The following is a 144,179-nucleotide window of genomic DNA, read 5'->3' as shown; positions in this document are numbered from 1 at the left end:
TACGATATGCTTTCTTGGACAAGCTAGGGTATCAGATGACTGGAGAACTGGACTGATTGTGCCTCTCTGGAAGGGTCAGGTGATACAAATGATCCAAACACCTATCAGGCATCACCCTCTTACGTAAGCTTCTCAAAGTGCTTGAGAGAGTTCTGAAGGCAAGGTTAAAGTCCAAGATAGAGGAAAAAATAACAGCAGTAGTATGGCTTTAGGAAGGGAAGGAGTAATATAGATGCAATATTTGCAATGAGACAGAAGTTTGAAAGAATGATAAATGGAGGGAATAAGTGCTATGTACCATTTATTGATCTTGAGAAAGCATATGACTTAGTTCCACAGGAGCTGGTGTACGGGGATTTGAGATCGGTGGGAGGAGGACTTTAAAAAGTGGAGATGATAGCTGTACCCTTCTGAAAACTAAGGTGGTAACAATACATGGAATTTTGAGTGCTGATTCCACTTATCTTCATCCTGATTATAAAGTTAATTAATAGAACCACCAAGCCTCTGGAGCCACAGAGAAACATCATGTAAGCTGACGATCTGGCCCTTTTGGCTGCTAGCAAAGAGGAATTGGTAAATATGGTATCAGAGTGGGCATCTGTGTTTGAAGACCATAGTTTTAAGGTAAATATAAAGAAAATTGAAGTTTTTCAAGTAGGGAAGGTGGAAGAGGAGTTATTGATTGAAGTTTCAGGAGAGAAGCTGAATTAGAAGAAAGAATGTGTACTTGGGAAGTACACTTAGTGCCATCAGACAGAAATCTGGAGAACTGAAAAGAAGAACCCAACATGCATGGTCAGCAGTGAAAAAGCTGGCAGGAGTACTGTGAGACCAGCAATTAAGTAACCAACTGAAAATAAAAGTGTATGCTACCTGCTGTATGGTTTGGAAATGGTGGGTCTTATGGAGATGGAAGAAAAGAAGATCCAGATAGTAGAAAACTATATACTGAGGAGAATGGCAGGCAGGCAAAGGGTACACAGTGTGTGCATGGAAGAAAATAGGAGGAAGATTTACTTGGGCCTCAGTGACAGATCGGCTGGAGAGCACACATTTGAGGTGACAGGATATGTGATAAGAATGAGAGAAAAACAACCAGCAAAGAAAGCATGGGAGAAGGAGGGAACAAGAAAGAACATGGAAGACCAACAATATGATGGAAAGAGACAGTCAAGAGAAGTTTGAAGAGAAAAGGACTGGAAGTCCAAGACCTACAAACCCATACCATGGACCAGAAGGAGATGCATAGAACTGTGGACACCGCCCACCCCATGTAAATGGGAAAAGGAGTCAATAAGTGAAATGGAATTAAGCAAAGACAAACATTCCAATGGTTAGGAAATGCCCCTATTAAAAATGTCATGCCTTTACCACCTCTGAACTAGAAAGCAAGCAGCTGAATCTCATAGACCGAGCCAATCCTGCAGTCCTTCATGGTTGGTCCCAATATGCAGCCATTACACGCGTAGTTCTATTGAGTCCAGTGGAACTTGGCACATGAGCAAGAGCTGCAAAATCAGGCCCCAAATGCTTACTTTAACTACTACTGTAAACGGTAATTGTCATAGGACAAAACTGCAAGGTTAGGTTAGTTTCTGGCAGAATTTCAGCAGTTAAGATAATTCTAAAGGCACAACGGGAAATATGTATGCCATGGTCAAGTATGAAACATTCAAAGGGCTTGTGAACATAGTTTGATTGTGGTATAGGAAGCTGAACATAATATATACATTCAGGGCAATGTTTTATTGAGAGCATCACTGGGTATTAAATATAGACCTTTTTATTGTTCTTGATTGGATTTATGGACTTAATTCTCAGAATACCATACTGATAATATATCCTTTTCGTGAAAGATTAGCTTGTACTTCTATCCCATTCCAGAGTTGTTAACTGTAAGATTTATTGCCATGTAGCAAACCCAAAAAAAGGACTTTTGTTGTGCATTCCTGAATGCTGTCCACTATACATAGCCTTTGTTCATCATATGTTTTCAAGAATATGCCAAATCCATGAGCCAGATTAGAATCTCACTTCCATTGACTTCAGTCAAATTACACTTGGTTTACACTAGTGAAAATGAGACAAAACTCTGACGCTTTGTTCTGGAAATAAATCAGGATACAGGAGGATGTTAACTGCATTTTAGAACTGTACTAGTCGGCATTTAAAGATGAAAACTTCTACTTAGAGCCAGGGTGCAAAGCTAATCGTAGCCTAGAGTTTCCAAAATACAGATTAGACTAACAGAAGTACCCCCAACTGTGCACTTGCCTCAGAGAGGATTTAGATCAGACTGATTGTTCTGTGAAGCTCCCAATCTGGTGAGAAGTCACACTAGTAATTTGCATCCTTATAAAAGAATTAACTGAGCTTTTGCTTTGAAGTTCAATTATCCATGTGCATGTTTAAAACAGAATGTCTTAAATGTATTGTTCTGTTTGCACAGCTGCTAAGGAATTTTGATGTTTGTATGTTTGCTATGGTACATTGGACACTCAGCCAGTAAGAATACAGTGTTACAATCCAGGTCACAGAAAGTGGCCTTTAGTTGGGGATTGGTCCTGCTTTGAGCAGGGGGTTGGGCTAGATGATCTCCTGAGGTCCCTGCCAACCCAGATATTCTATGATTCTAAGTCTTACTTGTGGGCAGGCATTGAGGCACAAGGTTTGAAAATCTGAAGAAAGTTTATGGCTCTCACCTTCATTTGTGGACTGTGAGGATAAATACAGTAACTCACTTAAATATTTATATATTATGGCAGTGCTGACTTCAGCTCCATACTTAAGATTGAGCTGAGATTTGAACTTAAAGCAGGGATGCACCTTTATTATTTATGAAGAATACATTGTATTCTCCCCAACTTTACAGTACTTGCTCTTTGAGCCCAGAATAGATTTTCTGATAATTTACAAGTAAATGGGTTAGCTTTAAAATTTAATTTTAAAATAGATCCTTGAAGAAATGCAGCACTCAGATATTTTTGTCCTGAAAGATCTTAAGAGAATAATACAGATTCTTCAAACTTTCCAAACAGTTCAAATTAATTGAAATCTCATGCACAGGCTGTGTTTCGGGAAATTAAGTTATAATTAAGCTAAAATAATTGATATGATTAACAGCTCATTTAGTCTTACTTGAATAAGTAAGTGGGGTTATGTCAGAGGTACCTCAACCAATCCTCACCCTCCCTCTACAGCTAATTTGCATGCAATAATTTTATTGGCTGTAATGACTCAGTAGTATGAAGGTTTCAGAGTAGCAGCCGTGTTAGTCTGTATCCACAAAAAGAAAAGGAGTACTTGTGGCACCTTAGAGACTAACAAATTTATTTGAGCATAAGCTTTCGTGAGCTACAGCTCACTTCATCAGATGGTATGAAGGAGACTGGACACGTCCAAAACTGAACCCAGAGAACTGTCCTGGGTCCAGTTATGTTCAATATCTTCATCAATGATTTAGATAATGTCATAAAGAGTACATTTATAAAGTTTACAGATGATACTAAACTGGGAGGGGTTACAAATGCTTTGGAGGATAGGATTAAAACTCAAAATGATCTGGACAAATGGTCTGAAGTAAATAGGATGAAATTAAATAAGGACAAATGCAAAGTACTCCACTTAGGAAGGAAAAATCAATTGCACACATATAAAATAGGAAATGACTGCCTAGGAAGAAGTACTGCAGAAAGGGATCTGGGGGTTATAGTGGATCACATGCTAAATATGAATCAAAAGTGTCACACTGCTGGAAAAAAAAAAAGCAAATATCATTTTGGAATGTATTAGCATGAGTGTTGTAAGCAAGATATTAGAAGTAATTCTTCTACTCTGCGCTGATAAAGACTCAGCTGGAGTATTATGCTCAGTTCTGGATGCCACATTTCAGGAAAGATGTGGACAAATTGGAGAAAGTCCAGAGGAGAGCAACAAAAATTATAAAAGGTCTAGAAAACATGACCTGTGAGGAAAGATTGAAAAAATTGGATTTAGTCTGGAGAAGAGAAGACTGAAAGGGGACATAACAGTTTTCAAGTACATAAAAGTTGTTACAAGGAGGAGGGAGGAAAATTGTTCTCTCTAACCTGTGAGGATAGAACAAGAAGCAACAGGCTTAAATTGCAGCAAGGGTAGTTTAGACTGGACAACAGGAAAAACTTCCTAACTGTCATGGTAGTTAAGCACTGGAATAAATTGCCTAGGGAGTTTGTGGAATCTCCATCATTGGAGGTTTTTAAGAGCAGGTTAGACAAATACCTGTCAGGCATGGTCCAGATAATACTTAGTCCTGCCTTGAGAGCAGGGGACTGGACTAGATGACCTCTCAAGGTCCCTTCCAGTCCTACACTATGATTCTATGTGCCAAGAGTTCCCTTGGTAGCTTGCTTGTTCCCAGCTGTCACTGCTCTTTTAAAGTTTGGTGGTCGCATACTAGTGTGGGCATTGAAAGACTCCTCACTGCATCAGTTCCACAGTGTGCCTATGTAACCCACACACCTCCTTGGTGTGGTGTTCTGTCCCATCTCGTGACACTGAGACCACTTAGAGAGAGAATTAAATGAGTCTGCTCTACAGCCTTAGCTAAGAGGCAGTTGGCTTTTAGCTCATGCTGTAGACGCTCATGCATTAAGCTCCAGAGGTCCCTGGTTCGATCCCGCCTGCTGATGACCGGCGTCTGTCGGCGTTACACCAGGACAGCTGAGGAAAGAGCACAGAAGTTCTGAAAGCACAGACACCTCAGTGTTCAGGGACTGGTCTCCTTCCCCCTCCGAGTCATCTTTCACTAAGCACCAGTCTTCCTAACATAACCACTTTTATCACACAACCCTCATGCACATCTCTGCTTTCCCCATAAGCCTCTGCATTGCTCACTCCGCATTGCTTTCCTCCAACTACCATAAAGCAGTACATCATAGAGCAAGTGGAGTGAGTGGGGGAGTGGTCATCTCTGAGGAAGGCATGGGATGAGTTGTGAGTGAGGGTGCCAGGTGGGCGGAATGGGGCTAAGGTGAGGAGCAGAAGAAAGGATGGATGTACATGGGCCTGGGGAGAAAATGTGTTTGAGGTAGGGAGCTATGTTAGAGACACCAGCACTATGCTATGTGGCACTGGTGCAATGAGGCAAGCCAAGAACCCTAGTCCCAGTGTTTCTGTGCTTTGAGGGCTCCCCCTGTTGTGATGTCTTAAAGCACAGTACAGCTCAGGCAGCATGCTATCAGGCGCCTGATACCTTGGCACAGAGGAACTGGGCTCCTCAGCCACACACATACTCAGACCAACCATGTGTGATGGTGATGTCCATGTGAGCAGTTACATTTCTCTCATATACCCTCATATTAACTGTAACTGATTAGCAGGGATCCTAGAAATCCATTTCTGACAGAAAAACACAGAATTTGCATTTTTTCCAGAGAATCTTTAGTTTTTGCATTTTGTGAAAAAATTAAAACATCTATTAACTAAATTTTACTGACAGTACCAGTATCATGTATTCAATGCGTGCAACCTCCCCCCTTGTGGTCGATTTTTGAATGCACTTTAAAGTTACCTATCTAAACTCATGCCAATAAACTGCTTCCAGCATATAGAGATTACTCAACGGCATATGGGGGTTCATGTTTTTATTCATCTCAAATTTCACTTTGGCCTCCAGATCTGAATAATTAAAGTTATGAAAAGATGTTGAAAACTTTAAAAATCACCCCTAGAGACCGAATCATTGAATTTGGCAAGGACAGATTTCACGTTGATGATGATATGCTGTTCTGTACGCAGCAAAGCTATGGGTTTTGTTCAAAAGCAGACAATTGTAGAACACATGGAAAGCGCTATATATAAACTGAATGAAAACAAGAGGCTGAAACAGCAGGGCCATCAACGACTGTAAAGAAACAATGCACTGTGACTGGATGATTCCAGCATTTTTGTATGTTTTTTAAAAAAAACCCCAATTTTATGAAAATATAGATTACACACATAGAAGTATTTGGTATATGTAAGAAATACAGATTTCAAGTCTATTAACTTTATTTTATTATAATGAGTGATGGCACTGGTAGGCTTTGAACTTGTTTAAAAATTGTAAACAAAATGCGTTCAGCTGACGCCTATATAAATTGTGGGCAGAGAAACTAAAGTTCAGTGTTTCATTTTAATCATGGGAAAAACATGGATTTTTATGATTTTTATCAGAGCATTTTGGGATTTTTTTTTTCATGGAAAACTAGGATCTCTGCTGATTATATACCCCACTGCACCATACATTAAAAGACCTGAGCAGAGCTTTACAAATTTTAATATAGCGTAAGTTTATACATTAAAAAATAGTGTAGATTGTTAGAAATGAAATATATTAAACAGGTAGCCATAGGTGTGCCATGGCTAATGTTATAGATTCAGGGCATTTGAATTAATACATTTTTTGTCATCCTTACATAATTTGCATAATGTTTCATGGAAAACTGTTTATTGCTTTCTGCCACTGGATCATATTTTGGTTGCTGGTCATTGTTACACACAACAGCAGGGATCACAGCAAAAGAGCTAGGCATGAAATATAATAGTTATCTATGTGTATGGGGAGATATTTTGATGTGACATTTATAGTTATTGCTATTGATTAATCAAAGTTTCAGCTCAGCATCTAAGTCTCAGCATTTCTAATTTGCTGCCTTACTCTTAATCATAGCAGCATCGTAACAGCAATGATTCTGCAGCCTGTGGCATTTGTTACATGAATGCACTGGGTAAAACATAAGAAAAACTGACAGATGAAACCTTAAGAAAACACAAATACTGCAGTTCTAATTATATTAATGTGAATAAAGAGTATTTGGAAACATGGCATCGTTCATGTAGCAAAGACAGTTGGGAAGTGGAAAGTAGGCAAGGAGGATTTTGGAGATACAGTGGGTAATTAAGGAGATGCGTTGTATGGTAACCAAGTGAGCATTTTACAGTTTCAGGCAGTGAGGAATCTCACCGAAGGGCAAACACTTTCCAATGCTCACCACTATACGTGTTGTAATTAACTAAATAGAAAATGTAACTTATAGGTACTCAGTAACTTGGCTGTAAAACATTATCCCCTGTTTTACTTTATAGCAAACAATTCTGGGATGATTTATTTAAGAAATTTAATGACCAGTATATCTAATTTATATTCAATTTACTCAAATGTCCGGGATACCCCAAACAATCTCAAACGACAAACTCTTGATGAAGAGATTACAGTTTAATTGTTTTTAATGGAGTAATTTTAATCCCAGTAAAACTGAGTTTTTGGTTAACCAGATTGAATACACGTTACTACTCTTTTTTTTGTTTTGTTCAGTTGATGATATATTAGAAAAGCATTATATCAACATGTGATCGTAACACCAAAATAGATTCTAGTTCCCTAAAATGGTTGGTGCAATTTAGGAATCTTTCCTCATAGAATACTTACTTACTTCAGTGGAAGTGAGTATTATACAAGTGGAGTCACACAATTGCAGACAAAATCAACATCTATCTGATTTCTAGTAATATCTAAAAACTTGCAACCTGAAATTATCTAGGTTTTGTTCATTGTGCCACAGTCTCAATCCATTCTTTTTTTTTTCTTCAAACTATTAAAGCAATTCCTATGAATACAATGTTAATTGCATAATGCATTGTTTTACTGTGGTACTGTTGCAATAAATAATATTGTTATGCAAATGAGAAAAATCCAGCTGATGCAGTATATCTGTTATATTCAATATTAGTGACTAATCAGGTTGCATCTGAAAATAAGTGCATTTTGATCAGCTTCAGTGAGATCTGTGAAAACTTATTTCCCTGCTGGAAGGCTAATAAAATGGCTTTTTCCTGACAATCTCTCCTTTAGAATATTGGTTTTAAAGGAAAAACGGTTACACTTTTGATATTTATGGCCTGAAAGAGAGATTTCCAGGTGTTTCTATATAGGTAAGAATACAATCATGCATCCGACGAAGTGGGTATTCACCCACGAAAGCTTATGCTTCAATACATCTCTTAGTCTATAAGGTGCCACAGAACTCTATGCCGCTTTTACAGATCCAGACTAACATGGCTACCCCTCTGATACAATACAATCATTGTATACTAAAGTAATGCTGGTTGCCTGGGGAAACAACCAGAAGAAATAGCAGAGATAAAGATAAATTAAAAATTTGTCCTCTGCAGAACAGGCATCTCAATAAACCTCCAACCTACCCCGAACTAGAATTGCCCCGAATAACAGAGAGAAAAAGATGGGCTTTGCAGTATATCCAGAGTCAACAGAACAAGCTGGATACCAGATTTCATAGTCATTCAGAATCAGGACCTCTACCATTTGCAATGGTGGCAGTAGAGCAGAGAGAGCTGGATGAATACTACATAAATGTTTGCAAGCATTAGCTAGAATTTTAAAATAAATGTCCTTTGACTTTGCTCAACCCCTTTTGTTGTTGGCTTTCCGTGACATTGACATTGTTCCAATCAGGTTTTTTTGGCATGACTATTTGCAGAAAGTGAATTTCAAAGTCACATGCACAAGTATTCATGGAAACTGAATTTGAAACATTCATGCACCTGAGTGTACTCTGAAGTGTTTGTGCACATATCCAGTCATAGAGCAGAAACAATACCATGTCACTGAGCTGCCCTGTTGCAGCTAACCAGCACAGCTCTAGTCGTGAATATGGAATACTTGCAGTTCACAATCAATTCCGAGAAGTAAAACATTCACACTGAAAAACGGAAATTGTCAGACTGGTCAGGCCAGTGGTCCATTTACTCCAGTATCCTCTCTCAAAGCAGTCAGTACCATATTCTTCACAAGAAGGTGGATAGTAGACAATGATGGAATAATCTTCCCATAAGGGAAATCTCTTCCTCATTCTGTCAGATAGTGGGTGGATTATGCCTTGAAGTATCTTTTAAAAGCCATATCTAGTATAATTGTGGATGTTTGCATACATGTATCTAATCCTTTTTTTAATCCTATTAATCTCTTAGCCCCAATGATACCTTATGGCAATGGGTGCCCTAGGTTAATTAGAAAAGTAATCTCTTTAAAATTTACCTTCCAGAACAGTTCCCTTGTTCTTGTATCACAAATATATAGGAGTGAATTATCTACTTTTTCAAATGCCATGTATTATTTTCTCTACCTGTATCAAGTCCTCCCTTTATTTGTCTCCTCTCTAAACTATACTGCTTCAATCGTTTCAGTTTTTTCTCATAAGGAAATTTCCCCAGGCCTCAATTTACAAAATAATTAATTAAATAATGAATACATTCAAGTAAATCCATAAATAAGGTTGAATTCACTGGACAAATTATTCATTTCAAATTGTACACTCAGCTTGATGATATAATGCATTTGTTATGTTAGTGAATATAAATTGCTGATACATAACTTTATTTAATCTTTTCACTATGAAATGTTTATTGGTATTATTACTAGGCAGCATTGCTGTAGGGATTTCTGTATTAGTACAGTGCCACTGTTTATTTTCCAGAGTCATTTTCCCTTTTCTTTATAAAGGTGTGTTTGACTTTCCAGAAGAAATATTCAGTTTCCCTTTACTCAAAGCAAAATGCAAACATCTTAATGAAAGTGATATTTTCATATCTTCTCATTTGATGAGCAAGGCACATTCATTGAAAAACAAGGCAATATCACATGAAACAGACGACAGCTTTGTTAAATGTCTCCTTTTACCACTGAGGCTGACAAAGAACACTGAAAGACAAAGTGAGTGAGGTAATATCTTTTACAAGACCAACTTCTGTTGAGGAAGAAGAACTTCTCTGAGGAAGAGCTCTGTGTAAACTCAAAAACTTGTCTCTCTCACCAACAGAAGTTGGTCCAATAAAAGCTATTGCCTCATCCACTTGTCTCTCTAATATCCTGGAACCAACATGGCTAAAACACACTGCATACAAAGAATCCTGTGGGACTTGCCCACAAGCTCAGGGTCAGAGGGGCAGGCACCCTGGGGAGGTTTGCCTTCCTCTGCAGCATGGGGCATGGGTCACTTGCGTGTTTTAACTAGTGTAAATGGTGAATTCTCTGTAACTTGAAGTCTTTAAACTGTGATTTGAGAACTTCAGTAACTCAGCCAGAGGTTATAGGTCTATTACTGGAATGGGTGAGGTTCTGTAGCCTGCAATGTGCAGGAGGTCAGACTAGATGATCATGATGGTCCCTTCTGACCTTAAAGTCTATGAGAACTACAAACATTACTCTATCAAAGTACTGTGCTTTCGCATTTCTGTATAGGCAAAGTTCCCTAGTCACTCTGCATAGTGCTGAGAGAGCCAGAGAACTAAAATGTCTGACACATGACTGCTCATCTCTCAGAAATCAGGAACTCAGAAGATGTGCTGTTCATGAGGAAAAATCTGATTAAATTGGATCACACAATCTGTCCAAAGGAAATGTTCCTATTGAAAAATACACAGTAGTGCCAAGCCCCCTGTTGTGTGCTAAGCATCAAAATACAATTCTGGTGATAAAAGCCATAGAAAGAAAAAGCACTTGCCCTGGCATGTGCCAGAAGGCAAAGGACCTAGTTCTGAATTCAAAGATAAAAAAGAAAAGAAAAACAGACTTTGCAGTTCCATCAAGAAACTGAAGCCTACTCTTCATGACAGAATTGAGCAATGTACTTTAGATCTTCCTAACAGAAAGTCTAATGAGTCCTGTGGAAGCCACAAAGCTGCCAAGAAAATATTTAATCGAAAAGCACCAATGACAAGACTCCACCAAGTTCAGAGAAATTGCCGGTTGGCTGTCATTCTCGGCACTAGCTACAACTCTTCCTTGAAGTTCTAGGAAAGCATCTAAAGGGTGAAAATTTGAGTCATAGCTCAGAATTACTTCCAAATATAGGACAGAAAATTAGCTATCAGTTGTCAAAAATGGCCATCCTGGAACATTTCTCAAAGGTATTACAGCAGCCTTTGTCCAAAGAAAATGCACCATAGCCACAACTATAAATAGTTTGGAATGACATATTGTATCTAGTTGTTTTCTAAATAAACATTAAAATAATTACGAAGAAATCTGTTGCAAAGAATTATGAATCTCATGTGAGACGATAAGTGAGGATAATTTCCCCCCTTTCCCCTGCCCACACATAAAGCCTTCCCTCCACCCTGGGGGAGGGGAGAGTGAATTGCGTTTTCTAACTCCTCTAAAATGATGAATTCTTCATTTGGCAGCAGTTTGGTACAAGAGGGAATCTGACACTGAATCAATAAAAACAAAAAGTTCCACATGGTCTAATTGGCTCACCACCCACCCTGCTGTTTCAAGGAGGTAGTGTGTGGAACAAAACTATATAGTTGAATTATCTATAAACTACTAGGTAGGCCCAGAGGTGATCTGAATACCTCTAAAGGGAAAAGCATCAGCAATAAAGAGCATGAGGAACATCATTCTTTGCTTATTTACTGCTTAGAAGTATTTGAAATCTGATTTTTATTTCTAAGTGATATCTTAGCTTATAAACACACAATGCACCATTAGAAATGCTGCAGATCATAGATTATCCTATTAAGAGAACTGAACTACAAGTACGCTTTGGAATACTGCCCCGAATTATTTATAGTGTTGGGACATTGCATTAAAATGCTGCCAGAACACACCTATTGCCTATACAATAAGAATACACTATTAGTATCAGTATTAAACTTCTATACAGCAGGTATGTCTGATGGAAGCAGGAGTTGCATGCTGCGGAAAAAATGCTATAAACTTTGATAAAAGTTAATTTGTTACATAAAAATTATCTAGAGCCTACATAGATTCAGGGCTAATTCCTGATTTTAATGAGAGCTGGGGTTCTTAATTGCATCCAAGAAGGATGTTCTGTACCTTCCAGAATCAGGGCCTTTATAGGTCACTTTAATTAAGATAGAAAAGCTGGTGTGGTTTAAAATAAGACAAAGTGTAAAACTCAGATGTACTGAACAGTGAGGCATAATTTATGGTAAGTATGTTAAATAAGTAGACATGAATTAAGACACATCAATAGAATTTACAAATGAATGGTTGTGGAATATAAAATAACGTAGTCTTAAAAATAATTTATGTCCTGATCCTGAACACACAGGGAATATTCATGTTCTTAAAATTAAGTATATGCCTCAGTCTTTGCAGGAGTGAAGCCTTCTTCTGGGATGGTGATGGTATAATATGTCAAAATAGCATTAAGAAAATTTACCCATGAGGACAATGCTTATAGGCACAAAGATACAATTGCTACAGCAGAACCATTTGTACAACTATAGTTAAGATATAATTTCTATTTAAAATCCAGTTTTTCATTGGTTTAAAACAGTCATGCAAACTTGCTCTGGTCTGAATTATGGTATCCAATATCTCAGAGCGAGGACATAATTTAACCAAATTTGTTTTAAATGTAATTGTTTTGAAATTATAGTAAAACAGATTATTAGTGACTGAACACTACTATCTGACAGCTGTTCCACACATGAAACATCATAAATCTGGTCTACATCCAGTTCCTGAAGGACAGGTAGCTCTTTTTGGGCTCTTTCAAAAGAGAGACCAAGGACTGACTGGGCTTGGAAATTGTCCTTTCACTTCTAGCAATGATCGTTCCTTTTCACTGCTGAAACAAATTGGTGAAAGCTTGAATACCTGTTCTGTGCATATATAAAGAACTTAAAACTGCAGGGCTGTTGGTTTTTTCACATTTACCACTGAACGGCCATCAGATGGCACTAACTTTAACTTCCTGCTGACCTATCTGCTCCATTCCCATTTCTAACCCTATCACTGAAAAACTTTTTTTTTTTGTGGAGAAAATTGTTCACAAAGCTCTATGACTAAAGTAATTAATAATAATACTTTTCATTTCTATAATAACTTCCATCTCATGAACTCAAAGTACATCACAGGCATTAACAAAATAAAAATCACAGCACCTCTGTATGAGCTGAGTATTAAACTCATTTTATAGACAGGGAAACAGACGGAGAAATTAAGTGACTTGCTCAATGTCTCGCATGAAGTCTGCAGCAGAGAGGGGAATAGAACCCAGGTCTCCTGGCTTTATAGTGGAATGTTGCATGGGCGACTGCTTTCATAAGAGAGAAATATATCTCTGTTGTTTATTGGTAGAAGAAAGTTTTTGGTTTGGGGAGCTCCTGACCCCAAAGTAAACAATTTAAGGGGGCATCCTAGAATCCTAGACAGCTATTATATATAAGGGGACATGAGAGTTTTAAGTTAATAATATAGGCTGGGCTTTTCAAAGGAGCCCAAGGGAGTTAGCTGCCCCACTCCTATAGAAATGCAATGGGATTTGGGCACTTAATTCCCTTAGTCTCTTTGACAAATCCGAACCATGGTATATAATTTTGTTTATTATATTGTCGTTTGTTTGCCTAGGGAAAATATCTCCGGCAGAACTGGGTTTCACAGCCTGGTATGAGACTGCAAGTAGTACTGCCACCAAGACAGTAAGGCTGGAGACGCCACCTTCCCAATACTGTTGGTCATGGTAGTGCTCCCAAGATTCTGGGTAAGGACTGGGATTATGTCAGCTCCTGGCAGAGGGTGCAAGGCGATCAGAAGACTTCTTGTGCCTTTCTTTTCCACTCTTGCGCACCCATCTTCAAATGAGGCATCGTTTAGCTCTTTATATGCCTCACACTTAGGAATGTTTCCAAGATAGTCTGTTTTGTGTGTGTTTAAAGGGCCATTCCTGCTCTCATTCGGAGTTTTGCTTTCTGTACATTATGGAGCTGCGCAGTGTGTTCACCAAGGGTTTGCTTTGAACCCCAACTATAGACTGGTAGAGCAACAAATACAGTGTCTCAAAATCCTCCTGCTATGCCTGAGCCACACACACAGGGGTGGATTACTGTAGGTCGGTACTTTGTAATTACGTTTCGCAGGTTAGAGGTAAATAATGGAGACTACAGGAAATTTCTCTTTTAGGGCTAACACCTGTAGAATGAACATTGCAGCAGCAGTTTATAATTCTGCCAGTCCCTAAATCACAAATCCCAATTTCAGTTTTTAAACCTCTGTCTTCATATCTAATGTGGATGTAGGGGCTTATCTTTAGGCATCTGCTTTTGAAAGTATTGGCCTAAATTTGCAGACAGAAAGTAAGGGTGCTACTTGTAAAGATTTTAGGTTGCATCTCCCTGGCTACATTTATACGCAAGCTAGCATGCTGATCATAGTACTAGAGCTGTGGTGGAACAGGCAGCGGTGAGTGGTGGCACAGGCTAGCTACCTTAAGTACAAACCCTGAGTGCATATTCAGCCCAGCTAGTCCATGCCATTGCTTGCTACTGCCCATGCTACCACAGCCACACTACTATTTTTAGCAAGCTAGTGCAAGGATGTCTACTCAAGTTGGGAATCCTATCCCCATCTCCAAGTGTAGACGTCACCTCTCACACTTTCATCTCAAAGCATCTTTGTGGACATGGGGAGCAATACTGTGTTGCCATTCCTTCCTGTCCATGGCTTGTTTCTCCATTAAGTGGAGCCTGGTCATGTCCCTGTGTACTATGTCCCTCCATGTAGTCACTGGTTGGCCTCTAGGTAGGACTAACCTTGGTTGTGTTTTCTTTGGCATCCTATCATCTGTTTGGCTTCTGCAGTGGCCCCACCATCGTAATCTTTTCGATCATAGCCAGTCCCACACCGTGATTTCACATCCTCCTCTCTTAACTTCTTAATTTGTCTTAAAACATTCCACTTTGTCCCTGACCTCTTTCAAATGGATGCATATACTAAGTAGGCAAAACGAGGATGCATATATAAGTAGCAACTTACCCTCACTTACAAACACAAGATTACAGTCAGAAATGGCCCTAGCCATTTTGCCAGCCAGGGAAGAAAGTATTTTGATTGCCCTCCCCCGCCCCCAGTGACCAAGATTAAAAAAAAGAAGCCCAGCAGCTCAATGTTGTGGTGTGGCCCCCCAGAAATTGGCATCCATGGTAACTGCCCTGCACACCCATCTCTAGAACAGACTCTGATTATAGTAATCAAAGACATTTTTATACTGACTGTATAAAATTATCAAAATTATACAAATTTAGAAGTATAAGAACTTAAAATAAGCACCCAGAGGAACTATTGTCATTACAAAATAATAAAGCACCACCCCGTAACAAAACAGCATTTAAAGTACATTTCTACTGTGAAGACTGACTCTTTAGAACTGTGGGCTCTATACTTTTTATCTCCCAATGATTTCCAGATCAAATGTGCTGTTTACATGTAAAAAGATACTTTTGTAACTGCAAGCCCATCAAAATCAACCTGGGTTCTGAGAATCAAACTGAGTACTTTGCTTCTTGCGCATCATCATGAGTAAGAACATTTAGATCAGGTCATGAGCAGATCAGGTCAGGTACCTGTGCAATCCCCATTAACTTCAGTAGATTTGCACAGGTGTAATTCATTGGACCCTGGTAAGCAATTATGCTGATGATGCACAAGAAGGAATAAAACGCAGGTGCACTGGCCCATAGTTGTGTTGGCTCTATTTACTGGACAGGAGAAAAGAATAGTAAAAGCTGAGCAGTTGCTGAAGACACATGGGGGGAGTTCTGTGAAGTAAGAGAGTGCCATTTTTACTTAGTCACTTTTTGTGTCTCCTTTTATATGGATTCTTCCTTCCTGTCTTTATTCCATTTGCGCTGGCGGTGTTCTGTGCCAAGGCAATGCTTTGAAAAAACTTCACAACACTTGTCCACGTTTCAAAAGAAGGCGTGCATCACTTGCATAACAACGAGGGCACTCAAGATGAATATTTCAAAGAGTTCTGCTGGCGGAAATTGGACTGAACAACTACTGTGTAGACTGAAGAGGAAGCCCTTTAAGGGTACATCTATAGTGCAAAAAACCAAAACAAAACAAAAAAAACCCCCAACATCTGTGGGCCTGGGTCTCAGAGCCCAAGGGGGAACATCTATACTGCTATTTTTAGCCCTGCAGTGAGAGCACGGGTCAGTTGAACTGGGCGCTGAGACTTCCTACCACATTTTGTGTTTTTTGTGGAGTCCTTAAGAGGTCTCTCTAGTATCTGTGTAATGCTACTTTTTCAGTTCACTGGTCTGCAGTTTCTTACTCTGACATGTAGACAATAACATTGAGATTTTTTGACTATCCTTCAATTAATCCTATTTCTCCCCTATTTAAATTGAAATCTGGGTCTGGAAAAATCTTAAATGTTACTGAGGATTTTCAGAGACTCCTGATAAGTACAATTAAGCCGACTGCAGGATTTGTAAGTATCATGTTATGTTATTACTGATATTTGTAAGAATTGGCGTGGTAAAATTTACTTGGGACTTCCTTATTGTGTTTTGTGAAGCTGTAGTTTATAGGCTAGTCCATCTGTCAGTCTGAACTCTATTATAAACTAGTTCTCCTCATTAATTTCTGAGGCATATTTATTGCCATAGAGAAGTGGGCTGATATTTTCAGACTTTTCTTCTCTGGCACTTTTCTAAGTGCCAGTTTGTTTTTCAGATTCTACTTTTTATAATAATAATAATAATATAATCATTGTGAACAGATGAGCCAGTTTAGCCACTGTATGTTTATAAATGTAATTAATTTCATCCCCAAGGATCCCAGAGCACTTCACCAACTGTCTGCCAAATTCTATGCAGAGCCGAAGCACTAATGTGCATCCCAAGTGGGCTGCATAGAACTTGAGGGGAGTTCTCAGGCCACCAATCTGTCCCTGACAACCAAATATGGTAGCTGCAGCACTGAGGAGCTGACAGCAGGAGATGGAGCATCTCAGAGGAGAGGCATCCTCCTTTGCTGAGTGACAGTGGGCAAGAAATTGACTGGACCAAGTTGCCTGAATACCTTAGTGACCTCTCAGAAAAGGAACCCTCCACTTTCTTTCTGCCTGACCACCAGTCTGTATTATATGGAACTGGCATACGTAAAAGTAAGGAGCTAGTGTACCGCCTACCCCTGTGTACCTGGCTCCAATTCAGACATCAGTTCATCCAGCACTCAAGTGTAGCTATCTCTGGGGAAGAACATGTTGGTTATTTCACAGGGTACAGCAATACTATTCCTCAGCAAGGCCAGGAAGAACAATAAGATGCCTTTAAGCATTTTAGAGACAAGGGGCCATTGCTTTTGATTTTTGTAGCAGAACTGTGAATATTTTCCTAGAGCATTCCCAAGAACAACTTTTGTTTTAAAAACTAACATTTGTTTACATCTCACAGCTCAACAGGCCTCACCCAGTTCCTTCTTTGCAAGCTTGTTTTTTGATTGGATAGATCCAACGGCTTTCAGCCAACATCCATATTAAACCACAGGTCTGTTAGACATGGGCCCAGAGTTCATTGATTAGAGGGGCCACTATTCAAGGAGAGGCTGTAGGAATTCATGAGAATGGGACTGTAGCAGTGAGGGGAATCAAGTGGGTGAGCAGACGGCCAGCCAGGATATGTTTAACAATTGCAAATATGCTGATCAGCCTATGGGAGGAGCTGTACCTGAGCAACACTTTGCATTGGGGAAGAGTGGCATGCCAGGTGGGAGCTGCAGAGTTGGTCAAGGAGAACTAATTTGGTGACATTATGTTGTTCCAACACAGTGAGCACTCCGGCTGCTGCATGGTTTCCAATTAACCACTTTAGTGATGTGACTGAACTAAAGGAGGTAAGATATTGAGCGTGGGGACATACACTAAAGATCTGTTGGCAGGTCTGCTCTGCTCTGCTCATCAGTGTCTTCAGGCAGTAAACAGTTGCCATTGCCTTCCATCTTTCCATCCCAGGTCTAGCCAAAGTATTTTGGAGGCACATTGTCTGCTTCCATTCCCCTGGCCTTTGAGCAACTGCAGAAGTGGAAAATGCTTCCCCGGCCCAGCAGCTTTACCCTCCTTTTAGCCCTTTCCTTACTGTGGTGCTGACACACTTCAGAGTGCCCCACATGCTACTAGGGAAGATCCCAAAGAAGAAACCACCACAACTATTACTGTGTTTTGTTGGTAGGCGGGGGGAATTAAACAAAGACCAGGTTGAGACTCTCTCATCCCTCCAACTAACCTTTTCCTTTGTAGAAAGTTTCTTTAGTAACTTCCACGGGCTGTATGGATGCAGCAGCAAGAAAAGGGCTGCTTCTCCAGGGTCCAAAGCAAGTCACTTACTATGGTTTCCCCTTTACACACCAGACAAACTTGTTTTTTGAATAGATCAACTCATTGTCAGCACTCAGACAGAGTCTTCTCGTATTTAAGAGTCCCAGAAGATTGAGGAACATGCATGCTCAATAAAGCCACAGAACTTCTCTTGAAGGTTAGCGTTAGCAAGCTGCAGTTACTGTCCTTCTAAATGCCCTTTACCTTGCACCTGAAAATACTTCCCCCTGTTTCTCTAAAAGTAACTTATCAATTATGATACTTTCTAGTATAAACCCTAAAATACTATGAATAAAACTGGGATCTAATTATCCTATTTGTTTTATCCAGAAGATCCTCAACACCTATAATTAGAAAACTTAAATTCCATCAAAGGAGAACAAAAAAATATTGAAGTCAGTAATATTTTGCTATTGCCAAGTTAGTAAATCAAGCTGCCTGGTTGTAATAATAGAATCATAGAACTGGAAGGGACCTCGAGCGGTTATCTAGTCCATTCCCCTGCACTAAGGCAGGACTAAGTATTATCTAGTAATCTGTATCTACTGTAGTGTGTTTGTTTACTAAGGGTTTCCTTCACTTGTTGTTCATCTCCCTGCACCCCCTACCCCCAAATTCTTTCTTTTAAATAAAACCAGGACTTCCTGATTTTAGTCCGTATCAAATGAAAATTCCATTTGATTGTGCTTTGCATTCATTAAGGGTTCAGTCCAGGAAAGAGCCGCTGAGAAAACAAATCCATGTTATGTAAATATATTCTGACAATTTATTCTTTTGTTCAGTTTACGTAAATTGGAAATTTTTCACTAGAGAAAAGCTGAGTCACAGAAAAATGAGAGAAATCCATTTGCCCTTCTGGAAACTAACATGGTGTCTTTAATAAAAAGATTCAAAAAGTTATAAAGAATTTGGTTGGAATAAATATGAATTTGTGTTGTTGTTAGTTGGTACAGTTTCTGGTTAATAGCTTTAATAAGCAACTGTTCTTAAAAGAAATTCATAGCAGTGGTTTAGTATTTTCCTAACTTTTATCTTGGTTTTTTCTTATTTCTTCCCCCCACTCAGACTAATTTCCTTCCAAAGCCATAAACAATATTGTTGATTAGCTTTTAAAAGATGCTTATACATCCAATCTTATTGCTTTCATATTTATAGACTGTGTGCTGCAGCTCAAGGAATGCTAGCATGAGCTCCTGAATTGTGGCCAAATATATTGCACAGGGGTGGGATACAAAAATTGGCTTAGCTAGATAAAGGTACATTATTATATTATTATGGTATCCAAAGGTCTCAAGTAGGATGAGAGCTTCACTGTGCTAGACATTGTACAAACATAGTTATAGACAGTCCCTGTCCCACAGATCTTACAATTTAAAAGATAAAAACAGAAGAAGAGTTGCAGACAGGGGATATAGCATGCAAGCAAATAAATATGGTTATGAATTGGTGCCGTTTTGTTACTTACTTTTTTTTCATTAGGATGGAAGGAGGGTGAGAGAATGGCATAGCAGGAGTGGGGGAATTACTAAGAAGAAGGAAATAGGAACAGACAAGGGAAAGAAGGAGAAGAAAGACTGTCACATCTTATCACCTGTCCATGATCAGCAGGCTGGATTTTACCCGTTTTAAGGAAGAATTTGAAGGAAAATAAAGGTGATGGCTATAGGGATTTTGCTGTGTAACAAAGTGCAAAAGTGTTGGAAAGTTGAGGTATTTTGAGTATTACCTAACTTTCCCTATCTGGAATACATAGAAATGTGCTGAGAAAGTTAGGTAGTTGTTTATGATATAGAATCATAGACTCATAGAATATTAGGGTTGGAAGAGACCTCAGGAGGTCATCTAGTCCAACCCCCTGCTCAAAGCAGGACCAACACCAACTAAATCATCCCAGCCAAGGCTTTGTCAAGCCAGGCCTTAAAAACCACAAAGGATGGAGATTCCACCACCTCCCTAGGTAACCCATTCCAGTGCTTCACCACCCTCCTAGTGAAATAGTGTTTCCTAATATCCAACCTAGACCTCCCCCACTGCAACTTGAGACCATTGCTTCTTGTTCTGTCATCTGCCATCTCTGAGAACAGCCTAGCTCATCCTCTTTGGAACCTCCCTTCAGGTAACTGAAGGCTGCTATCAAATCCCCCCTCACTCTTCTCTTCTGCAGACCAAATAACCCCAGTTCACTCAGCCTCTCCTTGTAAGTCATGTGCCACAGCCCCCTAATCATTTTAGTTGCCCTCTGCTGGACTCTCTCCAATTTGTCCACATCCCTTCTGTAGTCAGGGGACCAACACTAGACGCAATACTCCAGGTGTGGCCTCACCAGTGCCGAATAGAGGGGAATAATTACTTCCCTCGATCTGCTGGCAGTGCTCCTACTAATACAGCCCAAAATGCCATTGGCCTTCTTGGCAATGAGGGCACACTGCTGACTCATATCCAGCTTCTTGTCCACTGCAATCCCCAGGTCCTTTTCTGCAGAACTGCTTCTTAACCAGCCAGTCCCCAGCCTGTAGAGGTGCATGGGATTCTTCCTTCCTAAGTGCAGAACTCTGCACTTGTCCTTGTTGAACCTCATCAGATTTCTTTTGGCCCAATCCTCCAATTTGTCTAGGTCACTCTAGACCCTATCCCTACCCTCCAGTGTATCTACCTCTCCTCCCAGCTTAGTGTCATCTGCAAACTTGCTGAGGGTGCAATTAATCCCATCATCCGGATCATTGATAAAGATGTTGAACAAAACTGGCCCCAGGACTGACCCTTGGGGCACTCCCCTTGATACCAGCTGCCAACTAGACATCGAGCCTTTGATCACTACCCATTGAGCCCGACAATCTAGCCAGCTTTCTATCCACCTTATAGTCCATTCATCCAATCCCTACTTTTTTAACTTGCTGGCAAGAATACTGAGGGAGACCGTATCAAAAGCTTTGCTAAAGTCAAGATATATCACATCCACCGCTTCCCCCATATCCACAGAGCCAGTTATCTCATCATAGAAGGCAATCAGTTTGGTGAGGCATGACTTGCCCTGGTGAATCCATGTTGACTGTTCCTGATCACCTTCCTCTCCTCCAAGTGCTTCAAAATGGATTCCTTGAGGACCTGCTCCATGATTTTGCCAGGGACTGAAGTGAGGCTGACTGGTCTGTAGTTCCCTGGGTTCTCTTTTTTTCCTTTTTAAAATATGGGCACTATATTGGGCTTTTTCCAGTCCTCCGGGATCTCCCCCAATCGCCACGAATTTTCAAAGATAACAGCCAATGGCTCTGCAGTCACATCAGCCAACTCCCTCAGCACCCTCCAATGCATTAGATCTGGACCCATGGACTGGTGCATGTCCAGCTTTTCTAAATAGTCCTTAACCTGTTCTTTCACCACTGAGGGCTGCTCACTACCTCCTCCCCAGGCTGTGTTGCCCAGTGCAGCAGTCTGAAAGCTGCCCTTTTCTATGAAGACTGAGGCAAAAAAAGCATTGAGTACTTCAGCTTTTTCCACATCTGTCACTAGGTTGCCTCCCGCATTCAGTAAGTGTCCCACACTTTCCCTGACCTTCTTGTTGCTAACATACCTGTAGAAACCCTTCTTGTTACTCTTAACATCCCTTGCTAGCTGCAACTCCAATTGTGCCTTGGCCTTCCTGATTACACCCCTGCATGCTCTAGCAATATTTTTATACTCCTCCCTAGTCATCTGTCCAAATTTCCACTTCTTGTAATATATTCTAAGACAAATGACAAGTTGTTAAGGAAAATGGTAGAGGACAATACATGTAAGTAATGCTAACTGAAGTAGAATGTAAAGTGTAAACTGAGTGGAATGAAGCAATGGAGAAGAATGGCACCGAGAGGAAATGGAAATTTTTTAAAGCTAGATTAACGTGTGCTGCAAGGCTCTTTGTGCCATCTGGCAATAAGAGCAATAAAAGGCCAATATGGAAGAATGAGTAAGTTTGAAAAGTAATCAAGAATAAGGACTAGACATATGAAAGAAAAAAGCATCTATTACAGAGAGTGAATGGAAATTGCATCCATCTACTACTCCAAGATTTAGAAATGACAGGCACAAAAGCATGCTCTCACTGATAATGTGCTGTACTGTAAATGGACTAGGCCAGGATGTCTTGAAGTTTCTAGAAAGCATAATTTGTGTTTGCATGATGATTATACTTGCTAAGTGAAAGAACATTCCTATGCTGTAGCAGTAACCACTGATTGCACTGACATATTGTATCAGCTCTAGCTTCTTGTCACATTAAGGTCTATCAGAAGAGACAATACTATCATCGCAACATGAATATGCAAATCCTCTCCGAGGCTTAGGACCATAAACAATGGTCTGCAACACCCTGGAAGGGCATATTTAAAACGTCTGGCATAGTTTTATTTAACTAAAAGGGAAAGATGTGGGACAGTTGTCACATCATCCAGCACTGAATCATAGGCTATCTGATGGCAGCGTATACCTCAACTGTCTCATGACTTTCCAAATGGGCTACAGCTAATGCACCTGAGAAGCAGTACTAACAGCCACTCAAATGCAGGTGTGTGCTTGTATAAAACAGATTCTGTTTAGAGCTGGGGTATAGCTAAGGAATTGTATTTTTATTTGGCGGTCCATGTTTGAGGCTTAGCTAAAATCCCCAGGTTTGGTCAATGTGGCGGCGGCACATGGTGGCAAAAAGTGGATTTCTCAAAGCAGAGCGTGCAAATTGTGTTAAGTTTAATTCTACTCTGTTTCTGACAGTCTAGTAAATCTTTAATTACACTCTCAAGTGGGAATCCTGCTTATGCAATGGCTGTTTGATATGGTCTTCTTCTTTCTTGGCACTTCTCTATTCTGGGTCAGTGACTTTTATAGCCATTGTATGCATAGCTGTCATGCAAACAGGGCTCTCTAAGGTCTGCTGATATCTGGTCCAAATACCGAGTCTTTGGCATCCCCCTTAGTTGTTCCACCCATGATCATTGCAAAACCACCCTACAAATATAGCTCTTGGCTTTTTGATATGGTATGAGCTGCAAATATCACAAGTAGGTGAAGAGGTCTGTAACATAGAACAGACCTGAAACACTAAAGAAATCTCCCATGTAAACTTGGAATGAATCCATTGAAGTAAATGGAGTTACACCAGTGTAAAACCTGGGTGACATAAAAATCAAGCCATAAAATCCACTCTGAACTATGGTCTTGACCAGTTTCCTTTTTTGCCATACTCCATAAAGGTTAAAGCCCACAGCCTTGCACAACTTTGTCTTCCTCTTCTTTGTCTCTGTCTTTTACACAAACCCAGTCCATATTTGTGCCTGTAGCACAAATGTCATATCCAAAAATCTAGGATCTGCTTAGGGTACTTTGATATTTTAACCTTATCAGTTGTACAGAAAATTCTCCCCTATTGACTGGTGTATACGATATTCTCTAAAACTTCATTTATATTAGGCTTTCTGCTTTGATTATCCAATTGGAATTTATTATAAAAATTTGCTTAACTTTGTATTGCTTCTTTTGAGTGTCACCATCTTCTTTTGTTCTACCCCTCTAAAAAAAATGAAAAGAAATGTCTTCATAATTTTCTGCTTCCATATTTGCTTAGAGAATGAACATTTTGAAAATGTATTTTACTGTTGGCAAAGATATGAGCCCCATGTACATTTGCTGGTCCTTACATAATGTGACACAGCAATATGTAATATCTGATGAGAAAGGCATGCAGCTGTCAGAAGCAAAGGGTGGGGGAGGGGAACCATGAATACAAAGTACAGTTCAAAAGGTGTTGATATATTAAAGGGGAGAGAGGAAGATGAAAGTTCTGTTAGTGTTTCCTTTTTTATTGGTATGTATATTCCTCTAAAATGTTGTTTATACTGAAACTACAGACTTGGTAGGGTGAACATATTAGGTGAAATTCACCCCAGTTCAGATGGCCAGCGTAGAGCCTTATGGACCACTGAAACCTTGTCTTACGTAACCTCGTACAAACATAAGAACGGCCATACTGAGTCAGCCCAATGGTTCATCTAGCCCAGTATCCCGTCTTCCAACACTGGTCAGTGGCAGATGCATCAAAGGGAATGAAGACAACAGGGCAATTTATCAAGTGATCCATCTCCTGTTGTCTAGTCCCAGCATCTGGCAATCACTGGTTAAGAGAAAACCAGAGCATGAAGTTGCGTCCCTGACCATCTTGTCCAATAGCCATTGTTGGACCTATCCTCCATGAATGTAGCTAAGTCTTTTTTGAACCCAGTTATGCTTTTGGCCTTCACAACATCCCCAGGCAATGAGTTCCACAGGTTGACTATGCATTGTGTGAAGAAGTAGTTCTTTGTTTGTTTTAAACCTGCTGCCTATTAATTTCATTGGGTGACCCGTGGTTCTTGTGTTCTGTGAAGTGGTAAATAACACTTCCCATGCTTTGTTTCCTTGTAGTGGCTTGTCCAGAGAGGTTTGAGTCTCTAAGCTCATGGAGATGGCCCTTTTAGCTTAAGCTGTTGAGGCTCATGAAATTTTATCCTGAGGTCTTTGCAAACAATCTGGCCAGCTGCATTATTACAAGTACATAGCAGTTCACATCCCCACATAGAGCACCCCTTGTAATGAAGTCCATGGTTGGAATTGAACTTTGGCTCTAAAAGCATGAGCATCTGCTGCTTGGAGACCGTAGCAGTTTCTTCAGCTTCTATCCATGGCCTGGTCACTAGAAGGGGAGAAAGGACCACACTGGGTTAGAATGGGTACACTTTACATTAAAGTTTAAGTGTAACTTTTGGGACTTGTTCAGGTCCTGTGCACTCGGCTCAATTTCACGCATTGACCATAACAAATAAGTGAGTTCAGCTTGAGTTCCCCTGGTGATCATACTGCTTTCCTTTCTCATGGGTCACGCAGAGAGAGCATTGTAATAGGACTTCAGCTGTGCTTGACTATAGCAGCAGATATGGAGTCTGCATCCGGCCAAGGCCCAAACGTGAGATACAATGAGTGACATAGACCTAAAATGAGGGAAATACCAAAAAATTCCCATTGAGGAGACTTAAAATGCTGTTGGATTCCTCCTGCTAGTGTAAATAACTCTAACTGCATCTTCTTTATTTAAATAGTGTACAGTGAAAGAAAGAGGTCCCCAAATTTTGTGGGAATGTAGGTAACTCGGACTAAAATGAGTGACATCCCTCAAAATGAGCTTTACTTAAGAGAATGTTTTTCATCTCTTCATATGAAAAGCCCTTGGTCTTCATGAACAGACTGAAGTAATAATAATTAATAGTAAAATTATGCAGATTTTAGCTTTCAGCATTGCTTCAGAAGTTATATAATTAAAATGTTGGGTGTTTACCTGTTGTTACAATGTGCATAGCTGACAGCAATCTTATTAATGCCAGATTCCTGGATAGGAAAGTTACCTCCAATTTTGGAGTACATAAATAAATAATGCTAGCAGACTACAGTGTCCAATCCCAATGGCATATATATCTGACAAGCTGACAAGGAATTATAGATCAAACATATTGTTTGTCTTTTTTCCCCCCAAGTAAAATGTGAAATGCCTGAAATGTACTTATTGTAAGTAAAACAACCTGTCATCCCCAGGTTTGCTGTGGGAGTGTTGTCAGAAAGACAGTTACAGAACTTTCTAATATGAAGTACTTGTACTGATTCCCAAAACAAGACCTACAATCCTTGCCCTTTTCCCTAAAACAGTGCAAAATGAGAAAGCTCTTACGTGGTTCTCTCCACTGGCAGAGTACGAGTAGTCTAGGGTCTTAAAATTCTCTCTCTCCTGTGTGAGATCCCTGTGTGAATAAAACTGTATATCTATTTTAAAAGGACACACTCTTACCGCAAGAGGAGAAGAACAGCATATCTCCAAGCCTGTATACTTCTGTTTTTGCTAATTGCCCCCCCAAAAATTGGCTAGTCGCCAACACGATCTGTAAAGATCCATCACATCCTACTTACAGCAGTACAGCATACTGACAAATTGTGAAGTCTTGTTTTATACGTAGTGTTTCCCAGCAGGATTAGAGTCAAGCCTTCTGTCTCAAACAGGAGCAAAAGGCATTTGTGGTTTTGTTTTGCTAAAATGAGCATGTTTCTCTCATCGCACCAGACCTATTTTTAGAAGGTTTGAGTCTGAAATCTTTAAGTTGTCAGCTGGCACTGTGCAGATACAGTGCTAAGAAAGCAACTGTCACTGCTTCTTTAAGCAACAGTAGCGGCATAGGATGTAACAGCAGACAATTTCGGAGCAGAACAGCTTGCTAAGAGAAGCAATTCTCTTCTTCTGATGCAATTTCTAGACTAAAGAAATGTTTTCTGCCAAACTATTGGCTTTCTATGCTGTATTAGATAAAGTACAGCAAAGTCTCTCTGAAGTTAGTGCATTTAGTTCTCGCAGTTCCTATGGTCTTGTGAACGTTGTGAATTTCTCCTCCTCTCTCACTCTCACTCTCATTTTGATAATGTCTCTTCATGGCTTCAGTTTTCCTTTTATAATAAAATCACAGAAATGCCTGCTTTCATTTTCAGGATATATGTTTCCCTGCGTCACTTCTAAGGTGCCTGGCATATGGGTATCTCAGTGGAAACACAGTTATGTTAAAAGTAGCCAACAATACACTAGGTGTTGTTCTTCCTTCTCCCTCTCTGTCTCTCCATAATTGTTATTTGGGGAGGCTTTATCAAAGAACAAGGTTATATATTTAGAGCTGAACACTGTCAGCTTAGGGATCAATCTGAATCTCCTCTTACAAAGAGTCCCACCATCAGGATGATGCCTCTGAGAACTCTCTGACCCTGGACTCAAAAATTTTAATTTGGTGGTCCTCTACTATCTCAATGGATCATAGATGGCGAAGGCCGTTGGAGGCAACCAGCTCCCTGCCAGTGGTGTAGATTGAGACCAATTCTTTGAATTCAGACCAGTTGGAGTCATTAGAGTTTGTTAGAACTTGGGTGTGATTATTTTGTTGACTTGGTTGCTTAGGAGGCAGGCTGCTAGGTGCTGCCAGAAAGAAGTGACTCTGTGCAACAAACATTTTGCAGTTGTCCAACTCCATTCAGGAGGTGATGAAAGCATGGATCGATTAATAGTATCTCATTTGGGACTACCCGTGGGCAACCCTAAATCGTATCTGCACAAACCATGGCAGATGCGGATACTTGCTGCACACATGGAAAATTAAAGACCCTCCATTATGTGACTGTGGTCACCGAGAACAGACCATGGAACTAGGGCTGTTGATTAATCGCAGTTAACTCACGCGATTAACTTAAAAAAAAATTAATTGCGATTAAAAAACTTAATAGCGATTAATCACACTGTTAAACAATCGAATACCAATTGAAATTTATTAAATATTTTTGGATGTTTTTCTACATTTTCAAGTAATTGATTTCAGTTACAACACAGTATAAAAAGTGTACAGTGCTCACTTTATATTTTTATTACAAATATTTGCACTGTAAAAATGTTAAAAGAAATAGCATTTTTCAATTCACCTCATACACGTACTGTAGTGCAATCTCTTTATCGTTAAAGCGTAACTTACAAATGTAGATTTTTTGTCTCATAACTACACTCAAAAACAAAACAATGTAAAACTTTGGAGGCTATAAGTCCACACAGTCCTACTTCTTGTTCAGCCAAACACTAAGAGAAACAAGTTTATTTACATTTATGGGAGATAATGCTGCCTGCTTCTTATTTACAATGTCACCTGAAAGTGTAAACAAGTGTTCGCATGGCACTTTTGTAGCTGGTGTTGCAAGGTATTTACATGCCAGATATGGTAAACATTTGTATGCCTTCATGCTTTGGCTACCATTCCAGAGGACATGCTTCCATGCTCGTTAAAAAAACAATGCATTAATTAGATTTGTGACTGAACTCCTTGTGGCAGAATTGTATGTCTCCTGTTCTGTTTTACCCACATTCTGCCATATAGTTCATGTTATAGCAGTCTCGGATGATGACCCAGCACATTTGTTTTAACACTTTCACTGTAGATTTTACAAAATGCAAAAGAAGGTACCAATGTGAGATTTCTAAAAATAGCTACAGCACTTGACCCAAGGTTTAAGAATCTGAAGTGCCTTCCAAAATCTGAGACAGACAAGGTGTGGCACATGCTTTCAGAAGTCTTAAAAGATCAAAACTCTGATGCGGAAACTACAGAACCTGAACCACCAAAAAACCACTTCTGCTGGTGGCATCTGACTTGGATGATGAAAGTGAACATGTGTCAGTCCACACTGCTTTGGTAGTTATCGAGCAGAACCCATCCTCAACATGGACACCTGTCTATGGCATGGTGGTTGAAGATGAAGGGACATATAAATCTTTAGCGCATCTTGCATGTAAATATCTTGTGACACCGGTTACAACAGTGCCATGCGAATGCCTGTTCTCAATTTCAGGTGACATTGTAAACAGGATGTGGGCAGCATTATCTCCTGCAAATTATAACCAAACTTGTTTGTCTGAGCAATTGGCTGAAGTAGGACTGAGTGGACTTATAGGCTCTAAAGTTTTACATTGTTTTATTGTACATCATTCTACATTTGTAAGTTCAACTTTCATGATGAAGAGCTAGCACTACAGTACTTGTATGAGGTGAATTGAAAAATACCATTTCTTTTGTTTTTTACAGTGCAAATATTTGTAATAAAAAATAAATATAAAGTTAGCACTGTACACTTTGTATTCTGTGTTGTAACTGAAATCAATATATTTGAAAATGTAGAAAACATCCAAAAATTTTAAGTAAATGGTATTCTATTATTGTTTAACAGTGCGATTAATCGTGATTCATTTTTTTGATCGCTTGACAGACCTACATGGAACATATAACAACTCAATGCCCGATTCACAAATAAAAAGGAGGCATCACAGAAATACAGTCTGCTATTCCAGAAGCAATTATCTGGCTTAACCATTCAAATGTAAAATTATAGTTGTTGCACTACAGTTACATCAGCCATATGAAAAAGAAAATGATTTGGGAGTAGAGGGCTTTGCTTCTGGCCAACCAAAGATGGAAAGCAGCATTCCTTATTACTGATGTAGTGTGTGTCTATGAGTAATGGGACATGATGCCACACTGAGGCTTTGCTCTGCTTTCACTATCCACGGTCCAACACCTTCAGTCAATGGAGGTGATAGATTATTGGCAATGTCTTTAAAATATTTGTTCTCTTCCTAAAAGCATCACTTCTGCTTTTTCTGGAGCATGTTTCAGCTGGCTGCTGTTCTGCATCTACTTAGCTATTCCAGGCTGTGGAACATTTTAGTGATAGTAAAGGTTTCACGGGACGAGTAAGACTTACACTTGAGCATCAGCCACATAGTGATGGTAATGGAATGTCAAGCTGCTCACCGTTTGTCCCAGGAGGTCGGTGATAGACTATTGAAGTGGAGGATTGACAGTAATAACCTCAGGAGACGCCACATGTGTGGGGCCTGGGTAAGGATGTTCAGGTGCCATCATGAACCTCTGGTGACCTGTATGGCAGAAAGAGTGGCTCTCTGTGGTGTCATCAGCGCCACATAGCCAACAGTGTCAAAGGCTGCTGAGTGATCTAGCAGTATGGCCCTGGAGGTTGTCTCTGTGCCATGTCTTGGTCTGAAAACTGAATGGCAGAGATCCAAGTAATGGAATGTGATATCTAAACTCCAGTAACAACCATCATATCACCACTGTCTCAGGGACCTGGCTGAGAAAAAAGAAGTTGGAAACTGGGCACTAGTTGACAACTTTGTTAGCACCTAGTGTGGTCTCCTTCAAATCTGTCTGGACTATTGCATTCTTTGAAGGCATTGATGATTTCAGCTACTGTTGGGGGCCAAGTACTCGGGATTAGTTGACCTCAGCTAAGACACTGATTTCAAAAGTGGTATGCTGGAGTGCTTCTAGGGCAGGGGTCCCGACCCCCAGTTTAAGAACCTTTCAGGGGGTTGCGAGGTTATTACGTGGGGGGTCGTGAGCTGTCAGCCTCCACCCCAAGCCCCCCTTCGATTCCATCATTTATAATGGTGTTAAATATATTAAAAAAGCATCTTTAATTTATAAGGGGGGGGGAGGGTTTGCACTCAGAGGCTTGCTATGAGAAAGGGGTACACAAGTTTGAGAACCACTGATCTAGGGCTTCCAGGCAGGTGCTTGGCCCAAGCTCTGATAAGGCAATAGTGAGGTATGCATTGAATCCTGTGTACTGGAACCTGGATATTACTATATATGAGAGCTTGATGATGAGGGGATCATGAGGAGTTTGGTGTCAAAGGCAAAAGAAAAGGAGGCACTGGCCTGAAAAAAAAATTATGAGAATCATGATAAATTATTTTATTTCCTAAAAAATACAGTACACAGCAGTGTGTCTCTTTTCGTTATTGTTTTTCCACTGAAGAGAGCCAGGGAATGAAGCAGACTGCAGCTGTAATGGTGGGCCAACTTGGGCTCCTCCCACCAGGCTCGGGTGCTGGTATAAGTGTTTATCATATGCCTAAACAAATCCATCTGTATCTTTAAGTAGTAAGTCTGATTTTCCTTTCCTCCATCTTCACTGGTGCCTTCCACAGCATCTAGGTCAACACTTTCTCATTCCTCTTGATTATACTAATGGAGGTGGGCATTATCTGTCCATAAAATGTATTGCCCCTGCTTTCCGCTGACAGGCCACAGGAATACCAAAATCAAATACTTTCTAGATTGCAGAAAGCTCCCTGCGAGCAGAACATGACAATAGACTGCCAAATGCATTGTGGCCCTTGCAAGGATCCCAGAAAGCAGTAGAATTAGGAAGAAGTAACAAATAGCAAAGCAAATTGCAGCTGAAAAATAGTAACATTATTCCCTTTTAATATATATTGTTAAAAATGAACATTTTTACAAGCTGAATAGATGTGAGTCCAGATGCTGTCTCCGTATGTCTTATGCATTTCATGATTACAAACAAACTGCAGACTCCATATCAAGCCATCTAAAATGGTCTGGATATGAGCCCAGATGGTGTCCCCATATGCCTTATGAATTTCACTGTGTAGGGACACAGCAGAGCATATATAAGCTTGGCAGAATTTGATTTTTTTTAAATATAATTTTGAAAGATGTTTATTTTTAAGCATTTTTTACATTTTGATTTATTTAAGTTTCCATATTTGGGGAAAATTGTGGGGTGGGGATGTTACCAGACAATTATTTAATGATAGATGTTGAGATTCAAAAAGTTTAGGGTTATAACTACTAAGCACAAAATTATCACATATGAGAACATACAAATAATGTTCCTTAAATTAAACGCTAAGTTCTCCAGCGGTGTCTTTCTTCCTTTGCGTAGCTGTAAATTTTGATTATGGATTGAGATATTTTTCCATTGGTTTGTATGTGTTTGGTGAAATCAATGTTTGCTGACATTTTCTGATAAAAAATCTAATCTAAGTATAGTATCAGAGCTGGTTTCTGCATCGTAGGCATCTTCTTTAAAACATACAAGTTGGGTTGCTGCACTGAAGTTTTCTGCACCATGATCAAAACAGGCCCATCAAGAGTTCATGAAAATAGTTGCATTTGAAAATAATTGACATTTTACAGTCATCCAGTATATTTTAGTAGGAACAACACTGCCCTAGCTAATAGATTTTCCAGGAGGGTCATGACGGCTACTCAAAATGGAATAGTCAATCCTGCATGGTACCATGTACGTCTAAAAAAAAAGCCCTCAGGGTAAACAAACAGATAAATGACATGGTAGAAAGTGGTTAGTGGGCAAGTTTACTGACTGCTACCTAAAGTGCAATAAGACCAGCCCCTCTGCTGTACACAGTAGATGAAGACTAGTTAAATACTGTAGAGGTACATCATGGAATTCTAGTGCATCCTATAATAATGAAGACAGTCAGTCCACATCAAGTTTTAAATTACTCAGTCTACATGTAAATAAGATGAACAATCAACTGACTACTGGCCCAGATCACTTGTCTAAAAAAATACTGTACCTATAAATGAAAAAAAAGTTATTTAAAAATACAGTACACAGGAAAGTGTCGCTTTTTGTTTATCCACTGTCAGTTCACAACAAAAACATCTGATCAATTTAACCCAAATGCTTGACTGGCCTAGATCCCTGAGAGGGGGAGAGAGAGACCCAGTTACAAGCTGAATATACACAGTATGCTGAAAAAAATGTCAGCATAAAAGAGCCTCTTGGCAATAATATATAAAATCTTCAGGATCACCGCCATGCAAAAAAAAAAAAAAAAAAAAGTGAAGATTTCACTTAGAGCAATTTGTCGTGGGCTGGTTCCTAAACAGCTAGAGGAAGAAGGGTAAATGCATTTAGCAGGGTGGCACACACATTTGAAAAATACTACCACCATTTTTTAAACAATTGATATTTTAATGAACATTGTTGTCAATAGTTTAAGTAGCATTGTGGTGGTAAAGAGCTCTATTCTTGCTTTTTTCACATACATGCATCTTTATTCTGGATTTTCAGTTTAGCTGGATAAGTGTATGATCCGTTCTCTGTTCTACTCAAACAGTGTTCACACTGGTGATCCTGCTCTGTCCTCCAGGCAGTGTTTAGGTTATTAGAGATTAAATGGGCATTCTCTTTACTGACCAAATGAAGGGAAAGTATAGGGTTAAACATTTCATGTACACTTGACATCACAGGGTCTTGTTTTTTTATATCGGTTGGGCAGCCTCCACCACTGGTTAGTGCATGGAAAATGTGAGGCTTGGTATGCTCTGCTTGTCTCAACAGATCTACCAACACTGCTGTTCTTGATGTGTGACGAGCTGTAGCATTAGATCTGCAGTTGCCAAAGCTAAGTCTCCAGAGATAGGTCAGACATTCACTCTATCAAACGGTTGCAAACTCTTTTGGGCTCTCCACCTCTATAAAATTACTCTATATGGGCCAACTTCAGCATTAATGGAGAGCTGGGTTGCCTTTCCAATGGGTAGGTTTGATCGTGAACAATGAGTGAAAAAGAAGATATGAATGCATGAAGTTAAAGACAAGTCAGGTTCTCGCTTACACACTACAAAAATGGTTGGAAAATGCATTAATTTGAAATACGTCCCCTGTTATGCTCCCAAGGTCAGTAAGACCCCTTTGTGCTTGATTATATAAGTTCTGGTCATGTTAGCCAAAGAGACCGGATATTTACAGGTATTTAGGTGCTACACTCAGCACTGTAACACCTAACTAATTTAGGAGCCTAAATCTCATTTTCAAAAGGGATTTAGGCACATAGGAGCCAAAAGGTTATTGACCACCCTGAACTCAGCAGTGCCTAAATATCTTTAGCAATTTGGGCCAAGATATCTGTGATAGCTCTTACATTTACACAGCCACGTTTCCCACAAATTCCCTGAAACAAAAACATAGGGTATAGAAATATGTAAATTGCTTGTTAGGCTAGTTCCCTCCTCTAACCCCCATTCACCTTGACACACGCACTTCCAGCATGTCAGTTGGGTGCCCTGAGATGCATAACACATATTCAGAAGGAGAATATAGACTCCATGTAGTTTCAGTGATCTGCAATAGCTGTACTTCTGATGTTAGTTACAGAAAGAATTAAGATATCCTGGGACTAAGAATGGAGCCCTTAACTCAGAGTGAGAAATCATTACTAAAAAAGGATATATACCAATGGCCAGAATTTCTATATTTTATCATGTCCTTTATCCTAGCTATAATGTACATCATCCAAGACATTCGGGAACTACATATCAATCACTTGACTACACTTAAGTCAGGAAAATATCCAAATAAACTTTTAATTATGATACAATACTTATTACAGTAAAAATTGGCATTTTTTCTCTTCAAAAGCAGAAGCACCAGTCTTACATGTAACATATGGTATGAATGATCTCTTAAGTGAAATACAGCATAATATAATGAGCAAATAGCATTTTAGTACAGAACATAATTTTTAAAAAAATTTTCATACACTGAAATCTGCTCAAATGGAAACAATGTCATGCTGAATTAAAAACTCAGATTTTAAAAATCCAAATCAATCAGAAAATGATGTACTGCTGAATAGATATATGAATAATTAAAATGATAAATAGCCAAAAAAAGGCTAGAGAGGGCATTGTCATACAAACATGACTAGTGTTCAGATTCCCTCCCCGCCCCCCACCCCCATAAATAAATACATAAATAATGGTGCAATGCTTTTGTTGGAAAGTAAAGTGACCTTTTAATACTTAAGAAGTATTTTTCAAATGTTGATGTAGTTTTAATATTGTAAAAATCAAGTTATAAATCAGACAATTTTTACTCTTATTTTCAACACACTTCCGTTATTATGAGTGGACTGTGAAAAGAGATGATGTCCAGTGTAGTGAATATACATCAGCTTCATCATCATGTGATTTCTGCAAAGGCCGTGATGTGGTTCTAGAAATTAAAAAAAAACAAAAGCATACAGTTAGCTATGTATAATCATCATAACAAAGATTATTCCTATTTTTGGCTTTTGAAACATTCTTATGCTTGGAGAGTTTTGTAGTATAATGTAAATAAAAATGTTCCTAAGTGCAGTGCTGTCCATCCCTTGCCATAGCAAATTTTTTTAAATATTGCAAAAATTGCATACATAAGTACAGTGACCAAAGTAACTCAGTGATATAGTTCTACAACATTTTAGCTTGTAATGTATTTTTCATTTAATAATTTGAATACTTAAATTAGTAGTTTTATCGCTGTCTTATTTATAATTAAAAGCTAAATTTCTGGGAATGCAAACTGCTGCCTGAAGCTGATAGTGTTAATTACAATTTTAATGTTGTGTTTCTTTTTAAGTTTAATTGCTCCCTGTGAGCCAGATGGCATGGAATGAAGTAGTGAAATGCTAGAATTCACTTGTTGACAGAACATATTAAAAATTACTTCTTCAGAACCGCTGCAGCATCATTTGCAATGTTCTTCTGTTGCTTCCTTCAACAAGTGTATTCTTTAAGCGTGTGTGTGTGTGTGTGTATAAGTAACAGGTTTTACTTCACTTTTTACTTAAAACACAACACAGTAAAAAACTGTAGTGTCCAGCATAAATTATGTGGTCCATTGTCATGCTCCAGTCTGAAACTATTTATGCAGGTGGGTAACTTGACGCACATGAGTCTCATTCACACACCTGCTGAAGTGTTTGCATTTGGTCCCTAGTGGTGGGATTCTGCAAGGCACTGACAGCCTATTCTGTGTTACCAACTGTTCTCAACTCCTATTGTCTTCAACATACAATCGCTTTTCTAAGGAATTGTTTAAGCCACCACCATGAAACATGTTTTAAACAGACAAAATGAAACAGTCCTATTGATATAGGGCCCTATGCATCTCCTCCCATGTGAAAATGCATGGAGGAAAATTTAATCTGGAAGTACTGCAGATTTTGCTGTAGGATCACATCTTTTCTCTTGCCACCTTCTCATATCCCCCAGCAGTAGGACAGCAAGTAACGTGGAGACAGTGCAAGGCAAGAAAAATGGGTAAAGGATATGAAAGAAACTCTGTACATGCCTTATCCTACTGTCACTTAGTTTGACTCTCCTAGGTGCTCCTTCCATCATCTCTCTTTGCCAGTAACACTCCTAACTGTGTTCTCAATTGCTCTCAGGCTGTGGGCTGGTTTTGTGACTCATGTGATGGGGTTCAGAGCTCACATAAGGGTCATTCATATTGCACCATCCTTACTTTTTTAGAAGGAATTTAATCTGTGCAGGAGAGGAAAGGTGCTGTTTAAAGTGCAAATTTCTTAGCTCTTCCTTTAGACCAGTCTCCTATGGGGATGGGGCATTTTATGGAAGGGAATGTAGTAGTTACCCATCGGAGGTGGAGAGATGGAACATCCTACCATTACACCCTAGGTCCCTCTACCTCTAACCCCAGTCATTCTGGTGACTTTGTTCCTGGCCTCGCAGCAAAGGGACATAACTATGTTTTATTTAGTGAGGTAGGGGGAGGGGAAATAACCTATGTTTTCTATTATGGATTTTAAAAAAAATACTGGAATAAAAAAGAAAAGCTTTTGGATTTCTGTAAAGTCTCTGTTTTAATGTTACTCAAAAAGATAACAAAAATGCTTTAAACAAATGACAGTTGATTAAATGGCTAGCAAATTACTTTCTCTAATGATCATTTTGGATTATGAGAGAACTTGATGTGAAGAAGTTTTCAGAGTTTAACAGTGTTAATACTTGGCAGAGGTTTCTGAACTGTCGTCAACAAAAGAGAAATAAAATTAGATTTCTGAAATGGAAAACAACATTCAGATGAAGCTCAGGGAACTATTTACTTACTGGGCCAAATTCTGCTCTCAGTTATGCTTGTACCACCCCACTGAACCCAAAGCAGTTGTAGGGGATTATGACATTTGGCCCAATGTATTTATATTTGACACCTATTTAGACCTGAAAAATGATACTGTCAATTTAATCTGATTGTTATAACAATAGATAAACGATGTTTAGACAGCAAACGCCTCATTGAAAGAGATTAGAGAAAAAAAATACTTACTCTTTTTTCTTTAGGTAACATTTTCAGAAAATGGGACTTAGGTAATTTTGAACATTTTACCCTTTGTGTACTTGATGATACTTTACATTAATATTCAGTTTCTCCTGTTGTTTATGTGGATTTTTCACATAGCAACAGAGAAAAGGAAACATATGCTGGCAGGTACTCCTGGTGTAGAAGGTGTAGAACTGAAACTGCTTAGTTCATTGTTTTGAAATGGGCTAGATTTTCTAGAGATACAGTGCTCTTCCACAGAAGTATCCAATGGAGGGGTTAGTGGAACCCAGACTGGTGGTCAACACTGAGTTTCATGGACATCTTTTCCCTTGGGGGTCTGAAGGAAGCAGGAGTTATGGCCTTCCAAAACCATAGATCCTTGGGATCCCCATGAAAGGGAACACACAGTCCTGCAGATAACTGAGCCACCTGCACTACTCTGGTAGCACAGCTACTGTGCATAATCCCCCTTTCTGAGGGAGTGAGCGAGAGTGTGTGTGTGTGTGTGTGTGTGTGTGTGTGTGTGTGTGTGTGTGTGTGAGAGAGAGAGAGAGAGAGAGAGAATGCACAGAGTCCAAGTTTAATGCTGTTTCAGTTGACATTACTTTAGGAGTGGATACCTACTGCTTAAGGAAAAGAGAATGCCAATGACAGCAGCTTCATCCTCCTACCTCTAAAAACCAGCTGGTCACCAAACCCCTAGCTCACACACACAGGTGCCTCTGTGTAGGCTCAGGGCAAAGGGTATCCTACTGAAGAGGAATTCCTGCACAAGATCCTCAGCAAGATCTGCTAACTTAGGATCCCTTCCAGTTATGGAGAGGTTGATCGTGTGAACATCCTTAAAACTTGCCCAGTTATTTTCAATGGATTTTGCAAGATGCCATTTTAAATAGATCAAAAGTAATGACTTTCTTGTGCCAAGACTGATTAGTACTGATGCATGCAAGTGTGGCACTGTTCGTGCTTTCAGATATAGCCTTCTCAGACGTAGATTCTGAGGAAGGATGATATTTAGAGAAAAAATAGAATCCCTCTAGAATAAGTGACTCTTCAGTTGCTTTACCATGCCCTTTTACTTCAGTTTAGCTTTATTATGACAGAGAATTCAGTGTATGAAATTTGCAACAATACCAGCAGTTAAGGCGCACACAGATGCAACAGACAAACAAAAACACATGCATGAGAGCTCAAATCCTCAAACTCCATGGGAAATAGTTATACCACTCAGTGCTCAAAAGAATTAGGATACAGTTGGGTTCTGTTAAAGTTTAGCAGTTTTACACATTGGTACACTGTTTTGTGTTATTTTAAATTGACAGTGTGAAGTTTGTGGAAGCAGAAAGAGAAGATTTTAAACACTTCATGCTTTGTAATTATTTCTTCAAACCAATAAAAACTAGAAAAGTGAAATGATAAAAGTTAAACCTTGAGTGCAGGTTTCTGGGGAAAAATCCCACGTTTTGTAGCATGTTTTTATGTATTTAATTTTGATTTATAACCTGCTACAGACTGTAAAGTGCATGTTGTACATGAAAAATTCCACATCCTCTTACTTATGTTTTGTATTTTCCTTTACACAGATTTCACATTTTTAGAGTAGGACATACTCTTTTCTGTTCTATAAAAACAGTCTTTACTATAGCTGTGAATCCTTAAAAATAGCCATTTATGCAACAAAATTTCTTTTTTCGAGACACTTTAAAAAAAGTTCCCACACTGCCTAGAATGGGGGAGTTTAATTTAAAGTTAATAGAAAAATTAAAAAGAAGCAATTCAAAAAATTCTGTAGTCACAGAAAATTAGCTCTCCCATATTTAAGTCCCAACACACAAGAATATCTCCTGGTTCTACAGGAAAGAGATGCATTTTTAGAGAACACAGCAAGTAATCCTTCAGTGAAATGTCACTTCTTACAAAGTTCTCAACCTGCACAGAAGGCTAACATACGTTATATCTGCCTTTGCTTTAAAGCCACACTTCAACACACTAGTGCGCTTCTGCGCACATACGTTTATTGCCTTATGTGAAGATGTTCGAAACGGTTCATTCGTGTTATCCAGGAGAAGAACCTAACGAGGTGTGCTTTGAAGGAGTTTTGTTGTAAAGGATCTTCTTGTTTGTTATCAATATTTGGATTCTGTAATACCTACAATATGTATTTTTACAGAAATCACATTAAACATATTTTCAAATTTCTTTTGTTCAACTGCTATTTCATTGTACTACTTACTGAAACTCAGATGCTGTGATCATGTAATTTGCATTTGAAATAAAACTATTTCACATAAACATCTACTTCGAGGCAACTGTAGTGTAACAATGGGAAAGGGATGATGAGACCATATATTCAGATGCTTGATTTCAGTAAAATTTGGAGCTAAACTGCTTTCTATCCTTTTTTGAATGTGCTCTCTCCTGTGTTTACTATACATATTGTTGACATACTGAGCAATCAAGATATAGCCATATGGCCACAAAAGGTCAGCAAAATTTCTCATAAGAAATTTAAACCCATGCATACTGGTTAGATGGCATGCAAGTGAGAACAGATCAACCCACAGGTTCAAATATGCATGTATGGCTACCTCAATACTTACCTGGACCTCATCTCCACAGCAATTGAGCACCTCCCAATTAAATAATAATAAAAACACTTCATCTTAGCATTCTAAGGATAAATGTACTCAGCCCTAAGCTTAAAACAGCAGTTTTGCATTGCTGAGCCAGTACTGGCAATGATCCTTCGTGGGGAGACACAGCACCCACAGCTTCTGAGCATCACAAAGACCGGATATCTTCCTTTCAGCACTGCTTAATCACCTCCATGCATCCCAATTAAACAGACTTGATAGCTAATTAATAACCACGCCTTGCCATTAAGTGGCATTAGGCTCAATTCAACTTGCTAAGAAAAATTCCAGTTAAGTGTATAATGTTTCCAACAGGTGCACACACAAGGAAGCTTGCTCATTGTTAAGTCATATAAGGGAGCAATACAAGTTCCCCTGGGCTGCTGGCCATCTCTGCCAGCTGGCATGGAGCTGTGGGGAGTGGCAGAGATATGGCTCTCCTTTCTCTCATTCCCCTTTCTGTGCCCCTGGTGATGGCAATCGGGAGCATTCACTGTGGTCACGAGAGTGCATGGGCTGGAATTGTACTGGTCCTAGCACAAGTGGTTGCAGTGGAGAAAGATCTGTGCACTCACCTCCATTGGCCACCCAGGAATGTGCTGGGTGCCATCTAGCCTTATGTGAAGAGTACTGCATCACAGACATAGGTATTGGGCCTGGTAGCAGAACATCGGGGAGTTTCCAGGCATGGGAAGTGACAGTATATTTTCTTCATTTATGGGAAGAGATTAATATACAATTCTAGGATGGATGAGCAAACACCCCTTCCACTGGGGCAACAAATGAAGTCAGTTTTAAGCAAGAGAGTGGCTCCATTTTAGGGTTTTGTTTTGTTTTTTTTATTGAAGAGAAACAGAGTAATTGAAATGTTTCTCCCCAGCACTGCCTTGGTCCATGGCAACATGATCCTGTCAGAGTTCTAGACATGCACAGTAGTGATTTGCTGTCATTAAGTTATCCTGACTACTGCTACAGCAGCATGTAAACCGATAATAAGGAAAAGAGATACTCCAATATTCCAATACACGCAAAGTCAGGATTTAGATTTAGGATAGTCACATTTGGTATATGCTTATCAACAGGTGAGGGAAGGAAAAAGCGTCGTGCATGCCAGCTTTCAAGCTTGCCTTTGTCTCCAGAGAAGACCATATTATAAGAGGTTAGCTAGAAAACAAAAAAATGAGTCGATAATAAAAGCATCTAGCAAGAGATTGGAGTTTGAACTAATTTAGCCATAAATTAGATTAATTTTACACATCTCTGCTATTTATTATTAATTATGAATTACTATTTGACTGTTTCTCTGGATCCTATCCAGAACTGTAGGGTGCTCCAAAAATTTAAATCACACCACTGAAAATTTAAAAAATTTCAATACAAGACTTTAGTTCATCAATTATTTTCCAATGATAAATCTTCCAGTTAACTTATTTTATGAAAAAAGAAAGATGATTTTCCCACTCCTTAAATCATCCTTCAGTCTTCAGCCTCTCTACCTCGGGACCTCTAACGTGCCTAAGAATCTGAAAGACAAGGTGGGCTTTGCAGCAAACCCTGGGCTTGGGCTGAGCCAGGAGGGAAATGAATTACAGTGCTGAGGACTCTCATGGAAAACACCTGCTGCTATCCCCCAAACTGAGAATGCACCACAGATCTCAGCTGAGGGAATATGAGTTGGAGAGAGAGGCAGTCTCCAAACCACTCACAAATGGTGGACACATTCTCTCAGGCAGAATGAAGGTATTACGCTCGCAAACTCATCCAGTGGCTTCACCCAATCCACCATCACATAAATCTTGCCTGAATTAAGCCTCAGACAGATTATTGGATGAGATGGAAGAGGGACAGCGAGGAAGAAAACACTAGCTTCTATGAAATCTTCACCCCAGAACAGCCAGGAGAGAAAGGTTTGAGTGGCCTGACTGGATTTCTGATTAATAGGTCAACTCTGTGCAGAGTTAAAATGTGTGACCTCTGATGGCTCCTGCCCTGCCTCACTGGCTTTTAGCCTAGGATAACACAGCACAAAAATATGGGATGTTTTCTTTTACTAACACAATCTGTTTTAGGCCAGCTAACATCTTGTTTTGTTTTGACACCTTATAGAGAATTTACTGAATGGAATATTTTGAAGGTATATATTCATCAACTAAATGCAAATGAGACTGTGACCTCTTTATAACAAAAACTCAACACAACTGACCTAGACATATGTGGTTATAAAAGGCATATTAGATAATTCTGAAAAGATATCTGCCTTCTCTTCCAAGGAAATGAACCAGAAACTAGGGTCTCATTCAGCAATCCTTACTGGGGGGGGGGGGGGGGGAAATCTCATTTTCAAGTGATGGGCATGTGATGTGAATTGGTTTAAAAAATGCACTTTTTTCTTATGCTTAATACAAAGAAGTACATTAATACTAATTTGTTCTAAAGTGAACTCCAATGTTTGTAAATGTAAAACTTTGTTTAAGTGTCCTGCAGGATATGAATTTGTTTACCATCTTCAAATGAGAAGAGAAAATATTTTAACAAGTAATGACAGAAAAGCTCATTATAAAAATTAGATTTACTTTAAAATTTGCATTAGTAGTTCAAACTTTCCTTTAGGTAAATATGTCTGGAGTATTGTCGTTCCTTAGTTATGTTATCTGTTTCAATGCCTGCTCGCTAACAAAATTGTTCTGGCATAGCCATACCTAACATTTATATAACAGAACAGCATCTCTGCAGAAGCAAAATTTTTAGTACAGCAAGATAACATGAATTTTAAATACAATGCAACAGTTATTCATGCCAAGCATTCTGATTTACGCAAGGATCCTGTCACTACTACGTGCTAATCTAAAATCTTATTTGTTTTGGCAAGAGACCACAGCTTTTCTCCAGTTACTGTGCCGCTGGTGTATAATGCATTTTATCCTACATCATCATCACTCTCATTCAGGAGTTATACCTAATCCTGCAGTCCTTCCTGAAGCAAAGATATCATTGAACCTGGTCTGCAAAGTTAACATACCCAGAACTTTCACTTACTTGAATGGGAGTTCTGTACATGGGGTGAAAGTTGTCTGAGTATACAAGACCAGTGCTACACCCCCTTGCACCTTTTCAGCCCTACACAGGGATCCATTGGCTGCGCACTCCTACATGTCACAGAAAAGATCACTGCACTGACCCCACTTAGACTTGTGCTTTTATGTATATAAGTAGCCCCCGTACTGTATGCAGCTGGCTTGGAGCAACTGCATGGCAACCCTACATGTAACCTGGGGCTTGGGTCACAGATTTCATGACTCCAACTGCTCCATGTTCCACCCAATCTCAGCCTGAATACTCAGTGCCAGTGTCTATTAAAGGATCAATTAACATAGTTAAGGAAGTCACTGAAATCTTCACCCTCAAATCTCCTTACCTGAAAGTCCTTCGCTGTCAGCATCCTAACACCAGCACTCAGCCCTAAATCTGTGGGATGTTAATTCAACACCCAGTTGACCTGAACTGGTGAGATGGAACATGAGAAGTGGATTGGTTTCCGATGTAACCAAACCATAAAGGGCATGAATGGAAAATGCAAGTAGCACGTGCTCCCGCCTTTGCCCATTTACTCAGGGGTGTTTCACAGTCACATTGTACATGACCTGATGTGTCTGCAGCATCACTAGGCATGGCTGTGAGAAGGGCACATTGCCGTAATCATGTCTAGGGGCTGGCAGACTTCGCATCATTCCCAAAACACAATTGCGAGAAGGGTCTCACAGGGGAAGCCTCATGTGTCTCATAATATGTACTTTTCCCTGCTTCTAAAGCAAACAGGTTTCAGAGTAACAGCCGTGTTAGTCTGTATTCGTAAAAAGAAAAAAGAAAAGGAGTACTTGTGGCACCTTAGAGACTAACCAGTTTATTTGAGCATGAGCTTTCGTGAGCTACAGCTCACTTCATCGGATGCATCCGATGAAGTGAGCTGTAGCTCACGAAAGCTCATGCTCAAATAAACTGGTTAGTCTCTAAGGTGCCACAAGTACTCCTTTTCTTTTTTCTTTTTACTAAAACAAACACTCCTTAATGGTAGCATTTCCTGCTACCACTCTACTGAGGCAGTTTGGGATACAGGATACAAGCATCAATGTTCAGTCAATCCAGAAAAGTTAGCAAAATCACCATCACATTTTGGTATTTAAAATGAAACCGTCTGGATAGACGTTACCTTTTCTAAAGGACTTTCTACTCGTGGGATGCTGATCATTGGCATCTGGGCCAGATTATCCATATGAGAATTTTCATGTTCTGGTTGTCTTCCTCTAAAATTATTTACCACACATACAACCTAAAAAGGTCAGAAGGTAGTTAGAATAATGAACAAGCGTTTTACTTATTTGAGCCTGATCCTGAACTCCTTACTCAGGAAAAACTCCTACTGACTTCAGTAAGAGATGACTGTAGGAGAACAGAAATATCAATGAAATAAAATAAAGATACCCACTTTGTCCTCCTGTACCTAACCCTCTAAATACCAATTATTTTTAAACTATCCTGAGTTCAATGAACATTTTACCACAGTGGAAAAGTCGGGAGTGGACCCACTCTCACCAGAAGCAACGGTACAGTAATTCTCGTGAAGGTAACTTCGTAAATGTGACTAAATGAACGAGATTGACTGAAAGAATCATGTGAGCGTGTTAGTCAGATTCACGTTGACAAAAAGTCTTTAATATTTCAAGAGGATATTATTTTAAACAATATATTGTCCCATGCATTATCATAGTACAAGCGATCTTCCTAAAAGAAGATCTGTTGCTGATGTGGAAAAATAATAGTAATTTAAATCTCAAACTAAGTATATGTTTAAATCAAGTTTTATCAGATAAATGCACAGAAAGCACAGCAACAACACTGAACTCCTATAAAGATTAGCAAATATTGAAGTCCATGATAGTGTTTCTCACACAGTATAATTTAAATGCTTATCATTTGGCACTATCCTGACACCAACATGAGCATTCACAAACACTTCCTCTAGAAATGGGTATAAAAATCAGTTGTTTTATTTTATTAATTGCTTGTATAGTATGTTCTCAACTTGTTCACTCACTAGGCTTTCAAAATGGACGGGTGGACTTCCGCAGAGTGGAAATTGATTTTAGTGACAATGGACTAGTTTGAAAGACATTTTTCAAAATGTTAAACAATTTGTCCTGCAGTTATCGGAGTATAAATTAAATGTCTTGATCAAAATTTATTTATATTCTCTTTCCAATAGCTAATTAATAAAAATGCACTGCACTTTTTTCACGTTTATTGTAGAGTGTCATTTATTTCTTCAAATAAATACTTAATCAAATGGAGGGATTTCTACCATGAATGTCTGAATAGAAGGATGATATTCACACAAGTTCGTATGGCTTGTTTTCCCTTCCCCAGAAACAGCTAATGAATAGTCAAACATTTAAACACCACAATTTTTTATTGTTCCTTCTAAGACGTCATTGTAGGCTGGGGGTTTTACCACTGAACCTCCTCCAAAATCTAATTAAATCTAATGTCCCTACCAGTTTTATAAGGACTCATGCTGTATGGCAATAGCAATGAAATATGTAAAACAAGTACATGTTCCTTGTGGTGCTCCAGTGGTGCTAGCAGGATAGAGAGCTAGCTTAAACAGCAGGCAAGGAATTCTCTTAGAGTAGAGGATTTCCCCTGTGATAGCTCAAAGCCACCTGTTCCTGACTCTCTGGGGTAGGAAGTATATGTGGCCAAGTGTCTTACACTCCCTCCTTTGATCCTGAGCCAACAGGACCACCCCTGAAAGGGTTGGGGGTGAGGGGGACCACAATTTAGAGATGCCCTAAGGCTGCTCTCAAATGTGTCTCCAGGATCAGGAAGGTTGAAGGTGGGGTGATGGCTTTACACTCTTTGGGTTCGGAGCCCAGCGTAGCTTGGTCATACCCAAGGATTACATCCAAAGTGTTTCTTAGGGGAAAATATATATAAATTTTTGGGAGGATGAATTTAGTATGAGTGAAAGGTGTCAGAGAGACAGACCTATAGGGAATTTGAGTGTAGATCAGCATCTGTGCTCTTTCACAAACTTCAATTCTCTATTGAGATTGTCAATAAAAGTGTTCAAGAGTGGTGGTGGTTTTGTGATATGGACATTTGTCCACATGAACTGAGACCGGAGATCTGGGTACCATAATAAAGTTGCATCTAATTCCAAAAATCTCTCCAAAAGAGAAAGGGCACCTTTTTATATGCAATATAAAAACCAGATACCAATTGCAGCATCACTAATGGCTACACTTGCAACAACAGAAAACCATACATTAAATCACTCTTTGTCGGCTTCTATAGGATTTAAAGCTAAATTAAGTCTTTTATTCTGGTAAACCACATAATTTTCAATTAAATATAAATGAATACAAAGTAAATTTACCAGATTGTTGTTTTGTTTCATTTAGCCACGAAGAGCAGCATTATCAATCAGTTAATACAGCACTTTAATGTTGTATAATGAAAATCAAGATTGGATGTCATTCTAAAAGAAATGCCCTAGCTCAACAAGTCACGGGCTAGATATATGAACTATGGCATGAAATTTTATGCCCTCTGTTCTAAAATCTATGCATCTATGAAAACTGGCATTTTAGTTAGAAAACTGAGGCCCACCTCGAAGTCTGGCATTTTAGTTTCCTGTAAAAGAATCTAAGGCATCAATACTCCCATTAACAGCATAAAATTACACATGGAATTCTTTAACGTGTTGTAGACATTTGTCCATGTGAACTGAGGCCATGGATCTGGGTCTCAGAATATAGGGGCATCCAGTCCCACAAGAAAAATGGCATCTTTTTATATGCAATATACAAACCAGACACCTGAACTGCAACATCACTAAGGTAAGAAATCAGGGACCCAATGAAGTAGAGGAGAGTTTTGCCATTGACTTCAATGGGGCTAAGATTTTACCTTTTGTCTCTCTCTCACCCACATCCAAACACACACACACACACACACACACATATATATATATGTGCACTTACCAAAAACACTGCTATTGATATTCCAATTATAAATCCTGCTATCACATCTGACCAGTGATTTCGATACTCGGCTACTCTGTTGATACCAGTAAGAAATGCCAAACACATTAAGCCTAAGCACAGAACAGGTTTTGCAAGCCTTGTTCCTCTGGCTTTTATTGTGTTGGTAATATACATCTGAAAATTAGAAAAAATGAAGCATAAGACTATAACCTCTAAGGGAAATCTTTGTAGTTTGGTTGGAAAAGACAACTATGCATACTTTGATTTTTGTATAGAAAAAAAAAGTAGGGCTCATTATGCAGTACATACCAGTTTCATTCTCTTTGTACCCAGAGGTTAGATGGGTGCATTCTTTACATAGGATTCAGCATTACAGACATTAAAAATAAGAGTGGCACATGATATGGCTATTAAAAATCGTACATAGCTGTCAAATGTACATTTTCCTTATTGGTTTCCCTATGTAGTTTACATTCTCATTGCTTTACATTCTCTCTCTCTCTTTTTATTTTATTTTGATAACTCCTAAAATACAGTTAAATGGAAACGTACCAATCTCCAGTTATTTTAAAAACAAAAACTGGTCTTGCAGTGTTATAGCAAAATCTTCAGATTTCATATTGTGAAATAGGGTGGCAGCATTTTAACAATATGCAAGTCCCCTCCCATACCGTTCAGCATATTAGATATACAATACATAGCAAAACCTCAGGGATTATGATTCAAGGCCCAGTACAAGTGCAAAATCCTACCCACAAGACACCTGATGTTCAGAGTTTAGACTTGCCCAGCAAAGAAATCCCCTTCCAGCTACTGGCATGAACTAGCTCTAAACTCTGTGCATAGCAAAAGTGAGGAGGAAGAGAGGGTCTCCTGAGAGTCTGGCCTGGGTGTTAAGAAGACTGGGAATGAGGCTCTGGCTGCAGAGTTGTTAAAGTTAAAGCTGAGCAGGTGAGAGCTCAGGGATTTTGCAGGTCACTCACATCTCTAGAGCTCCAATGCTATATGAGGAGGACCTGGCTGTCCCACCCCAAGAGCCAGCCCTAGCTTTACTTTAGTGAAGCTTCAAAAGCATGCAGAAGAGAACCATTCTCTTGTGCATCTTAGGAGTCCGCGTAGCCAAGTCATGTGATTTTATTGCAAGTCTTGTGATACTTGGTGTTCGTGGGGTCATGCTAGGATTATGCTAGACTCTCAACCTCCATTAAAAATAATGGCAAGTATTTAGCTCTCATGATTGTGGAAACAATCTTGAAAACATGACTCTTTAAAGGCTGAAAACCCAGAAGGCAAATAAAAAAAAAGAACCCCAAATGTATCATTTTTAAATCTCATGATTTTATGCCAGTCTCATGCTTTTTCTTGGGCAGCTGACTCATGATATCTGAACGCTTGGTGTTGCCAGTACTGGAGACAATGCTTGTCCTGCAAAGCTCCTGACCTCTCTAGGCAATTGCCTGTCCCTCACACACCTGCATGTGAGCAGCTTTAAAGAGGGAGACTTGTCCTTTTGCCTGTTGCATAATCTGACGGTACATGGGGATTTACCAACAACATCGAGAATTATACCACCACCACGACTACATTCTGAAAAAAGAAAGTGTGGCAATTTCTGAAATCCTGGCTGGACAGTATACCTGCACTTCTCAGATGTACACTGAAGGCAATTAGTGACAATAAGTCTCATTGGGTGAATAGACCTAGAAGCTGAAGCTTTTGTATTTAACAGCAACTTTGCATGGCAAATTCTCCTAAACTATTTCCACCTCCGATCACCTAGTTATGTCATATAACATTATCAGTGTAAACCCCAGTGCAGTCACCATTGCAGTGATTTCTGAGGGTGCAGCATGTCTGCACTAGTGGTTTGTAATGATGCAGCTACATCTGTGTAGCTACACTGCTTACAATCCTGATATATACAAGGTTTCAGGCTCCAATAGACCCACAGAAGTAAATTCCAGAGCTGTAAGCTCTCCGCTGAGAAGGCCCTGTTTCCAGTCCTCCCCCAGCTGTTTAATGTAGGTTCTATGACTGATTGAAAGCTTTTCATCCATGCTATTCATTGGAAAATTGGGGTTTCAACAAAACAATTTTTTTCAATAAAAGTATTTGCTTTCTGAAGAAAATGTTGACTTTTTGTCTAAAATCTGAAAAACTCCAAACCACAAAACTTTTTCATTTTTGACAAAAAGGTTTTTTTTCCTGTGTAGAATTAAAAATAAAATAAACATTTCTAGAGATCTAAGCCATATAAAGCTTCATGGATGAAAGCCAAAACCTTGAATTACACAAGGAAACAGGTAGGCAGAACTGGAGAAATGATGCTTTATATTTCCTATGAATGACAAATGGCTAGCCCCATTCTGTACTACCTGATACTTCCAACTGATTTTCAGGTGTAGTCTATCACACAGCACTGCAATAGTCTAGTCAGAAGATAAGACAAGTATTTTATGGGTCTATCATTATGGGAGCAATGGTGAGCCATGACTTCTAAGCATAGGAGATAATAGTCAGACTGTGCCAAAGGCACAACCCCACTCCCATTATCTTGAATCCCAGCCCCAAACCAAGAGCTAGAATGTGCTCACTAAAGACAGAAATCACCAGACACAAAGGACATGCGAGTTTGCCACTATAGATCCATAGAACATGATAAATGCCAAGTACTTTGCTTAGAACAGGAGAGGGAGAAACATAATAGAGAAAAAAAATCAACAACCAAATTAGGAAACTTAAAATCATGGCAGTACACACACAACATACTTTACATGCTGCTTAAACTTGCTCATCACTGACCTGCAGCATAAACTGTATGATGTACAGCAAGAAATCATCATATATATAGTTATTGCAGGCATAGAACTGACCATGAGAATAAGCATTTTAGGCTGTATTCCCAACCCCCATTCCTCCTCCCTTTCTCCCTCGCTCATTTTAGGAAACTTGTTTTTCCCTTTACTTAATCTTGTTTTATCTTCACTTCTCATATTTCTGTGTGCTACGGTACTGAAGTCAAATATTGATGAGACAATAATGATTTAAACTTCCAGCAGTCTTTTGTCAGCTATTTTTTTCAGGTACTGAATATCCAAACCCACTTCAAGTACAATGTATTCTGGGTTACCCAGTGACCCTCTATTTTATTTCCCCCGACTAACTGGGCATTTTAGTACTTTACAGTCACTGCGAGCCACACCATGTAACACAGGACTCCATTCACCCTGGGATCAAGGAAAATATAGCAATATCTTAAGTGCACAGCAGGACCACAAGAATTCAAACATAGTTTAGATAGTTTTGACAAGAGAGCTGGCAGCAGGTTACCCTGGTTCAACTCTGCACCATGGGGTATTAAGTCAAAATTACTACTTCTAAGCAAATATCAACTAAATAAAAGACTTTTCCAAAGGCAAGTGACGGTGATGCAGATCAATTGTCGATGCTCTATTCTCATCGCTCCAGAAAACAATCTTAACTTTAACTCAGGTGTCAAGAACATTACAATCTAAGGGGCCAATTCTGTTGTGGGCCAAGGCCCCTTAAATCCTTTCTGGATTCAACACTTTGCAGGAGGTGTTCAGCAGCACTTTGCACTCCTGAACTCCTTAGTCAGGCAAAACACCCACTTGAACAAAATGAGAGTGTTGCCTGAGTCAGAAAGCGCTGCAGGATCAGGCCCTATAGGCATCCTTGTCCTCCTTGGATAACTAATAATAAGTTCCACCTTCCGGGTCCACTGATAATTACAGTCAAAATGGTAATGCCCCTGGCATTCTTCAAAATGGTAACCTGAGAATTTTGCCAATACGGTCACCATTTTTACCTTATCTTTATACCACAGGCACAACTGATTTTACAGAGGATGAATCGGGGGAAATAGGAACCTGTCTTTAGACACTCCCTTCTGCCACTGGGCATTTCAAATTTGCAATGTTCTCTGTAGACATTACAAACTAGGAATCACAGCCATCCGTTTCTAACATTGATTTCCTACAGTTTTGGAGGAATATAGTCTGATATTTAACTTAGTCAAAGATTAGCTTTGCAATATATTTATATATATATTTATCTATAATTCAATATGTTTTCTATTCCTTGTCCTGAAGCAAAGTAGCATTAAACAGAGTAAACAAATCATGTAAACGATAAACATGCTGAGTTATTTTGCTATAGTGAATAAAAATGATAATTTTCATAAATATTAAATTCATCTCAATAAAGGGAAAACAGCTCAGTGAATTAAACCCATGCTCTCATTAGTGAGGCTGAATGATGTTGGATGAATAAAGTTACTTACTGAAAAAGTTTTTCACTTTATTTCAAGGATAAAAATGTGGGGAAATTAAAAACAACAAAACCAAACTTTGTAAAGTAATCAGCTTAGCAAAAGGGCCAATAAACAAATTAGTTTATACTTGTAATATCAAGGATAAGTGTCCTGAGATGATCCACGAAAGAACTATCACAGACCGCACTCTTCTCTCTCTTTTTCTGTATCAGTTCCTTGTTAAATCCTGATCAGCAGTACTGCTATTGCTAATCTTACTTTTTCCTGAACATGGGTCTAGCTGTGTCAGGGTAAGAAGTTACTTTGCACACGGGGACATGGAGTCAGTAAGAAAGTGACTAGTCATGTGGTGATTTTGTAGACAAAGGTTTACTAGACATTCAGTAAAACACTCATGTTCCTTTCAGTCTTCAAGGTATTGGAATTCAGGTTGCCAAAGCTGCTTCATAAACTGAAAGAAATATCTAGAGCCAAGTGTTTCCAAAAATAAATATTTGCTAGTTCATTTTCTTTTGAGTACATTGAAACAAAATGCTGGCATCATAAGCTATATGGGAGATTGTACTTTTGATACCTATATTCCCAGAACCTGCCAATAGTGTACTATATTGGTAAACTCTCTCCAGAAAAAAAAAACTCCACTTACTTTCTACGAACCAGATTTTTAAAGGTATGTAGGCACGGAAAGATATGGACCTTAGGTATCTAGGAACTTCTGAAAATCCCACTAGGCTCCTTGTTTTTAATCAAGATTCTACCAAGAAAGCTATTTTGCCTTGCATGCTTATATTTTCCAATGGTTATGTCAAAACCTATCAAGTGTTTTGTGACAATCTAAATATAGCATATTTGTTATTTTTCCCTTGGTCTCATGGGACCATAATGGTTTTGAGACACACTGGCAAGTTATAGAATGAAGACCTGCCTCTAATAATGCCATAATGCCTTTCTGTAGTCTAATTGTGATTAATACGCATATTTCTTTTAAAAAGAACTTTGTATAATATTCTTTTTTCCCCAAACATAATATATTACACATTTGTTATTTTCAAAAATTAAGAATTGGTTATAACCATCGATACTGGTTGGTTATTAAAAATTGGTTGTAACCAGCAATTCATTGCTACTGCCACTAGAGGTCAGAATGATCATCATCATTATACCCAATAAAAAGAAAATTGTTAAATGCAATCCTCTGTTAGGGCTGTGTCTTTAAAGATCTAACCAGGAGAAGAATGACCATATATATTGTACATGTTAAGATTTTAACAGGAAAGTTTCCAGCCATCCCTGCCCAATATGTAACAAAATGCTGGTTTTATATATCCTGTACATACACGTTATGGGGTAAATGAAACAATCCAGAAACATACGAATGAAGAATAAAAAATAAACCATGTGTCAAACACAGGACAGATGACCTGCAGGGTTACAGTAAGAGCTCTCTCTATGCTTTTTCTTTCAATGACACTACATCCTATTCTCCTTTACCCTCCACACACACACACACAGGATCAAGATATCCCATGGTTTGGAGTCTCCTCACAGTTGAGATGGTCCTAGACTGTAAGTCAAGCCCTGTGAGGGTGCACAGCCTAAGGGAGAGAAGTACACATACTCTTACATTCCTGAGCGACTTCCCCAGATCCTACAGCCAGGTGTGCCGCGGGAAGGATGCGCTGTCTGCCGGCTTATTCCCTCCCACTACCTCCAGTGCTGAAGCAGATGGTGCCAAGCAACGGTGTGCAGGGAAGGATAGTCATTGGTATGGACCAGTGGGAAATTACTGCCCCCGTGAAGCAAGGGTGAAAAGGAAGGGAATCAATGTGCTGTAACTTACTCTGGGCAGAGTTCAAAAGCACAGTCTAGCCCATGACTGTTTAACATACTGTGTAGAAACAGGCAACTCCTGGACTGTACAGATAAAAGTGATCATATCTGCACCATCTGTGGGACATGCAACCACGATATAGGTTGAATTTGCAAGGAGTAGGATACTCAGATAAAAGAAAACAATAAAAAGGAATGCAAAAGTTTTGTAGGTAAGTAAATGGACTAATGACCACCATACTGCAGGTTCAGGGAACCCTATTCCTGTTCTGATATTCTTTTGGAAGCTGTCTCCAACTTCTTGGTCTACACAATAATCATTAGGCCAAATTCAGTCCTGGAGTAACTCAATGGCCATGTCCTTAGGGCAAATAGAAAATATGTCTGTTTTCCAATATTCTGAGTCTTGCTGCAAACAAAAGAGTTGCAAGACCTACAGAAAATTCCTCAGGTCTTCTGTTATGATACTCAAACCTGCACTTCTTCCATAGCATTGAAAATATAAGGTGTTATTAGAAATCTTATTTGTCCACTTTAGAGATGCTCAGAGTGAAAGTTCTGGGAACTTTTCTGAGGAAGGCATTAAGTAAAATAATGTAAAATTTCCTAGAACTTGTGCTAATCAATTATTCAGAACCACAGGATTTAGGGTTCAGGATTTTCTGACACACATAGCACTCAAATTACTAATTCTCAGTTTAGTCTCCAGTGTTTTAATTACTGAGTCATGAGATTTATAAAATGTGCTTTTCAGACTTCTCTAAGACGACAAGCAATACTGAAATACATTAGTGAAATAAACAAACATTAACATGGACTCTAACATCACAGTTCCAAAGAACCACCTCAGCTTCCTCCAGTCCACCCTTCAGGCAAAAACTTGTGCAGGTAGGTGTGCCTTCCAATTTGCCTTGAACACCCACAAAGTCAGGCTCTTGTGTCAAAGGGGAGAGCGAGTTCCAGAGTTGTGGGCCCTTCAGAGAAAATGCTCTGCTACAAGCCTTCAGGCAAGTAAATCTGAGGGCTGGTGTACCTCATCTGATCTCAACAGGTGGGGAATAATACAAGGAGAGAGGTGGCCTGTTATGTAGCCAGGACCACAGCCTTTATAGATCTAAACTAACATCTTGAAGTCCACGCAGAATCAACTGAAAGCTAATTCAGACAATGGAGCACAGGTGTCACGTGTTCAGTGTGAGACACACCAGTAATAAGTTGGCAGCCACACTGGACATTAGAAGAAGACTCCAAGTGGTCTTCAGATGTAGTCCCAACCCCAGATAAACTACCATTGAAGTCATTCAGCCTGAAGGTGATAGAGGCATCTAATATCTGAGGCAAGATCAGTATCAGAGAGGAAAGGTTTTAATCTTCATGCCCATTGTTGGAAACAAATCCCATTTGTGGATACTGCTGCAACTTGACTTCCAAGAGCAGCCAAAGATTCAAAAGGACCCTTGTGTTGTACACCTTACTAACAAAAGATGGACAGCCCTATCTCTCTCTCTCTCTCTCAGTCCTGTGAATACTAATGCCACCATCATATCTAGATGTTTCCCATAGCCTATCACCATTGCTCCATCTTATCTGGATTGGGCTTCAGACAGCTACCTATTATCCAGACCCCATTAATCAGACAGGGAAAGCTGAGAGACTGCACCATCTGGATCTGATAAGAGATGCACTGAGGTGACTGTTACCATCATATTGATGGCAATGGAACCCAAACTACCTCACTGTCTCCTCCCACAGCCTTATACATGCATTAAACAGGAAGGATGATGACACTCTCTCAGGACAGAACATCAAGTGCCCAACATTAGGATTTCAGAGAAAAGAATGGAGCCACTTTACACCAAATTCGATCCCTGCCTAGAGCACAGCCATGTCAACACTTCACAATCAATGATATCAAATGTAAGCAATGGATCAAAAAGTTTTTCCAGCATCAAGAAGTCAAATAAAATGTCCTGAGATGATTCCTTACCATATCCAGTCTAGATCCAGTTAGAAAGGGATCTAGGCGATCTTAACACTCTAGATATTACTGTAATCTTAAAAACCGAATTTGCCTAATGGCCTTCACCAATGCAATAAAAAAATACAGAACAAAACCGAACATGGACTGAATATTTTTCAGATGTGTAAATCCAAAACATTTTAATCTCCCAAATGGAACTAAAATCTCTCCCAAGTTACAACTTGCAAAGATCAGCCCCTACATTTTCAAAGCAGAGTGACAGTTGTTAGCCACATGACTCTTTAAAGTCTAGGAGAGATCCCAATACACTGTTTTGAAATTTTACCCAAAAGACTCATGACTTCTTATTCATGTGTTCGGTTATGCATATATTTATGTTTTTTTTCATAACTGATGCATTTTAATATGCCCCCAACTTAATGAGACCAGACAAAATTTCAGCTTATTCTACTAGGTTTTGCTATTTGTTTGCATGTCAAAATTCTGGTGATATTATTTTATTCTGTTTAACAGACTGGCAGTGGTTACCTGACACATCCCACAGTGTTAGCAGGGTTGATCCTGTTGGGAAAGGGTTCCGATGATTTACAGTAGAACCTCAGAGTTACGAACACCTCGGAAACAGAGGTTGTTCATAACTCTGAACAAAATGTTATGGTTGTTCTTTCAAACATACAACTGAATACTAACTTACTGCAGCTTTGGAACTTCACTATGCAGAAGAAAAATTCTGCTCTCTTTTTTTTAGTAGTTTATGTTTAATACAGTTCAGTGCTGTATTAGCTTTTGAGAGCAGGTGGGCGGGCGGGGCATGTCTCTGCTGCTGCCTGATTGTGTACTTCCGGTTCCAAATGAGCTGTGTGGTTGATCAGTCAGTTCATAACTCTGGTGTTCTTAACTCTGAGGTTCTACTGTACTGAGACAGGTGACTCATTACCACAACTGGATATTAGGGATGGAGAGTGACCCTCTGGAAAAAGAAGAATCTAGTCTCTGGGCTGAGCAATCTTTAAAGAGGAGCCCCACGAGTAGCCAAGCCTGGATAGAAGGTTTGGATTGGATTTTGTGTTGTTTCATTTTGAGTTTTGTTTTGGGTTTTGTTGTGGGGGAAAAACTCTAGGAAAAAGGGTAAGTTTTGAATCACTGCAATCATCTGTGTTTGGAGAAGGCAGGTAAGCCATCAGGCCACATTGCTATAGTCCAACATTTCAGTTGCTAAGACCATCTGGAGAAGTCCCTAGTAAAGGAAAGGTTCAAATATTAGAAATAAAATTGTTTGAGAAGGCTGCGCTTTCAGCAGGAGGGAATTCAGAGTTGCCATAGCAGCCGCCCACGTGCAAAAACAAAACAAAAAACAAAAAACACACCGCAAAGGAGTTAGCCAAAAAAAGAAGCTATTGTTAACAAGCCACTCTTCTCAGATACTAGGTGACAGGGGCCATAGATGTTTGTCGATAGACCAAGATAGAAGATAGCACAAGTAGGGTTCCTGAGTTTAGGTTTAAACACACACACACTGATTTGTAAAAATCACACCGAACCTGCTTTGTTTACTCCACCTGCTCTTAGGGTGAAATCACCGAAATAGTTCCTTGCCTGTTTATATCCTAAAGTGTATTTAGTGCATAGCTGGCTGGAATGCAAAGGGAGCGACAACTGGGATGCTGCAACAATTCCCAAACAATACTTCTGGTAACAAACAGAAAGCAGAGGGAAGAGTTCAGCTCAGTACTCCAGTAATGCTAACGGCTCATGTCAGCCTGGCCATTATGTACATAGCTGATGCACATAGCTGATTCTGTGCATCCTCTGACTACCCCTGCTAGCAAGGCTCTCATGGAGCCCCAGACACAAATTAACACTTCTTCCCTGATGAGTAACTCTATGGGAGGTCAGCTGACAAGAAGTGGGTACATATAAATATCAGGAACAGCCATCCCAAATCCCAGGACATTGCACTTCTTACCTTTACATGTACTAAACTGGACTTTCTAGCTTTAACAATGCGCACCACAAAGCTTTTATAAAATGAATGATGAAAGCAGGAAATATGAATTAAAAATTTAAGAGGACAAGTTTCTCCCTATGTTGTACCTTGTACTTATATTTGTGTCATGACTTAGGGGGTGAATTGCATCATGATCATTCAATGGATACATATGATCCACCACAAGATAATTCAGAATTCAATTCATGTCACTGTTTTATAGCACTGTAGTATAATTAACTATACTGATATATATACACAATGCAAAGACATATGTAGTCATGATACCCATGGGCTCCATTCATTTCTGAAACTAGAGAGAAAAGTGGAAAACATGAAATAAACCCCATTTATTTGGTTCTCTGACCTTGTCACCTGCACACTTGCACACCAACTGAATCAGAAATACTTCAAGCACTCCAACCTTGTTAATCAGTTTTCCCTCATAGCCACCAGTATCTTCTTAATAAACCCTGCAATAAAAACGTTTTCTTCTTTCTCATATCAAATAAGAGTAGGAATTGAAAGTGACACAGGTCTGAGGACCAGGACTGGTATTACTCAGGTCTGGACCACTGGGAGTTTGCAAACTGTCAGGGCTACAGCAAAATGATCTATACAATTAGAAAGTTGGAAACATTAGTGATATGTGAAATAAAGCATTTATACTTTGCTCTGATGATTCACTAGATATTGGACCTTAAAATCCTGTCAATTTTTTTTTAAGGAAACTTAGTCTAGAATTGTTTGGCTTTTAAAAAATATATTAGTACTATTTCTTTTTCTTTTGCTCTGCAGTGGCTGTAGCAGCTGGTTTTCTTTAGTTACTGTGACTCATGGTTACAGTTTTGCAGATGGATAAGACAAATATAGAAGTAAGTTTAAATGAGTGAAATGATGCCTCAGGTATGTCCCCAAAGCAAGAGAGATTGCTGAACATGAGTGTTGCTCTTTCCTATAGTTGAGATGGATGTTTTACTGTTTGCGTCCCTAATTATTTGCAGATAACACTCTCCTTGTTGTAACGTTGATCAATGCTCCTAGAGTACTCAAGGAACTTTTTGTAAATGCTACATTTAGTGCTGGAAACACTAATTTATTGGCCCTAACACAGTTTCTAGAAGCGCAAGAAGGTAGTCTAGGAACGATGTCTCATCGTGCGCTGGGGGTCAGTGGACATAAAGGGATGCCTGCCTGTAGGAATTCAGTTGACAAATATAAATTGTCAGCTCACTAAAGGTTTTCTAAATATAAATAAGCTCAAAAAATAAACATATCCAAACCAAAGACTACCCCATTTGAAGGCAATAGTTTATCTAATGATGAAATTATCTGTTCAGCCCTGTGAGGACCACAGACCTATACATTGCCTTGGTGCTCAGATGTTATGAGCTTAGATTAGACCAAGAGGCTCTAAATTGAGGCCCTGTAGGTGACTATATTCAGAAGAAAAATGTGGAGTTGGCTATGAATTGAAAATGTGCTCTGTGAGCTCACCCTATGCTTTTTAAACTGTAATGTTTGAATCAGCCCCATTGCTACTTTCTCCTCCACTACCTCCCACCACTTCTTCTACGGCCTCTGCAGCAGCTCTGGTGTGATCCAGGTCTACCCAGAGCAGCTCCTGTCCCTGCCCTGCAACAGAAGCTCAGCAGTTCCCCTGCTGGCCACCAGCTGTGTCACAGGAGAGGGAGGAAACAGTAGTTCTGGCTATTTCATTCCCTGCTTCCCCGGCCAAGAGAGCAGGGTAAGGGCTCACCTGGCTTCTCCTGAACCCCAGCAGGGGATTTACAGATGCCTTCCCTTTGGCACAAAAAGAGCAGAACAGGACAGGAAATCTGCTCCAAAGTATTGACTATGGCGGCTTTGTCTTTCTGAAAGATATCTGGTCCTCAGGCTGGACACCACTAGATTAGATGCACACACAAAACTCCATAGTAACTCCACTGAATTCAATGGCGTTACTCATGATTTACACTAACGTGAGTGCAGAATTTCACCCAGAGAGGTTCTCTCTTTGATCACTGTTCTATTCCATTACTTAAGGATGAACAGAACTGCCTTTTAAAAACAAACAAACCTGAAACATATTTTCCTTTTCATAAAACCAATTCCTCCTCAAAATTTTCCTTATAATCTCCCTACTTCTAGAGGGTATGAGAGTTGTATCCATGTAACCGACAGCAGAATTTGGCCTAAAGATTCAAATTTTCGAAGGAGCCTCTTTACTTTCACACAATATTTCACATCTAAGTTTTAGTGGATGGAAAATCTCAGATATGTGACCTATTATTGATAATGTTCTTAAATTCAAAAAGTAATAAAAATATCTCTGATTGCTAATATACAGTCTATGCTCAAAATACAATGAAATTACACGGTATGATGTACTTACAGTCAGATACGTAGCTGTATATACACTGAGAGCTGCTTCTTTGGATGGAAATGTTTTTCTGGCTCTCATAATAAGGTCTGGGTTTCCAGTGCAGGCATGTGCACCACTGATGAACTGTGTGAACTGTTGACATCCAAGTGCTGTATAGTTGGGTTTACAAAGTGCAAGAAAATGCGGTGCAAGATTCCCTGTTACTACTTGTCCAGCATTTACAAAGATATCTGTAGCAAACAGTCCAAATGCATAGATTCCTAAAGAGGAAAACAAAGTTAATTTCCTACTCCAGTACATTATATTGTAGCTCTATTATTTATTATTATATTAGTAATACATTAGAACGGCCATATTGGGTCAGACCAATGGTCCATCTAGACCAGTATCCTGTCAGATGTTTCAAAGGGAATGAACAGAACAGGGTAATTATCAAGTGATCCATCCCATCATCCAGACCCAGCATCTGGAAGTCATAGATTTAGGGACACTCAGAGCATGGGGTTGCATCCCTGACCATCACATGTGTTATGTGAAGGGGAAAATAACACTTCCTTATTCACTTTTGCCACACCATTCATAATTTTATAGACCTCTAGTATATTCCACCCCCTCCCCCCCCCCACAGTCACCTCTTTTCCAAGCTGAACGTTTCCAGTCTTTTTAATCTCTCCTCACATGGAAGCTGTTCCATACCTTTAATAGGCCCTACCATTCAAGACAGCTCAAAGCACCTCACACATACTAAGGGTCAGAGGGTGGCATTAAGCTCCAGGCTTGTGCTGGAGATGGTCCATACCCACACAGCCTCACAGGGGCACTGGAAGGCACCCGAAACTCCCAGCACCTTGGAGAAGTTCCAAGCACCTTGGTGCAGTATGCTCTTTCCTTTTGAAGGCTGCCTGCTTCACTAGCTCTTACGGTTGAGAAGAGGATCCTAGCTCTACCTCCTTCTAACCTTTTGGGCTAACTAGTGGTACTGCCACCTAGAGCATGGGAACTGCAACTTGCCTGGCCCATGGGCAGCAGTGCAAGGGACAGTGGGCAGGCTCTTTCAGCTTTCCATCCAACACACCAGCTCAAGAACCAGGAAAGTCTGACATACTAGGAACCACACATATTTTCCGACAAGCATCTCTTTTTTTCCCCTCAACTGTATAAACAGGCTGAAGTGATGAATTGTTTAATATAGCTGTACACAAGCCATCTTCAACTGTCTACCGCTGGGTACCTTTCTGTACATGGCATGTTTATCAAAACATCAGCATAGCATGGTAAAGATCTACATAGGAGAAATTTATGCCAAAGGATTTATCATGAAACACATATCAGTGAAGTATTAGCCTTTTGTGTGCATTGTTTTATTAGTGTGAAAATATATGTATCTGATTATTCAAAGGAAAGGCAGATTTGCTACTATTTGATGTGCAAGTCATGTTTCTTACCATTCCTGCTGGGACCATTAGCTAACCCTGGAGGGAAGGACAATCTAGTGATTAGAACACTAGCCTAAGACTTGGCAGAATCTGGCCCAGCCAGAGATTTCCTAGGCAAGTCATCTAAGCCTCTCTGTGTCCCAGTTCCCCATGCACAAATGGGGACAATATTACTTCCTTATCAGGCAGAGTGTTGTGACAAATGTATTAACAACTGTGAGCCACCTGAATACTACGGAGAAGAGGGCGGCAGAAGTACCTATGCTGCCTATGACCACTTTTCTTTTAGGTTTCAGATGTCTTCTTTTAGACATCTCAGAAAAGCTTAGAAGAACCAGAATTATTTTTGAGGTGGCTTCGTACCTCTTAACTTCAGAGACAGTAAGTGGCGATGGTTACTGTTCCATACCAATGATCATTCATTTTGGATGGCTAGAAATCATTAAAAGGTGGATTGTGCCTCTGTGGGTTTGCATGGAAGGACTCCCTCAGTCCCCCGGGGGCACGCTGCCCCCAGATAGGTGGGAAGGTGACGAGAATGCATGGCTTTGGCCCCACCCCCTCACTGGCCCTAAAGAACAGTAAAATTTACTCCTTCCTACTCTCCCTGATTGCTCTTTGCTTCTGTGCACTCGAGGGCTCATTGAATGAGCAGGAGTGCAGGCACAGATTATACATGTCCCTACATAAAGAACCAAGTGGGGGTAGCTTCCTTTGCACCATCCCTTCCCATCCCCATAGATCCATGCAAAGCCCCGGCACAGTCTGGTCCTTAATGATTTCTACAAGCCCAATATTATTGCTAGTACACACCCGCTAACCAGCTGGAATGACAGGCTCTGATGTAAGCTAGCGATGCCGCAGAAACTTTCAGGCTGTAAAGAATGGCACAGCTGTGCCCTCCCTTTACACACTAGGGCAATAAGGGAGGGATTATTCAACCCTGAGGCTTCACCTCCTGCTCAGGGCTGAGTCTTACAGACCCAGCTGAGCCCTGCTATGGCATCTCCATATTTACTCAAAGGTTCCAAAAAGTGACATTTGGAAACTATTTTATGGATATTTTAAGTGGTATTTTTTTCCCCAATGAAAGATTACACTGCACTGAACAGCAGCAGTGAGATCCTGGCCCTACTGAAGTCAATGGGAGTTTTGTTATTGACTTCAGTGAAGCCAGAGTTTCACCTTAAAGGTATAAAACTGTAATTCAGGATTTGACTCAGTGAAGTACCTAAGCATGTGCTTAGCTTTAAGTACATGATTAAGTCCCACTGACTTCAAGTTGAGCATGTGTACATGCTTTGCTGCCAGCCAAGCCCAAGGTCCTAGGAGCTGAGATACCTCTGTACTCCCTGTCTGCAGTGGGCCTGGTCAGGCAATCTACCCTGCTGCAAGTCCACTGACCATGTCTCTAACCCTCACTTGGCCTGCACCCAGTGCTTAATTTGTAATGAAAGAAGCCCGGGGCTCAAGCATTTAGGTTCCAGGGCTCAAGTAATTTTTTTACATTCATAACTGATGCAGCAAGGCCAGAGGTGCTGGGGCTATGAATTGTCAAGCCGAGAGGTGCCAGGGCTCAGCCCTGGCAAGCCCTGGCACAAATTAAGCACTGCCTGCACCCAATTCTTGCTATCTGTGCTGCTAATAATAATAACTGCTCACCCAAAACTCCCACTGGCTGCCCAAAAGAGCATTGCTAAGTCTACAGAGGAGTGCATACAAGGGGAAGAAACCCATTACATGTGTTGTTAGGATTATATGTGAAGCATTTGATGTTACATAAAATTTTTCCTCATTTGAAATCTTATGATGACTATTTGCGTTCATTAAACCATAAAAACATTAACTTAGCCCATACCAAGGAATCGGATGGTTCTGCGCACCAGTGGATTTATATAACAACAGTCTCCAGTTAATATGGTTTTTTCTTGGTTTTCAAAATCCCTTGTAGCTAGCTGTAGACAAAACACTGCAGTTTCTCCAATGATTATCTAAGGAGGGAAACAAAAGGGGAAGACATGGTACATCAGAGTTCAGCAAGCATAAATACGAATGATGTAGAGATGATTGTTTGTTTGGTTTGGGGGAGGGTTACGATAGGACAATACAAAAACAGAAACCCACATAAGTGAGTCAAGTCCTGCACAGTTAATCTACTTGTGAAGGAAATATGCCATATAGCTTGTTTTAATTTATTTGCATAAAAATAGAGGTTAACTTTTCATAACAGAGACTTGGCACTTATACCCAGAACCCAGTTTTCAGGAAAAAAAAATTGTTAGTCAAGAGCCATGAACTACATAATATCTGAAATATGCGTAAAAACATCAGGAGTGAAGGGCTGATGCCATGAGGTGCTGAACACTCAAATCCTATTGATTTCAATGGGCACTCAGCATCCCACAAGACTGGGCCCTAAATCATTTGATCACAGAGGAAACACTCACTCTAAAGCTTCTGTTCACATCAGGAATTGTTTGGCCACAGTAGTTATTTAAGTCTTACTGCCTATTTTGCTAAGCGAGTTTGTCAAGTTCAATATTAATTCAACAAAATGTAATTGCTGATATCTGAACACTCACTGGGTCCTGTTTCACACTTTACAGTCTGTACATGAAAGTGAATTTATATTTGATATGCTCTTAGATCACACACTTTTCAGCTCTGTCAGTAAGAACTGAAACATTCAGAAACACTAACAAATGCCAAGTTGAAATTTAAAATAACCTTCATAAAGTGTACATCATTTTACTGTATGGCTATACACTGCTCTTGATTTGCATGTGTATACACAACTGAAGTTTTGTATATAGAGAACTGAAGTTTTATACCATGTACAGTATTGTGGGGGTAAGGATGGTCTAGTGAATGAAGCATAGGGTTGAGATACTGTAGACCAGTCTGCCAGGGCTCAGTTCACTATGTGATCTTAGGCAAACCATTTGACCTGTTTGCCCTCAGTTAACCCAGCTACATTAAGGGGATATCAACACTTATGCCCATTTACACAGCACTTTGAGAACTTTGGATGAAAAGCAGTATACTGAGTGCCTTGCTATTAAATTCTGGAAACACAGCAACCCTTATTCAAAAACAATTCTGTATTATGGCCCAAATTTTTAAAAATCTTCACATAGGAAATAATCTTTTTTAAAACCATAAAATGTTTTTGAACAGCTTTATGAACTATATTATTCACAAAAGCATCACACCAGGGTATAAAGAAAACTGCAGGCAAATGCAATGACCAAGTTGAAGCCACAAACTAAATGCCACATTATCTGACTCAGTTATTATTTAGATTCCCTCAGAAAACTTTTGGCTAGAATAGATTGTGACATGGACCACTTACCCACACAGGGTAAGAAATGGCCTGTTTATAATACTGTAGTCTAAATAACAAACAAACAAACAAACTCAGGAAGGCTACATGATTGGAATGGAGTGCAAAATTTGGTCAAATACACTGAACTTTGATGCTCTCTGATTGTAGAATCATAAGCCAGTCCAACTGCATACCTTTTAGATTAAACACAGCAAATCCAGTACACAAGCTACCAAACTTCCTTCCTCTCCATTTCGATCTGATCCAAATTTTCTGCATCTGGGAAGTAAATTCCTTTCTATACTCCTTTTATCAAGTTCTGATTCAGAAACAGTGAAGCACACGTGTGAAGTTTAACTCAACCTTGAAATCTAAGTTCATCAAAACAATGGCAATGATAAGAACTCAGCTTAATTCCTACAGCTTTCACGAAAAAAGCTTTAAATAAGTGGATGTGATGACTGAAACCTCTTAAGATCTGTTATGTGCTTCACAGGTTTCACCCCACCCCCATGGAGAATAGAAAAATCTAGGATTTAATATTAGACAGTTTGAACATATTGTACCAGGTTCTTCCCTCCGTTGTACCTGTGCCAATCCAAAGAGCCTCAGTGGAATTACTCCAAATTTCCACATTGTAACTAAGAGCAGTATCTGGCCCTTAGTATGAATTCCTTACATGTGCATGCCATGAGACAGAATGCAGAACCTTCCGCTACTGCTTACAATGTCAAAGTTGCTTAGCATCTCTGAATCTGCTAATCCATGGGAGGCATAAATATGGGTTCCCCTTCTTGGTTTACAGGAAAGCTGGGGCTTCTCAATGGAACAAACAGGCTTTCCAAGTATCTCATGTTTCTATGTGGGACAGGCGCCCTTGTCCATCACTTGCCAGCTTGCCTCTATTGGTTGTATCTGAGCCCTGACAAGCAGCAGTGATGGTTCTCCTGTTGCACCTCCTATCTCTGTTGGTAGGCCAGACAAAGACAAGTACTACCCACGGCATATTATGCAATAGTATTCTGCCTCTGAGGTGAAATAAGTTATTCTGGTACTTGATGTGCCGTTTCGGGGGCCAGAATGTTTAAGCACTCTGCTGTAAGCAGAGCTGTTGTTGTGCAAGGCCCTGCTCTGTGCCCTCAGATATAAGGTACAATGAGTTGAATAAGTCATTGTGCACAACAGGCAAGCATGTGTGTTCCTCCCCAAGGCCTGACGCTGATGGATTTCTCCCAGAGTTTGGTGACAGAGCTCTGCTGGCAGCTCAGATAAGCTGTTCTTCCCTCCCTGCAGCCTTCTACATGGGCACGATTCTGCCCAGAATTCAGCCTCTAGTTGCTGCTAGAAGGTAATTCTCCTCTCAGATTCTCACAGCAGATCCTGGGCCAGATTCTGTTCCCCACTGCATATTAGTACTGCACACATCCCTCTCCCCTACCATCTCCATGTGGGTAGCATCTCTACATGGACGGGGGCAAAGGGCCCATGACCTCACCACCTTCCTGCCCCTTTGGTGTGATTTGAATGCCCAGTACAGACTAAGAAGGAGCAATCACTGCAATCCCCCTAGTACAGAGGCTGCTACAGTGCCTAGCTTTGCATGGAAAAGATGTGTAATGGGAGGGTACAACAGAAGATTATCCCAAGTATATTGAATTAAATGTGATTATCTGTGTACTTTTTTCCCCCAATAACTCCCCAAACAAATTTATTTTCCCTGATATTGTTCAAAGCCCAAAATGAAAAATTATGTTAAATAAATTAGTAATCCTGCTGTCCATGGGCCATGGTAGCACTGATACACTTATAGGGATACAAACATACCGAGAGTGATGAAAAAAATGACAGAAGATAGTAGCAGTATTCATTAGGTTGTTTTGTCTGAGACATGCTTGTTAGCTTGAACCACTAAAGGGAAGAGCACATTCAAGAATTCAGAGGTCAAGGATGGATTCTATAATTATTATAGTTATTGAAAAATGAATCCCAGATTTAGAAGAGACTGTTGAGATAGAATTCTAATGTATAAGGTATCAGAAAAACAAGATGTGAATTTTCCAAACATAAGAAATTGTACACTAAATAAAATATTCACCATATATACATCTTTAAAAACTTTTAAGTGAAAATGCGGTTTACCTGGCTGTCTTAGTAGGGTTAGCAGGAGAAGGATGGTGCAAGTGATTAAGGGAACTAGCCTAGAATTTAGGAGACCTATGTTTAAGTCTCTTCTCTGCCGCAGCCTTCCTGTATGATCTTGGGCAAGTCACCCAGACTCTGTGCCTCAGTTTCCTATCTGTAAAACTACTTCTTCAACCCTTAGCCGGACAGTCGGCCATAGTGATTGTTCACCCTTTGGTCCATTACTGAGCAACTGCAAAGGCTTGACGGCCTGAGAATCCAACATTAGAACAGACCTGATGAACCCATGTAATAGCGGGTCTGCCTCTGGGCTGCCTTCACCCCTCATCTGGTAGAATTTTATCCCAGATGTTACAAGCCACCCAGAGAACGGCATTTGCTGGAATGTCTTGTGGCATCCTTGCCACATGTCCAAAAACGTAAGGCGCCGCCTGTGGACAACAGCCCCAGTAGTCTGTAGACCAGAACGACCATAGTGCATTACAGATGAAGTCATTCTACTTTATGCCCAGTATATGACATTGACATTTTGTGTGGAAAGCCTCCAGCTTTGTCCAGCCTGTGTGGCGTACTGTTCATGTTTTGCAGCCGTACAACAGTATGGGAAGGATACAGCTCGAATAAATCCTGAACTTGGTTGTCATACTAAGATGATGTTGATTCCATATCGGTTGTAAATGGCTCATGGCAGATGCTGTGATGCCAATCCGCGGGGGAACCTCTATGTGAAAACTGGAGGAGTTGGTAAGTATAGAACCCAGATAGCAAATGCTGGAAATTGATTCAACGTTGTTTAAAGAGATTGGAATCACAGGTGGACCTAGTCCTAGATTTTGCAGTATTTTCTTTGATCATGAAACATGGAGACCGATCTTAGCTGATTCCTCCTCCATATGCTGGAGTGCCTCACAAAACCTGTCGGGGCTCTGTACTAAGAGAACAACGTCATCAGCGTAGTCAAGGTCTGTGAGCGAGAGATCACCAATCTCAATGCTTATGGACATGAAGGAATGCTGCATTATGAAATCTATTGCCTGACAAAAGAGTGCAGGGGCCAAGATGCAGCCCTGCCTGACACCAGGTACCGATTTAAAAGGTGCTGACATCTGGTTCCTCAGACGAACACGGGCAGTGGTTCCATTATGCAGCTCTCTAATCAAGTCCAGCACAGTGGTAGGGACACCTACACCCTTTAAGGTCTTCCATAACGCGACACGGTCTGCTGAATCAAATGCAGCCTTAAGATCAAGACACACTACCTGCAGGGGCTTCCTGAACTCGCGATGTATCTCCAACAACAAGCAAAAGGCCAAAATGGCATCTAATATGGACCTGTTCCTTGTCAAGCCTGACTGTTGGGGATGATGTTTCTGATGTAGCAAAGGCTCCAGGCATGCCAGCAGAACATGCACAAACACCTTCCCTGGAAGTGAGAGCAAGGTGATCGGTCTGTAGCTCTTACACTCACTCTGTGGTCCTTTGTCCTTATAGAGTGAGATTACAATACTGTCCTTCCAGGCGATTGGCAGGGTTCCAGTTCTCCACACCAGACAAAAGATGGCCAGAAGTGATTCTGCTATCTGTAAAACTGGGATAGTGAGAGGGTGACCAGATAGCAAGTGTAAAAAATAGGGACAGGGGGTGGGGGGTAATAGGTGTCTGTATAAGAAAAAGCCCCCAAAATCGGGACTGTCCCTATAAAATCACGACATCTGGTCACTCTAGATAGTGATAATTTCCTACCTCAGCGGAATGTTGTAATTAAAGGATTGTGAGGTACTCAGATACTAACATAATGAGAGTGATATAAAGCTGTAAGATAGATTGCAGAGGATATATACATTACATGTTATGTTGCAAACTTCATTATGAATACTAAGATCTCCACAAAGAGAGAGAGGCAGAGATATACATACTCAAGAAAAGAAGAATCAGCCAGAGAAAGGGCACCAGCTGCTAACCCACAGGAACTTTGGAACAACCCACAAAATTTCCTGTGGTGTGACCCATACTACGTCCAGTTCTTTAAATTGAGAGGAGGGAAGTCTAACAATATTACTTTCATTTAACATAACTTAATACCTTGTTTGTTTTCATGGCTGTTATGCACTGGTCCCACAGATTCAATAGCGTTCTACAATGTAAGTCCCTTTTCTGTTCACTTTTCAGGATGATTGTAGCATTTAGCACATATTTCCTAGACTGGCTCCCACTGCCAAAATTATTTCCATTTTTTCTGCAGTAGTCATCTTCTGATACTATCTCCTAAACAATCCAAATCTTCTCAAGTCAGGTTGCACTGGTGCTCATCTGCCTTTCAGTTTTAGCATCATGTGTACATTTAGATATCTATTTTCTGTATCACCTTACCATTCATATGGTATATTCCGAACAGAGGTCCTAAATTCTGAACCCTTTTCTAACTTGAAATATCACAATACACCTGGCTCACTCCAATTATTAGATCTAGACTAGCTGTGACCTCGCCGGTTCTTCAATGTATTGGATAAAGAAGTAACCTTCTGCTAACTCCATAAACACGAACGCTTCTTTAGCGTCCTCTACTGTTTACGACCTTGTAGATGAATTACTCTAGCACTGGGCTCCTGACATTCTAACAGACAGATTTTTCATGGACCACCTCCCCTCTCATTCACAGTTATTTGGTTCAATCTCCTCTCTCATTCACGATTGCACAACACCCCTGGTTATACTTAGCAGGATTAAAAAAAGATTGAACATGTATGCAGATAAGAATATCTAATTATAATATTAGGAGATTAGAAGGAAATGGTTCTAGGAACAGATTCTCCTGTCACTGCCTACTTTAGGATTTACTGAACCTCCCAATAAAGCATCAGACAGTACCCAGTGTATGTGACAGGACACTAGACTACACAGCCCAACGTTTTGATCCACCATGTCAATTCTTATGTTTATGTTCCAATTACAGCAATTGCTCACATGAAAAAATAATTCTGGGAAAATATTTATGTATGTGACACGTTCTTTAATGTGCTAAATGTTTTGTCCTTCTTGAAAATATGCTGTCTACTTCTGCTCCTCATTTCATTCTTCTCTCCTACCAGTTCTGTTTGTCTCAGCTGGAAACAATGGGTCTGATTCAAAACCCAGTGAAGTCACTAGGAGCCTTTTCATTGACTTCAACAGGAGTGTACCTAATGACAGACAGCACCACATGGTCCACTAAGAGCTGCTTGCCCACCTGAAAGAGTTCCCCAAATCAACCTGGTCCAGAGACCAGCACACAAGAACCTCATGCCTGAATTCACAAGTCCTGCTTTTCTTCCAGAAAGAATTAATTTGTGAGAGGAAAAAGCCCAGGATAAAAAGTTTAAGTGAAGAGGGATGAGAGGAATGTTTCTCTCTAGTATGTTTTTTGTGGGAGAAATAACTTCAGCAAAATGTGGGTCTTATTGAAACCAATGTGAGGGCCTGCAAGATAAGAGTTTTTCACAGAAAGGGCTGCAGGACTGAGGGGTTTGTCTTGTTGTTGCTGATCTGCCTTCAGATTTGTTTCCTTAAAATAAAACAAGATGGTGTTGCATTTCTGCCCAGCATTCACCTCCAAGGTGACATCAATATTCACTACTGAGTGACATCAACATCCTACAGAGCATGCAAAATCTAGCAGCATAAGTTGTGGTGCTTTGTGATTTTGTAGACTAGCTCTACAATCTCCTTTAAACTAAAACTGGCTTATGAGGTGACAGCCCTGGCAGGAAAACAGTAGCAATATCAAGTTCATTATGCAGAGCTTTCCCTCAAGGCCATTTTCTTTGTGGTTTCCTCATTCTCCTTCCTTCTTGCTTGTTTAAACTGACTGAGAAAGCGACCGCTAGTTTCCTCCTAAACACAATTTTCTATTGTAAATATGACCAAAAGGTTTGAGAAAAAAAATCCTTCTGAAGGAAATGTATCTGTTGTTAATTACACAGAGAATAATCCACCTGGCATTCAGCATGTAGAAATACAATCACATTGAGTAACCACTCAGCATGTGTTGTGAGAGGACAAAGCAGAATGCAACAATTTATCAGTAAATGAGCAGCAAGGAAAACTTGGAAAATATCCTTAATTTTCAGTGTGGTTCCCTATCCATAATTAGGAATGGGGTCAGTTCAATGCATTTAAAGTTACCACTGACAAAACAGTAGTATATAAAATTAGATTTGTAAATATTAGCAGCTTTTGCACAATTTTTATAATGTAGAAAAATGTAGGGTGCATGTCCGTCAGTAAATTAGCTATTTCTAACAGTATTAAATGCTCTTTATCTCACTTTATGATATATGGTATGGTTAGTCATTATGTAAAAACAGTGAAAGCTGTTCACTTCATACAAATTTTACTCCTGCTTATATGTGAAAAATGCATATTAATCAGACATTTTATAACCAGACGTCTTCAAGGGAATGCTATGAGAAAGCACTTTATAAAATATAAAGTAACCAGCTTTGTCACTCAGCCCTCAGCCTTTGAATTACAATAATTTGTTAGACTCTTGTATTTCAGCAGCATGAAACAGAATCTTTTGAAGGACATTGTGGCTAAAAGCTTTCTTATTCTGATCTTTTGTACTTATCTGTGAGTACCCTCCCGTTCCCTATGGAATGTTTATATGGCCCCAGAGGTGAGTTCTCTGCATAGTAGATTATGCTTCCAACACGGGAAATGCATCACCTGGGGCCAGAGTTCAGACACATAAAAGACCGTTTTTAGATATGGTTATGGGGATTTAGATTTAGGCTATTTCTAATGCCGTTATGAGAATCTCCTTTACATGACCATCACATAAGGGAAGAGTGTAAGTCTTGATCTGAAATATACACAACATGGGCTAGGTGTTGAGATGCTAAAGCCTGATTATGCAGAGGTGGAGAGGTGAACAATATGCCCCTGTGTGCAAGGAGCAGCCTTGGAGAGATTCTGCCTGTCTGAGGAATAATCTCTCTGCTACTCCTCTTCCAACAGTGTAGCTCTGCACTACCTCCCCTACTCAAGGCTCTGAATTAAAAGGCACAGTCTAGCCCTCTGTAGTGTTGTGTCACAAAAAAGGCAGCATCCAGTGGTCTGTTTTGCACGGAAACTCCTTGGATGAATAGGAAATGGATAAAACACTATGGAATCACTATGGAGATGCTCCTAATATTGCTATTTGGGGCTGCTCTCTTAAAATTGTCACTGGTACAGCTGCATGTTGCTGGGACAAGGAGCATATTCGGCAATGTCACACTACAAGCGGCAGAATAGATCATCACGCCACTGCTCACCTTCCTCACCAGTTCTATTTGTAGAGGGACTTGGGGTTGATTATCAGTTGTCATTACCACTTAATCAATGCCAATGGGACTCAGAGAAAGGCATGAATGCTGCAATTCATTGCTACACCAAGTTAACATTGGGGGATATTGGGAAACGGGGTGATTGAATGCAAAATTGGTGGGATGCAAAGATTTGTTTGTGCCCCATAAAGTGCATTGGTGATATTGTTCTAGACATGCTTAACTATGCAAACCTATCAGCCATGTAATATTAACAAGCTGCAGGCTAAAACAGTGTTCAGCAATTGGAAAACTGAAGGGCTAATCTCCTCCAGGCTCACAGATGTCTTATAAAGTTATCCATGTTCAATCAAGTATGAACACCTCATTCTAAATGCAAAATATCAGTAAAGACATTAGATTAGTAGCGTTGGCTTTTCAAAGGGTTTCTGATATTTGTAAAGTGATATCAGTCTGGTTAGGCCCCACAATGTATCTTTCTTATGAGAAGGTAAATACCATGCAGTATGGCTGGAGCATGCCTTTGGGTCTGATCCTCAGTCCACTGAAGTCAATGGCAAAGCTCCCATTAAGAGGGCTGATGCAAGATCTCCCCCTTTACATGTTGGGCCAGATCCTTGCCTCCAAGACAGCCCCTTTGTGCTGATTTGACTGTGCAGAGAAGTCATAAGCTTTTGTATCATATGGGGCAGTAGTTTGTCTCCTTATGTCTCTTGCACATGGTGTAAAAGACATATTCATCATTAAGCATAATTCCTACATTTAGGATATTTACCCCCCCCCCCGCCGTAGCAATTTCCAACAGCTATGTTCCTTTATATTTCCTTAACCCTTACTTGATCTACACATCTGTAATCCCTTATTTATGCTTAAATTTAAATGGCAAAATTCAAGCTATACTATCTTCCACAGTGCCTGAGCTGTCTTAACAGGTACTGGGCATACAAACAGTATGTCTTTGAAAATCCTGGTGACAAATTAACTGGGGAATTTGTAACTTACATGCTGCTGCCCTGTTCTGTGTGCTCTCAAGGTTTGGTGGGAGATAGAAATTCTGAATCTCCTGCCTCTCATCCTGTCCTCAATTCACACCAGCTTCTCCCCAGTCCAACCAAAACTGAACAGAAATCATGGGGTGACAACTTTCTCTCCCCTCCCCATGAGTCCTGTCTCTTGTCCAATGTTTTGATAATGGTGGTACTTCCTGCTTCAACAGTGCCATTGACTTGCAGCTTACCAGAAACTAATTTCAGTAACTCTGCAGGATTTTGGACATTGCCTATCCTCCACCTGTTCTAATGCTCCAATTTTCTCAAGAAGGGGAAAAACAAAGCACTTCTGGGATTCCTGAATATCACTGCCTAGTGTGTTTAAGAGGGTAGAGCTGGTGCCTCTAGTGATTTACCTGGGAACTAGTGAGTCTCTGGTGTGATCTTTCCTGGATGGAACTGCCGCCTGAACTTATATATTTTGCAGATTTTGGGCTAGATCATCTAGTCCTTACTCAAGCCATTGAGATTGAAGGATCAGACCCTGTATCATTATTAACACATTACGCTCTAATATTGGAATTAAACAAATGATGCTGCCCATCTGACTGATGTTTGTCACTAGTGTTGCTTTGGCTTTTCATGCCAGACAAGTGCATCTGCAAAGCTTATATTTATACTTCCTCTTGGCTCCTATTTGTCACTGTAAATTATTATTTGAGCCATGATTGCAAAGAAGCTTAAATAAAACTAAATTAAAAAAGTCACCATTTTGCAAAATGTCGTCTTTATCTTCTGAACAATGGAACTGCTTCCTTTGAAGCTACACATCTAGCACCACTCTAATTATAAGTGCCTCTGTATAAAACTCTCTCCTTTCACACATATCTTAAGGCTACTGTCTAATTACCAACCCAATATATCTATCTTTTTCCTGTGAAGTCAACAATAAACCTCCCAATGAGTTCAATGGGAAGAGGATTGGCCCCTAAATCCTTTTGCAATTAGGGTTGAGATAAGCACTTCAAATAAAATGTGGGGTTGAACCATGAATTCTAGAAATGAATGCTGTCCCAAAAACGAGCTGAAGTAATGCCAGCAAAGCATACTGATAAAGGGCTACGTATAAACATATGGGAAAGGACTCTAATAGTTCATATAAATCAAACAGAAGAGATCCGACAAAAATGTGAGGTTTGCCCATGATCATTTGTAATTATCTTAAAATATTTCCTCAAAAGTCTAAGCAAATTACTGCATAAGGACAAAATACAACTAGAAATGAATTAAAGACACACTAACATCCCTAATGGAGAAATACTTGATGGCATGGAATTATTAGTCTAATCTCAACTGTAATGTAATTTATCTTCTATACTTTGAGCATATGCTCAAAGATATTATATCTTGAGCACAAAAGCAGCAGTAAAATTATGAATACCCCAACACTGAAATACAAATTACATTATGTATGCAGAAGACAGAAGAAAGAACCCTGAAGAGGGAATGGGATTGCAATCTTTATTGGATGTTTGATACACATAGAAGGAGCCCAGGTGAAATCCTGGCCTCACAGAAGTCAAGAGCAGATCTCCCATTGACTTAAAGTGCACCAGGATTTTACCCCAGAAATCATCAATAGCCAAATCTGAGGCCCAGAAGAGATGCTATAAGTGTGTACGAATCAGCAGGTAGAGAACTAGAAAACAATAATCTAGCAGCCCCTTATCTAGGCAGCCCAAAAATAACAGGTTCAGTGGTAGTGATTAATAAATATAAATACAACAGTGTAAGACCATCCTCTTGCAGTCCTTTTTTCCCTCCACACTTGAAGAGCTATAATTTTACTGTGTCCAATTATTTCTCCTTGAGAATGTTGTTATAATAAATGATTATATGTAAGTGATGTTTATTAGAGATAAAAATTTAATGAAGGCTCAGAAATGGGAGCAAAGAGTTATTTATAACATGAGCATTAGAGATTTTAATGGCTACTTTAACTATGTAACGGTAGTTAGCTAATCCATACAATAAGTCTTTTCATAGTACAGTACATACCAGTAGCATAAACACATTTGGTATTTACTTTAATTTAGGAGTATATGATAAAATAGCATGGCTCAACATCATTTTTTTCCATAGGACAAAGAGACCTAAATGGTGTATCTACACTAGGCTTTTTTGCCAAAAAAAAAAATCCACACTATTGCTACCACTGCTTTAGCTGTACTGGGTGGTAGATTAGATAGGGCTCCAGATGGCTACTGGTATTGTAAGCAACATGTTATCTGACCCAGTTTAGGAGGTCTACATAATACAATGCTTAAAATGCTAGAGGTCCCAAGTACCTTCATTATGCCACTGGGTGGAGCAGAACCAGTAGCAGCAACAGTGGGGCAATTGTAGCAAACATTTCTAGCATAGAAAAGGCCTTGCAAAAAGAAAATCATGCACTTTACTGCCAAGACAGTGGAGTATAAAACAGCTTTTTCTAGGTATGTGAACTTACAGTAAAAATATTGTAAAGGCTATATACTAAGGTGAGCTGAGTAAGTCTTGTTACTTTTCTTCAGTGTTTGTGTATATCTCTATCTACTTCATAAAACAATGCAAGTGGTATTTACCTTTCAAAGAAAATACATTCTGTATTTAGCTGTAAAATAACAGTAATTAGATGTGGCTGGGTATATCAAATGTCTTGAGGAAAAACTCAACAGTTGTATAGAGACTAGTATTTTAATGAAGACCTGACTATATATGTATTAGAATACTAGGGCTTGAAAAGTTGTGAAATGGATGGGCTTCAGTGCAGACGTTATTGTGGCTTGTTATTCCTCTCTGTGAAGATAATAAACAGATATTTAGTTAAAATATGTAATTGTTATGTGTGTGTACACAGCATTTAGCCCAATCTCTCATACTTTGGACAGCCAGAGCTCTCATTGGAAAGAGGAGTTCCAGGTGTGCTGGGAATGCAGAGTTGTGCTGCTGGGTGTACATACACGTTCAGTGATATTATGATTTTTTTTCAGGTGTTTAGGTTTCAGGAGTAGTGTTACCATATGCCTGCCACTTTGAATGGTATCAACCACAGAAGATTTATTTCTTTGTTGGCATTCTAGCCTTGTCACTCCTTTTCCATCTGGGTGACTATATGGCTCTTTCATTGTCCTTGGCTTTCACTAATTCCAGAGGACAGATTCCATCAGGCCCCAAACCTGTTTCTCAAGCTTTTTGCTATATTTCCTGATGTGCATTCTGAATCTCCTCCTCCTCCTTAGTCGTCTTGTGCATCACATTCTAATATTACAAACTTATGACTTACATGCAAGAGATGAGACAACTGCCCTCGCCCCCTTGAAGAATTACAAACACATGTAGCTAGAATTATAAACAGTTTTAGCAAATTGTGACCTAACTATGCTGCTGCACAGGGAATTGAGGAACAGGGGGTGTGGAAGGGAAAGCCGCCACAGGCCCACTTCTTTCCCTTCTGCATATGTGAGTGAGATGTAGCAGGGCAGGAAAGTGGACAGAGCCTTGGCTCCCTGCTTCCTTCCCACACAATGCTCTAATCAACACAGCTGAGCCAATGCATCAGAGGAAGTAACCTGTGCCAATGCGGAGCCAATGCATCAGAGGAAGTAACCTGTGCCAAATGGTGCAGAGTACTTCCCCCATCCCAGGGAACCAGCAATCAAATTGTGACACTCAATCTGGTTCCTGGGTAGCTCCTAAAAGCTACAACAAGGATAGCTACTAGCTGCCCCTCATATGGAGCTCAAGGAAAAGCCACAATTTCTCTTTTTTTTCTAGGTTAGAGCTCACTCTGATGGACAAACAAAACCACATTAAACCTTTTAGGGCTGTTTGTGAAAAATTATTCCAGTTACAAAACTGTCCAGATTCCTCCCTGCTCCATCTCTTCTGACTTCAGTGAAGCTACACCCAGGATAAATGAGAAAAATGTTTCCATGATATAGCCATACAAGTATGCTGTTTTCTGTCAGGGAAAATGACACTTTACCTACATATTTATATTCAAAAATGTTGTTTGAAAATTAGTTAGAATATATACTCATTTTTCCTACTAAGGCTTATCCTTTGAATTTTGCAAGCCAGCAATTATTGGACCAACTTCTGTTGGTGAGAGACAAGTTTTTGAGTTTACACAGAGCTCTTCTTCAGGTCTTTGAGCTCTGTATAAGCTTGAAAGCTTGTCTCTCTCTCACCAACAGAAGTTGGTCCAGTAAAAGATATTGCCTCACCCACCTTGTCTCTCTAATAGCCTGGGACCAACACAGCTACAGCACTGCATACAATCAATGGCATTTTATTCCATTCCATTTAATTGTAATAGTTTCACTTTCACATAAATACATTGTTATTTTTCTCAGCTCCCAGAAGATGATTTGAGGAGTTGGTTTCACCAGAGAACACTGTCTTATTTAGAATGTTCAAGACTTCAATATCATCTAAACTAGGGATCATCAACCTTTGCCATGCGGCCCATCAGGGAAATCCGCTTGTGGGCCTGGACGGTTTGTTTACCCGCAGCGTCCTCAGGTTCGGCCGATTGCAGTTCCCACCGGCCATGGTTCGCTGTTCCAGGTCAATGGGGGCTGTGGGAAGTGGTGTGGGCCAAGGGATGTGCTGGCCACCACTTCCCACAGCCCCCATTGGCCTGGGACGACCAACCGCGGCCAGTGGGAGCTTTGATCGGCCAAACCTGAGGACGCTGAGGGTAAACAAACTGCCCCAGCCTGCCCGCGGATTTTCCCGATGGGCTGCATGCCAAAGATTGATGATCCCTGATCTAAACGATTGCACTAAAGATCAAAAAAATTTTAATTTTAATTATGCATACAAACAAAAGAAACAGCTCTCTAATTGCACATAATTAAGTAATAAGGACAGAGTAATAAGCAAATACTCAAGTGTGTTTTCCTGAACTAGGACCTTAGTTGCTATAGCTGTGTAATAGAAATCCTTATTACAAACCAAGACAACTATATATGAAAACAAAGTTCCACTTACTGATTCCAACATCACTCTTGAATAAAAAGAGAGAGACAGGCTACTAGTTGATTAAAGAAAATGTTCAGAAAATTATTCAGAGTTTGAGTGACAATGAAATCATGAGTCAGATTCCTTTAGTGACTGCATGCCACCCACATGCCTAGCACCACCAAAATGGTGTTTGAGAATGTTATGTAGAGAAGGAAAAATAATTAGCAAACCACATTAATGGGCTGATATCAATTCTTGAAAGGTTGTGTATTATGATTTCTATCAAAACTCCCAATTACCTTGTGAGAGAAGGTTTGCATTCATTCTCCCTAACCCCATAAACAAAAAGAAAAAAAAGTTTACCTGAGTAAGGACCACAGGATTAGGCTCAATATGATCACAGTACAGGTACTGGAGGTTTATGTTGCATATGACCCTGAAATCATATGAAACAGCATGTACATGTGGGATCAGGACCTTATTTTTAAATGTACTCATTCAATTTATCAGACAAGTAGACTAAATGAAATTGAAATAACCAAATCTCAGATATTTTACATAGTGATTTTCAATTGTAGATCTCAAAGTACTTTTCAAAGGAAAACAAGTATCCCCATGTTACAGATGTGGAAATTGAGCCACAGAAAGATGAAATTACTTTCTTAAAGATACACAGCAGGTTAGTGATAGCCAAGAATAGAACTCTGATCTCCTGACTCCTACTCTGATGCCTTACCCACTAGACCATGCCACATCTACATAACTGAATAGTAAAGGCTGGGTTACAAAAAATGTTCACAGATATTATTCATTTTAAAAATAGGACATCACACAGAACTGTTGGGTTTTGGAGAAGTGACCTATTGGCCTCAGCTAGGCTTTTATATGCATCCCCAAAATATATTATTCATTATTTGTATTAGTATTGTTTATGGTGGAAGCATATGTGAAAACTGATGGTGTTCACTGAGAATGTACCCTGTGAGGTTAGTGTGTAAATTCCAAAATATCAAACATATCACACCTTTTCAATGCAGAACAAGAATAGTAAAAAGCTACATATAATTCGATTTTGGCTATCATTTATTACACATCATACGGTCATATAAATCCTCAATCCTGAATTATGTACAATGAATAAAACAGTTACTTAGCAATGGTAAGTAGTTTTCACTTTCCATTTTAGATTATAAACAACGTGCCGTGTGATTTGGGAATTTATACACAGGATTAGTTGAACTAACAACATTCTCCCTGAACCATAAGTGCATCATTTAAGGACAAACAGGCATTCACCTATTGAAAACAGACTCCTGACCCATCCCATAGAATGAAACACATGGCCCAGAGTTGGCTGGCATTCCTAAGCACTGCATGTAGTGAACACAGTGGGCGTTATGAATTCCGTTTTGGGTATACATAAGTATCTTTTGTGGTGTTATGGTGGTTTGGATTCCCAGAAAATGTCAACAGGAGGAGAAAACACACACCACTGAATGACTCCCAATGAAGAAAGGTTAAGGTCCTGATTTGTAACCTGTAAATACAGGATGTAACTTCACTGGCCTCTTTGTTTTACCCAGGGGCAAATGAGAGCAGAATGAGATCTAAAACAGTGTATTTGCCCTGACATCTGTGACAACAATCCAAAAGATATAACCCTGTCTGGTCAATAAATTAGTACTGAATAACTTCAGATCTGGTGGGATGAACCTTAAGATATCTTGAGAGTGGTAAACTAAAAAAATAGACGTTTGAGATGCAACTACTCTTTCACACAGAAACTGATGCAGTATAGATTTCCGCTTTGCTTTACCATCAGGCACCAACAAGAAAAATGGAGACTTTCTAGAACTCCTTTTTCTCACAGGTAAAAACTGACAGCATGTTATATATACAATTTGTGGAAATTAGTTTCTTGTGAAGCATGAGGATGAAGGAAAAAATCTCACACAAAAAAACTGAGATGGCTGGTTCAAATGGAATCCTGAAAGCATTTTGGGGAAAACCTCTGTGTGAAAATGGAAACATGTTTTGCCCTTATAGAAGACTATAAAGGTGGAAGTACTGTAGAGACATAAGGGCTTGGAGCTGAATAACTAGTCTGGATGAGACAATTGTTAATAGAAAAAACAATTTCAGAAAATGAAATGTAGCAGTCATTCACTGATTTGTTTAAATATTAAATTCAGCATATGGAAGTTAAATTTATATCCCATGGTTGCATTTTGGATTTAAACAGGATATAAAGATGCAGGGGCCCTTCGGGAATGATTTGATTAGCTGGTGAGAAGAGAGCTTTATTGGCTAGCTTTTCATGTCAAGTGTTAATAGCTGTCAAAAGTACCATCAAAGGAGTCACCTGTAAATCAGCTTTAGCTAATCAAAGATGTTTCAGAACTACTAGATAGGTCACATATCAGGAAGGAATATTTTTCTCATTATACATGTGAAAAAAACATTTCCATTTGATGTGAAAGTGTAGATGCAGGGTTTATTTAGGAGCTGGGTATCCAACTATAATGTGAGGTTATATGACTATTTATTTGTGGAATAGCACGCAGAGGAGTTCAGATATTACAGTGATGGGTGCCAAGTATAAAATCCATCCCGAGAGAACATTCGGACTGATCCAAGCTTTCTTGGATGGTACCTTTAAATGACTTACTGTCTGGAGGACTCTCAGTAATTAATATCTTGCCACACAAAAGATGATCTTACCAGGACATCAGAAATTAGAGACTTATTGCCCTACTAGAAGGAGCTGTGGGTGTGTATGCCTTCCTGCCCCAATTATCCAATTTCCTTGATTTCTTGTCAGGAGGGATCAAATGAAAGGAGTCTTTCTAGTCTCCTTAGGACTGTACAGGAATCACTAAGTGTATGTCTACTCAGCAACTAGACACCTGTGCCAGCTGACTCGGGCTTGTGGGGATGTTTCATTGCTGTGTAGACTTCCGGGCTTGGGCTAACACCCAAGCTCTAGGACCCTGTGAGGTGGGAGGGTCCCAGAGCTTAAGCTCCAGTGAAAGCTCAGAAGACTACACTGCAATGAATGAGCCCTGCAGCCCAGCTCAGCGGGTACAGGCCAGCAGTGGGTGTCTAGTTGCTGCGTAGACATACCCTTAGACATCTACTTTGGAATCACCATAAAGCAGGTCTGAAGAATATTTCACCAGTGTTTATAAAAAGATCTATGGAGGAGGACATAGCTATAGTTATATAGGTCACATGGCCAAGTGTAATCCTGGAAAGGGTCCAAGGAAGCAGCTCTAACTGAAGCACATAGCACTTACATAGCAGAAAGACTCAAAGGAGGCAATAACATGGTGAATGGTGAATATGAATCCTAACAGAAGGTCCCTGGTGTCTGCATCAAGACAGAACATCAAATGTGACTTCTGTATTTTTCAAGGAATGAAAAAGATCAGCCTGTCTCAGTTCTGACTAACTTATTGAATATTAATGTGGCTATCAGGATAAGCCTTGGGAAAAGCTATGAGTTCAGTGTACATGTGCCATGAAACCCAATGCTGTGGACACACTTAAATGTTAAGGGCTTTAGCGCCACGCTCAAAGGCATTAAAGTATCTTAAAAGATCTGTCATCAAGCATTCCTTTTCTTTTGCTTTGATCTTTCCCATGGTGCCAAAGCACACAGAGAAACAAAACCAAATCCACTTGGTACCATGAATGAGCATGGAATGATTGACCATGCCAAAGTGGATGGAGGACTCAGTGTGAAGGTGCTCTGCTTTCTGATTGGGTTGAGAAGTGAGTAATTGATGGAGAAATTTTTTCCTGTGCATGGCACAGTGAATTCACTGAGGGACATCTCCAGGAAATATTTTGTGGCAGAACTTGAATCCTTTAAGAAGCACCAAGAAGAATAAAACCAAAAGAAAACAAAAATTCTGACACCTTCCCCCCCCCCCCCCGCCCAAATGTAACAATCCAGCAACTCTTCTTTTTAAAATGCACTACACTAAATTACACAGGACTAAACCTATAATGAAGTGACTAGTGAACTAAAAACTACACTTTAGCAAGAATATTTTGAACACTCTTAAGCGGGTGACACAAGAGCAGTCCCCGGAGCAATAGCACAAGGAATCAATCATAGGTATAAGAAGGAGAATGTATGAGACCTGCAGCAGTTCTGAAAGAGGCAGCAACAGGATGAAAACAATTTTGATAGGATGCATACGACTGTATCTCCCCCCCCCACACAAACACAGTAGTTGTGGCTCTGCACAGAAAATAGGAACTGAGGTGCACATATGCACAGGCCCACAACTTTCAACCAGTCTTAACTAAATGTAGTAGTCCCAGGTCTGACGAACTCAGACAGTGGCAACCTGTAGGGGCAAATGTGCTGAGGGAAGAGCAGAGATCTATGAAAGCTGTGGTGATACTTAGGAGAGCCCCTCTTTCTCCTTGTTCTCAATGTGGTCTCAGTTCAGGTCTTTGTAAACCATAAGTGTGTATTAACTTACCCACATGGGCAAGCGTACATATGTAATTTGACATAAAGAAAAGTGAAGTTTTACAGTGTTTTTCCAGATCATAAGAACATAAGAATGGCCATAGTGGGTCAGACCAATGGTCTGTATAAGCTGGATATTCTGTCTTCTGACTGTGGCCAGTGCCAGATGCTTCAGACAGAATGAACAGAACAGGCAATCATCAACTGATCCAACCCCCATCATCCACTCCAAGCTTCTGGCAGTCAGAGGCTAGTGACATCAAGAGCATGGAGTTGTATCCCCGACCATCTTGACTAACAGCCATTGATGGACCTATCCTCCATGGACTGATCTAGTTCTTTTTTAAACCCTATTATAGTTTGACTTCACAACATCCCCTGGCAAGGAATTCCACAGTTGACTGTGCATTTTGTGTACTTGTTTTTCTTTGTTTTAAATCTGCTGCCTATTAATGTCATTGGGTGACCCTCAGGTTCTTGTATTATTTGAAGGAGTAAATAACACTTTCTTATTTACTTTCTCCACACTATTCATGATTTTATAGACCGCTATCATATCCCCTCCTCTGTCATCTCTTTTCCAATCTGAACAGTGCTAGTCTTTTTAATCTCTCTTCATATGGAAGCTGTTCTAGACCCTCAATCACTTTTGTTGCCCTTCTCTGTACCGTTTCCAATTCTAATATATCTTTTTTTATATGGGATGACCAGAGCTGCATGCAGTACTCAGAAGTGTGGAATATCATGGATTTATATAGGACATTATGATATTTTCTGTCTTATTATCTTATATTGTCTTATAGCAGGGGTGACCAACCTAAGCCTGAAAAGGAGCCAGAATTTACCAATGTACATTGCCAAAGAGCCACAGTAATACGTCAGCAGCCTCCCATCAGTTTCCCCGCCCCACTCCCAGCACCTCCCACCTACCGGCAGCCCTGCCCATCAGCACCTCCCCCTCCCTCCCAATCAGCTGTTTTGTGGCATGCAGGAGGCTCTGGGAGGAAGGGGGAGGAGCGAGGACACAGCAGGCTGAGGGAAGGGGTAGGAAGGGATGGAGTGGGGGCAGGGCCTGTGGCAGAGCCAGGGTTGAGCAGTGAGCACCCCCGACACATTGGAAAGTTGGTGCCTGTAGCTCCAGCCCTGGAGTCGGTGCCTAGACAAGGAGCCGCATGTGGCTCCGGAGCCACAGGTTGGCCACCCCTGGTCTTACAGGTTCCGAACATTCTATTAGCTTTTTTGATTGCAGCTGTACATTAAGGGGATATTTTCAGAGAACTATCCACAATGACTCCAAGATCTCTTTCTTGAGTGGTAACAGCTAATTTAGAGTGCATCATTTTGTATGTATACTTGAAATTATGTTTTTCAATATGCATTACATATGATGCAGAAGTCCTTGCTCCAAAAGAGCAGTGAGAAGGGAGTTTCTGCATCTAGGTTAGCCCAAACAGTATCTGACTTTGACATCGGTTACTTCTTTAGGTTGCAACAATGCAAAAGTTCATGCAGGCTACCGAAAAAACCAACACAGTGTCTCTACATGAAACTTATTTTTTCAATGATATTAAGAGGATTGTGCTAAAATACAAATTACTAACTAATTGATTTACAGGGAAAATATGAATATGCTAGGAATCTGCCTAAACAAATAGAACTGTGAATGTTTTATGCTTATTACTTGGATATAAAAGCAAACAACATTAGCATGAGGTAATTCTTAGTGTTTACACAATGTATTAATGAAAATGTGTCATCTCCTCCTGGTTTATATAAAGCAGTCAGTATACATCATAGTTCCTATCACCCATTATTTTACACTGATTATTTGCTTAAATAATTTTGTCAAATTCAATCATATGAAATAGTATGTGGATCCACTAAAGTCATTCTTTTGTTCAGTTAATCATTTTGACTTTTACAAAGCACTACTAAGGTCTACTAGAAAGAAATGGAGCAGACCGGATCATTTTGTAGCTTTTGAAAACATGAGCAACTAGATGAGAATTCTACAAATCATTTCCACTGGAAGCTAAAAGATTAGACTGACGTATATTTCTCAAACTACATCTGTCATAACAAATCTAAAAAAGCAACCAGCCTGCTGAGCAAAATCTGGCACTTTGGGAAAAGGTTTAAATAGCACCGAACAGAAAACTTACAATTTCTATGCTTCTTTTTTCATATTTTTAAATAGAATGAATCAAGACCATATTTCTTTTCACCTTTACATTTGACTTCAAGTTATAAAGAAGGTTTTTATAATTTCTCAGGATACAAGTGTCATTCTGGACATTTTTTTCTTCAACCAGCAAAAATAAGGAGTCTCACCTAAAGCTGCTACTTCATCCTCAACTCACATTAAAAGTCAGGAGGAAAAGCCAAGCCTATGGATTCTACTGACAATCTATTGGATCTTCAGATCCATTGATCTTGACATCACATCACCGGAGCCATTTAAATTCTTCTACTGAGATCTCATAATTTCAACTTCTTCCCCATTTTGCACTGCACTGTATTCTTAGTGTGTTCTAAAAAGATATGGCGTAATATCTCCCAGTGTAAACAGTATGCCTGTGTGCAGCTACGTCTTCTTGTATATGTCATGATTTTATATCTAAAGGCATAACTAAAAGTGGGAAACATTTACAAATAATATTGCAATGTACATTGAATACCATGGAGCCTGATCTCAAAATGACACCTCACACACTTTGCTTTCTTATAGTATGTCCTAATAAAATGAAATTCATATCACCCGGCAAGAAGATCACATAAAACAGGTATAACATTGGAGTCTGAATTTTCCCTAACCCGCAAGCAGGCTGTTAGACTTTACCCCAGGCCTTCCACAGCTGCTGCTCCATTCAATGGGAAGCAATAGCAGCTGCAGCCCCCTCCCTCTACATAGGGATTTCTAGTCACTAGATGTGTATAAGCATGGATGATGAGTTGCTTATTATTGAATTGAATAGGTCTTTCATGGAACTTCTCATTAGCAGCAACATGTTCTGTATAATATTAAAATATTATGTAAATCACAGTATATACTATGATAGTTTGTGTTGCAACTCATCCAATTCAAAACAAACATACACGTTACATGCTCCTCCATGAACTGACTCTCTCCACTTATGCAGTCTCCAGGAATTAGGGAAGAGAAAAGTCACTGGGAAGCCCACTCATTCCCCCACTTAGCACAGTTGCCCCCAAGTTTGATACACAGAGGCCTTCACTCACACCTTTAAGAGAAGCTCCACCAGCGTAAAATATTATGGCCTAAGGCCCCTCCCTCAAAAAAGCAGCTGTCCTGCCCAACAAATCTGAGTCACAGTGGCGCCTTCCCAACACTCCTTAAAGGGCACTTCCCCCATTTCAGTCAGAAATGTTCTTCCATAAAAAGAAAGAACAACCTTCTCTGCAGAAATACCTTAAGCTTCCCTCTGTTGGCTCCCCCCGTGTTCTCCAGCTCATCTGGTACCAAAGTGGGTCAGAGAGCTTTTCCTGATGTCCTCCCATTCTTGGTCAGTTTAAGTGGAAAATAATGTGAATTTAAGGATGAAAAAAATGTGCTGATCAGAGCTGTTTGGAAAACGGGAGAGAAAATGTTGCAAGAATTTGTGATCCCCCCCTCCCCGTTTTCATCAAAATATTGTTTTTGTCAAAAGTTTCCAACCAGCTCTAGTATTTAGCATTAATAAGAGTATTGTTTGGATTTTGTCTCCTGTTTATAACTTTGCAGGTGGGGGGAGATTTTTTTTCCTACACACTTCAAAACATGATATTTATTAAACAGTTTTTCCATATCAAACATTTTAAAAGGTTAATATCTCTATTTGTGGAAATATAACTTCCTTTTCAGCCTACATTTTCAGCTATGCATGCAGAGATTTAGCCATGTGACGTGTTTTAGATCTTCCCTGCATTTCATTTTTAAAGACTGACTAGTTCTCTTGCACACCAGTATGTGGAAGAACTACAAAGGCTGAAAGGAGTGCTTAGTACAGTAGCAAAGACCCAAATTCATCTCTAGGAAAACTCAATCAGTGGAGTTCAACCATGATTTACTCTGGTCAATAGCTTATAAATAGTTCTGGATTTGGAAAGAACAAACAGCTTTACTTCTTCCACAGAAAAGAAACAAGCCAAATCAACAAAGTAAAATAAAAGAGCCCATCCATATTATGCGTGATGGGGCTGGAAGTGTGCACTAAAATACATCCCCTGAAAATCCAATGAGTTCAACAGGATTACCCAGGGTGAATCATAGTAGAATTTAGCCTGTGGCCTGCCCAACATATTTTCTTTATTAATTTCATTTAGTGTTTGTTACAGATGCCAGCTTGACATCCCCAAAGGCTGAAGTCTTCTGTTTATCCAAGGGAGAGGTACAGGATAGGCAACTTCCGTGCAAGCTTCCATGCCCTGACCTGCCAATGTTTGTCAAACCCTTTTCTAGAGGGGCCTCTGCTAGGTGAAGAGAGCAGTGGTGTAGTGGTAAACAAAGAAATGGGCAAACTAACCTAAATTAAACTCCATATTCCCCAAACGAGAAGTGGGTAAACGCAATTTATCTGTGTTTAACTTCCACAGCACTACCAATTCAATCAGTAGTTTATTGTGTTGAGGCTGTCATTGACAAGGGTGCCAACGAATACCAATTGAGATGGTGTTTGTGATGTAGATATATAACTATTAGAAAATGGATGGAAACCACCCATTTATTTTACCTAGAACACCAAGTGGCTGTCAGACATTAATAATTTTTGGTCACTACCATCTTGGCTATAGCAAATCCTACTATAACCCCAGGAGACATCAAATTGTTGCAAAACTTAAAGTTTAAAACAAAACACAACAAAACAGACATTTGGGCATTGAAAACAGCAAAAGAATAGTCCAGACATACAAAACGTTTTTTTCTACAACCTAAAAAAAATGACAGAATTGGTTGTTTTAGTAACACTTGTTAAAATCAAAATGAATCCTGGACTAAAAACCTCCACAACACATACTACCAGAGGGTGCAATTTCAACCCTAGAAAACAAGGACCAAATCCATCATAATTACACCCATCCAACCCCAATGACTTCAATATGAGGGCAGAATTTGGCCCTAAGGTTTTGTGTTGGAGGATCTGACACAATCAGAAACATCATGGTGATACAGGGGCATGATGAAATTAGATTTGAGAGATTACTGACAGAACCTGGTTGATGAGAAAGCAATTGTGTTTTAAAGATAACTTGCTGAAGGGGAATATATGTGTAAAATAAATAATTTCAATCTGGAGAGCTCTTTTTCTTGCCTATCAAGCTCCTTCTGGTCTTTAGTGTTGTGGAAACAACAGCAGCGCGTGCCTGTGTGCCCCGCCATCCCAAATGGTTAAATACTCCCCTGGCTGATCCTCTGACTCTTTCCTCCACAGAATGATCAGGGATTATTATATGAAGCCAATGTCCCTGTCATCTCACATTACAACTTGTACATTCATCAACTTAAAGGCAGATGTTTTATTATGGTTCCATTTGCATGCTTCTAAACAAAGAAAACCACTGAAATTAACCTTACATAAACCTTATTTACAGAAGCTCACACCAAAGTAACAAGTGCACAGGTTTATTTCCCACCTACCCAGTGCACTAAAGGGAGCACTGTCTAGTCCAGTTTGCATATCAACTTACTTTCAGAAAATGAATGCACAGAAATATAGCTTTTGATGACTAGTAGCTGAAATATTGGCTTGTGGACGTTAGCAGCATAGGCTCCCCGAATATAGCCCACTGATCGGTGACTAACCCACATGCTTTGAAAACAATAAATAAGCACATACACTTTTTTTTTCTTGAAAGAAATCGATTTGTGGTTTCAAACGGAAAGGGGCAGGTTAAGACATCCATGATAAAAATGAACTTCGGAGGAGTCCCCTGCAGACATTAGGAAATGGCCCCGGGCGTTGGGGGTGGGGGGAGGTTGGGGGGCTTTGTTGCCCCTGGTTTCCATTGCCACTGATGGGGTAACTTGCAGCCCAAACACATGGGTATCTGGGAAAGCAGCAGGCCCCTTCCTAGAAGAGACTGAAGGGGAAAGACCCCCCCCCATTGGTCCCCCCAAGAAATCGGCTCTCTCCTGCTCTCAGCCACGGCAAATGGTGGCTGCTGATTCATACTAACCAAGGAAATACCCCGTTATTCTGATCCTCCGCCAAGCCCTCGCCCTGCACCAAAGCCCGCAGCTGCCTCTCAGCAGGGTCCCCGGGCTCGGAGGGTGCCTTGCCAACCCGCTCACTCACTCGCGGGCGCTGGCTGGGCAGCGCAGCCTGACTGGAGAAGGGGAGGGGAGGAGAGAAGCGGCTCTTGCTTACCACCAGCACCGGGACCCCTGCGGCCAGCGCGTAGAGGAGCGCCGGGGGCACGGCGCTGCTGTCCTCCGGGCCCGGGTAGGGCTTGCGATAGGAGCCCTCGTAGCAGAAGAAGCCCTGCACGTTGACCGTGAAGGTGTCCGTGTACTCGAAGTAATAAGCCAGCATCACGGTCCCTGCCATGATCACCATCTGGAAGTAAAGCATGCTGGTGAGCGCAGAGGGCACTGGCAGGCACTCCGGCTCCGGCGGCCGCGGCAGCCCCCCTCCCCGCCTGCGCGCTCCGCTCGCTCCCCGGCGGCATCCACCGGGGGAGGAGGCGGCTAGTCCCAGCCAGCAGCAGCGGCGGCGGCGCCCGGGCGCAGGCTGGAGCACATGGGCAGCGCAGGAGGCTGGTTAGTCGCGGGCAGCGGCTCGGCCCATGGGCTAACGCCGGGCAGCTGCACCAGCACGGCCCGGGCACAAGCCCGTGCCCATGGGCTGCTCCTCTCAGGCGGCTGCGCCCGGGCACAGGCTCGTGCACTGGGGGAACAGGCGGCGGCTAGACCCGGGCAGCCGCGCCAGCTCCGTCCGGGCACGTGCAGGGGGAGGCGGGTCCCCTCCCGGGAGCAGCCCGTGGCCGCCGGAGCGGGGAGCCCGGCTGAGAAGCGGATCCGAGGGTTCCCCTCCAGTGGCGCTGGGGCCGCAGCGTTCGAGCCAAGCCCGCCCCCGGGCAGGTGCCTGACGCCTCTGCCCAGCGCCAGCCTCCCGCGGGCGGGAGGGAATCCCACAGTCACTCCGAGTCCGCCAGCTCAGTCCGCACGAGCCCGGCTCCGGGCAGGCAATGCAGCCGCCGCTCCTGGGCTGCCAAATCCGCCACCCTTAGGATTTTGTGTCTTTGTCCAAACAGCTGGAGCAATAATTGCCCGTGCTGAGCAGCCTTGCGCACAGCCCCCGCCGCCGCCTCCTCCGCGCTAGCTGCTTGCTAGACTTGGCGGTGCAGAGCTCTCCTCCACAGCAGCCCGTGAGAAACGCACGCTGTCAGACTCCTCTTGCTCATCATCTGCTTTAACCTCGCTTTCCAAAACGCTGCACGGGGATTCCAGGGAGTTTAGCCCTCCCCGCCCCCCAAACCCTGCCCAAAACTCTGCCCTATTGCAGTTTGTTTGCAAGACAAGCACATTGATGCTGCCTCTTTAGTGCCAACGCTAGGTGCAGCGCGCGATCAGCGGGCAGCTCCCTAGAGGACCCTTGAGAGAGTCTCACCTGGAGCACTCCAGTGAGCAATGAGAGGGAGGGACAGCAGCAGAATGGACTGAGAGCTCCCCAGAGCCTGTTTCACCGCCAGGCTTATCGAACTTTAATTTAGTTAACAAGGTTGGACTATAAGAGGCTTATCCCAAACCCACTGAAGTCGGCAGCCGTCTTTCCGTTGTCTTTAGTGAGGCTCTCTGATCAGACCCGAAGCACACACTTTCTGTGCTCTGCTTCTTATATGAAAACAACTTCATTCCTCAAACAAATATTTAGTCAGATGGGCATTAAGAATGTTTAAATTTCTAATAAATTCTCAGAAACCACAATATACTTCTCAATAGTACTATAACAATGCTATCTTACAGCAGTATAATGGTTAAATGCTTTTACTGTGTTATTGTTAATCTCTATGGTGCCTCCTCGTTCTTTTTGTGTTATTTTTAAATGCTTTATATGTATATATCCTTTATATAAGCTGCTACAGCACATGAATTGGATCTTACCTGAAAGAGGACAATGTATATTTAACTTTGGTAAAATAAAACAAATAAATACTTCATCCTTTGGGGAAATCACACTTACAATATAAATGGGAAAAGGAGTCTTATCTTTAAAAAGCTTGCATTTTTAAATGAGTAAATAAAAAATGGTAAATTCTTTTACAGATATACTAATATATTCTTCAAAAAGTTATGCTCTGAGATCAGAACTCAGAAACAAATACAGATAAGTAACTTTAAGGTTGTGCCCCAAAAGGACAAAAGCCAGAGACTGTAGTCAAAAAGCTCAAACGGTCTTTTACAAGGCCACACTGCTAACCTTAACTTCATTTAAAACTTTACTTGGCTTTGTTACTGCAATCAGTAAGTCTGATCTCAGTTGTGAACCAGATTTGCTTTCTCTGTTCATGCAGTATATGAGTGTTTTCCTACTGGCTGTACTTGAGACTTGAAAAATTGGTTTACTTCCCGGGTTCAGGAGCATTAACTTGGTATTATCATGGTCTTGTAAGATGATGTTCATCTACATGCACTCATTTCTAACTACTGCATGAAAGAATATGTTCTTTATAGCTGTGGAGCAAACCAAGTCTATTTTTAAAAAAAGAAAAGGAGTACTTGTGGCACCGTAGAGACTAACCAATTTGAGCATAAGCTTTCGTGAGCTACAGCTCACTTCATCGGATGCATATTTTTGTTCATTTTGAACTTATTCTCCAAAAGAGGCCTTAAAAGAATTCATTTGTATTTATCAGATTTCATTAGTTTGTTAAACTGTTAATATGCAGTGAGACATCTAGTGGTGAACTCTGCTCTGCCCAAAAATAGTTTTATTTTCCTTAGTGCAGCTGCCAGGAGTCACTGAAAGTGACCTACCTATCTGTGTCAAAATCGCTCAATGTTAAGTGCATTGTTAGTTAGCTAAAAATATGCATAACTATTGTTACAGGGCCTGATCCAATGCCCTTTGAACTCAGTGGAAAGACTCCCACTGATAGGCATCAGTTCAGGCCCATAGCTTCCTCTGTATTTCACTGGGAGTGCTACAGGAAAAGTGGCAACATTTGATGTTTAATATATGAGCATATGGTGTAGTGCTGTGTAACAAGGATTTTGGTCTTTTACTAATGTAAAATTGTTGCTTGTTGGGGGTACTAATTTTAAAGTAACTGAATATTTATTTCAGCGAATGTGTATTGGAGCAGGACAAAATCACTAAGAGAATGTTATCTTTTTAATTTCTAGTTAATGGAACGTATGTGAACATCCTACATTCTGGAATACCTGCTGTGTGGCAAATTCTCCTCCTGGATATGCAAACAGAACTGCCATTGCACACACACATTAATGGGCAGGAAATGGTCTTTCTTGTGCGGATAAAATGAGCCTGTTTGAAGCTTGTACAGAGGGTCATCAGTAGCAAAAAAGTGATGCATGTTGGGGAAAGAACAAGCAAGCTATAGCTGCTGGGTCTTCATTGTTAATATGAGTGATTAATGTATTATCTGCTGTTTTTAAGTTCAACATAGGGCCTTTAAAGAAATTATTAAAAGCTTACAATTAAGAGACTTTACTCTTGTTTTTCTTTTGCTCTATAATGCTGTCAAATCTTAGCTGGGCACTCTAAAGTATGTGGCTTCCAGAAACATTTAAATATATTGTACAGCAGACTGGACTAGATGTGATTCAGCATATTAATTCCTATACATTTTTCATTTGAGTTCCCAGTACATCACAAAACCTAGTCCCCACTAAATCTCAAAAAACACCATTACACAATTAGCACCCTGTTGATTATCTCAGTAGAAAAACCAAGGTCCGAATGGAAAATGAAGAATGAGCCACCCACTCCAACCAAGAAAACCGGGATTTTAATGGAAATATTATCAAATGGATAAGTAATTTACTAATAGGTTTACCGAGCTAGAGTCTGATCCCGTGCCCCTAAAGTCAAATTGGCGTTTACAATCATTGTCACTATGATAGCTCTTCCATGGGGGGTTATGATTCCAAAAAGTGGAGAAATTATATAGAAAAATCTATACATTTTGTTTTTCATTGAGAATAATTGTGCATGATCTGAGCAAATTTTATTAGTGGAATACCAGTGAAAAATTGTACATGTTTAAATGGAATATTCACAGCCACAATTGCTTGTGGTTCTTAGTATCAGAATCCTGATGCAGGATCTGACCCAATACAGAATAATATTTTGAAAAAAGTGTAACAAGACTTGTGCAGCTGCTGCCCTTGCTATAACTATTCTGAGAATCCTTAGAGGATTTGGTTCTGTAGGACTATCAATCCTGCATCTTTGACAAGCCAAAATCAATTTTAAAATGGATGCATATTTTAAATTACAAGAGGATAAGCAAGCCTCCAGAACCAAGGGATAATGTCCCTCACCCCTTTTTATTCATAATTTAAAAGCCACCCTTTAAAACATTTTTATGCAAAAAAGTATAAAAACATAAAATAACTTTTAAACAGATTTTGAAAGCAAAGTTTCAGACTTGAATGAATATTTATGGCTGTTATAAATAATGTTTTAAGAATTTTATAATATAAATGGTGACAAACAACCTGAACTATGGCAGTAAACACAATCAAAAACCCCACGGCAAGACTACAGAATTATAGATATTCATGCCTGTTGAGTGTGTTCTGTTAAATCAGAAGCATCTTAAAAATGAAAGAAATACATTTCTGATTAAAATCACTCAGATTACTTATTTTATGCTTGCTTCTTGCCAGTCAACAAGCTGGAAAAGTATAAGACTCCAGCAGCAGCAGCTACCACTGAGTTCTGGAGGAGTACTAGAGTCCACTATTAATATACAGGGACATTCTTGTGGTTTAATAAGTATTCAACTCCCATTGAAATCATCCTGGAGTTGAGGACCGATGTTTACCATCCTAGGAGCACAGGGTATCTCAGAATTGGCCCCCCACAATTCCATTGTTTCAAAACAAATCAACATGCCACTTAAAAAAAAGTAACTTGTAAAATGTATTTGCATACTGTGAAATAGTTGCTTGAACAGTCCAGAATATTTGGTATATTGTGAAACAAGGAGCAAAGTCCAAATATCTTTGACTGTTTGACTAACAAAATCCAGTGTTGTACTTAACAGACACAAATATATAGTAACTTATTTTTTAAAAATGTAATTGAAGAAAAAAAAAAGTGTTCTAGAATCCTAGCACAATAAGATCTTCCATTAATCTGTTTCTTCCTCTCATTAGGCCCTCTAGAAGTTGCTATAAACCAAAGTGCAGGGTCACCTTAGTCCACAAAGAAGAAGTTGTAGTGTTGACAATGAGATTATCTGCATGAGCAAGGATTACTCACATGAGTAAAAGTGGCAGGTTAAGGCCGAGTGATTTGATCTAGTATCTGAAATTTAACCAAAAGTTCTAGAAGAGTGTTTGCTATGGTTTATCTCTAGAACTATGAATGTTTCAATGTAGTAGGAAACTATGCGATATGGCAAAGTTTACAAAAATGCTTGGGGATTCCTTTTGGAATACAGCATCAGACTCTGCAAGAATCCAATAATGCCAAATGTTTGGGTTTTCATATTCATAAACACTCCCCATTTGTGCATACAAACAAACATCTTGTACAGAATTAGCTTTATTCTGTGAATACACTGTTGGCTGATCAAGTAAAACCACAGCTACACATTATATTATGGGATGTAATATTTATTGGCTAAGCAGTTAAATATGCAAATGTTTGATTTAATAAACAAATGCATGACCAAGGACACAATCCCCAATGATTAATGCAATCTGCTAAATATATTCTCTACTTACAGCATTCCTTTGATTTATACTAATAACATGCAGTGGCAGTTTGGCAGAGAAAGGCCAAGGGCCAACAGTTTCACCAGGTGCTGCAAATAGCATAAAAAAGTGAATTGGTCAAATTGCCCATCTAATCACAGATAAAAAGTGGGTGGCAAAACCTATGTCAAAGAGTATCTTATTCCGGAATAGTCTCATTAATTTCAGTGAAATATTTCCAGTGAAGGGCCTTATGGATTCTTGTTTGTTTCCATAAATAGAGCTGAAGCTTCACTCTCTTGTAATATTTTGAAATAGTGACCTTCAGACTGAGGACACTGTTCCATTCAAAGACTTAAATCCATTTACCTTCAGGTGCCTCACATAGTTTCTGACAATATTTCCCAATGCAAAACATATTATCCCTACAAAAAGGTGGGAAAGAAACAAAGCCAATAACTTACTGAAATGAAATCTGGTGAGTCAGAAAGGATGAACAAGCTACTGTAACTACATCCAACTCAGTATCCTTCACAGGACGTTAGGTAAGGTCCTTACTCACATATTTACTGCTATGTTATTAAATCTATTAGTCCAAATTCTTTCCCTCAGCTACACTGGTGTATATTTGAACTCACTGCATTGACATTGGTGCCACAAACATTCAGGGAAGGGTGTAGGAACCTGCTCAGGATGGGAAGGATAGTGTATCTTGCTGTAGGAGACCTTCTGTCTCCCATCCCATTCCTGTTAAAAACAAAGAAATATCAGGGCCCAATTCTACCCATGGTTATACTCACACAAGGTGATTTTCACCCTTGTACAGGAGGACTTATATAAAATCTACACACCACTGAAGCCTTGAGTTGCATAGGCCTTGTGGGACCCATGCAGAGGGGTAATATTCCTCACAATTCCCCTCAACTGCAATTAGAGCTATGTATGGGTGTTTGGAAGAATAATTTCCCCCCATTTTCTAAATATATTCTCCTGTTTAGCACTTTCTTTACCAAAGTGACAGAATCTGCCAACCCTATTGCTGTTCCAGTGCCACATTTCCATGCTACGCAAAGCCAGTCCTTCTGTAGGAATATTTCTTGTTAGTATGGCACAAGAAAAAAGGTAAAGCACACAATCTGTGGAGGTTCCTTTGCTCTGGCACGAGACGGAAAAAATAACTGATAAGAGCCCCTAATTTATCAGAGGGGATCAAGTCAGGAATTCCTGCAAATAGCAGGATGAATGTTTATTTTTAGACAAATCTTCCTGGGGCTTGGAACACAAAGTGATTCTGATGGGGATTACATTAGAAATTAAAGAGGAGTGGTACTGATAGTCCTCTGAAAATGAAGGCCGTATCCTGTATGAATTGTGATATCTGATTATTTTAGCTGTAGTGGAATATGAAGAAAATACTGATTGTGGGTTGTGTTGTTTTCTTTTAAACATGTGGGTGAATCTGATGTAAATGAAGCTGAGGAAGTAATAGCTTTGACAACAGCCAGGCATAGTGCAGGTAGACATTGTGCATGCTTCCTCCACACAGCTCTGTTAATGCACCAATACAAAACCTGCAGCCCCCTTGTAATTCCAGTCTTGTCTCTCTACTCAACACAAACAGTGTGACTTTCTTGGTATGTGACTTCCTAATTGTTTTTCACTTGTAACAAAAAGCCAGCTGCAATTTACACTCTTCAGAAGTAAAACGTACAGTTCTCTCTCCCATGTTCAATAACCGAGACACCTTTAAGAGTTAACCAACAGCGTATTTTGAATTCTTCAGTGGGGGAAGTTGGCAGATCCTATCTAGGTCTGATTTAAGGCTTCATCCAGTAAATACTTATGCAGATGAATAACTATACTCACATGAGTAGTTCCACTGACCTACAGCCCAAACCAACTCCCACGTCTGTCCAGGGCTTAACTTCTCATAGAATACTTCCAGGATCCCACCATGCCCCTCCACCCCTTCTCCACCTGTGGTGTCATGGCTCAGGGCTTCTGCCCCACGGAGGGGTACACCAGGGCTCTGGGCTTCAGTTGCAGGGCCCCACTGACTCCCTGAAGCTGGCTCATGGCTCCCCAAGGGCCACAGACACCCTCCTCCCCATCCCGTTGAGAACCACAACGGCATCAGGCTGAAGTAAAGGAATATTTACCAGAGTTCTGCTCCCGACAGCTCTGGCTGAATTTAAACCCTGCTTGTGTCCGTGAAAAAACTACTGCTGTTTTCACTGGGAATTGGATTGGGCTCTTATTTACAAAACACCTGTACTTGAGGAATCACATCCTTAATTAGGAAGATATAAGGAAGAATATGTTCTAGGAGTGGAGCATATGACAGAGGATCAACAGTTTGTGGTTCTGTTCCCAGCTGAATGTGTGGTCTTAGACAAGTTACTAAATTTCCCAACTCTCCATCAGTTCATCTGTGAAATGGGAATAACAGAATTTATGAATCACTTAGTGATGACGAGACAAATAATTAGTATTATTGGTATTGCAGTAGCTCTTAAAGGTCCCATTATGCTAGACACAGCATATGTGAAACAACAAAACTCACTCTTCCCCAAAAAGCTTACAGGGTTTTACAATCTAAGCATATGAAGAGATACTGCAGCAGGAAGTAAAACAAATGGGAAGGAGGACAGGGTAACAGAGAAGTGATTGGAGTTTGATATAATGAGTAGCAGTCACTGCACATCAAGTGTTTAGCCATGATGCACATGGCAAAAGTGATTAATTTTTGTAAAGCGATTTGCTATCCTCAGATGAAAGTGGAAATGAAAAGTATTGTTGTGTGCAAGTTCTCAGCAGGGTAGAACAATACATTTGGAAAAGCAGAACGGGCATTATATATTGGGGCTGTACATCTTCCAAAAAATTTACAGCCTGTAGTTGCATACCCACTGTTAAACTCTTACTATAAGAAAAAGAACAGGATTTTTAGTCAATGTATAAGTCAGCGTTTTATGTCTAGTAGTTTAAACTATTTCCCAGAAATCAGAATACTCATGTAACTTGAATATTTGAGTGTCATAATGGTAATGTTATCTGATGTAAAAACTATAAATTAAATTAGAAAATTATTGCCACTGCTATAAAGTTATTGTCATCGCTGGTAGATGGCATTCCATTACTATCACATAATACGTAACTGAGTTTAAGATTGTAAATTACTCTGCATTTGGCAAACTTTAGCTCACTTTTTGGCACTACTGGTTAGATAAAAATTGCATGTGCAACTTCAGTAATTAAGAACAAGCTTCCAAGTCTCATCAGCCTAGAATATATAGTCATTGAATAGCATTTCCTTAGGGAAAGAAATAATGGCCAGGGAATATTAGCATGGAATGCTGTGGGCTGAAACAATAGCTAATATAAGCAGAGTTCTGCCTTAATACTGCAGCATGTAACTGAAAAATTACTCTGACCTGCACTATATACACATTACATGATACATATCTAAATGCCTAGGTTTTATACACATTCCAAAATTAGTTGGGATATTTGCACAATGCATAAAGGTCTATGTTCAAATTCATGAAACTCCCTTTATATGTTATGTAAGTCATTTCACCAATTTGGATCTGGTAATGTTGCTATTGATCTAACTGTTCTTCTCCTAAAAAGAGTTGTATTTGCAGTTCATTCACAATAAATAAACGAGACTAATTAATACAATAATTATTTAAACATCTTATATAGCTATTATAAAGATGATCATAAATGCACTGTATCTGTCATCACATCAAGGTAACAAGCTTAGCCCTTTATCCACTTGAAAATCTATGCTGATCTTAACTGAGAAAGTTCTCAGCCCATCTAGGCACCTCTGTGTAGCGATTATGTTCTTACTCAGTGGTTAGTCATTCACAGAAACTCCTTGCCAGGGGATGTTGTAAAGTTCAAAATTATAACTAGGTTAAAAAAAGAACTCGATAAGTTCATACAAGATAGGTCCATCAATGGCTATTAGCTGGGATGGGCAGGGATGCAACATCATACTCTGAGTGTCCTTAGCCTCTTTTTGCCAGAAGCTAGGAATAGATGACAGGGGATGGATCAGTTGATGACTGCCTGTTCTGTTCATGCCCTCTGAAGCATCTGGCATTGGCCACTGGCAGAAGACAGGATACTAGGCTAGATGAACCATTGGTCTGTCCCAGTATGGCTGTTCTTATGTTTTTTTTCTTATGTTCTTAGCTGAATAGGGAATGGTTATTGTTCCTTCCTATATACCAATATATCATGGAGAAATTGCAATTTGACAATAAAAGGAACTATGGTTATTTATTTTTGATGGTCACAGCTAAAACTTCTTCACACTCCAGTGTGTCCATAAGAAGCTGGTAGAGCTTGCTTGTATGGTTTTCTATTCACTTTGGAAGGATCAGTAGCATCATGCAATTTTTGCCTACATAAACCCAACAAAGAAGATCATTTTTTAACCCACTATCATAGAATCATTTGTTTCAAAATAAAAGCTATGTGGGAGACTTGTACATTTAAAATACAACCCTCTCACAGGTAGAAGCATTTTAAAATGATATTTTTATTTATTAGTCTTTGTCTCATAAGAACTCTGTTCTTTTAGCTATTTATACATTAAAATAAGTGTGAGACCTGAATATCATACATAAAGACTGCAGAACCATGTCCTCCTTGTTAAGCCTTCATGAAATAACCTTTGGAAAATTCAATGGGCAGTTTGCTAAAAAGATATAAATGTCTAGGGAGGCCATATATTTTCATGGTCTTAGCCTTGTTCCATAAAGTCATTGTTGGTTTCCAGCATGCTGAGGACTGTCTTTATAGTAACTAGGAGAGGAACCAAATTGGATTTAACCAAATTATTTAGCTTGTTAGACATCCTAATGTCCAGTTATTTAATTTCATTAGGAACACATTTGTTGGGAGTGAAGGCACATTCAGGCCTGACAGAGCATGCTCTGATCTAATGGCTTAACAGCTTAGCATACGCAGAATTGTGCATATGTAAGAAAATGCAGAATAATCCTGTTTCCAAGAAAACAGAAGATAAACCAAATCAGAAGGCTAGAAAAGACTGGTTTGAATTTGCAGAAAACCTGTACTGACAGGAAAGGAGAGTTAATAAGGAAATTAAAGGCTAATACATATGTATAAGAAAAGATAAAAAAAAAATTATATATAGCCAGTGTAACAAAAACTTAGGGAAGCCATGAACTGATTGGGACGACACCACAAGACTCTCCTACAATAAGCTTCCCACTTGCGAGTAACTGATCACTGTTTATAGGTGTTTTGCCTTACTAATCTGATCTGCTGAGTGGTGAATTTCTATCCAGCAACATTTAAAATTCCAGTTAGCAAAGAGCGACAGCCAGAAGGAATGGACATGATCTCAGATTTGTCCCAACTGACCTTGCATATAGATATACAGTGATGCCAAACTCAGTAATAAGCTTAAGAAAATCAGTTATAGTGCATTAGCTGTGGGTCTGTAATAGATGCATATATCTGTACATAAGGTCTCATTGTGTTCATGCATCCTATACTTAATTTTGCTCTTTTGACTTTGTAGCTAGCAGCTCCAGAGACAACAGTGATGATAATGGGGACACTGGGGAATTCTTGCCGGATACCCTTCTCTTAAAGGTAGAGAGGCTTAGAATGAGAAATGTTCATCATTGTTTCTATACAGCAATTTAAATCCACTGTCAGTAGTTTTTACTTAATGCCAAATTTATATAATGTCTTGAATAGGTGCTTTCAGCTAAACCGGTCACTCTGTTTCTGTGCGTCCAGGAGAAATATTCACAACCTGGGTGTTTTAAAGAAATACAAAGTAAGCAGATTTATAAGCCACAAGTACTGTTAGAAGGACAAAACCTTCCATCATTACTTTACTAGAAATATCAAGAAGTTACATCAGGAGTGCATGGCTCACAGAGAGAAGGAAGTTAGAGTTTTTTCATATCAGTGTGGTAAGGGGCTCAGTTTCCCCCTCCCTGGGAGAACTATCAAGTGAGGTAACTACTACTCAGGTACACCTCATCATGAAGTTTCCTCACTAAGCTCCTCTCAATGCATAATGGTTGAAGAGTCACAGTGGGACGAGGGGCTAGGGAGGGTCAAAACCTGGAAAACTAGAATCCAGGGGTGTTAAGGAGGTATTGGCCCCTGGAATTCTGCTTCCCCTGGCAGCATAGCTCCTGAGGGAGTCATGCTGTCATTGGTGCCTCCTTTTGTTTTGCCCAATTCCCTTGGAAAAAGGCACTGGGAGGGGAGAGACTCAATGCTGGTTCCATTGGTATGAACTACTTCAATTGTTTTCCTCTTGAAAATCCACCAGTAGTTCAGGAGAAACACTGAATGGCAGTTAGCTCACTGCTGACTATATTTGAGAGAGGATTACCCCTTTCGCGAGTCTCACATGCATCAGTTATTCACAGCTTGTTCTCTACTGTTCAGCAAATCTTTAAATTTTTTAAACGATTATTGCTTACTCGGGTTAAACTAGCTTACAAAAGCCAAGCTGGAAAATTGCTTCGGACAATTGCTCTACAAATAAAGAGCATTCATTGAATGATTTTGCTTTGTTGGTCTTTTCCATTTTCGAAAAAGTGACAGTCTTCCAGTGCTTTTCTTGTCAGGAGAGGACATTAAAAAAAAAGTGATTAGCACAATTACCATTTTTCATCATCATCAGTTCTTTTCCTCTTATAGTTGCATTGCTCTCAGTGAATGATTAGTGCCGAAATCTTCTTCTTTGATATTTATCTCCATATTAGATGTGCTTGGAAGCTTAATTTTTCAGTTCATTGCCAAAAATAATTTGTTGCTACTTCTAAAATTGAAATCTCAAACACCGTTAGATATGGCTTTGTTTTCTAATAATGTATTGTTCCTATCTAGCAATTACTAACAGAAGACTGATTGCCTTAAATAACTTTTTAAATACAACTCTACCAAAATAAATTGAAATTAGTAGTGAATCGTTCTCCTTTTTAACAAACAAGTTTATCCAGCAATAAGTTTAAATAATGCAATCCACAAAGCAATCTAAGTGATTACTACAGCATCAGAATATGGCAGTGTTGTACAAAAGGCTTGGGTTAAAATAAAACAGGTTATGGCTATTGCTTTCATCTCAAGAGGAGGAATGATTGCAATGTGGGAAAAATATTCAATTCCTAAGAATGTATTTGTCTCTGAGTGCTACTTATTAAATGTTCCACATATCAGATCCAAATAAGATTTTCAAGGCCCAGCAATAAAACTCCTTTGGTGCACAGATTTGCAATTAAATCAGTCATGTGATCCACCTGAGCTGTTCATCATTTCTTCATGTGTCACAAGATCGTCCTCTGCATCTTTCTTCTGCCTTCTGGGCTGTGAACCCATCAGAACTCATAAGCCAAATATGGTTGGGTCAAGTTAGCATTTGGTTGAAAGATGCTTACAAAAAACTCATATGCTACAGGAAGCGCTGTTGGAGATTCAAAAGGCAGTATGCTTCCCCTAAGTCAGAATTGAACCAATGATCCAGCAAGGTGATAAGGGGCACTGGAGGTGTCACCGTTCATTTGAAATAAAGGCTCTACCCAGCTAAAGTAAGTGCGCGCGCGCGCGTGTGTGTATGTAAGAGAGAGAAAAAATAAGTAGGATTTTCCCTAAATTCTTGTATTTCCTTGTATTTTCAATTGGATAAAATAATCATTTTTTTTATCCAGTCCTGTTGTTAAGCTGTTTAAAGGCAACCAATGCATGGCAGTGATAGGTATTTATAACAGAGCTTCATACTAATAGGCTTTTCTGTTCACTTCCTTGTTTATTTACCAATGTCACTGATAAATTAGCTGCTGCTCACTTGCTTTGTTGGGACGCATTACTGTATCTTACATGAAATTCCCCACTGGTCAGATTTATGAAACAATTAATAGGCACTGGTAGCAGTTATGTAGGTACTGGTAGCAGGGGAAAAAGGGAAAAGAAACTGGTAGGATGTGACAATTTTTTGAGCAGTAAATTTTAAACATCTTTCCTAGACAGAAAATAAATACTGAAAAGCCCAAAGGGTAAAGTAAAGAATAAGACTGACTTCATACTGTTGAGTCAGCTGTAAATTATTCAAGTCATTTCGGTGCTCATCTATGAGAAAACTTAAGATTCAATGGGAAACGATTGCATAACATGCTCTGCAGAGTGCAGAACCAAAAGCACAGATATAGATCCTGTCAGGATGTCTTGAGGAACAAACTCAAACCATTACTCTATGGCTACCCAAAAAATATCCACAAAATCAAAACTGAAAAAAAGAGTAATCTCATCAGCATGATGAAATAGCGTGTGGGGCTCTGTTCTGAGAAACCTATGTCCCAAGTGCACAGAAGTAAGATTTTCATGAAATTTAGATAGAATGTAGATCTACCATCTGACTTACAAATAATAATTTTTAAAAAAAAAATCAGTATTTTGACACATATATTACAGTTTTTCCAAGCAGTGACTGTCAAAGTTAAGGCCAAATTCAAGCCTATATTATATGAATTAGAGAAAAATAAGTTTAGCAGCTTTTAAAGATATATGAGTGTGGGGGTGAAAAAATAGTTTTACTATAGATTCCAGTCAGATATTTTGCACGGATATTTCTCAAAAACAGATGAAAGCTAGAAGCTTCATATTTGGCTTGTTCAGCGGTATCAGTTCAGTATTTTTAATGGCCTGAACATGTAAACCCCAAGCCCGTGACAGTGAGTATTAGGGCTTTAAATCAAGTAATTTTATGCAAGTGCTTTGGAATAGTTAGAATGTTTCCAGAAGGCACTTTGGACAGCTGTGCTACAAGCCCCTATTTAAGGACACCTCAATTAAGGAGGGATATTTAAGGATCGCTCAGATATGGACAGTTAATTTAAGGATATGTGTTGTAAGGATGTGTACTTCATTAAATGGCAACTGAGTTAAAGCAGACTCCATTGACAATGACAGATAAAGCAGGTTTCAGTTACAGGTGGCTCAATTAAAGATGCATTTGTTCTCTCCCAAAAGTCAAATAGGGTAAGAGCTCCATAAACTCTTCAGGCCTGATTCTGTAGAGCATTAAGCCATCAAAAATACTGCAGCTACAGGGCCATATAAGGAACTTTTGAGCTCTGTTTGTAAAGCTGGTGGAGCATGTATATTCTACAAGCCCAACAGTGCTGGTTCAAAGTATTTTGAACTTTATCAGCAAAGCCTGAAGAGCCTGTAAGCTCCAGAAGACATGCCGTTTGGGATTTTTTTCATTTTTCCCTAAGAAAAAAACCACCCAAAAGGCCACAGGAAAATTATACTGCATAACCTAACATCAGTATAACCTTAACACTGAGAAATCAAGCACCTTAAAGTCAGAGACCCGATTCTTCTCTGACATACACTGGTTTGTTAGCTATGTACACCCACACTAACTTCCTGATTTGCACCGGTTTGACTGGAGGATAATCAGACACAGGATAGTTCTGAAGTTACATTTTGTCACAACTTCAGCAGAGCCTTAATGCACATATTTAGAATTTCCTTTTCATGTTTTTCTTGTGAAATGTAAACTTTAATATATTATTGCCTAGATTATTAAGACATCAATGTCCCTATGATGTATAAAATGATTGAGTCAGCAGTACAGAAGAAACCTTAACTTCTGGAATTGCAGGACTGAGTGAGTTCTCAACTTTGCACTTGCATTAACATCTTTTGTTCTAGAAGCATAGAGTAAAACCCAACTTGTCTTCCACATCAGAAGGAGTTTACAAGCTAGCATTTAAAAAAAAAAACCACAGAAAACCTCATTGTTTACAAATAAAAAAATTCAACAAAGTTTGGACAAGACATGATTGGGGCTCTGACAACATGGAACCTCACAGTGTTTTAGTGTCCCTTTTCAGAGTACTTTAAGTCTACTTTTGATTCTTCCCTCCCTCCCAGTTTCTAAATAACCAGGTATATGAAAATACTAGCAAGACAGAGAGGAGTATTACACTAGCATAAAGTTTGGCCTGGGAGCCAACTTTCAGAAAGAGCGAGCTCTTATTCCAGTTTGTAGCACCCCCAGCAACTCTCTTTAGTATGCCCTAAATTTAAACCAGTATAAGCACCTGCCTTTCCTTTCCTCCTGATTCTAGCTACTATCTATGAAAATATCATGGGTTAGTGAAATGGTGACAAGAGTGCTATCTCCCTTCCTTCCGTGCAGCTTTACCTGGAGTAAACTTAAAAATAGAATCTAACTAGAGTAGTGATTATTTATCTCCAGAGCTCCCTGATCTAACTTCTGACCAATCCCACATCTTTTCTTCTCTGGCTTTAGGAAGTAGATCCTTATATAAGCTCAGCTTGATTTAAACAGCCTCAGCTGCATCTACTTGAAAACCAGCTGGGAGTGACTACCTGAGCTGCCTGTGTACTCTGGCTGGGAATTAACCCTGCAAACCCCAGCCGCTAACTGAGTCAGTAGGATTTTCTCCTTGGAAATTCCTGGGGTGGAGTGTGGCAGGGCATGAGGTTCCCCCCAGTCCCCAAGGGGCACTAAAAGACATGTAACCCATCACATAAAGTGATGTGTATTTGTCTCCAGATGTATTCTAGCAGATAAGAAATTACTGGTTCATCACCTTTCAGGGAAGGAAATTTTCTGATAGATTTACGCGCTGATTGGGTTAGTTGTAGAATAAACTGTTGAAATAAAACTGGATGAAGCTGCAGGCAAGTCATTTAGTTATTAGTGTGCTCTTGGGGACAAAACTTCCCCCTAATACACCGCCCAGCCAAATGAGCTTTGCACAGGGGTTAGGACTCCAGAGACTGGGGGAACAAGGGGCTATTTCATGGCCACAACAGAAGCCTCAGTGCTGCAGCAGCTCCCAGGGTGCCTGTGCCCTCCCGCTGCACATAGGGGGTTTGACTGGTTGATCTGCATCCACTAGCCCTTTCCTAAACCCCTCCACAATCTAAGTAAATATATGATTTATGCCCTATCATGTCTTCCGTGGCAGTGATTGAATAAATTTCCTTTCCTGGAAAAATGAAACAAGCGAAACAGGGATTTCAGAACAAATGTTGAAGGCAAACCTTTTCATCAGCCCATTCCGCTCTACACTAGGAGCTCAAAGATTACATATTTCTCCTATCTGTTGCTTAAAAGAAAGTTACAGCTGTTTAACACATGCACTGGCCTTTGATGATGAATAGTAATAATAACATAGTATTTATAAGTAGAGTATAGATATTCTATAATAGTGTTTTTTACCCATGCATCTCAAAGCCTTTAGCAAAAATAGGTCATTCGCATTAGCCACATTTTACATATGAGGTGACAGAGGCATGAAAAGGTTAGGTGATTTTCTCCCAAATTCCCACACAGAGATTCTAGAATAAGATCTAGGCCTCGTGACCCTTTGTCTACAGCCCTACCTGCTGGACTATGCTGATTCTATGTAGTAGATTCTATGTTGCAAACTGTACAGATAGCATCAGGACATTAACAGAGTTTTTGGATCTCCAAACACTTTGAGATTTGACAGTCTGGAAGCCTTGCAGCTTGATGTTGTCTCAGTGCCACATAACACAACCAAGGAAAGCCAATGGATCTGCAGTGTATGTATGTCACTGCAGAGCATAAACATTACCTGAAAGGAGTGAACATAAATTGCCAAGTTACAAACCTCATTGAAATTATGTGACAGAAATAATACAAGACAATGAAGGCATTTACCATCCAAACAGAAGTAACTTTTAAAATGTGCTGATAAAAGAGAAAAGTAATGTAGCTGGGAGAAGAAAAGAGGAGATTAGAAACTTGTACAGAGAAGGTTGTTTCAGTTACAACCTTCACATCAGAAAGACTTCTTTGTTTGGTGTGTTGTTATGGTCTCCCTCCAACAGATTGGTGTGTTGTTATGGTCTCTCTCCAACAGATTATGTTACCCTATATCTATCTATGGGCCTATCACTACAATATCAGAGCACCTTGCAATTATCAATGCATTTTTCCTCACAACACCACTGTGAGGTAGGGAGGTACTATTATCCCCATTTTGCAGATGGGAAACAGGCACTGAGAAACTAGGTGACTTGTCCAAGATCACATGGGCAGTCTGTAATGGAACAGGAACTGAATCCAAGCTGGCCAAATCCCAAGCAAGCACTCTAGCCACTGGACCTCTCTTGGCTGTAACAATGTATATATGGATATAACAATATGTATAACTATAGATAGATAGATAACTATAACTAATTAACTAACTGTATATATATTCGCAAAAAGAAAAGGAGTACTTGTGGCACCTTAGAGACTAACCAATTTATTTGAGCATAAGCTTTCGTGAGCTACAGCTCACTTCATCGAATGCATAAAGTGGAAAATACACTGAGGAGATTTATATACACACAGACCATGAAAAAATGGGTGTTTATCATACACATTGTAAAGAGAGTGATCACTTAAGATGAGCTATTACTAGCAGGAGAGTGGGGTGGAGGGAGAGAAAACCTTTTGAAGTGATAATCAAGGTGGGCCATTTCCAGCACATTTCCAGGAGATGTCAAATTACCCATTATGAATTTATTCTGTGATGGCCCTAATTCCCATCTCTGCCACTGACCCACTGCATGACTTTGAACAAGTCACTTAACCTCCCATCACCTCAGTTTCCCCATCTTTAAAATGGGGAGGATGATATTTACCATCCTTTGTAAAGTGCTCTGAGATCAATGGGTGAAAAGAACTAGAGGAGTATAGTACTGAGAATTAGTACATTAGCAAGCCAATTAGGGAAAGCTTCCACCCCAATGTCTGTGCTGGTCTTATTGAGAGGTACTTTAGTCTCCAGGATGTGATCCACTTAAAATGGAAAGTGCCAATATGCAGGACCCTGTTGTTTCCCTTTCATGTTCAAAATGAAACAAAAAATTGCAGCGATGGGACCTAAATGTTATTCATAACAGGGAAATGTGATTGCCAGCTAATAGATGACATTCAATAATGTGTACCAAAATGTCAGAGTACTTTGATAAGTATGTTCATGTGGTGAGAGCTCTTTCTTTGAAAAATATTTCTGGTAACTTTTCAGTGTATCTCAAGTGTTTTCTTACCTCAACTAATATGAAGCATGGTAAAACTGTGTAGCTTCTCCGAGTCTGATGCCTGCTGTTTGAAATCATGTTCCCCTGTGAAGGAAGTAAAGCACATTGTGTACATCCATAAAGAATTATAGAATCATACAATCATAGAAATGTGGAGCTGGACAGGGCCTCGAGACGTCATCAGGTCCAGCCCTCTGTGCTGTGGCACAACCAAGTAAACTAGACCATCCCTGACAACTGTTTGTCCAACTTGTTTTTAAAAGCTTCCAAAAGTGGGAACTCCATGACTTCCCCTGGAAGTCTATTCCAGAGCTTAGCTATCCTTAGAGTTAGAAAGATCTTCCTAATATCTAACCAAAATCTCCCTGAGTGCAGATTAATCCCATTACTTCTTGTCCTACCTTCAGTGGACATGGAGAACAACGGATCATGGTCCTCTTTATAATAGCTCTTAACATATTGGAAGACTGTTATCAGGTCCCTCGCCCACATCAGTCTTCTTTTCTCAAGACTACACAAGCCCAGGTTTTTTTTTAACCTTTCCTTAGAGGTCAGGTTTTCTAAACCTTTGATCATTTTTGTTGCTCTCCCCTGGACTTCTTCCGATTTGTCCACATCTTTTCTAAATTGTGGTGCCCAGAACTGGACACAGCACTCTAGCTGGGGCCTCACCAGTGCCGAGTATGGAGGGACAATTACCTCCTGTGTCTTATATACAATACTGTTAATATACCACAGAATCACATTAGTCTTTTTTTTTTGTAGCTGCATCACACTGATGACTCATATTCAATTTATGATCTACTATAACCTCCAGATCCTTTTCAGCAGTACGACCACCTAGACACTTATTCCCCATTTTGTAGTAGTGCATTTGATTTTTCCTTCCTATCAGAAGTACTTTGCACTGGTTTTGATTGAATTTCATCTTGCTCAACTTAGACCAAATCTCCTCCCATTTGTCAAGGTCATTTTAAATTTTAAACCTGTCCTCCAAAGAGCTTGTAACACTTCCCAGTTTGGTGTTACCTTCACATTTTATCAGCATACTCTCTACTCCATTATCCACTTCATTAATGAAAATATTGAATAGTACTGGACCCAGGATGCCCCCTGTGGAGCCCCAGTAGATACACCCTCCCAATGTGACAGCATACCACTGATTACTCTTTGAGGACATTCTTTCAACCAGTTGTGCACCCATCTTATAGTAATTTCATCTAGACCACATTTCCCTAGTTTGCTTAGGAGAATGGCATACTGCACTGTGTCAAAAGCCTCAGTAAAATCAAGGTATATCACGTCTGCTTCCCTCACATCCAATAGGTCAATAACCTTATCAAAGAAGGAAATTAAGTTGGTTTAGCATGATTTGTTCTTGACAAATCCATGCTGGCTATTTCTTATAACCCTATTAGCTTCCAGGTGCTTAGAAATTGATTGTTTAATAATTTGCTCCAGTATCTTTCCAGTATTGAAGTTACACTGACTGGTCTTGCATTCCCTGGGACCTCCTTGTTCCTCTTTTTAAGATAGGTACTATATTTGCCCTTCTCCAGTCTTATGGGACCTCTCCAGTCCTCAAGGTAATTCCTAACCTCTCTGAGATTGCTTCAGCTAGTTCCTTAAGTACACTACGATGAACCTCATGAAGACCTGCCAACTTGAATATCTCTAGCTTACTAAATAGTTTTTAACCTATACTTTCCTTATTTTGGCTTGCCTTCCTTGTCACTTCCTTCCTCTTTCTCTCACTCCAAGTGTATTTAAAGAGCCTCTTATTGCCTTTTATGTCCCTTGAAAGTTGTAACTCATTTTGCGCCTTAGCCTTTCTGATTTTGTCCTTACATACTTGTGGTATTCTTTTGTACTCCTCCTTATCAATCTGACCATACTTCCACTTTTTGTAGGATCCCCTTCTGATTTTCAGGTCATTAAAGAGCTCCTGATTGAGCTCTATTGGCTTCTTACTACTCTTCCTATTTTTCCTTTTCATCGGAATAGGCTGCAGTTGTGTCTTTAATGTTGTTTCCTTGAGGAACTGCAGGCTCTCCTGAACTTCTTTTTCCTTTAGATTTTCTTCCCGTGGGAACTTACCTTGCATCTCTGAGTTGGTTAGTGTTCTTTTTTTGAAATTCATTATCCTTATTCTTCTGCTCTCACACCTTCCTTTCCTGAGTCATGAAATCTATCATTTCATGATCACTGTCAACCAAATTGCCTTTCACCTTTGGATTCACTAATAATTCCTCCTAGTTTGTCAGAATCAAGTCAAAAATGGCTATCCCCCTGTTTACTTCTCCACTTTCTGGAACAAAAAGTTGTTCCAGATACATTCCAAGAACTTACTGGAAATTTTGACATTGTCAAGAACTGTTTGCTCACAGCAGACCAAATAAGAACTGGTTTACACACAAACTTGCACCAAAATAAGTGTTAATTACAACTGATTTAGTTTTTTCAGTGCCAGTCTGTTTGTAAACATTAATTCTGGAATAAAAGTGATTCAAGTTTACTTTGGTAAGGTTGGCTCGTTACTGGCCTGTGCTAAGTTGAATGTGTGATGGGTTAGACCCCGCCCCTGCCATCCAGGATGCCACTTGCTGTGCTGGGGTCTCACTCAGCTTTCTGGCCCTGCCAGCCTGGATTTCCCTTGTCCTGGGTTGCTGTGCCAGGCTCTCAAGCCCCTTTCCAGCACACACCCTGGCAAGACCACACCCAGCTGCAGACACAGACTGTAGTCAGATCTGTTTCAGAGTAGCAGCCATGTTAGTCTCTATTCGCAAAAAGAAAAGGAGTACTTGTGGCACCTTAGAGACTAACCAATTTATTTGAGCATAAGCTTTCGTGAGCTACAGCTCACCAAGGTGCCACAAGTACTCCTTTTCTTTTAGTCAGATCTGCGTGAGAGGATTCAGCCAGCACTCACGTGCACAACCACTGTGAAGAGGTAAACCTCAGATAATATTATCTTGGACGGTATAGAAAGATCTTCACAGCGCAAGCTCATAAAAATTCGCCCTCTCCCTCAATGTGAAGAGAGACATGCACAGCTTCTTCCCCCCCCCATATGGATTGCACAAACTGGGTTATGTTATAAACAAGAAATAGGTTTATTACCTACAAAAGATAGATTTTAAGTGATTATAAGGGATAGCAAACAGAACAAAGCAGCTTACTAAGCAAAGAAAACAAAACACGCAAACTAACCTTGATTCACTAAAGAAACAGGTTACAAAATGTAAATTTTCACCCTAAATGTTGAACTAGGCAGGATGCAGAGTTTCTGTAGCTCAGAGTTCCAGTTATTTCTCTTTACAGACTAGACTCCTCTGTCTCAGTCTGGACTCAGCCCTTGCCTTTCCCACCACTCAGTTCCTTTGTCTCTTCAGGTACTTTCAGCAGTCTTTCTTCTTGGGCAGGAAGGCAAACAGAGAAGAGTCATGTTTGCCTTACTCCCCAGCCTTAAATAAGATTTATATAAGGCAGGAATCTTTTTGTTTCCCAGTCTTGACCTCACTCTCCTTTTAGTGGAAAATTACTAGAAATCCATGATAGTGTTTAGTACCAGGTGACAGGACCACCTGACCTAGTAGTATCACAGCTATGTCCCATGACTTCTCTCAGGAAGGAGAGAGATTAGTATCTTTAAAGTCTTGTTGTTTCTTCCTAATGGCCCATCAAAGCTGATGGTCTGTTGTCTGGTGGGTGTCTCCCAGATACACACACAGTTGTAATTGCTATGTAGTCAATATTCCTAACTTTAGATACAGAAATGATACATGCATACAAATTGGATAATCACATTCAGTAAATCATAACCTTTCCAATGATACCTTACAAGACTCATCTTGCATAAAATATATCTCAGTTATGCCATATACATATCATAAGCATATTTCCATAAAGAGTACAGGATATAATGTCACAGAATGTAGCCATGTTTATTCCAAACTAAGAGTATCCACACACAGATTTACACCTAAAATCAATTTAGTTAAATCTTTGCAAGTCTGTGTTCTGAGCAACCCTAATAATCCATCTCTGTTCAGCAAATACAATGCAAAAAAATGTAAAGTCATATTAATGGGGACTATAGGGACATAAATCAAAATTGAAGAAGAAAAACTGGAGAAGATGGACAATTTTATGTATCTTGGAAGTACCATCAGCCAAGATGGTACTAGTTCCGAGGAAATATGAAGAAGAATTGGAAAGGCAAATGCTGCATTTGGAAGACTCAAAAACTTCTGGCAACTCAAAAACATCTCCCTCAAGACAAAACTGAATGTGTACAAAGCAATTGTTATCATCATCACAACATACAGCAGTGAGACATGGCAAGTTACCAAGAAAGATACTCAAAAGCTGGATGCATTTCATCACAAATGTCTAAGAATATTGGGAATAACATATAGAGATAGGAAGATGAATGAAGAAGTCAGAAAATTACTGGACAAGGTACCCCCTCATAAATAATCTACAAAGGAAGGCATCAGTGGCTGGGATGTGCTGAGAATGGAAAAAGAATGTTTACCAATACCGCCCTTGAATGGAAGCCAGAAAACACAGGAAGAAAGAGAGGAAGACTGTGAATAACATGGAAACTAACAGTTCTGAATGACATCAAGCACCTCAGCATGAAATGGGAAGATTTGGAGAGAAGGGCAGTTGACAGGCAAGGATGGCAAATGTGGGTAGCCCAATGTGCAGCAAAGCACGGAGTGGACTAAGGTCTAAGATTCAGCAAATTACTTAACCCTGTGTTTTGGTCCTATTGATAGCAATGGGACTTAAGCAGGAGCTTAAATTAAGTACATACTTAAGTGCTTTTCTGAATAGGGATGGACTTAAAGAGCCTGTAAGGTGCTGAGTGTCTCCCATTCACTTCCTTGGGAGTTGAGGTTGCTCAGCATCTTGAAGGGTCAAGCCCAAGTTTTGCTGCCTATGAACAGTGACCATCTTCCACCTTTTCTGAGCATTGCCTGGCATGGTGAACAGGAGCTGCCTGGAGTGGGGAAGGTCAGATGTAAAGCAGAAGTGCCAGAAAAAAATGCAATCCTTCTTTATTTAAGTGAACTCAAAGATCTGACCAAACAATGGTCAGGCTTTGTGCCAGGAAGTATAGGAATTAGAACTCCCTCAAATGCAGCATTGGCTTGCATTAAAAGGGGTTCAGGGAATCTGCCTTGAAAATATATCTTCATTCCCATTTCTCTCTTATTTTCCCCTTCCCCTGGCCCTTGCACTGGTCTCACAGACCTTTTCCTCTCCCCGTTTCCCCATTGTCTCCCCACCCCTATGTTTTCCAATATTCTTTTTTACTTTCTTTTGTCCCCTTCTCTGTTTCTCCCTGTGCCCCTTGCTCTTCCTCTTCTCTCTCTCATTGTCTCATTCCGCATTGCTGCCTTGTTCTATTCCTTTCTCTCCTCCCTGGCTTTCCTCTGCTGTTTCTCCCCCTTGCTTCTTTGTCTTGCTTCACCCCATTACCCTATAAATTGTCTTTTGTTCTGGCCATGTCCTCTCTTTTCTTTTCTCTGCTGCCCCATGTAGCTCTCCCGCCACACTTCATCTCTCCTATCTCATTCTTACATGCTTCCCAAATCTCTCTTTGTATCCTCTCCTTTATTTACAGCATTAATGAGGAAGGCAGTGTCAGCTGGTTCTTCTCCTTAATGATCTGCCTCCCAGTTCCCTCCATCCTGTGCTTTACTTCTGCATACTTCTTGCTGAGTTAGGGACTGGAGGATGCAGAAGACAGTGCACTGAAGAGATGAGTCAAACAAGCCACTGCCAAGCAACATCAGAAAAACAAATTCCAGTGTGTGGGTGACGCCTTTGTGGACTGGTTCCCAGAGACCCACAGTATCTATTGGACCCGGTGTGAGTGGGGTTAGGGAGAATCTGGTTATGTGCATATGAGTGCTAGCCCTGTTCAGTGCCATATTGCTTGGGCTGGGAGTGGGTAGCTTTCACATTGAGACCCTGTCATTCTGATCATTTTTAGGACAGCATTTAATTATATCAAATGCAGCAAAGACTGTTTGCATTCAGCTCATGTTTACACAAAGCAATGAAGAAGAAAATGCTTCTTAAAACAAGGGGCATGGCACGTGTTACCTGAAATCTGCCTCTGTTAAAGATTGAGCATATTTACCAACAAGCAGAAAATGACGGCTCCTTTATATATCAGTTTACTTTTATTCATCCAAGGTCAAATCCTGAAGTTTGTAGTTCTTCACTCCTTACTCAGTCAAAACACCCATTGACCCACTCCTCCCAACCTACATTGTTATATAATATAAGCTATTAACCTGGCCTATGGAAACATGTATATATGGCTGCAGCATGTTAGGGCTAGGGGTCAGCTCATTAAAAAGAGAGGCCAGCATGGCTATTATTTATTATTTACTGAGTGTGGAGAGTATGCTGAAGAGAAGAAAACAGAAGAAAGTAAAATCCCACTGCCAAGGCGCTTACAGGGCCAGCTCCTGGTTGTGGAGGTTCACTGAGGATGGGGATGGGAACACGCAGAGAGCCCTTTCCCACAGCATGCTGCAGAGGACACAGCCTCAGGATTGTTGCTTGTGCTCCCTAGATAAAAAGGATGATTGTCTAGCAATGTTCACAGCTCTCAGTGCCCCAAAGGGGGCATGATGGAGTCATTTGAGTGGTGTCCAAGTGTGACTACCTCTCGGAGCACACAGGATTGTGAGTCACCATATTATCATCTGCCTCCGGCATCAAGGGGTATTGTCTGGGATGGCTAGGTGCTAACTCCCTAACACAACCAGCCTGACAGCCACTCAGCCCTGCCTTTGACTTGCAGGTTGACAACAGATGTACTGCAGCACATTCAAAGAGACCCTTGTGGTATCCAGCCCCTGATTACTAGATACACATAGAAATACCAGATCCTCTGTTCTCAAAAGAACAGCGTGCTTCAGTTTACCAGTCTTACCTCCAGTATTACTCACAGCACTTGAGGTTGGTTATAAAATAAAAAGAAACTTATTTTAAAAAGAACAGAGATTCAAATAAAAATCCATATGAAAGGTAGAAACAAATGGTTACATATAAAACCAAATCATAACCCACTTTCTAGAGACTAAACTTAACTAACAAGTTATCCTCCTAGCTAAAGAAGCTGAAACTCACCCAAAGTTCTCTCCAGCATCTTTAACCAAGACTGGTTGAAATCCCTTTTTCATGAAGCAAATTCACTGTACATTTACTTCCTAGGTGAAGGATGCTTGGGTGTCTCTTTGCACATTTAAATATACCAGAGCAGACCTTTGTTTACTTCACGATAGGGTTCCCCTCTCCCCTGCTGTTTACATCTTCTTGCTAGTTTCCTTCTCAAATCTCTACCAGCTCTTTCTTAGCATTTGACTTGGAATGCAGATAGACTTCTATTGTAGGACATGCAACACACAATGATTCCACCCGGAGAAATGTGCCTCCCACCCACTGTCTGGAGAAGCTTGTCTCAAGACATACTAGTTTGAATGTTTTTAACTACAGACCCAGAGAACATAATATTTAGTACATATACATAACTCCTCACATATTCACCGCACATATATCTCGCAATGATTATGATGACAATTGTCAAAGTCAGATTCAGGACTCACATAATTTGTTAGACCACTCTGTTTATTAGCAAAGCGTTTTGGTAATGCACCCAGATGTGAGCCCTGAATCTGACTTTGATAATTTGGAGGTCCCACCAAGATGGCAACCATCTTCACTGGGGCTGTGTGACTCCTGACTGTTCTTAGGACGGCCGTGGCAAGCTGGCACCTGGGCATTTGGCCCGAGCGGTCCTCCGCCAGAACGGAAGGGTGCATGACCACAGTGAAGTCTACACCATCGAACCTGTTGGTTCCCACTCTGTTCTGGTGGGGATCCCGGGATCTGACATCAGGAATCTGGTCAGGTAATTATTTCTGTGTTTTGTCTGGACTGAGGACTGTCTTGTCTCTGTGTCTATCCGTCCTCCCTGTGGTGTGTTTGAGTCTGGGCGCCGTCTCCGTCCAGGGAGCGGCTGACCAAAGGGTTCCTGTCCCCACAGTCTGAGTGAGTGAAATCTGCACAATCGCAGCCGCACCGCGCCTTGGGTAAAACCCTTGGTGTGAAAGCAAGAGCGATTGAGGCAGTAGCCTGTGGGCTCCTTTTGTGTGTTGCACCGGGCATCGCTCTGACGAACCCGACTTTTTTTCTTGTGTGATTGGTGTGTAAAGTCCTCCTGTATGGGTAACCAGACGTCTAAGTCGGGACAGTTCCCTAAAGGAATGCCGTCTCAGTTTATGTATTTTAGGAAGAGTCCGGACTCCTGTAAATTTCTGTTAAATCATATTATGCCTGCCAAGGGAATTCCTGCTACTCTGTCCAGTGATCGGGGTACACATTTTACTGGACAACTTGTTCAACACCTGGACTGTATATTGCATATCAAACACCTATTGCACTGTCCCTACCACCCACAGAGCGCAGGTGCAGTTGAAAGATGAAATGGTGTACTTAAGAATAAGCTTGCTAAAATTTGTGACTCTACAGGATTAAGCTGGCCAGTAGCCTTACCATTAGCCCTTATGGACATGAGATCCACTCCATCCCAAAGGCACAAATTAAGTCCCTTTGAAATTGTTATGGGATTCCCTATGCGAGCTATGACTACCATTACTCCCGTTCCAGATTTGAACTTGACTCACAGTGTGCTCCTTCAGTATTGCAAGGGACTAATGCAAGCTGTAAGTCACTTTCATTCACAGGTTCAAGTCGCCTGGCCCACGGAACCCACCTCCAACGCTTGCCACAACCTCGAGCCAAGTGATTGTGTCTACGTACGGCGCCATCATCGAAAGCACGTCTTGGAGCCCCGGTGGAAGGGTCCTCATCAGGTACTGCTTACTACACAGACGGCTGTTAAACTATCTGGCATCACAGCGTGGATACATGCTTCACAGTGTAAGAAGCCACCATCCCCAGAGAACCAATCATCATCTCAGGACAACGCAGAGTCAATTTTGACTCCAGAAGAAGACGTAGAGGAACAGTCTGCAATACCTTACAATCTACGCTCTCGTAATGGTTGCCAGAAGCAGACGACGAAAAAAAAAAAAGCAGTAGCGAGCCTAGCGCCTACTGCCTGGTGGGCATAAAACCGTGACTGCAGTTCCCTCAGTTGAGGTTGTCAGAACCAGAAGAGCCTTGCCTCCAACATGCGCCTCTGCTTGTTACTCGGCTGCTGGTATCTTACGGTCTGGGGAGACCACGATGACAATTCTTTTATCCAGCAGCAGGTGTGGATAGCTCAGACCCTTAATATTTCTAATTGCTGGGTCTGCAGCCACATCCCAGCCCACTCTCAAACTGGTGTTCCTGTCCTGGCTATCCCACTCAAGTCCCCAGACTTCACTGGAGGGCCTCGTCCGTTTAACAAAATATGGAACAGCAATGACACTTGGGAAGCGTTGGGAATAAATGCATCTAAATGGATAAGTGTGGTGGAGGGAAAAGGTCATTGGTGTTGGGTGTGTAATGGGACAGGGCTGGATCTGGGGAAAAGCCGTTGCCTTCAGCATATTGTGGTCAATGGTGTATGGGATTATTCAAACAAAACTAAAAAGTGGGTATGGAGATATGAATTTTTTCTCAACCTGGGATCAAACAGAGAAATCAATCTCATGTTCCCCCTACAGTAACCTTAGTGAAAACAATACAATCTTTCAATGTCATGCAAATAACACCACTCCTCGTAAGGAGAATTACCCTGTACTCTTTGGGGGATTCTACTCCTCCTTTGCAAACACCTATATGACAAATGGGTGCAACCGACCCTTCCCGGCCTTAATAGGCCATCACTGGGTGTGTGGGACCAGAGCTTATACCGCACTACCAGATAATTGGTCAGGAATCTGTTATCCCGCCTGACTCTTCCCACAATTCTGAGTGCTAGGAACCTTCCCTCGAGAACGCCTCCGCAATTTCAGGCGAAAAAGAAGGGACTTAACAGATGCCCAATGGTATGTAAATAACATAAGCCCCTTAACCTGGGAAGAGGCCATTGGCGGTTCCTTAATACCATTAGGGGGAGTAATACACCATGCAAAAAGGTTCCTAAGGTTACAAGCAGTAGTTGAAATAACGGCAAATGAAACCGGAGAAAGTTTAAGAGCCCTGGCCAAAGAAACAGGGGCAATCCGACAGATGGCCCTCCAAAACCATCAGGCATTGGACATAGTGCTGGCGGCAAAAGGAGGGACTTGTGCTCTCATCGGAAAAGACTGCTGTGTGTATATACCAGACAACACCAATGAGGTAATAGATCGTGCTAGCCACTTAGAACAAATCGCATATCTTCCCCACGAAGAGCCAAGTTCTTTATGGAAGTGGCTAAGTAACCTTTTCAATTTCTGTGGCATAGGAAACTGGTTGTTTCAGGGAGCCCTAACTCTCCTGTTTGGAATCCTAATAACTTTTGTATGTTTTCAGTTACTTTCCTGTTGTATCCAAAATTGTGTCAGGCATGCTACACAGATAGCTGCCCCAAACCAGAGTGCTAATTTGATGATTTTAAATATCACTGATGAACAAAGAGATAAAGAATGATTGATATGTGGAACCCAGTCATTGCTGGTCATTGCGTAGCTTGACCAAAAGGAGGGATTGTGAAAGTAGAATGAATTATATTGAAATTATAATTCATTAAAGAAATGCTACTTGAAGGGTTTGTTGAAATATAGTTGTCAGGAAGAGAAACATTAAGGAGTGTGAGACAATGGGTCCTCAAACTAATTAACTTAGAGCTCCTACTGAGCTAGGAGCTTGGTAAACATTAGTATGCAAATAAGATATGTATGTATATTTGTCAGTTTCTGCTTTCTTTTGTCTCTTATGTTAAATTGGCTTTGGCTTAGCTGTATAAATAAGTTATCTTGAGCCTCAGAGAGGGGCTCACATCTGGGTGCATTAGCAAAGCGCTTTGCTAATAAACAGCGTGGTCTAACAAATTATGTGAGTCCTGACTCTGACTTTGACACCAGTATGACATGGGCCTTCAGTAGAGATCTTACATGACATTCTTTTGGTGAACTAGAATGTAAATACCAGGCTGAGGGGATTCCTGTAACCTTTATGCACCCTTTATACCCTCTTATAGTTGGTGCTCACCTACTTACCCTCCCAGCATTTTTTTTAAAAAACAAAACAAAAACAAAAATGGAAGCACTGGCAATGCAGGCCGCTTCGGCTTGGTTCTCCATTATGGTCTCGGTTCTCCTTGTATTGTCCAATTATCCCAATGCAAAGTGGGTGTAAAATCATACCAAATCATCAAAAATAAGGCTTGCCTTCTGCCATCGTTTTCCCTAAATCTGTGATTCAGTAGAGAGATACAATTAGCATATTCCATTCCACACATTCCCTATAACAAGTCTCTTAATTTCTGGGTGAGTTTCACTCAGGCCAGAGGCACATTAGATGTGAATAATTCACAGGATGTAAAGATTAATGTTCTGAAATAATCAAATGTACTTAAATATAAACAAAATTCATTAGGGTTATGTGTAGTTTTTATATGCCCTAGAATGATGAGAATGTAATTCTTTGCCTGAAGGTAGACATAAACTGTAACTGGGGAATAGTAAATGTACCAGGAAAATAGGAGAACAAGGTCACTGTGCTATGAAGGAAAAAAAATCCTTGTAACAGGAAAATATCTTTAAGTGCCAAACCTGGCAAGACATATCAGAGGCACTGGGGGATAGGGAAGCACATGGGCTTTTAATGAAGAAAAACAGGAAAAAGATGAGGATATGTTTCCCCAAGATACAAAACCCACGTATTCATAAAGGGGGAAATCCACAGCACAGTCTTAATGCATGAGTGATCAGGCTGTATGGACCTGACCCAAAGACTCCACTGATGTCAGATACAGTGCAGAGTGGCTGGGGAGCTGAAACACCCTCTACCAACCCAGGGCGAGTGAGCCCACACCTATTGCACGGGGTGTGTCGGGACAACAGGATCTGAGGAAACCTGACTCCTTCCTGGTTTGCCCTGGACTCCCCCATTTTGGCCTTCTGCACCAGCCTGGGTGGCATAAAGACTTTTTCTGCAAAGTGCAGGGGTTATACAACCATCTCTGTGTGGCAGCTGTCTTTCTGCATAGTCCCTTTGCATCATTTAAATGGTGCTGGCCCTCTGTACCACAGGTGAATTTCACCCCGAAAGGTCTTTCATTTCTTACTTCACACCAGTGCTTCAGGCAGAAGTAAGAGATTCCCTTTATACAGGGAGACAGAGATCTAAATTAAACAAAATTACACAGAGTGAAAAGCTGCAGATGAACAGGAGAGTACAAGGGACACCTCTAGAGACAGAGAGCTGAACTCTAAGCAGCTGTGAAGCCACATGTCATATCTGACAGACCAGATTATACAAAGGCAAATCCATTCCCACTTTCATCCTCCTAAGAATTCAATTCACAGAGCTTTAGGCTTTAGGTTTGCTTTAGTATTGGGCCAAACAAAATGTACTAAAGCTTTTCCCTAATTTTCTGCAATCTGCATAATCAGAGGGATCTCCTAGCATGATATAAATAAACTGGTGTTCAACCTCCATTGTCAATAACTTTTCCCTAAAACAGGGAGATTATTCTATATGCCTTTAACGTAGGCCCAGATCCTCAGCTGGTGTAAACCTGTATAACATCATTGATTTACACTAGCTGAGGCCTATTGTGTAATGTCCAACTCAAACAAAATGAAGTTAAGATGATTATAGAAAAAATAGAGTTTCACAAGTTAAAATTATTTGTTGTTATTGTGGATTTTTTTTATTTGTTATTGTTTTGCATATCACTATTAGGGTTGCCAACTTTCTAACTACAGAAAACTGAACACTTGCCCCTCCCCCTGCTTGAGGCTCCACCCATTCTTCAAGGCCCCGCCCCAACTTATTCCATCCCCCCTCCCTCCATCGCTCTCCCCCACCTTGGTCATTCACTCATTTTCACTGGGCTGGGGCTGGGGTTGGGGGTTTGGGCTGGGGGTGTGGGCTGGGGCAGAGGGTTGGGGTGTGGGAGGAGGTGAGGGTGGGGTGTGGGCTCTGGAGTGGGGCTGGGAATGAGGTGTTTGGGGTGCAGGAGGGAGCTGTGGGAGGGGACATGGGGTGCAGGCTCTGGGAGGGAGTTTGGGTGCAGGAGGGGGTTCTGAGCTGGGGTAGGGGGTTGCAGTGCGGGCTCCGGGTGGCTCTGGCTGGTGCAGTTCGCAGGGGCACTGGGAGGCTCTGATGTCAGGTGGCCCCTTAAATAGCAGCCACACCAGCGCTGCCCTGGCATTTCCCGGGCCGCAAAGACTGCTCTATCTGCCATGAATCCTGGACACATGGCTTATCCAGCACACAAAGGACAAAATTTTTCCTGTTCTCCGGAATGGGGGGGGGTGAGAATTCCCCACAACTACTGTGGTCCCTGGCTCGCTGCGCCCCCAGTGTAACCCAAATCACAGCAGCTCCAAGGAGAGAGCTGCTGCAGGGCTCCTCCTCATCCCCCTGCCATTTGCAGTGACTGCCAGCCCCTCTCCTTCACCTCCCCCACCAGCCCGGCCACCAGCTGGAGCCTCCTTGCCCAGCTGCTGCCCAGCTCTGCTCGGACCCATTCCTGGGGAGAGGAGCCCAACTTTAATGCCATGCTTCTGCGTAGCCCATTCATCCCCAGGAGGAGACTGACAAGCCCACAGCCTGTTACCTGCTGGCACCATGGCCCCAAGACGAGCCTGGCACAGCAGCCCCTGGGGAGCAGGCTACAGGACAGGTGGCAGCGGCTTGCCCTGGCCCTCCCCCCTGCCACCAGCTGCATGCAGCTCGTGGAGAGCCAGGCTGGCTCCTCTTTCTGCTCCCGCTGGGCCAGGCAGGGAGCGGGATGCAGGCACTTCCTAAAGGCCACAACGCCCGCTTCGGGAGCCCCCGGCAACTGCTGCCTGGGGTTAACCCTGCCGGTGCCAGCCTTCAGCCAAATGTCTTTCCCAGTCCCGTCCCGTTCCGTCCCCCCCCCCCGCCCCGGGGATCCAACCCCTGCCCGCAGGGGCTCTCACCCCCCATAAGCTCCACAAAGAGAGCTGCTGCAGGCCCCCTCCTTATCCTCCCCCCCCAACCGAACTTTTAACAGCCTGGTCAGCAGTGCTGACCGGAGCTGCCAGGGTCCCTTTTTGACCAGATGTTCCGTTCGAAAACCAGACACCTGGCAACCCTAATCACTAAGTACAATGGAACAAGCAGATCAGGAAAAATACATGTTCAGTAATTGTAAAATCTAATGGACAGCAACTTCTTCCAATATCTTATGTTGTTCATATAATGCCATCTCTATCACATATCCTTCTCTATCTTTTAAGGGCTTGTCTTCACCTCAGTGTTAGCTGGAGGTACAACTCCAACGTAGCCCTTAACCTGACTCCACACACAAAAATCCAGTTGAGTGCTGCTTTAAACTCAAGCTAGCTGGCCTGTCAAGACATGTCTACTGGCCTGGATAGATAGACTAGCACTAGCTCTCTTTGAGCTAGTGCGCTAAAATAGCACTGCTAGATGTTGCAGCATGGGTGGTGGCTCAGGTTAGCTGCCTGAGTCCAAGTCCAGCCAACCCCATGTCCAAGCTTGATTGGCTAGTCTGAGCTGCTGCCCATGCCACAATGTCCACACTGGTATTTTTAGCATGCTACCTCAAGCAGAATTTAGCATGCTACCTCAAGCAGCTGCAGGGTAAACACAACCTCAGGGGGATATGGGTTAAAACTGTGCTAAACAGTGTTGCTAACAGTCAAGCTACTAATGTAGTGGGGACTCAGCTGCTAATCCAAACACTGTGTAGCTCAAGTGTTGTTTTACAGTGTGAGCACTCTCACGAGAGGCATTAACTCAAGGGTAAATAATTCAAGCTAACACTGCAGTGAAGACAACTTTAGCATGCGATTATTCCCATTGACTTCAATGGGACTGCTCACATGCTTGCAGTTACGCAGGAGCTTAAGTGTTTTCCTGGACTGGGGTCAGAGGTTACTGCTTGCAGTTCCTTATTGATTTCCCCCCCCCCCCCATTTCTTTTATTTGTCAAGGTTTATTTTTATTTTCATGATTTTGAAACTGGTTGTTTCATGAAGCCAATTCCTCAATGTTCAATGTTCAGCTGTGCCAGAATAAGGCAAGTAAATGGTGTTCTTCCAAATGATGGGTAGTTGGCTGGGGACCAGTTCTGAAATCTTTACACTCTGAGAGTTCTCAGTGAGGAAAGGCATCAGCTTCCTGCTCCATCATACCTATCCCAACGCTCTTGATGCAATACCATTTAAAACCAAAGACCACAGTGTTGGATTACTCCTGGAAACACCATCTGAAAAGAAAATGCTGCAAGATATCAGTTTTTCTTTGATTTTGTGTTATTTTATCCATTTCTCAGTTTAATAAATTGCTCGTCAGTATAAATCTGTTGTCTTCAGTTTCCTTTGATAAAAGGCAGTTTGTATACACTCTATAAATGCTTTATGAGTCAAAATCTCGTCACATTTTGACATACAGTAAAATAAGGATATAAACGTGCTAAAGGACACTTCATCCTGATATTGCTGTAGCTTGCAGGGCTTTTATCCAAGTAACCAATTGTAGTGGGGTGGCCACCCCACTCCTATACTAGAGGGGGCTCCAGCAGGCCAGAGGGGCTGTGCTGGTGGGTGGCCAATCAGAGAAGGCCTGCTAGAGAGCCAGTCAGAGGCTGAGTAAGAGAGAGCCAATCAGGGCCAGGCTCAGCCCTATATAAAGGCGGCCCAGGAAGGGAGCAGGCAGTCTCTCCCAGGCCTTCAGAGGGTGAAGGTTTGTCTCCTGTGTGAGGGGACTAGCACCAGGGACAGTACAGTGTGGGGCAGGCGAGGGGAACAGAAGGAACTCCAGCCTGGTATCTGCCAGGCTGCAGGCCCCCAGGGAAGGGCTGGGCTGGGCTGGTGCAAAGGGGATGAAGGGGAAGCGACCTAGGGAGAGAATTGGAGAAGGAGGGCAGGAAGGCTGCTGCCAAAGGGTCCCTGGGTCAGTACCCAAAGTAGAGGGTGGGCCTGTGTCCCCACCCCCCTCCCTTGTACATACACCCAGCCGTTGGATGTAGCAATAGTGGACTGCACCAGACCCCTGGCAAAAAGGGTTAGACTTTAGGGTGTGGTTGGCTGCTGTGGCTGGATGAAGTGAAAGACTGCTGATAACTGCCCCCCTCTGTAAGGGGGTGAATGAGGACTAGGGGCACTGCTGGAGGGCAATGTCTTGAAGAGGATGCTGCAAGTAGGGAGCCACATGGGTCCAGGTGCCAAGAGAGGGTGAGAGGTGGAGGGCGTGCCACACTGGACTGAGCTAATTCCCTGACGAGTCAGCAGAAGGCGCTGCGGTGGTGAGTCCCAACCCCATCACACCAATATTTTGGTAGATTCTAAAACAATTCATCTTAATATATCATGTATTTAATTATTATGGAAAACTCCCTATTTTCAAAGGGGAATTTTGTTTACAAATCAGCAGCAGAATTTGTACAACATAATTTTAGCTAACTTCTGATTAGAAGTAATCTCTTATTCACATCAAGCACATCTTAATCCATGAAGCACTGTCTACTCAGGTTGGGAGGTATGAGTAAGAATGCTAGAATTTGACTGTTAATCTTTGGAAAACATACTCTTCCTTTACAATGGTGACTTTGGAAAGTATTTCATTGTAATGTTTTAGCATGTATGTAGCTGAAAGTGTTCTCCCTATCTGGTTTATCTGAAGTGATTCAACAGTGCTATTCTTTTGTGTGTCTGCGCACAAGCACTACAGAAACTCAATGACTGTACTACCAAACACAATTCAGAGCCTTCCAAAACTATACCATGTCATGAAAGACTTAAAACTCTAATGGATATACCAACAGCCGGCCAAAACAGGTTTCTTCACTTAAACTTTTCTACTGAAGTTATCGCTAGCTATTTGCCTCTCTTCCCATCCAGTGAAAGTTACGTAGTGCACACATGGTTGGTAGCCAAAAAATTGTTTCAGCAAAATGCAGGCGGCCTGCAATGTCTCCTGGCTTTGCTGCCTGACACAATCATTGCAATAGGTTTCAGAGTGCTAGCCATGTTAGTCTGTACAGTGGAGTCGCATCTTACGTGGGGGTTAGGTTCTAAAATCAGTGCATAAGGCGAAAATCTCCTATACTCAAAAAGAGAGACGGAAGAATGAAAGAATATAAAAGGGAGAAAGATGACTTCAATGTCGTTATGCGCAAACCAGAACGCCTCAGAATGGCCAGAAGCATTGTCTACGATCAGCAACACTTTAAAGTCAAGTCCTTTCTCTTCGAGGTACTGCTTGACCTCCAGAATGAAACACTTGTGGAACCAATCCAGAAATAATGCTGCTGTCACCCAAGCCTTTTTATTTGATTGCCAGAACACAGGCAGAGGATTTTTGTTCTTGCCTTTTAGGGCACAGGGATTTGCAGCCCTGTAGAGCAAGCCCAGCTTTATTAAATGCCCAGCCGCATTGCCACAAAACAACACAATCACATGGTCTTTAGCTGCTTTGAAGCCAGGGCTTGTCTTTCTGATTTCAAAGTGTAAGTGCGGTTGGGCATTTTTTTTTTTCAGAACAGCCCAGTCTTGTCAGCATTAAAAACTTGTTCTGGAAGATAGCCCTTTTCTTCTATGATTTTCTTTAACTGTTCTGGGTAGGCTTTTGTTGCCTCTTCATTGGCAGATGCAGCTTCACCAGTAGTCTGCACATTTTTGAGGTTGACGCGGTTCCTAAAACTGTTAAGCCAACCTTGGCTGTCTTTGAATTCCTTCTCATCAGAAGGCTGTCCCTCTTTGAACAGCGCGTAGAGGCTAAGAGCCTTTTCTCGCAATGTGTTGCCATCGATAGGCACACGTTTATGGTTCATGTTGTCCAGCCATAAGTTTAATGCCTTTTCAGTCTTCACTAAAGTCTTATCACGCACCTGGCTCGTCACCTTAGCAGTTATTGGAGCACTTGATGCCATGGCTTGACTAATTTCTCTCTCTCGAATCTTGATGGCACGGATGCTACATTTGTTGCAGCCATATTTACGCACCATGTTGGACACCGACATACCGTCTCTCAATAAGTCCAACACAGCCAGCTTTTCCTCTAGCGTTAGAACAGATCGCTGTTTCTTCAGTTGAGCACCAGATGAAGAAGTTGGCTTGCATTTAGGGGCCATGTTGTACGAAAAATACATATCTTTAAACACTAGAATCACACTCAGCGTGGCAAGATGCTCACCGGATCGGCAGGCAGCAATTGATCAAGCAGGAGTCGATTTATCGTGTCTAGTCTAGACGCGATAAATCGACCCCCCCCCCCCCCCGAGTGCTCTCCTGTTGACACCTGTACAGTACTCCACCACTGCAAGTTGTTGTTTGTGTGTTTTGCCAAGCACGTATAGTTGAATTCACATAAGTTAAATGTGCGTATGATGCGATTCCTCTATCGACAAAAAGAACAAGTACTTGTGGCACCTTAGACTAACAAATTTATTTGGGCAAAAGCAAACCCTGCCTGCATATAGACTGTTTGTTGTTTTAAAAATCCTTCTCTTATGATTTGCCTTCATCCTACTATTAATATTAAACAATATTTTGATTTGAGAAAGCAGCCTGGTCACCTTTATTATCCACTGGTCAGAAGCTCCTGAAAGGTAGATTTTTTTTTTTTTTTTTTCCAGTGCCATACCCAGCCCATACCCGGTGAGGTCTGCTGAGTAAGTGACTCCTCCAGAAAGGAAGGCTTAGAAATACAGGATCCTAAATTACAAGATTTGTCCTGATCTTTTATATAATGTAAGACTGATCAAAGCCAAGATGGTATTGTGAGTTAGAATAAAGGTCTAGTCAGCTAAAGGAGTAAGGGACCCTGTCTAAGAGTAGGAGAATCACAGAATTCCACTTGAAAGAGGTGAATGTATAGGGCCTAGCACCTGAGGGAATGCACTCAGACCAAAAAGGGTTCAAAGGTTCACTAGCCTGGTAACCTTGACACTCCATTACTTGATGTATCTAAAATTAAACAGGACAAAAAATAAATTGGAAGGAACAATCTTGCCCAGGCAAGTGGATGGAGCAGATTACTTTATAGGTCTTTTCCATCTCTAATTTCTATGGTTACAGTTAGGCTGAATAGAGTCACATGGTAAATGCTGATTTTTGTTCTGATTTCCACAGGCAACTGATGTGCTGCTGAAGGGGATAGTAAATTGGTCCACTCCAATCTCTCTCAGCTGCTCCTCATAGGCAGTGATATCACAGATGCTAGAAAAGGGATACACTTATACAATCACGATGCCTAACAGGAGCTAACAAACAAGGTTTTGGGTTTTTTTAACTGATTTTTGTTTAAGTTGACACTCTCCTTGTGGGGGAAAGGCTGAAAATGAAGATTTCCCTTTGTCTTTCCATCCCCCTTCCTTTCAAGAAAAACTCTTTAAGAAACTAGCTCATCTTCTCTGTGTCTCTCTCTCACACACACAACCCATAATTTGTTTTTTCAAACTGCAATCGGCCCTTCACATATAAAGAGACGCAAATATTTACTCTCTTAGCTACTAGAATCACTTATGCTGTGAATATTGAAGAATGCATTTGACTGATCAGCAACAGAACTCTAGACATCAAGAATGAATCTCTCTTTAGACTTCCCACTATTCTGAGCTGGGTTTTTTCCCTCTTTTTCCTAAAGTTTCCATCACATCTTAAATTTTGCTGGTACAGCCATTAAATCGCTCTTTTCTCTGATGTTGATGCCAGCACTGATCTGTGGAGGGAGAGAGCTTATGCCATCCGTCAGATGGCAGTATCACATCCACAGCCCACAGAGCACTTTAAAATAGCTAAGGGAATGGAGATGAAGTCTGTTCCCTAACACAGATCTTCCATATCATAACAGCATGTGTTGCAAAGCTGATATCAGATAAAACTTTAAAGTATCAAAGATCAGAAGTTCACATATATTTTTTTCACATTAGACGAGGAAAAGGAGAAGTTTATAGGTTAAAATTTTTCACTGATATGAAATGGTTGGATTCTTTGCACCGGAGCAAATGTGTGACATATCCCCAAATCTCTACTTGTGCTACAAAATGTTGCAAAGCAAAAATGGGAAAGATTGTCTTTTCACTATGCCTGGAAGAACTCAGTAATACTAAGTTCAGGATTTGCCAGAACAACAGAATTGAATGTCCACCAGTAAGAATGTTCCGCATCCAATCCCCTATAAACGGTATATACAGTGATGGTTAGCAGAAGTGACTCAGCTCATATAGGTAGTCAAGATTGTACAGAGGGAGAGAAGTGATCTCTTAGGATAGCCAGAGCCCAAAACTGTGTAAGATTTTATAAATGAAAGTCCATACCTTGAACTCCACCGAGAAGCAAACTGCGAAGCCAGTGAAGTCTACATAGTATGTTAACAGGTGGGATACACTACGCATGACTTGCACCATCAAGTATGGTGAACAACTTTGTTCTGCACCACCTGGAGCTTCTGGACAACCTTCCATTGTGATCACAATACTTCGCATGTACTTCACATGAAGTTACACTTGAAGTCACAAAGGCATGACTAAGGTCCACATTAGAGGTGAAAGTTGCAACCTCTTTGCCAAATGCAGACAGAATAAAGCAATAGAGATAAAGAGTGTAACCTGAGAAACCACTAACTGTAAATCTCATTGACAAACTCCAGATACTCCTCCCCTTCAATACTCAGGGTAGCTGGTCTTCCTGCACTTTCTCTAGATACTTGTATCTTTCCACCAGACTCACCTCTTGTCAGGACTGAGCCTTAGCCAACTAAATCGTATCAGAGCCCTAGTCTCAGGCATGCAGTGAGAAAGACAAGTGCCTGCATCATCTGGGTCAAAAGAAATTGGAAAGTAGAGCTGCATGTTACCAGCACATTGGTGACAGTGCAGTGGTTTGGGCTGCAGTGTCACCAATCTCCCTTCCCAGTGGCATCCCATACACCCTTAACAAAAGGGGTCACAGAACAAAACCTGTCTCCCCATCCTGTGCTAGAATTTTGACGATTGTGCATTTTTAATGATGTGAAGTGGTGGTTTCCTTCCTTGGATTTAAATAAAATGATTTTTTTAAAAGACTATAAAACAGAGTGAATCAGTATTGAAAGACAATCTTATTACCATGAAAGAGAACTCCACTATCAACTAACAACTCCAGCCCTTTCTTTCTCATATCTTTCATTACCTAGAGATTAGTATTGGGAGGATCTGAAAGCCTGTCAAACACCAAATCAACATCTCTCACAAGAGTTAATGTTACAAAATAAAAAGTGCCATCATCAAGAAGGGGATTCACTGGATTATGTTTGTAGTACACAGGATTAGGCTCTGCCCAATAAGATGCATTATTGAGACTAACAAGGACATTTTTATGTTAAGAAAATGAGGGTGAATACTCTTGATTTGCAAGCAGGCAAATTAATATGGGATTAACCTGTAAAAGAATTTCATAGGAGAACTTCATTTGTGAATTCAAGGCAAATCGTAATCCTATAGTTTGTACTTAATCTATTCCACTGGAGCTGAGGAATGAAATCCTGGTATTACAGCAAAATCACATCAGACGCAGAAAGACATGACACAGACCTTCTACAATGATAACAGGCAGCACTTGCCACTTAGGAGGTATTTTAAAAAAGAACATCCAAAAAAAAGTCAGTAAGGTAACAGACTAAGCCTAGGGCTTGTCTACATGGGGAAATTGACTGGAATAGCTATTCCAGAATAAGAGTGCCCACATGGGGAGCTATTCCACAATAGCTCTTCGGGTCAATTTCTCCATATAGACAAAACCTTGGTTTTAACAAGAAGCTCAATACACCTAAACAAATAATTCACAACTAATAATTCATTCTGGGCATTGAGCTTGTTTTTCTGATTGTAGAAGAATTGAGACCAGATCCGAATATCCTCAGATGTATTCATTATTCGTGATTGATAGTGAATATTCAAAATTTGAGCTGTGTTGCTTAACTGTGACTGGAGAGAAAAGTCATGCTTTGTTTGTTACATGATTTGATGAGCCTTGAGCACTTTCATCATGAATGAATTTAAAAACTTGGTTTCTGTATATACTTCCATATGAGATTTGGAATTTGCTACATGTGGATATTTTGCCAGAAAGACTCAATTGTTCTAACATTCACAAAAAGAGGAATGAAAGTAATAATTCAAATGAATATCCATACCAACAGTTTAGTATTGTTAGCCCAGCTCTATAGTTGTACCATCAGTCAATAATACATGCATCAGCTACACCTGAGTGTTTATTAATAATTATGATGAATATAAAGTTTTAAAAGAGTTCTCAAGTTGTCTTGGACTGTTGATCTGCAGAACACTTCATCGTGATTTGAGGAGTTGGGTGATAACATGATAGTGGTTCCTCTGCCTAGCTTTCAGCTGCTATGTCTGTAATCTGTGGCTAAAATAAATTAAGTACTTTCCCAATATGACCATGTAAGCAATTGTTGTAGTTGCCACAGGGATGTGACAATTACACATAGGAGCTGAGATGATTCATACAATTGTGAATCAGAGAAAAGGTGATCGTCAATGAAAGTGGGAGTGGTCTCTGTGCAATTTCGAATGGGAGATGGTGTTCACAAGGCAATCTTTCTATCAGTGTGTTTTTTATACTACGAAAAAGTTTCAGAATCCCTGCCATATCCTCGGATTCTATCCCCTTATGATATGGTAATATGCTGTACTTTCTGCAGGCCAGATATACTACATACTCAATTGAACTCATATAATCCATTGTAATTATATAATCTTGTCATATTAAAAAGAGTATATTTGTTGAGAATCCCTAGCTTCTATGTAATAATGCGTGTAAATAAACACAATTAAACACCAAAGACAGTATAAGCATGTCAAATGACTCTTCAAATTAGATAGCAGAATTGCTCCAAGTTCCCTTTGTTCTGTTGCTGTATAGGGTTTCTTTTCCTTCCTTGAGAAAATTCCCTGTCAAATATTTCCAAAACAATTTTAAAAAAGAGAAATAAGATCTTTCCTCACACCAAATCTAAGGCTGAGCCAGGGAGAGAAAGTACCTCAGCAGACTCTCAGTCCTGTGTCTTAACCATAAGAACCTTATTTGATTACCAAAGACTACAGATTTGTTTGATCTCCTGGGCACCTGTACTAACCCTCCATAGACTACACAAGCGCAAATGAAAGCAAAATATGAATTCTGTGTTGCGTTTTCATTTTCTAGCAGCCTAGGGATAAATTCTGCATTCCTTACTCAGGCAATGCTACCTGCAATACCTTACTAAGGACTGAGTATGTAGTGCTGGACTTGCTGGTCAATAACAGCACGCGCACATAATTAAACAGCCACCTTACAAAGTGAAATCTAAATAAGCAGGAAATATTACCACACCATGCATATTTGAGCATCATCTGAAACATTATTGTACGGTGGATCCACTCACCAAAGATTCATTTTCTAAACATGTCATCTCAGCCTGTGATTCAGACGTAGAACACTTCCATCTGTTGCCAGATGGGCAAGATCGATGTTTGCTGGAGCGTCTTCTGCTAAAAGAGAATTATTCTGCTCCATGATGTAGGTATCAGATAAGCAACTCCATTCTATTGCTGCTAAGCTAGTAAGCTATACCAGCACCCATCCCACAAGATCAATCATACACTGTACATTTGCCTGCTTATCATTTAAGCAGCCCTGCAAATACCATAGCATATTCTGCAGCCTCCCATATTTTGCTAGTTAAATAACATGTGCTACCTATCTAATATCTGTGCTGTTTAACTAACATTCTAGTTAGTGCCCTTACAGTACTTTGCATACAATTATAGGCAGTAACTAGCTCCATAATAGTTGTGTGCTAGCAGATCTCACTTCTCTGACAATAGGATGGAGTTTAGGGACTGATCATAGTTCCTCAGCTAGGATGGAATTTAGGGACTACTGCTTACTCACTGAGTAGCTGGAGCATAGGTAAGGGTTTGCAGGAACACGCCTTCAGATTGTAAGCCTTTCAGGGCAATGACCTATTACAATACTTCATAAGTGTTTCTAAATAATAACTCCACTCATGCATGAGCAGCAGGATTACTGGTAACTGGCTGGTCTAATACTTCACCCCAGCCAGGCATGCCACTTTCCTAGCTTCCCGTCCTCCACAGGTTCCGGGAATAATATCCTGCCCATTGTGTATCACTCTCCAGGCTCTCAGGAGGACACCTACACCTCTAACTTAGACTATGGTGGACACTCCTCATCCCAGTTTTCTTCCAGTTCTGAGGGGAAACATCCCTTCAATTTGCTCCTAGGAAGAAACCCCAGCTCTGTTTCCACTTCCACTCCACTCTCCATACAAACTTTAAAAGGCACTCTAATGCCCAGGATATAGTGTTGGCTGGGAGTTGCATCATCACAGATCCTTCATAGAAAGGCAGGAAGTTGGGCCTGGGGTGAGCCAGGAGTGTGAGTCAGCTTTGTGCCTTTCACAGGTCATTACTTGAACATTATATGTATGTTGTTCCATGAGAGAATTACCCTTCAGAGAGTTACTTTAGTAGCTGTACTATGCTTTTGTAGTATTCTGTATTCCTTCATTTTTGTTTTACAATAAAAACCAGTGAATTACAGACAGAAAACCAGTGCTGGGCAAATGGTAAATATATATCTATATACAAATTCACAAGCATTTCAAAAATCTCCACATGGAATTTAGCTTCAGCAATGTTCACACACATTTTTACTGATTTTTTTATGAGCATATGAGAGAGCAAAATTTTGTTAATATGGAATAGTCACAAAAAGTAAATTTCAGGATCATGCCCATCAGGGACTCACAGCTGAATTCAGACCCAGCTCATTACCCTCAATTGAGTCAGCTAATGAACCTGGTCTCCCCACTGGCTGATTACTCCGCAGGCACATTCTTAAACCCAGCAGCAATAGTGAGTGCTTTGCTCAATAATATTCTATACCTACAGCTGTGTTTCTGGTCCCACTTCCTGTTTCCTGCTCTCAGCTGACTTGTGGCCCTGGTTCCTGCTCCTAGATCTTGGTTGTTGCCACTGCTCTGGCTAAGACTTTGGTCCTGACCCTTGGCTCCTTCTTCCTGGGGTTTAGTTCTAGCTCACCGCCTGGACTTGGTATTTGGCTTCTGCTCCTGGTTCCTGACTCCAGCCTGCTCCCTGCACTTGACAACTTGGCTCCTGATTTGGGCTCTGGACATTAGGCTAGGTTCTTGTCCTAACCATTAAGCAAGCCTGCTTGAGACCCAGTCCTTAACAATACCCAAGATTGGCTGAAACATGAATAGTGTTCAGTATGGGTGGAAGTGGAAGTCCTTTTTATAAAGAAGAGATAAGCTGGACAAAGAACAAACTGGATGTCATGTGAGTTGAGTGACCGGTCACACAGTTGGAAGATCAGTCATGAATATGGTATACTCACAGATTCATGGATCATGGAAAATCCACAGGCTGAAATCTGTTCACATAATCCTTGGTGAACAGTTTTCACAATGAGTGAATTGGTAGAAACTGCAATCTGTTTGCAGATAACTGACCAAAAAAAGGGCTAAATTCACTAGCTCTAAGGAAAATAATAGAATATCAGTTCTAGTATGGTGCTCTGAGTCATCAGAATGAAAGCTTAAGCTTTCATTGTTCCATTTAATTTAGTAAACAGGAAAAATAATGCGGAAGTCAGTGCTTGTTTTGGTCACAGTGTCTGAAGTGACCGTTGCCATGGTACATAGAAACATGTTAGAGGTGGAAATCTAGTCCATCTCCTTTCAAGTAAGGTATAGTCTTGAGTATTTTGTCAAACAAGTTGGAATCCTGGCAGACTTGAAAAGAAACCACAGTACTGCTAATGTATCACTGCTATTTACTGAGTACCTTGCAGTTCAGTCCTGAAGCTTCAAACTACCCTCAGGCCTGCAGGTGACTTTGAGTTCAGTGGGATGAATTCCATTGAATAACACTGAGCTCCTGTAGAAGAGAGATTTCCTACCTGCAAGGATTGTAGTGTGCTGGGACTGTAAGTGTAACTGACACCACTGACCAGCTTGTCTCAGTGCTTCCTTCTGCTCCACTCATTGTCTCTTGTTCTATACTTAGATTGTAAACTCTTTGGAGCAGAGAACCTATTTTTGCTCTGTCTGAATAGTATGTAGCATAATGGGCTTATGGTCCAAGACCAGAGCTTCTACTTGCCACTGCAATACTATAAATAATTCTAAAATGTGTGCTTGGCCCTGCACAAATATAGAAGATGACATACGGCATCTCACTGTCACTAACACTGTTGTAAATTCAGAGTAACTTCCGTGACAGTCATGGGCACAGGAACTGTTCCCTACTAGCATCACTTGAGGCACTAAGCAATGCAAAAAGGGGCATGGAGAGGAAGAGACCGGGCAACTTCCCCACCTATGCACTAGCTAGCTGAGCTGCCTGATAAAGAATGGGGTGCACACAGTCAGCTCCTAAGAGATAGCTCTGCTTTTCAGGACCAGCAGGAGGCATTGTGTGCCTTTGCAACCTTCCTGTATAGGGGCCATCCTGATAGGCAGAGTCAGGTCCTTGTATTTTGACTCATATCTAATCCAATTTATTAGTAGATTGAGACTTGAACTGTGAAACAGATTAAAGGGGAATAAGAACTCCCACCGCATCCCTGTACAAGCTAATTGACTATTTATACCCCTACCGGACCCTGGAGCATATGGGTAGGTGTTTAGTGTGGAATGAGCTTTGGCTTCCCCCCCATTCACTGGCAAACACAGCTATACATGCCCTTACAAGAAGCAAAAAACAAGAGTGTGTGTTCCCCAAAGGTCTGTCTGAGCTATGGTGCCTCCTGTGCCTAGTTCTAGGGCGATGGAGTTGTGCCTAAATTCAGTGTGTCCTAACGTGATTTCTAAGAACATCTAAGTAATTCATAAGTGTTTAAAAAAAAGTTCAAACACCGCTGGGAAAAGTGAAATGCTTTAAACTACCATTTAGAGCGGAGTGTGTTCATTCTCAGTGAATTCTTCCATAACCGGTATCCTGCCAAAGGCCTATTTTTTTATTTTGTACATATAACTTGTCAAAAGCTTGTGGCTCTGACAGCATTTTTTTATGAGAATTACTGCACACTTTGAAAGCATGGTACTATTTACCACCTGATATGTTTTTCTCTTATAAAAACTAGGCAGTCTCTACATACTGTAGATGTAAAATCGCATAACCTCTGAGGCCTGGTCTACAGTATGCGGTTATTTCAGAATTAGCCAAGTTACTTCGAAATAAAACAGATTCCATCCACACAACCAAACCAGTTTTTTCAATTTAAAGGGCTCTTTAATCCGATTTCTGTACTCCACCTCGGCACGTGGAGTAGCGCTAAAATCGAGATTCCAGTTCCAGGTTACAGGACTGTGGACGCAATTCAACGTTATTGGCCTCCAGGAACTATTCCAAAATGCTCCCTTGTAACCGCTCTTGACAACACTCTGAACTCCGATGCACTAGCCAGGTAGGCAGTAAGAGCCCTGGGAACTTTTGAATTTCCTGTTTGGTCACCATCAGCACAGGTGACCATGCAGAGTCCACCATCACAGGTGACCACGCAGTCCCGGATTCAGAGATGAGTTCCAGCATGGTCTGAATGGGAGGTACTGGATCTCATCGCGTGTTGGGGAGACGAATCTGTTATTGCAGAACTACGTTCCAAAAAAAGAAACGCAAATACGTATGCTAAAGTCTCCAGGGCCATGATGGAAAGAGGCTACTGCAGGGACACAGAGCAGTGTTGTACAAAAATCAAGGCGCTCAGGCAAACGTACCAAAAAGCCAGGGAGGCAAACGGGTGCTCTGGGTCACAGCCCCTTACATGCTGCTTCTACTGTGAGCTGCATGCAATTATGGGGGGTGACGCCACCACTACCCCACCACTGTCTGTGGACATGTGCAAGGGGGGAGTAGCACGGAGCAAGGAGGATGAGTTTTTGGAGGACAAGGAGGACAGTGCACAGGCGGCAAGTGGGGAATCCGTTTTCTCCCCTAGCCAGGAACTATTCTTAACGCTGGAGCCAATAGCCTCCCCCCACTCCCAAGGCAGGCTCCCAGACCATGACCCTGGAGAAGGCACTTCTGGTGAGTGAGAGCTTGATCGGAGCCATGCAGTGGGGGGAAACCCAGCTGTGCTGGGCTGTTCGTATTTAGTTTAAAGGGCTCATCCCTGCTCAGAGCCTCATTGGAGCCACGCGGTGGGTGTGGGGGCAGGGGGGAGGGTGTTGTGTGAAGTGATCATCCGAGAGAGCCACAGGCCCTCCTTTTATATGGCAAACCCACCAGGCATTGCTTGCTATGGGAAAGGGGGCCTGGCAGTTCGAAAGCATTTAAATGAATCTGGAAGAAGCAGAATCCCGTGTGCCCCTAGGGCTTACCATGGCTGCCTGCAAGCTGAATTCTGTTGCCCGGCCGCATGTGATGGCTTACTTACACCAGAATGGCAGGCACTTCAGTACAAGAGGCAAAATGAGACCTGGTACAGAAAACATGTGCTGTGTACTATGAATTGCCTGTTTCACTGAGAAAGTGTCCCCTTTGTTCTCTAAAATGTATCTTTTAAAATACTGCCCTCCCTTTTTCTCCTCCCACAGGCACAAATGTTTCAATGCAGTCCTTATCTACTCTGTCCCAGAGGCTGGTCCAGATTAGAAGGTGGAAAAAACGAACTTGGGACGATATGTTCGCCGAGCTCATGCAGTCCTCCTGCACTGATAGGGCTCAGCTGAATGCGTGGAGGCAAACAATTGCAGAGTTGCATAAAGCGTTACATGAATACGAAGAGAGGAGGGACGCGCGCAATGAGAGCAGGCACGATGCTACGGTCAACCTCATGGGGGAGCAAACTGACATACTCCACTGTATGGTGGATCTAAGGCAGGAAAGGCAGCAAGACCACAGACTGCCACTGCAGCCCCTGTATAACCACCTTCTCTCCTCTCCAAGTTCCATAGCCTCCTCACCCAGTTGCCCAAGAACACAGTGGGGGAGGGGAGGCTACGGGGACCTACACAGTCAACCCCAGAGGATTGCACAAACAGCAGAAAGCTAGCATATCTGAAATTTTGATTTGGTTTCTGGACTTGTCCTTCCCTCCTCCTCCTCCTCCTCCACCCCCCCCAGCCCAATACCCCTCCTCCCCCATCTAGCTTCTGATTTCTCTCAATGTTTTGTGCAACAAATAAACGTTTTTAAAACAATTGTGACTTTATTTCCTTTTATTTTTATATATATATATATATAAAAATAAAAAATATAGGGGTGGGTAACTTTAAGAGAAACAAACAACTGTTGCACCATACCCTGGCCAGTCATGAAACTGGCTTTCCAAGCTTCTCTGATGTGCAGTGCGCTATGCTGCACTCTTCTAATCGCCCTGTTGTCTGGCTGTGTGAAACTGGCTGCCAAGTAAGTTGCCTCAACCTCCCACCTCCACCATAAACATCTTCCCCCTTACTCTCACAGATATTGTGGAGCACACAACAAGCAGCAATTACAATTGGAATATTGCTTATGCTGAGCTCTAACCGAGTCAGTAAACTGCACCAGCACACTTTCAAATGTCCAAAAGCACATTCTGCACTTGCTCAGCCTATAGTTGAACTGCTCCTTACAACTATCGAGGATGCCTGTTTACAGCTTCATGAGCCATGGCATTAAGGGGTAGGCTGGGTCCCTGAGGATAACTATAGGCATTTCAACATTCCCAACAGTAATTTTCTGGTCTGGGAAGTAAGTCCCTTGCTGCAGCTGTTCAAACAGACCAGAGTTCCTGAAGAGGCGAGCGTCCATGCACCTTTCCCAGCCATCCCACGCTGATGTCGGTGAAACATCCCTTGTGAACCACCAGTGCTTTCAGCACCATGGAAAAGTACCCCTTGTGGTTTATGTACTGGCTGCCCTGGTGTTCCGGGGCCAAGATAGGGATATGCGTTCCGTCTATCGCCCCGCCAGAGTTAGGGAACCCCAGCACATTAAAGCCATCCACAATGGTCTGCACATTTCCCAAAGTCATTACCCTTGATAGCAGATGGTCAATGATTGTGTTGGCTACTTGCAGCACAGCAGCCCCCTCAGTAGATTTGCCCCCTCCAAACTGATTCCCGACTGACCGGTACCTGTAGGGCATTGCAAGCTTCCACAGGGCTATGGCCACTCGCTTCTCAACTGTGAGGGTTGCTCTCCTTTTGGTGTCTTTGCACTTCAGGGTGGGGGCCAGCAAGTCCACAAAGTTCCATGAAAGTGGCCCTATGCATAAGAAAGTTTCTCATCCCATACCCGCAACACTATGCGGTCCCACCAGTCTGTGCTTGTTTCCCAGGCCCAGAATCAGTGTTCCACAGCATGAACCTGGCCCAACACCACCATGATCTCCCAATTGCCATGTGACGTGCTTCTAGGAATGTCTGTGTCCATGTCCTCATCAGTATTGTAATTGCGCTGTCATCGCTTCCTCGCCCGGTTTTGCAGGTACTGCACATACTGCTGGATAATGCGTGAGGTATTTACAAGGGTCAAAACTGCAGCGGAGAGCTGAGCGGGCTCCATGGCTATGGTGCCTGCACAGGTAATCCTGGAAAAAGGGCGTGAAACGTAGGAGAGCAGAGTGGCAGCAGAAGAGGTGCTGTTCGGTTCACAATAGCCAAAAAAAGGCAGGAAATGGTTGTCTTCTGTAGCTTTCATGGAGACGGGAGCCCAGGACAGATAACATGGAGAAGCTCAGTCGCACGACAAGAGCAGAGTTGGCGGCTGAAGCTGTCCTGCTCGGTTCATGATGGCCGAGTTGGCAGCAACAGCGTTCAATGAGAAAGAGTAGATACTAGAGATTACATAAGAAGATGAGAGGAAATGCGAGGTGGATTCATAGTAGCAGGAGAGCAGTGGTGCACCGTCTGCTGAAAGCAGTATGGCGTCTGCAAGCCAAAAAGGCGCGAAACGATTGTCTGCTGTATCTTTCATGAAGCGAGGAGCGATTGACGACACACACCCAGAAACACCCGTGAGAATGTTTTTGCCCCATCATGTACTGGGAGCTTAACCCAGAATTCCAATGGGCAGTGGGGACTGCGGGAACTGTGGGATAGCTACCCACAGTGCACCGCTCCAACATTCGATGCTAGCCTTGATACTGTGGACGCACTCCGCCGAATTCACATGCTTTAGTTGGGACACAGAAGACCGAATGTATAAAATCGCTTCCGAAAATTCGAATAGAATAATTTTGAAATAATTTTGTACTATAGACGTACCCCAACTCTCAAAGTTAGGCATTTGCACCCACCACTACTGTCAAAATTTAAGATCAAAAGCAAATATACACTTCTATTGGAACATCTTAAGTTATTAAAAAACACCTCTTGGTTAGTCTCTTTCTTTCTCTTTGAAGAAGTGTAGTTACCCTTCCCTTCCCCTCAATTACAGATTTCGGGCATTTGGATCAAATGAATTTTTCATCTGACTGAACTCTGTTGAAAAGACATCTTGCAAATGCCTCTAATATTTTCTTATGGCATTTGTGGGTTTATCTGTGAAAAAGAATGCTGTGCCCTGAGGCTCAGCTGCATGTGGCAACAAGGGTTATTTAACAGTGGTGTTCATTAATATTACAATAATGTCCAAAATGTGCTAGGCACTCTTCAGGGCAAGGTCTATGTCTGCCTATTTGTCCACAGAAGCTGCAGTCTAACTTAAATAAAAAGGAATGAGAATGCAAAGGACTAGAATCTGAATGTTGTGTTGGCCATGTTAACCAAGGCATACCTTTAGCAGTGTGCATTCCAAATGTGTTTTAGCTTAGCTGTCAACAAACATTGAAATGATGCTGGTGGTGCTTGAAAATGTGCAATGACCTACATCCACCAAACAACTGGATGGGGGAATGAGGCTTTTGAGAAAGAACTAGCTCAACTCTGCTCATAATGTTGCTAGTCTTGTGACAGTTTTGCTAGTCTAGAAATGGTCACAGCATCTGTAAATTCATCAGAAATACAATAAGATACAAAAAGGACACTTCAAACACTCTGATCCTCCTCTTATGCTGGTGTAAATCAGGTATAACTCCAATGAAGTCAGCACTATCATATTGGCATCAAGTTAGTGAAAAGGAAGAGAAGAATTAGGCTCTTTGCATGCTAACATTATGATAATTAGCTGTGATGTCTCTTAGGACCCAGTTCTCCCCTTATATTGATACATGATCCTCAGCTGCTGTAGCATCACTGAAATTACTATACCAATGCATTTCAATGCAGCTATACCAATGCATATCAACCTAAGATCAGATGTAGTAAATCTACAATGGGGTTTATGCACATTTATCCAGGAACTGACTTAGACCCTGTGTAACTATTGGTGCACAATGTTAAGTAAATGCTAGTTAGTGTTCTTTGGCATGTACCACATTTTTTGCCATTAATTAGTTTCAGATTATATGTATATTTCAAAAATGTTCTGCTGGAGGAACCCCAGGCTCCATTTCTATTAATAATCCTTAGTCCTCTGTGCATCTAGATATGATTCAAAATCTCCAGTTAATCCAGCTCTTGCTTCTATAGTATCTTTGCTTCCTCCCCCTCACCAATTAAGGGTAACAATGCTTACCACTGAGGGACAGATTCTGTTACCCATGTTCACAGTGAACCAGAATCTGGCCTTCAGTAAAGCCGCTTTGCTCTGGCTTAATTGGCTACATGGGGATTCCCCTGTTGAAGTGGAGACCTTGGGTGGTATTAACATCTTCCCTGTGAGGTAGGTAAGGTCAAGGGTGGGCCCAGTGGGAATAGGATGTGGCTGGAGTTCTAATTACTCCCAGGAGCCTGTTCCTGCAAGGTGTAATTTGCAGATTTGCAGCAGTCTAAGGGTGCTCAAGGTTGGGGGCTGAGCATGGTGTTGTCCTTTGTTCCCCCCCCCCTTTTTTTTTGTGAAGACTTAAGATAACTGAAGGGTAGTGAGATTATGGGCCAAATTCTTCAAAGTGTCTCTGGCAGGCTGCTGAGTGCCTTCTTTCTACTCTTGATGTAAGTAAAGTAAGTAAAAAAGAGGAGTAAAAGGTATTTAGTCCATTGCAGGATTGGGCCCTATGTGATTTGTGATGTTCACATAGTAAATCAATGTGAGAGCTGACATTAACACCCAGGTATTAATAGGTGACAATGCCTCGCTCAGTCCACCACACAGCTCCTGCTGCTTCAAACCGCTTCAATCATTTGAAAAGGTTAACTATTCTCCTCAGGCCTTTCCCTCTGGACACAGTTGTGGTGACCACTTCCCCCACACTTAAAGCAAGCTAACATTGGTTAGTTATGCTTTCCCCAGCCAATGCGTACAACTGTGTTCTGCTACTAAAAGAGGGGCACGGGCGTTTCATTGGAGTCTCCACAGAACTATTTAGCTCAAGCTGCACTTGCAATTCTTATTAACTTCCATGGTAGGCATGTGCATGGATGGAAAGTAGCATATAGTTTATATGGAACAAGCAGAAATACATAGTTGATACCGAGGAAAAGTCAGTTTAATGTTTTATATAATGGAAAAATTGTTCACCCAACCATCATTATTATACACTACAGATTTATGCCCAGCTATGTTTTTTGCATAATTTGGCACACTGCTCATAATTCATCACATAGAACATTATATTAAATATTACTATTTTCAAGGCATTTAAAACACAGATCAGAGTCATGATCTGCCTTGAATTTAGCCACTGATTTATCTATCTAGCTTCCCATGAGAGAATTTCAGAGACTGGAAGCAAAATTCAGTACAAAACAATGTAAATGAATACTCCTGTTTCAGATAATCAACTTTGCTTTCTAGATTTTTTATACATTTTTATTAAAACAGTGGCTTTTATGGAGGGCCAGATACTACTGTGAATACATTACAGAGAGATTGATGGAAAGAAGTTGATTTTTTTCTGTAATTATTAAAAAGGACTAATTGTAAATAGCTTTTTTTCCCCAAGGTCTGTGACAATAATAGACTGAGATTGGAATCTGACCATTGAAATTTGAGGAATGCTGCCAGGTATGATAGCTGAAGTACTTTAGGAGAGATCTTTCTAGTTCTTGACAAGGACTTTATTTTTGAGCACTGGACCGATGAGACTGCTGGCCAAGGTAAACAAAAAAATTTAGTAGTAGTAGTAGCAGTAATAGTAATAAGGGTCCACTCCTGCTCCCACTGCAGATAACTGGAGTTTTACCATTAAGACCCTGTTCCGTCTCCTGTTGAGGTAAGTCCCTACAAATCGTGTTTGTCAAATATGGAGACAGTCATTCAATCTGAGTGCTATTTCCTGAACAGTTTTGTAGCATTTTCTTGAGTAAAGTGTTATTTGGCACACTTAATCCTAAATAATTTGGTAAATCCTTGCATGTGCTTTCCAGAAATTTGCAGCATAAGTCCTTGGGATGTGATTTATATACTTGAATTACAGATGTCCTTAAGGTTGTTAATGTCAATGCCCTATAGAGTTTCTGGTCATGAAAGCACCCGTTGACTAAATTAAGGGTGTCATGGATACCTCAAGTCTTTTTAAAAAACAGTGTCACTGTGCAACTGGACTTTTAAATTCAAAGACAGGAATTGCAACAATTTCCCCCCTCATTGCTTCAGATTCTGATCCCAATTATATGATCTTCTGCTGTCAATAGATAGAGGGCAGATATCCATTCTCATCCTCCTGGATCTCTCTGCATCACTGAATGCTGTTGACCATGAGATACTGCTGTCCCACCTGAGAAAAGGAGAAGTATCCAGGGAAATTTATTAAAATGGTTTAAGTCTCTGTTAGAAGGGCATATGCAAGGAGTAGTGATGGGAAACTATACCTCCCAATTAGATCCCTCACTTGTGGAGTCCCACAAGGATTAATTCTCTCTGTCTTATTTAACATCTACATGTAGCCAGGATATTGACTCAAGCACCACCAATATACAGATGACACCACAGCTTTACTTACTTTATCACACATGACCACACCACTGCTACCAAGATGGTTGGTTGAGATCAGTGCATGGATGAAGCACAGCTGATTGAAGTTGAACCCAAGCAAGACATAGGTGATGCTAGTGGGCAGAAGAAAGCACTTCGAAGAATTTTCAGCCATGGAGCAGTAAACTTTGGTTGACACATCCACAATTGGTCAATTGAGTCTGTACTTTAGGAGTGCTTCTGGATTTCTTGCTAAGTTTTCACATAGCATCATCCACAAGTAACACTTTCTAGCATCTCCTGTTGGTCAGGAAACTGTGTCACAATGACCTGGTTTTCGGTTATACACTCTTTGCCACCTCCTGTCTGGATGATAGAAATGCAATATATTGGGGTATTGAGCCATCAGCCCTTAGAAAACTCCAGATAGAACACTGCTTTGCATCTCTTCAGCAACATGAGCTACCATGAGCACATCAAAGCTATTCTCTGCTCTCTGAAATAGCTTCCCATAGAATAGTGTCAAGTTCAAACTCTTGGTTCTTACCTTCAGGATGCTCAATGATCTCGGTCCAGTATACCTAAAAGATCACTTAAAACTCCTTGGTGAAGGCCATGGTTGACAATTCTACTCCTCAAGCACATGGAACTTTCTGCCATAAGGGTAAAAAGCTTGTTTGTGTGGGAGACACAACTTTCTCTGAGGCCTGTCTCAGTATGTGGAAAACTCCCACAGGAACTAAGGACCATCACAAATTTCATCACCTTCCATTCCAAGGCACCCTTCCTCGACCTTGCTTCCCCCCCCCCAAATATAAACACATACCAGTATGTAGATACTTAAAAAATCCTACTAAAATAAACTACGCTGCACACACAATTCTTCCTTGGAAGAAAGAATGGGAGAGAATGAACCATGTGCACAGATGTTGGTCACATTGCCTAACACACTATTGAAAGGTACTGAGATAGTACAGAGAGGGTGATATAATCACCCATATAAAACAGAACAGAATTATACTGATATAAAACAGGATTAGCTCTACAGGACTTCATTAAAGATATTCTTCATTTACAGTTGAGTGATTGGGATAAGAATCTCATCTCTTTGAAAGGTCCTCAGGAAAACGTCTAAAAAATTGACACAATCACCCTGTTTTCCTTGGGCAATTAAAAAAAAAAGTTAAGGACACCTGAAAGTAATCTGCTGTTGATCTCAATCCATAATGTTACCCAATGACTCATGAATAAAAGAGAGACAAGGTGGGTGAGGTAATATCTTTTATAGGACCAACATCTGAGACAAATTTTTGAGCTCCACAAAGCTCTTCTTCAGGTCTGGGAAAGGAAAGAGCTTGAAGCCTTGTCTCTTTCAGCAACAGAAGCTGGTCCAATAAAACATATTACCTTACCCTCTCCTATCTTGGGACCAACACGGCTACAACACTTCAAGCAACTGTGAATTGATCTAAGTAAAATCTAATACATAGGTTGAATGGGTACTTTGGAATCCAATGAAACTGAAAGGAATTTTATGTACAGTATAAATATAAGCTGAAGGAAAGCTGTAAAATCAAAATACATAGGGTGAAATGGTAGAGTAGGTTAATGCTCTTGCCTTTAGCTCTGGATGCAAATCCTGGTATTGTCTACAAGTGGGAAATGAATTTGGTGGTCTCATTAAACTACTCCCTAGCAAACACTGGTCCATATTCCAAAACCACTGCATGGATCAGCAAGATTGGTAGTCTGTGCTGGGAGTGACCCAGAACTGAGGGTGCTGAAGAAGTGCATTGGCAGAGCTGGGTTTGGACGCTTGGATGGTACTAGCATGCATTATGCTTGATTCCAGCACTCAAGCTCAAAAGCACCAAATTCACATAAAATGCTTTTAAAAATCCATACGTGGCCAGAGTCTTTAAATCCAAATCAGTTTTAAAATCCAATTTTGCTTGAGATGAAAAAAGAAACTGTAGATTGACAAGCTGATGCTATATTCTTGTTGTACAACTGATTAGTGCTTGAATCTGATGAATTCCATGCAAAGATATGCAGAGAAACACACAGATTAATTAGATTTGATTGCACATACTATAGCAAATACCACTACTAGAAAATAAATCATATCGTAAGTGTTTCTTTCCCAACATTGAGCTAGAACAGGAAAGAAGTTTTCTACGGCTAGATTAGCCCATCTTGTAGCAATATTGCTCTGAGAGAGTCTTGGAGGAAAAATTCTGAGATTTTACTCCCATGCCTTATTTCAAGGGACAGTATTCATTTTAGTCCCAGAATTACTTAGTTCCACACAATTTGGTGTCACTTAACTCCTAATATTGTAAATTCTTTTCATCAGAGAAAGAATCATGGATGAGAGATTCTAGTAAGAGTTATTTACACTAAAGTGATGAATCCCACCACATTTTAAGTTTCCTGCATGGACAGTTTCTTTATGTACCTCATTTGAGTGGTCTTTGTCCCACATTTGGGTCTTGGAAGGTAGAGAAGTTTGCTGATACCCTTACAACCTCT

At 40.7% G+C, this 144,179-nt stretch overlaps 1 protein-coding gene across 3 annotated transcripts; it reads right to left on the bottom strand.

Moving 5' to 3' along the window:
• Positions 1-34,012: 34,012 nt before the first annotated feature.
• On the bottom strand, positions 34,013-130,147 carry PLPPR5 (phospholipid phosphatase related 5). 3 transcript variants are annotated; one of them, XM_074961276.1, is made up of 7 exons: positions 130,106-130,147; positions 87,924-88,112; positions 62,159-62,291; positions 58,874-59,124; positions 46,384-46,560; positions 43,551-43,670; positions 34,013-34,598 (listed from the first exon to the last, which is right to left on the bottom strand). In XM_074961276.1, the coding sequence occupies exons 1-7, from the start codon at positions 130,130-130,132 to the stop codon at positions 34,566-34,568; spliced, it is 930 nt and encodes a 309-aa protein (XP_074817377.1). In that variant the 5' UTR covers positions 130,133-130,147; the 3' UTR covers positions 34,013-34,565. The 3 variants fall into 3 exon arrangements, with proteins under 3 accessions (XP_074817377.1, XP_074817378.1, XP_074817379.1); XM_074961278.1 differs by lacking the exon at positions 130,106-130,147 and adding an exon at positions 89,166-89,286 and having other exon boundaries at positions 34,015-34,598; XM_074961277.1 differs by lacking the exon at positions 130,106-130,147 and having other exon boundaries at positions 34,014-34,598; positions 87,924-88,218.
• Between the last annotated feature and the right edge of the window lie 14,032 nt (positions 130,148-144,179).

Source organism: Natator depressus, chromosome 8, assembly GCF_965152275.1.
Source record: "Natator depressus isolate rNatDep1 chromosome 8, rNatDep2.hap1, whole genome shotgun sequence".
NCBI classification, from domain to species: domain Eukaryota; kingdom Metazoa; phylum Chordata; order Testudines; family Cheloniidae; genus Natator; species Natator depressus.
Note: the sequence above shows the minus strand (reverse complement) of the source record. Positions and strands in the feature narration are given on the sequence as shown.

Bases quoted from the DNA above. Each gene is read 5' to 3' on its own strand.
- PLPPR5 (XM_074961276.1), bottom strand. From the start codon at position 130,132: ATGACATGTTTAGAAAATGAATCTTTG. The intron at 62,292-87,923 runs GTAAGCAAGAGC...TTCCCTCCTTAG, and splicing joins CAGGGGTCCCGGTGCTGGTG to ATAATCATTGGAGAAACTGC. The intron at 59,125-62,158 runs GTATGGGCTAAG...TTTCCTCTTTAG, and splicing joins CAGAACCATCCGATTCCTTG to GAATCTATGCATTTGGACTG.